Here is a 144,179-nt window from a genome sequence, read left to right as displayed (position 1 = left end):
GTCATTAATGGGGATGCACAGGGGTGCATGGTGACCAATGGAGATGCACAGAGGAGGATGGTGACCAATGGAGATGCACAGGGGAGCATGGTCACCAATGGAGATGCCCAGGGGAGCATGGTGACCAATGGGGATGCACAGGGGAGCATGGTGACCAATGGGGATGCACAGGGGAGTATGGTCACCAATGGGGATGCACAGGGGAGCATGGTCACCAATGGGAATTCTCAGGGGAGCATGGTGATCAATGGAGATACTCAGGGGAGCTTGGTGACCAATGGAGATGCACAGGATTGCATGGTCACCGATGGGATTGCACAGGGGAGCATGGTGACCAATTGGATTGCACAGGAGAGCAAGGTGAGCAATGGGATTGCACAGGGGAGCATGGTGACCAATGGGGATGCACAGGGGAGCATGGTCACCAATGGGGATGCACAGGGGAGCATGGTCACCAATGGAGATGCACAGTGGAGCATGGTGACCAATGGAGATGCTGAGGGGAGCATGGACACCAATGGAGATGCACAGTTGAGCATGGTGACCAATGGAGATGCCCAGGGAAGCATGGTCACCCATGGGATTGCACAGGGGAGCATGGTCACTAATGGGAATTCTCAGGGGAGCATGGTGACCAATGGAGATACTCAGGGGAGCTTAGTGACCACTGGAGATGCACAGGATTGCATGGTCACCTATGGGATTGCACAGGGGAGCATGGTGACCAATGGGATTGCAAAGGAGAGCATGGTCACCAATGGAGATGCACAGGGGAGCATGATGACCAATGGGGATGCACAGGAGAGCATGGTCACCAATGGAGATGCACAGGGGAGCATGGTGACCAATGGGAATTCTCAGGGGAGCATGGTGACCAATGGGGATGCACAGGGGAGCATGGTCACCAATGGGGATGCACAGGGGAGCATGGTGACCAACGGAGATGCACAGGGGAGCATCGTGACCAATGGGGATGCACAGGGGAGCATGGTCACCAAAGGAGATGCACAGGATTGCATGGTCACCTATGGGATTGCACAGGGGAGCATGGTGACCAATTGGGATGCACAGGGGAGCATGGTCACCAATGGGGATGCACAGGGGAGCATGGTCACTAATGGAGATGTACTGGGAGCATGGTCACCAGTGGAGATGTACAGGGGAGCTTGGTGACCAATGGGGATGCCCAGGGGAGCATGGTGACCAATGGGGATGCACGGAGAGCATGGTCACCAATGGGGATGCACAGGAGAGCATGGTCACCAATGGGGATGCACAGGGGAGCATGGTGACCAATGGAGATGCACAGGAGAGCATGGTCACCAATGGAGATGCACAGGGGAGCATGGTGACCAATGGGGATGCACAGGGGAGTATGGTGACCAATGGAGATGCACAGGGGAGCATGATGACCAATGGGGATGCACAGGGGAGCATGGTCACCAATGGAGATGCACAGGAGAGCATGGTCACCAATGGGGATGCACAGGGGAGCATGGTGACTAATGGAGATGCACAGGGGAGCATGGTCACCAATGGGGATGCACAGGGGAGCATGGTGACCAATGGAGATGCACAGGGGAGCATGGTGACCAATGGGGATGCACAGGGGAGCATGGTCACCAATGGAGACGCACAGGGGAGGATGGTGACCAATGGGGATGCACAGGGGAGCATGGTCACCAATGGGAATTCTCAGGGGAGCATGGTGACCAATGGAGATACCCAGGGGAGCTTGGTGACCAATGGAGATGCACATGATTGCATGGTCACCTATGGGATTGCACAGGGGAGCATGGTGACCAATGGGATTGCACAGGAGTGCATGGTGACCAATGGGATTGCACAGGGGAGCATGGTGACCAATTGGGATGCACAGGGGAGCATGGTCACCAATGGAGATGCACAGGGGAGCATGGTGACCAATGGAGATGCTAAGGGGAGCATGATGACCAATGGGGGATGCACAGGGGAGCATCGTCACCAATGGGGATGCACAGGGGAGCATGGTCATTAATGGGGATGCACAGGGGAGCATGGTGACTAATGGAGATGCACAAAGGAGGATGGTGACCAATGGAGATGCACAGGGGAGCATGGTCACCAATGGAGATGCCCAGGGGAGCATGGTGACCAATGGGGATGCACAGGGGAGCATGGTGACCAATGGGGATGCACAGGGGTGTATGGACACCAATGGGGATGCACAGGGGAGCATGGTCACCAATGGGAATTCTCAGGGGAGCATGGTGACCAATGGAGATACTCAGTGGAGCTTGGTGACCAATGGAGATGCACAGGATTGCATGGTCACCTATGGGATTGCACAGGGGAGCATGGTGACCAATTGGATTGCACAGGAGAGCAAGGTGAGCAATGGGATTGCACAGGGGAGCATGGTGACCAATGGGGATGCACAGGGGAGCATGGTCACCAATGGAGATGCACAGGGGAGCATGGTGATCAATGGAGATGCTTAGGGGAGCATGGACACCAATGGAGATGCACAGTTGAGCATGGTGACCAATGGAGATGCTCAGGGAAGCATGGTAACCCATGGGATTGCACAGGGGAGCATGGTCACTAATGGAGATGTACTGGGAGCATGGTCACCAGTGGAGATGTACAGGGGAGCATGGTGACCAATTGGGATGCCCAGGGGAGCATGGTGACCAATGGGGATGCACAGGGGAACATGGTCAACAATGGAGATGCACGAGGAGCATGGTCACCAATGGGGATGCACAGGGGAGCATGGTCACCAATGGGGATGCACAGGGGAGCATGGTGACCAACGGAGATGCACAGGGGAGCATATCACCAACGGAGATGTACAGGGGAGCATGGTCACCAATGGAGATGCACAGGAGAGCATGGTCACCAATGGAGATGCCCAGGGGAGCATGGTGACCAATTGGGATGCCAAGGGGAGCATGGTCAATAATGGGGATGCACAGGGGAGCATGGTGACCAATGGAGATGCACAGGGGAGCATGGTCACCAATGGAGATGCACAGGGGAGCATGGTGACCAATGGGGATGCACAGGGGAGCATGGTCACCAATGGGGATGCATTAGGAGAGCATGGTCACCAATGGAGATGCACAGGGGAGCATGGTCACCAATGGAGATGCACAGGAGAGCATGGTGACCAATGGAGATGCACAGGGGAGCATGGTGACCAATGGGGATGCACAGGGGAGCATGGTCACCAATGGAGACGCACAGGGGAGGATGGTGACCAATGGGGATGCACAGGGGAGCATGGTCACCAATGGGAATTCTCAGGGGAGCATGGTGACCAATGGAGATACCCAGGGGAGCTTGGTGACCAATGGAGATGCACATGATTGCATGGTCACCTATGGGATTGCACAGGGGAGCATGGTGACCAATGGGATTGCACAGGAGTGCATGGTGACCAATGGGATTGCACAGGGGAGCATGGTGACCAATTGGGATGCACAGGGGAGCATGGTCACCAATGGAGATGCACAGGGGAGCATGGTGACCAATGGAGATGCTAAGGGGAGCATGATGACCAATGGGGGATGCACAGGGGAGCATCGTCACCAATGGGGATGCACAGGGGAGCATGGTCATTAATGGGGATGCACAGGGGAGCATGGTGACTAATGGAGATGCACAAAGGAGGATGGTGACCAATGGAGATGCACAGGGGAGCATGGTCACCAATGGAGATGCCCAGGGGAGCATGGTGACCAATGGGGATGCACAGGGGAGCATGGTGACCAATGGGGATGCACAGGGGTGTATGGACACCAATGGGGATGCACAGGGGAGCATGGTCACCAATGGGAATTCTCAGGGGAGCATGGTGACCAATGGAGATACTCAGTGGAGCTTGGTGACCAATGGAGATGCACAGGATTGCATGGTCACCTATGGGATTGCACAGGGGAGCATGGTGACCAATTGGATTGCACAGGAGAGCAAGGTGAGCAATGGGATTGCACAGGGGAGCATGGTGACCAATGGGGATGCACAGGGGAGCATGGTCACCAATGGAGATGCACAGGGGAGCATGGTGATCAATGGAGATGCTTAGGGGAGCATGGACACCAATGGAGATGCACAGTTGAGCATGGTGACCAATGGAGATGCTCAGGGAAGCATGGTAACCCATGGGATTGCACAGGGGAGCATGGTCACTAATGGAGATGTACTGGGAGCATGGTCACCAGTGGAGATGTACAGGGGAGCATGGTGACCAATTGGGATGCCCAGGGGAGCATGGTGACCAATGGGGATGCACAGGGGAACATGGTCAACAATGGAGATGCACGAGGAGCATGGTCACCAATGGGGATGCACAGGGGAGCATGGTCACCAATGGGGATGCACAGGGGAGCATGGTGACCAACGGAGATGCACAGGGGAGCATATCACCAACGGAGATGTACAGGGGAGCATGGTCACCAATGGAGATGCACAGGAGAGCATGGTCACCAATGGAGATGCCCAGGGGAGCATGGTGACCAATTGGGATGCCAAGGGGAGCATGGTCAATAATGGGGATGCACAGGGGAGCATGGTGACCAATGGAGATGCACAGGGGAGCATGGTCACCAATGGAGATGCACAGGGGAGCATGGTGACCAATGGGGATGCACAGGGGAGCATGGTCACCAATGGGGATGCATTAGGAGAGCATGGTCACCAATGGAGATGCACAGGGGAGCATGGTCACCAATGGAGATGCACAGGAGAGCATGGTGACCAATGGAGATGCACAGGGGAGCATAGTGACCAATGGGGATGCACAGGGGAGCATGGTCACCAATGGGGATGCATTAGGAGAGCATGGTCACCAATGGAGATGCACAGGGGAGCATGGTGACCAATGGGGATGCACAGGGGAGCATGGTCACCAATGGGAATTCTTAGGGGAGCATGGTGACCAATGGAGATACTCAGGGGAGCATGATGACCAATGGGGGATGCACAGGGGAGCATGGTCACCAGTGGGGATGCACAGGAGAACGTGGTCAACAATGGAGATGCACATAGAGCATGGTGACCAATGGGGATGCACAGGGGAGCATGATGACCAATGGGGATGCACAGGGGAGCATGGTGACCAATGGGGATGCACAGGGGAGCATGGTCACCAATGGAGATGCCCAGGGGAGCATGGTGACCAATGGAGATGCACAGGGGAGCATAGTGACCAATGGGGATGCACAGGGGAGCATGGTCACCAATGGGGATGCACAGGGGAGCATGGTCATTAATGGGGATGCACAGGGGAGCATGGTGACCAATGGAGATGCACAGAGGAGGATGGTGACCAATGGAGATGCACAGGGGAGCATGGTCACCAATGGAGATGCCCAGGGGAGCATGGTGACCAATGGGGATGCACAGGGGAGCATGGTGACCAATGGGGATGCACAGGGGAGTATGGTCACCAATGGGGATGCACAGGGGAGCATGGTCACCAATGGGAATTCTCAGGGGAGCATGGTGACCAATGGAGATACTCAGGGGAGCTTGGTGACCAATGGAGATGCACAGGATTGCATGGTCACCGATGGGATTGCACAGGGGAGCATGGTGACCAATTGGATCGCACAGGAGAGCAAGGTGAGCAATGGGATTGCACAGGGGAGCATGGTGACCAATGGGGATGCACAGGGGAGCATGGTCACCAATGGGGATGCACAGGGGAGCATGGTCACCAATGGGGATGCACAGGGGAGCATGGTGACCAATGGGGATGCACAGGGCAGCATGGTGACCAATGGGAATGCACAGGGGAGTATGGTCACCAATGGGGATGCACAGGGGAGCATGGTCACCAATGGAGATGCACAGGGGAACATGGTGACCAATGGGGATGCACAGGGGAGCATGGTCACCAATGGGAATTCTCAGGGGAGCATGGTGACCAATGGAGATACTCAGGGGAGCTTGGTGACCAATGGAGATGCATAGGATTGCATGGTCACCTATGGGATTGCACAGGGGAGCATGGTGACCAATGGGATTGCACAGGAGAGCATGGTGACCAATGGGATTGCACAGGGGAGCATGGTGACCAATGGGGATGCACAGGGGAGCATGGTCACCAATGGAGATGCACAGGGGAGCATGGTGACCAATGGAGATGCACAGTTGAGCATGGTGACCAATGGACATGCTCAGGGAAGCATGGTCACCCATGGGATTGCACAGGGGAGCATGGTCACGAATGGAGATGTACTGGGAGCATGGTCACCAGTGGAGATGTACAGGGGAGCATGGTGACCAATTGGGATGCCCAGGGGAGCATGGTGACCAATGAAGATGCACAGGGGAACATGGTCAACAATGGAGGTGCACGGAGAGCATGGTCACCAATGGGGATGCACAGGGGAGCATGGTCACCAATGGGGATGCACAGGGGAGCATGGTGACCAACGGAGATGCACAGGGGAGCATAGTGACCAATGGGGATGCACAGGGGAGCATGGTCACCAATGGAGATGCACAGGAGAGCGTGGTCACCAATGGAGATGCCCAGGGGAGCATGGTGACCAATGGGGATGCACAGGGGAGCATGATCACCAATGGGGATGCACAGGGGAGCATGGTCACTAATGGAGATGTACTGGGAGCATGGTCACCAGTGGAGATGTACAGGGGAGCATGGTGACCGATGGGGATGCCCAGGGAAGCATGGTGACCAATGGGGATGCACAGGGGAGCATGGTCAGCAATGGGGACGCACAGGGGAACATGGTCATCAATGGGGATGCACAGGAGAGCATGGTCACCAATGGGGATGCACAGGGGAGCATGGTGACCAATGGAGATGCACAGGGGAGCATGGTCACCAATGGAGATGCACAGGGGAGCATAGTGACCAATGGGGATGCACAGGGGAGCATGGTGACCAGGGGAGCATGGTCACCAATGGGGATGCACAGGGGAGCATGGTCACCAATGGAGATGCCCAGGGGAGCCTGGTGACCAATGGAGATGCACAGGGTAGCATAGTGACCAATGGGGATGCACAGGGGAGCATGGTCACCAATGGGGATGCCCAGGGGAGCATGGTGACCAATGGAGATGCACAGAGGAGGATGGTGACCAATGGAGATGCACAGGGGAGCATGGTCACCTATGGAGATGCACAGAGGAGGATGGTGACCAATGGAGATGCACAGGGGAGCATGGTCACCTATGGAGATGCCCAGGGGAGCATGGTGACCAATGGGGATGCCCAGGAGAGCATGGTGACCAATGGAGATGCACAGGGGAGCATAGTGACCAATCGGGATGCACAGGGGAGCATGGTCACCAATGGGGATGCACAGGGGAGCATGGTCACCAATGGAGATGCACAGGGGAGCATGGTGACCAATGGGGATGCACAGGAGAGCATGGTCACCAATGGAGATGCACAGGGGAGCATGATGACCAATGGGGATGCACAGGAGAGCATGGTCACCAATGGAGATGCACAGGGGAGCATGGTCACCAATGGGAATTCTCAGGGGAGCATGGTGACCAATGGAGATACTCAGGGGAGCTTGGTGACCAATGGAGATGCACAGGATTGCATGGTCACCTATGGGATTGCACAGGGGAGCATGGTGACCAATGGAGATGCACAGGGGAGCATGATGACCAATGGGGATGCACAGGAGAGCATGGTCACCAATGGAGATGCACAGGGGAGCATGATGACCAATGGGGATGCACAGGAGAGCATGGTCACCAATGGAGATGCACAGGGGAGCATGGTGACCAATGGGAATTCTCAGGGGAGCATGGTGACCAATGGGGATGCACAGGGGAGCATGGTCACCAATGGGGATGCACAGGGGAGCATGGTGACCAACGGAGATGCACAGGGGAGCATCGTGACCAATGGGGATGCACAGGGGAGCATGGTCACCAAAGGAGATGCACAGGAATGCATGGTCACCTATGGGATTGCACAGGGGAGCATGGTGACCAATTGGGATGCACAGGGGAGCATGGTCACCAATGGGGATGCACAGGGGAGCATGGTCACTAATGGAGATGTACTGGGAGCATGGTCACCAGTGGAGATGTACAGGGGAGCATGGTGACCAATGGGGATGCCCAGCGGAGCATGGTGACCAATGGGGATGCACGGAGAGCATGGTCACCAATGGGGATGCACAGGAGAGCATGGTCACCAATGGAGATGCACAGGAGAGCATGTTCACCAATGGGGATGCACAGGGGAGCATGGTGACCAATGGAGATGCACAGGAGAGCATGGTCACCAATGGAGATGCACAGGGGAGCATGGTGACCAATGGAGATGCACAGGGGAGTATGGTGACCAATGGAGATGCACAGGGGAGCATGATGACCAATGGGGATGCACAGGGGAGCATGGTCACCAATGGAGATGCACAGGAGAGCATGGTCACCAATGGGGATGCACAGGGGAGCATGGTGACCAATGGAGATGCACAGGGGAGCATGGTCACCAATGGGGATGCACAGGGGAGCATGGTGACCAATGGAGATGCACAGGGGAGCATAGTGACCAATGGGGTGCAGAGGGGAGCATGGTCACCAATGGGGATGCACAGGAGAGCATGGTCACCAATGGAGACGCGCAGGGGAGGATGGTGACCAATGGGGATGCACAGGGGAGCATGGTCACCAATGGGAATTCTCAGGGGAGCATGGTGACCAATGGAGATACTCAGGGGAGCTTGGTGACCAATGGAGATGCACATGATTGCATGGTCACCTATGGGATTGCACAGGGGAGCATGGTGACCAATGGGATTGCACAGGAGTGCATGGTGACCAATGGGATTGCACAGGGGAGCATGGTGACCAATTGGGATGCACAGGGGAGCATGGTCACCAATGGAGATGCACAGGGGAGCATGGTGACCAATGGAGATGCTAAGGGGAGCATGATGACCAATGGGGGATGCACAGGGGAGCATGGTCACCAATGGGGATGCACAGGAGAACGTGGTCATCAATGGAGATGCACATAGAGCATGGTGACCAATGGGGATGCACAGGGGAGCATGATGACCAATGGGGATGCACAGGGGAGCATGGTCACCAATGGGGATGCACAGGGGAGCATGCTCACCAATGGAGATGCCCAGGGGAGCATGGTGACCAATGGAGATGCACAGGGGAGCATAGTGACCAATGGGGATGCACAGGGGAGCATGGTCACCAATGGGGATGCACAGGGGAGCATGGTCATTAATGGGGATGCACAGGGGAGCCTGGTGACCAATGGAGATGCACAGAGGAGGATGGTGACCAATGGAGATGCACAGGGGAGCATGGTCACCAATGGAGATGCCCAGGGGAGCATGGTGACCAATGGGGATGCACAGGGGAGCATGGTGACCAATGGGGATGCACAGGGGAGTATGGTCACCAATGGGGATGCACAGGGGAGCATGGTCACCAATGGGAATTCTCAGGGGAGCATGGTGACCAATGGAGATACTCAGGGGAGCTTGGTGACCAATGGAGATGCACAGGATTGCATGGTCACCTATGGGATTGCACAGGGGAGCATGGTGACCAATTGGATTGCACAGGAGAGCAAGGTGAGCAATGGGATTGCACAGGGGAGCATGGTGACCAATGGGGATGCACAGGGGAGCATGGTCACCAATGGAGATGCACAGGGGAGCATGGTGACCAATGGAGATGCTTAGGGGAGCATGGACACCAATGGAGATGCACAGTTTAGCATGGTCACTAATGGAGATGTACTGGGAGCATGGTCACCAGTGGAGATGTACAGGGGAGCATGGTGACCAATTGGGATGCCCAGGGGAGCATGGTGACCAATGGGGATGCACAGGGGAACATGGTCAACAATGGAGATGCACGGAGAGCATGGTCACCAGTGGAGATGCACGGAGAGCATGGTCACCAATGGGGCTGCACAGGGGAGCATGGTCACCAATGGGGATGCACAGGGGAGCATGGTGACCAACGGAGATGCACAGGGGAGCATAGTGACCAATGGGGATGTACAGGGGAGCATGGTCACCAATGGAGATGCACAGGAGAGCATGGTCACCAATGGGGATGCACAGGGGAGCATGGTGACCAACGGAGATGCACAGGGGAGCATAGTGACCAATGGGGATGTACAGGGGAGCATGGTCACCAATGGAGATGCACAGGGGAGCATGGTCACCAATGGAGATGTACTGGGAGCATGGTCACCAGTGGAGATGTACAGGGGAGCATGGTGACTGATGGGGATGCCCAGGGGAGCATGGTGACCAACGGGGATGCAAAGGGGAGCATGGTCACCAATGGGGACGCACAGGGGGACATGGTCAACAATGGAGATGCACGGAGAGCATGGTCATCAATGGAGATGCACAGGAGAGCATGGTCACCAATGGGGATGCACAGGGGAGCATGGTGACCAATGGAGATGCATAGGGGAGCATGGTGACCAATCGAGATGCACAGGGGAGCATGGTCACCAATGGAGATGCACAGGAGAGCATGGTCACCAATGGAGATGCACAGGGGAGCATGGTGACCAATGGGGATGCACAGGGGAGTATGGTGACCAATGGAGATGCACAGGGGAACATAGTGACCAATGGGGATGCACAGGGGAGCATGGTCACCAATGGAGATGCACAGGAGAGCATGGTCACCAATGGGGATGCACAGGGGAGCATGGTGACCAATGGAGATGCACAGGGGAGCATGATCACCAATGGGGATGCACAGGGGAGCATGGTGACCAATGGAGATGCACAGGGGAGCATAGTGACCAATGGGGATGCACAGGGGAGCATGGTCACCAATGGGGATGCACAGGGGAGCATGGTGACCAATGGAGATGCACAGGGGAGCATGGTCACCAATGGAGATGCACAGGAGAGCATGGTCACCAATGGGGATGCACAGGGGAGCATGGTGACCAATGGAGATGCACAGGGGAGCATAGTGACCAATGGGGATGCACAGGGGAGCATGGTCACCAATGGGGATGCATTAGGAGAGCATGGTCACCAATGGAGATGCACAGGGGAGCATGGTGACCAATGGGGATGCACAGGGGAGCATGGTCACCAATGGGAATTCTCAGGGGAGCATGGTGACCAATGGAGATACTCAGGGGAGCTTGGTGACCAATGGAGATGCACAGGATTGCATGGTCACCTATGGGATTGCACAGGGGAGCATGGTGACCAATGGGATTGCACAGGAGAGCATGGCGACCAATGGGATTGTACAGGGGAGCATGGTGACAAATGTGGATGCACAGGAGAGCATGGTCACCAATGGGGATGCACAGGAGAGCATGGTCACCAATGGAGATGCACAGGGGAGCATGGTGACCAATGGGGATGCACAGGGAAGCATGGTCACCAATGGGAATTCTCTGGGGAGCATGGTGACCAATGGAGATACTCAGGGGAGCTTGGTGACCAATGGAAATGCACAGGATTGCATGGTCACCTATGGGATTGCACAGGGGAGCATGGTGACCAATGGGATTGCACAGGAGAGCATGGTGACCAATGGGATTGTACAGGGGAGCATGGTGACAAATGGGGATGCACAGTGGAGCATGGTCACCAATGGAGATGCACAGGGGAGCATGGTGACCAATGGAGATGCTTAGGGGAGCATGGTCACCAATGGAGATGCACAGGAGAGCATGGTGACCAATGGAGATGCTTAGGGGAGAATGGTGACCAATGGAGATGCTTAGGGGAGCATGGTGACCAATGGAGATGCCCAGGGGAGCATGGTGACCAATGGAGATGCTAAGGGGAGCATGGTTGCCATTGGAGATGCTTAGGGGAGCATGGTGACCAATGGAGATGCCCAGGGGAGCATGGTGACCAATGGAGATGCACAGGGGAGCATGGTTGCCATTGGAGATGCTCAGGGGAGCATGTTGACCAATGGAGATGCACAGGGGTGCATGGTGACCAATGGAGATGCCCAGGGGAGCATGTTGACCAATGGAGATGCACAGGGGTGCATGGTGACCAATGGAGATGCACAGGGGAGCATGATGACCAATGGAGATGCACAGGGGAGCATGGTCACCAGTGGAGATGCACAGGGGAGCATGGTGACTAATGGGGATGCACAGGGGAGGATGGTCACCAATGGAGATGCTTAGGGTAGCATTGTGGGCAACAGACATGCAAAGGGAGCATGGTGACCAATGGGGATGCACAGGGGAGCATGGTCACCAATGGAGATGCTCAGGGAAGCATGGTCACCCATAGAATTGCACAGGGGAGCATGACCACCAATGGGAATGCACAGGAGAGCATGGTCACCAATGGAGATACACAGGGGAGCATGGTGACCAATGGAGATACACAGGGGAGCATGATCACCAATGGGAATGCACAGGGGAGCATGGTCACCAGTGGAGATGCACAGGGGGGCATGGTGACCAATGGAGATACACAGGGGAGCATGGTGACCAATGGGGATGCACAGGGGAGCATGGCCACCAATAAAGATACACAAGGGAGCATGGTCACCAATGAAGATGTTCAGGAGAACATGGTGACCAATGGGGATGCACAGGGGAACATGGTGTGCAATGGGATTGCTCAGGCGAGCATGGTGACCACAGGGATGAAAAGATGAGATGGTGACCAATGGCGATGCTCAGGAAAGTATGGTGACCAATGGGGCTACTCAGGGGAGAATGGTGGCCAATAGGGATGCACAGGAGAGCCAGAATTGGAAGATATCTCGGATGCCTATCGGGTTGGTGATTAGTTAATGGTGGAAGTCGTGTTCGAGTGTCGTGGTAGTATTCCTAGCTCTGAAGCAGGAGGCCTGGGTTCAAGTCCCACCTTCTCCAGAGTTGTACAATAACATCGCTGAGCAAATTGTTGAAGAAAATATCTAGAAGTTGTATGGGGGTGGGTGCTAGGGAGGGGCTGAGAGGAAGTGGAAGGCAGGTTGAAGGAGGAGGACAGGTTTGTGGAGATTTTTGAAAGCGAGAATGCAAACATTTTTAATGGAGTGGTGCAGATGCAAGGCCATTCAGCCCATCGAGTTTGCACTGTATGCAATGAGATGGTCGCTGATCTCATAATCCCCAACTCGACTTTCCTGCTTTTTGCCCTGTAACCCTTGATTCCCTTGTAGGTTAAACATTTACCTCAGTCTTGAATACACCCCAGCCCTCTGCAGTAGAGAATTCTACAGATACACTCGGCTCTGAGAGATGGGTGACCCTTTATTCTGAGACTGTGGTCTGGGACTCTCCCACAAGAGGAAACAACCTCTCCACAGCCAAATTGTCAAATCCCCTAAGGATCCTACGTTTTAATAAGGTTGCCCCTATTCTACTAAACTCCAATGAGTGCGGGCCCAACCTACTCAACATCACCTTGGAAGACAGTTCCTCTGTAGTTGATATCAGTCGACAGAAACTTCTCTGGACTCCCTCCAAAGCCAGTATATCTTTCCCTCGAAAAGAAGACCAAAACTGTTCACAATATTCTAGGCGTGGTCTGAATAGTGCCCTACTTGGTTTTTGGCAAGAGGTCCCTCTTTTTACACTCCATTCTTAAATTTCAAAGCAGCCAAAATTATTCTTTGTGAACCTTGGCTTCAACAACTGAGAGATGGTGCAGGAACTTCTGGAGTTGTTTCCTTACCTCTATCTCTCAAGCCCCTCTCAATTCCAAGTGGTCCTAACTGATTCTCTCAATTTTAACCAGTAAAACCAAGTGCTTCCAGGTTAATATCTGCTCTATGGCATTCTGTTTGAGCTGTTTTTAGATGTGGGAATATTTCTGGAAGCAGCCAAAGAGATTATGCGCAGGAGATACAACTGCATTTGCCTGAGATGGATCCAGTTTCATCTACCTCTCAAAGAGTATAACTACTGGGCTGACAAGTAGCAAGTAATATTCTATGTCGAGAGTGTGGTGCTGGAAAAGCACAGCAGGTCAGGCAGCATCCGAGAAGCAGGAGAATCGACACTTCGGGCATAAGCCCTTCATCGGGAATGGTTTCATTCCTGATGAAGGGCTTATGCCCGAAACATGACTTTCCTGCTCCTCGGATGCTGCCTGACCTGCTGTGCTTTTCCAGCACCACACTCTCGACTCTGATCTCTAGCATCTGCAGTCCTTACTTTCTCCAAGTAATATTCAAGGCCCCAGGCTATGACCATCACCAATAATCTAACCACTGCCCCATGATATTCAATGGTGTTACCATCACTGAATCCTCTGTTATCAATATCCTGGGGTTATCATTGACCAGAAATTCAACTGGACTCATCATATAAACACAAAGGCTACAAGAGCAGGTCAGAGGCTGGGAATACTGCAGCGAGTAAGTCACCTCCTGACTCCCCAAAGCCTATCCACCATCTACAAGGCACAAGTCAGGAGTGTGAGGGAATACTCCCCACTTGCCCCTGGATGGGGGCAGCTCCAACAGCACTCAAGAAGCTCGACACCATCCAGGACAAAACAGCCCCTCCCTCCACAAACATCCACAAACATCCCCTCCCACCCCCACCGACGCTCAGTAGCAGCAGGGTGGACCATCTACAAGATGCACTGCAGCAATTCACCAAAGATCCTCAGACAGCACCTTCCAAACTTCTATCTAGAAGGACAAGGGCAGCAGATACATGGGAACACCACCCCCTGCAAGTTCTCCTCTGAGCCCCTCACCATCCTGGCTTAGAAATATATCGCTGTTCCTTCAGTGTCACTGGGTCAAAATCCCGGAATTCCGTCCCTCAGGCCATTGTGGGTCTACCCAGACAGCACACAGACTGCAGCGGTTCAAGAAGACAGCTCACACCCACCTTCTTGGGGGGCAACTAGGGACAGGGCAATAAAAAGCTGGATCCTGGCAGTGACACCTCCAGTCTACAAATGAATAATAAAAGCTGGGAGTAGGCCTTTCAGCCCCACAAACCTTCTGTACTATTTGATTACAGAATCATAGAGGTGTTACAGCTTATCATATCTGCCCCACCTCGCTAAACGAGTACATTATCTTGATGTCCTGTCAAGGCCCTCTCCCCATATTCTCGTTGTTCAGTTATTTTTTTTCAATGTTGATTGCATTATTGTTGTTACATGAACCGAGATACAGTGGAGAGTGTTGTTTTGCATACCAAACAGGCAGATTGTATCACACAAAATGCATCAGGGTAACAAAGCAGAGTGCAGAATACAGCGTTACAGTTGCAGAGAAGGTGCAGAGAGAGAGAGAGATAAGAATTAACACTTGAGAGATCCATTTGAAGTCTGATAACAGCAGGGAAGAAGCTGTTGTTGAATCTGTTCATTTGTGCATTTTGATGTAGGCCAGACCAGCATTTGATGCCCATCCCAAGGCCAGAGGGCATTTAGGCATCACCCGGGTTGGACGTGGGTCTGGAGTCACCTGTATGCCAGACTGGGTAAAGGAAGTAGACCTTTATTATTTAAAAGGCATTAGTGAACTGGGTGGGTTTTCATTACAATTGAACACAGTAACCTGGTCATTATTACGTGGGTTCTTCAAAGAAAAATCCCAATTTTTAGTGAATTCCAATTTCATCTTGTGCCACAGTCAGACTTGAATCCAGAATTGGGGTTTTAGATTGGTAGTCTTGTGACATTGACACCACACCACCACCTCCCCAAATAATCAGCCAATGCCCCTCTTGAGTGCTTCAATTGAACCGGGCTCTGTCTCATTTCCAGGCCGTACACTCTGGACCTGAACTACGCTCTGTGTGGAAGTATCCCTTTCTCACCTTGCATTTGCTCCTTTTGCAAAGCTACTTTCCTCTTAGTGAGACTTGAGAAGATTTGTAGCTCAAGTTGAGGTTCTGAGCTAGAAGGTTCATTTTCAGAGTTTCCTTGAGTTGGTAATGTCATTTCAAACGCAAACATATAAATAGAAAGCGGGCTACACCACCAGTGTTTCATTCAGAGGCTCACTGAAGATGTCACCTAGTATGGTGACGAAATGTCTGAAAATGAACCTTCCAGCTCAGCGAGCAAACCTACATCTACTACTTTCCTCTTTTCAACCTCCACGCTTCTCCCCTCTCCCCATACCCAGTGACGACTTGTTTTTTACGTAAAAACAGGAAGAAAGAGGAACTCAGACTTTAATTTCTCCAGCACCAGGAAATCTCGGGGCATTTTACATCTGATAAAGTGTTGTGTAGTGTAGATAGTGTGGGTAAGAAACATGACAACAAACACGGAAATCCGCCAGATAAACTAATGTTATGACATTGATTGAGGGATACATATTGTTCAATTCCTGGTTCAGGTTCCTTCAATGAGTTTGGGACAAAATCCCAAAATTCCCGAACAGCACTGTGGGACTACCTAGCTACATGGACTGCAGTAGTTCAAAAAGACAAGTCACTGCCATTTTCTCAAGGGGCAACTAGGGATGCGCAATAAATGGTGGCACAAGCATCTGTCATGAGGCAATTAAAAATAATTATCTGGGAAATCTATTGGAAAACCATAGTTCCAGGAGACTGGCTGTTGGTTTTCATAACTCAGAGATGGTTCAGAACAGAAGGAGGCCATTTGGCCCATCATATTAGTGCTGGTCATCAAAGATTTGACTAAACGAATCCCATTTTCCAGCTTTTGTCTCATAGTCATAGAGGCTATGGTAATTGGAGTGAATATTTAAGTATTTATGTAGGTGCAGCAAGCAATGAGAAGGAGGGATGGCCTTTAATGCAAGAAGTTCAGGAGACCATGAAATTCAAATCTCACCAGGGTAGCTGCTGGAATTTCAATTCAAGGAATCAAGCGCTCCGGAACTGGAAGCTGATCTCTGTCATGGTGACCATGAAACAATGATTGATTGTTACAAAACCCCCATTGGGTTTACTAATCCTGACTCAGTCTGGCCTACCGGAGCCACACAAATGTAGTGAAATGAACCCTCTGAAATGGCCAAGCAACTGACTCAGTTCAAGGATAATAAGGGAATGGGCAATAAACTCTGCCCCACAAAATAGGGTTTTTAAAACTTCTCCGAAACTATAAAATTATTGCAGGCCAAATCAGCACAGAACATCGAAAGAAACCCAATAGAATTGATTTGAAGACCAAGCGGTCAGGATTACTCACCTGCAACCATTCATAAAGTCTTGTTGCTAGTAGCACCCTTGGTCTGAGTGTTCATGCCAGGAAACGAATTGAAGTTGCTCATCTCTGGGACATAGTTGATTCCTAAAGTGAAGGGATTTTTTTTGATTAACGTGTGCTGGGTTATTTTGGAAAGGTTAATATGAAATATTGGGTTGGCTCAATTGTGTCAACTGAGCATGTGCTCCAAAGACACTTCCAAGTGAAGTTAAAAGCCTGTCAAAGAGTTTACAGAGATACGTACTTATGACGTTAACACCTACTTAATATTGGTTATTTTTGCTCAGTTGGCTGGACTGCTGGTTCATAACGCAGTGATACCAACAGCATGGGTTCAATTCCCACACCAGCTGAGGTCTTTAGATTAGTATAGATTCCCTACAGTGTGGAAACAGGCCCTTCGGCCCAACAAGTCCACAACCGAAGAGTAACCAACCCAGACCCATTTCCCCCTGACTAATGCACCTAACACTCTGCGCAATTTAACATGGTCAATCCACCTGACCTGCACATCTTTGGACTATGGGAGGAAACCGGAGCACCCAACGGAAACCCACACAGACACGGGGAGAATGTGCAAACTCCACACAGACAGTCACTCGAGGCTGGGATCGAACCTGGGACCCTGGTGCTGTGAGGCAGCAGTGCTAACCACTGAGCCACCGTGCCATCCTAAATTATTTTTTAAACGCAGCGTTGGACTCGAACCCATGCCTCTGAGGAGGTTGGCACCTTAATCCAGTGGCTTAGACCGCTCGGCCACGGCTCCAGGTGCAGGTTACTGGGAAAGATTCTCCTTCTCAATCGCTCCCCTCGCCTGAGGCATGGTGACCCACCAGTTCTAACTCTCTCTCTATTGAGAGAGGAGTCCTTTGGTCATATCTCAACAAGACCATAGCACTCTGGGATTGGGGTGACTTTATCTTATCTAATGTCAGCGTGACTCTGAGCTAAAACCTTGTCCATGTGGCAACCTATAGTCCAGGCTATAACCCTTCTTATCTTTCTCCCTCTACCTCTGAAATCACTACACTCCTCCAATTCTAGCTTATTATCCATCCTGCATAGCTTTTCTCTACAATTTGAAAGAGACAGTAACACAATAACAATGTTATTGGCTCAGTATTCCAGAACTCCCGCACAATCTTCTGGGAGCTGGGTTCAAATCCCATCGTAGCAGACGGTGAAATTTTAATTTCAACGAAAACTTCGAGCGAAAAGCAAGCCTGGTTGCCAATTGTTCATAAGAATCTAACTGGTTTCACTAATGTCCTTTAGGAAGGGAAATCTGCCATCCTTACCTGGCCCACGCATGACTGCAAACCAACAGCGTAGGGTCACAGCGTCATACAGCACGGAAACAGACCCTTCGGCCCAACCAGTCCATGCTGACCACAATCCCAAACTAAACTATTCCCACCTGAATGCTCTTGGCCCATATCCCTTCAACCTTTTTCTATTCTTGTACTTATCCAAATCTCTTTTAAACATTGTAACTGTACCTGTATCCACCACTTCCTCTGGCAGTTCATTCCATAGGTGAACCACCTTCCATGTAGAAATGTTGTCCTCATGTCCTTTTTAAATCTTTCTCCTCTCTTTGTAAACGTATGCCCGCTAGTTTTGAACTCCCCCACCCCAGGGAAAAGACACCTCCCATTCACGTATGACTTTATAAACCTCCTGAAGATCACCTCTCAACACTTCACTGAAAAAAGTCCCAGCCTATCCAGCCTCTCCTTATATCTCAAACCCTTCAGTGCTGGCAACCTCCTGGTAAATCTCTTCTGAACCCTCTCCAGCTTAATAATACCCTCCCTGTAACAGGGTGACCAGAACCGAACACAGCTCTTCAGAAGAGGCCTCACCAATGTCCTGTACAACCTCAACATGGCGTCCCGACTCCTATACTCAAAGAACTGAGCAATGAAGGTATAGTGACTGGGACCAGATTAACCTCATCAACGATGAGTTTCTTGACTGGGGTGTTAACTGGGCCAATCAGGAAAGCCTTGGCTGACCGATATAACCGGATTTAGAATCTTGCCTTGCCACCCGTATTTGGTGTCACCCACAAACCTAGTCATAATGGGGTTCATTTCCCCCATCTGATCATTGGTATAGGTATAAGGCATTGCGGCCCTACACTGACCCATGGGCACTCCACCAGTTACAGGTTACCATCCTGAAAATACCTACTTTATCCCAACGTTCTATCTTCCCAGAAGAAGACCATGCCATTCAGCCCAACTAGTCCACAGCGACCCTCTGAAGCGCATCCCACCCCGACCTGTCCCCCTACACCTGTAACTAAGGGAGCTAACCCACATATCCCTGAATAGATTAGCTTCCCTACAGTGTGGAAACAGGCCCTTCAGCCCAACCAGTCCACACCAACCTGCCGAAGAGTAACCCACCCAGACCCATTTCCTTCTGACTAATGCACCTAACACTATGGGCAATTTAGCATGGCCAATTCACCCTAACCCACACATCTTTGGACTGTGGGAGGAAACCAGCGCACTCAGCAGAAATCCACACAGACACGAGGAGAATGTACAAACTCCACACAGACAGTCGCCTGAATCTGGAATTGAGCCCCGGAAACCCTAGCACTGTGAGGAAGCAGTGCTAACCACTGAGCCACTGTGCCTTGTATTAGGTAGCCAGCTCACTAACCATCCCTATATACTAACCCCGACAACAGCATTCCTTCTAATTTTCTTACTAATCACACGGGCTTTCAACGCCTGTGCATGGCAGCAAGGTCTGAAATTGTAAATCAATATTCCGCGGTTGGTATGCAGAGAACATCGGAGCATCTGTGTGTCCGCAGCCGCACATCTTAGAGAGAGTGATACCCAACATCAGGCCTCTTATCTTATGAAGTAGCCTTATGTCTGGTAAGGCTTTTGAAAGTCCAAATATATTACATCTACTGGTTCCCCTTTATCCATCCTGCTGGTTATGTCCTCAAATCCATTTGCAGGGCATGAGATTTCCCCTTTATGAATCATACTGAACTGTCTGATCATTTATCTATTTCCAAATGCTCTGTTATTGCATCCTATATGGTAGATTTTAACCAATGACGGGTGTTAAGGCAAATGGCCTATAATTACCTTTTGGAGGTATTTCATTAGTTATGAAGTTTTTCAGACTATTTGGAGGTTGCGAAAGGTGTAAGCCCTTTTTTTTTTAAGCTGCCTCTTCACATTCTTGCGAGCCCCACACTTAGGTTCTGAACATTGTTGCATCGTTGTTTCTGCCTCTTGTCAGTTTTCCTGTTTAATTATTCAGAGGATGTGGGCACCACTACCCATCTCTAAATGCCATTGAGCTGAATGACTTGCCCAGACATTCCAGAGGGCAGTTAAGAGTCAACTGTTTCCATTAAGTAAGTGGAGCTGCGAGCCAGAACTCTTAAAATTCAGTACAGTAATCATGACAAAAGGATGACTGATTATTTTTTGTAAAAGAAAATTCTTTATACCCAGGATGAGGGCGTCGCTGACTGTGCCAGCATTTATTGTCTACCCCTAAATGCCCAGAGTCAACTTATTGTGGTGGGGTCTGGAGTCACATATCGGCCAGGTAAGGAAGGCAGTTTCCTTCCCTAAAGGACATTAGTGAATCAGATGGGCTTTTCCCCCAACAATTGGCAGCAGTCGCAATTAGATGTGTAAACCCAGATTTTTTTTAGAAATTGGATTCAAATCCCACCAAATCCCATAGCAGGATTTGAACCCTGGTCTCTGGGCTCACAGCCTAGTTATGATAGCAGAAGCCCACCACCTCCTTCCTGCAGTAGTTGTCCAACTTGGCAAGTTAAACCATTCAGTTGGGTCAAACTGGACTGGACGGGAATAAGCAGCTCAGTTGTCATCAGCTTCAAGGTTAATGTTGTTTCCGAATTTTGCATAGAGCTGCTTTGTGTAGGCCAGACTGGATAAAGGCGGCAGAATTCCCTCCCTAATGGGGCATTAGTGAACCAGATGAATTTTTATAACAATTTCACAATTGCCAAGAGTAGTTTTCAATTGCAGTTCTCTGTGAATCAAAGTGAGACACCAGTCCCTGCCAAGGTGCGTTTTGAACACATTTCTCCAAAGCATCCTGAAGCACTACCACTATGATCGTTGGCAGGGACGAGTCGGAGTGTGTCCATGTCCATGCTGCGTGACTCTGTATGCTGTATGGTTTATAAAATCATGAGGGGCACGGATAGGATAAATAGACAAAATCTTTTCCCTGGGGTTGGTGGAGTCCAGAACTAGAGGGCATAGGTTTAGGGTGAGAGGGGAAAGAGACCTAAGGGGCAACTCCTTCACGCAGAGGGTGATGCGGGTATGGAATGGGCTGCCAGAGGAAGTGCTGGAGGCTGGTACAATTGCAACATTTAAGAGGCATTTGGATGGGTATATGAATAGGAAGGGTTTGGAGGGATATGGGCCGGGTGCTGGCAGGTGGGACTAGATTGGGTTGGGATATCTGGTCGGCATGGACGGGTTGGACCGAAGGGTCTGTTTCCATGCTGTACGTCTCTATGACTCTATTTCTTCTGGATTCCTCCCTTGTTTTTGTTTTGCTATGTTTTGAACGAGGACACTTTTTATTTAAAGAAAAGCAAGTTCAGTGAGCAAGTTGAAGGCCATGTGAGTGGGACGAAGACAGGTGTTCACCCCAACAGAAGGAGTGGGTAAGGGGCAAGCAGAGATTTACCTCATCCTTACATCAGGAACCTGGAATCCTGTGCAATCTCTGACCCAGGTGCCAGCACATACCGTCAAAAATTCTAATGTCCCAACCTCAAAAAAAACAAAAATAAAATGCAGGAAATATAAGCCTGTGACAGCTTTAACTGTTTTCTCTGAGGAGGAGTCACCAAACTGCAGGGTAATTGGGTTTGTTCTGCTCTAGTTGCCATCCAATTCAGTCTGGAATTTCCAGCATTTTACAGTCTTTCCCATTTGAGGTTTATGACTTGCTCAGGTTTCTGTTTGGCTCTGTGATCCTGGCCAATATTTCATAAGAGTCACACAACCATATTGCATGAAAACAGACCCTTTGGTCCAACCAATCCAAGCCAACCATGTTCCCAAGCTAAACTAGTCCCACCTGCCTGCCCCTGGCCCATGTCTTAGATTAGATTAGGTTCCCTGCAGTGTGGAAACAGGCCCTTCGGCCCAACACGTCCACACTGACCCTCCGAAGAGCAACCCATCCAGACCCATTTCCCTCTGACTCATCCACCTATTTAACATGGCCAATTCGCCTGACCTGCATATCTTTGGACTGTGGGAGGAAACACCCCCAAATATTTTTTATTCATGTATTTGTCCAAAATGTTCTAACTGTCCCCACATCCACCACTTCCTCTGGAAGTTCATTCTGTACACAAACCATTCTGTGTGTTAAAAAGTTTCCCCTCGTGTCCTTTTTAAATATTTAAACCACATAAAAGCAAAGATATATGCTCCTTGATACTTCAATCAGTACACTTTAATACAGTTATCCATACATTTCAATGCAATTATCCACATTGATACTCAGAACTCATAGCTAGAGAATTCCTATGGGGAAGAAAATCTTCTCATCTCTTTCTGAAGCGGCCCCCAACCCCTATTATTAAAATTTAGCCCATGTTCTCAAACTGGACAGGAGTGAGCAGGTTATTCTGACAGGGTTAGATGGCTGGTGTGGATCACACATGCTAGCACAGACAAGAGGGGCCGAATGGTCCTTTGTGTGTGTGTGAGAGAGAGAAACCTGTACATATTTGCCGGGCATTGTGACTTGCCGTGTAAAATCTCCACCGAATAAGACGTTGCAATCTTTAGATTTCATTGGGAAACTCTGTTCCAACGTGAGTCGAGAGGAGCGTGGGCTGGAGGGGGTGGTGGGAAAGGAAAAAAAAATACAGCAGACGGATCTGAACGGTGTCCTGGCGTTTGCCTTGAGTTAATTTTGGTTTTTGGGGAGGGTGGCGGGGGTGGGGTGTTACGGTGCGAATGGGTGAGCCCTGAGGGCTGGTGAGGGACAGGGAGCCACAGGTGAAAGGAACAGCAGGAACCCAGTACTGTCTAGGAAGTGGGAGGTGAAATCGGACACTGAGAAGGGGAGGGAGAAGGGTTGCTGCCTTTAAGGGTTGTTGATCCACACTCAAGACACTGTCTCTCTCTCTCTCTCTCAGTGCGGGATACGTACACTGCCACCTTGAATTACAGGCACACATCTGTGGGGCTGTGTCCCAGTGAAATAACAGGTGAGCTCTGAAAATAATTGTCTTATTCTAACTGGAAAAGTAAACATTCATCCTCTCCTATCATTAACACGCCTTTTAGTTTTCAGGAACGTAGCAAATGCTGGAGGACAGCTTAAAATAGTAACGTGCATTTATCAAAACATTGACTTTGCTAATCATAACTTCACCGTTTACTGCAAATATCTTATAAAAACAAAACATCTTGCTTTTGGTGAGCAGATGCCAAATTTGTTATCACTGTCACACTTGGATTTTTTTTTCCATTGTAGCAGCATATTTTCCAAATGAGCCGCATTTAAAGTTGGCATTCTCAAATAAGTGACTTTCTGTGTTGTGTATGTCCCCCCGTCCCCCCACCTCTCCGCAGCGAGACAGAGCAGGAGCTCTTGGATCCGTGACCGCTCCTGCTAATGTTCTTGTTTTCCCTCTAGCCGAAGTCCTGTCTCAGCTCCTGTCTTAAGGATGATCAAGTGTACAGCCGCGCCGCCCCCATAGATATCGGTAGTTGCTCTGCACCTCCTGACAGTGTTGGACACGGACAGCTTATCATAGATTGTACTGTTCCTCCTTTCCCAGCAGAATACGTTCCCAGGTAGAGCAAGGAAGAGACAACAGTTTTTTTTGTGCTCAGAACTCCCCGTACCTGGATTGTTCAATCGGTTCTCCTTTTCTATTTCTCTCTCTCTCAACTTACACCTGAATTTCTCACTTCTATCTCTCTCTCTCTCACTCTTCTACTGCTTACTTGTCCCTCTGACTGACCCTCCCTCCCCACTCTCTCTTCCCCTGCTCTCTCCTTTTCGTAATTCTGTTAAACAGCCCCATGGGATCCAGGTGACCAGGTTGTGAAAGAATGGGTTTTCCAGGTACAGGTCCCTTGAGGGTGCAGTCACAGGTAGACATGGTCTATATGGACTTCAGTAAGGCGTTTGACAGGGACTGGTTAGCAAGGTTAGAGCACATGGAACACAGGGAGAACCTTATAGGATAAAAGGTCGGCACAACATTAAGGGCCGAAGGGTCTGTGCTGTGCTGGACTGTTCTATGTTCTAAGCTTGGCTTGAAGTTAGTTATGCTGGGGGGGTCATGTTGATTTTCATTCTGTGACTGGCAGTGTGCTGCAAGGTTCGGTGCTGGGTCCACAGCTTTTTGTTATTTACATAAATGATTTGGATGTGAATACAGAAGGTATGGTTAGTACGTTTGCAGCTGACACCAAAATTGGAGGTGCAGTGGACAGCAAAGGAGGTTAGCTCAGAGTACAACAGGACCTTGATCAGATGGGCCAACGGGCTGGGGAGTGGGCAGATGGAGTTTGATTCAGATAAATGTGAAGTGCTGCATTTTGGAAAGGCAAATCAGGGGCAGGACTTATACGTTTAATGGGTACGACCCTGGGGAGTGTTGGATTAGTGGTGCTGGAAGAGCACAGCAGTTCAGGCAGCATCCAAGGTGCAAACAAAGAGACCTTGGGATGCAGGTGCAAAGTTCCTTGAAGGTGAAACTGCAGGTAGACAGGGTAGTGAAGGAGGTGTTTGGTAGGCTTGCCTTCATTGATCATTGCATTGAGTACAAGAGTTGGGAGGTCATGTTGTACTGGATCTTGGCTGGGCTACTTTTGGAATATTGTGTGCAATTCTAGTCTCCCGCTATAGGAAAGATGTTGTGAAACTTGAAAGGGTTCAGAAAAGATCTACAAGGGTGTTGCCAGGGTTGGAGGGTTTGAGCTACAGGGAGAGGCTGAATAGGCTGGGGCTGTTTTCCCTGGAGCGTCGGAGGCTGAGGGGTGACCTCATAGAGCTTTATAAAATCATGAGGGGCATGGATAGGATAAATAGACAAAGTCTTTTGCCTGGGGTGGGGGAGTCCAGAACTAGAGGGCATAGGTTTAGGGTGAGAGGGGAAAGATTTAAAGAGGACCTGAGAGGCGATTTTTTTCACACAGAGGGTAGTGCGTGTACGGAATGAGGAAGTGGAGGAGGCTGGTACAATTGCAACATTTAAAAGGCATCTAGATGGGTATATGAATAAGCAGGGTTTAGAGGGAATGCTGGCAAATGTGACTGGATTAGGTTGGGCTATCAGGTCGGCATGGACGAGTTGGACCAAAGGGTCTGTTTCCGTGCTGTACATCTCTATGACCCTACGATCCTATGACGAGAGAAGAACAATAAATGGTGACCCAGCCAGTGATACCTACCTTCAACGAGTGAATAAAAAGTGATCAGTTTGCCCCCACCCACATCCCATTCCAGCACTGACCCATCTGGGTCAGGGGTCATTTGAAGGGTTGGGTGGCTGGGTGACATAGGAGAGGGTGTTATGCTCTCCCTCCCACTGCCTCGAGTCCCTCGATGTGTTCCGTGCCCTGTCTGAGGGACATAGACAGGGTAAATGGGAAGAAACATTTCCCCTTGATGTAGGAATCAATGACCAGCGGGGCAAAGGCGCAGAAGGTTTCAAGGAGATGTGAGGAGAGTATTTTTCACCCAGAGGGCGGTGGGAATCTACCAGCAGCGGTGAGAGAGGCAGAAACCCTCATCACATTTAATAAGTATTAAGATGGGTGCACTTGTGATGTCAGAGCTATGGAGCGAGTGCTGGAAAATGGGATGAGAATGGTCAGATACCCCCACTGAATGTCAGGGGGTGGGTGTTAGCTTATTGCAGATAGGCATTGCCTGGCACTTGCTAATTGTCAAGAGTGTGGCGCTGGAAAAGTACAGCAGGTCAGGCAGCATCCGAGGAGCAGGAGAAGTGACATTTTGGGCAAAAGCTCTCCCTCATTCCTGATGAAGGGCTTTTGCCCGAAATGTTAATTCTCCTGCTCCTTGCCAGGGTCCCAGGTTCGATTCCAGCCTCAGGCAATTGCCTGTGTGGAGTTTGCACTTTCTCCCCGTGTCTGCGTGGGTTTCCTCCGGGTGCTCCGGTTTCCTCAGGCAGTATCACACTCTCGCCTCTGAGCGCCAGTATCTGCAGTTCCTCACTTTCATCTATTTGCTAACTGTTTGCCATTTGGCGTAGATCAGATGGGCCAGAGAGTCTTTCTCTGTTCTATGACTTCATCACTTACTCCATTTACATTGAGCCAGGGTCTCCCATGAGAGGTCTGGGATGGGATGGGAGGTTTGGGGTTGGTGTGGGAGTGGGGTGTAGGGAGGGGGGATGTGTGAGGAGCAGGGTTGAGAGTCTCCTGAGACTCAAACCGAAATCCTCATGGTATTTGTTGCTGCGATCGAGATCTGAGTGCAGCAGTAGAGGTCAGAACGGAAAGGGTCTGGCTGTGCCCAACGAGTGCCCTAATCCTGGGTGTTTCGACTCCGGTGAGAATACTCCAGATGGATCACCTTTCCAGCTCCCAGATTTGGAGGATCTAGTGATCCCTAATTGTCGGTGCTTCTCCAGTGTCTGAAGGTTCATGTTATCCACACCATGGGACAGCATGCCGGCTCACTGGTTAGCACTGCTGCCTCACAGCGCCAGGGACCTGGGTTCACTTCCAGCCTCGGGCGACTGTCTGTGTGGAGTTTGCACATTCTCCCCGTGTCCGTGTGGGTTTCCTCCGGGTGCTCCGGTTTCCTTCCACAATCCAAAGATGTGCAGGTCGGGGTGAATTGGCCATGCTAAATAGCCCATAGTGTTAGGTGCATTAGTCAGATGGAAATGGGTCTGGGTGGGTTGCTCTTCGGAGGGTCACTGTTGAGCCGAAGGGCCTGTTTCCACACTGGAGGGATTCTAACCATTCCAAACAAATCTAACCTAATCATGTGCAGGTTCGGGTGAATTGGCCATGCTACATTGCCCATAGTGTCCAGGGATGTGTAGGCTAGGTGCATTAGTCAGAGGTTAATATAGGGTAGGGAAATGGGTCTGGGTGGGCGACTCATCGGAGAGTCGGTGTGGACTTGTTGGGCTGAAGGGCCTGTTTCCACACTGTAGGGATGCTAATCCTAATTTTAATTCAACTCTGATGCTACAGACACATGGAGATCACTGCTAGTGCCCACCCCCCCCGCCTCCCAAAAAAAAAACACACAACGTTCGTCTCAGGTTTGGTTCCCAAATACAATTGTCCTCGTGTTTGGAGGGGCAGATTCTCAAATCTGAGAGTAAGGTCTCTTACACCATAAATGAGGGAGGGACTCTCAGAGAAACCTATAAAATCCTAACAGGACGAGACCTGGTAAGCACAGGAAGGATATTCCCAATGACCAGGGAGTCCAGAACTCGGGGAGGGGGTGGGGGGGGGGGTCACAATGTAAGGATACGGGGGAGGACTGAGATGAGGAGAAATGTCTTCACTCAGAGAGTAGGGAGCCTGTGAGATTCTCTGTCATTGCTGGCTAGGCAATATTTATTGCCCAGAGGGCAGTTTGAGAGCTAACCACATTGCTGTAGGTCCGTAGTCACATGTAGGCCAGACTAGATAAAGATGGTTGTTTACTTGCCTAAAGGATATTAGTGAACTAAATGGGTTTTTGCAACAGGTCAACAATGGATTCAAGTGCATCATTAGACACTTAATTCCAAATTCCTTTTTATTGAATTCAAATTCCACCATCGTCTGTGGTGGGATTCGAACCCTAGTTTCCAGAACATTCCGCAGTCGCTAGACTAACAGTCTTGCAATAGTATAATAGGCCATCACCTCAAAAGTGATCTGACTTAAAATTTGATGGTGTCTTATTGGAGATGGTCATTGCCTGGCAACAAGCCAGGATGTTGTTCGCATCTTATTGTATTTGAACACAGGCTGCAGAACGCCATTGGACAGTCTAATGCCAGGAGTAACTTTGGTGGTGCCTTTGGGAGGGTCCCACCTCAAAGAGGTGTTTGAGATGTCGGCTGAGATGCTGCTTTCCGTGGAATCGAGCAGCTTAAGTAAAGAAAATGACTTGCTCATTCTGACCCACGTTTAAGAAACTGAACTCTTGTAACTACAGGCAGCAATCAATGATATTCAGCAATGACTGGAGGTGAGGGACAGGGAATTATGTAAAGCATATATTACACGGGCGGCATGGTGGCACAGTGGTTAGCACTGCTGCCTCACAGCGCCTGAGACCCGGGTTCAATTCCCGCCTCAGGCGACTGACTGTGTGGAGTTTGCACATTGTCTGCGTGGGTTTCCTCCGGGTGCTCCGGTTTCCTCCCACACTCCAAAGATGTGCAGGTCATGAATTGGCCATGATCAATTGCCCGTAGTGTTAGGTAAGGAGTAGATGTAGGGGTATGGGTGGGTTACGCTTCGACGGGGCGGTGTGGACTTGTTGGGTCGAAGGGCCTGTTTCCACACTGTAAGTAATCTAATCTAATGTAAGTAATCTAATCTAATATACTGTGATGTTTCAGGGTGATGTACAAGATGCTAAAGGGGAGAAGTGGGCAGCGTGTTTGCTTTGCTAGGAGATGCTTGCACTAGGCGTCAGTTGCTGTTTAAGAATCAAGGGATGTCCATTTAAACAGAGGCAAGGCTCACAAAATTCTTTCAGATGGTCATGAGCTCTTAGAATCCACCTCCTGAAAAGGGGTGGGGGGGTTCAGTCTTTGAGTATTTTTAAGGCAGAAGTAGGTAGATTCTTGTTCAGCAAAAGGGGATATGAAAGGTGTGGGGTTGGGGGGAAATGTGGATTTGAGGTTATGATCAGATCGATGTGTTTGAGAAACAGGGTGCCATGGTGGCTCGGTGGTCAGCAGTGCTACCTCACAGTGCAAGGGACCTAGGTTCAATTCCACCCTTGGGCGACTGTCTGTGTGGAGTTTGCACATTCCCCTCATGTCTGCGTGGGTTTCCTCCTGCTGTCCAAAGATGTGGAGGCCAGGGTGGATTGGTCTTGGGAAGGTGTCCAGGGATGTGCAGGCTAGGTGGTGTAGCCATTGGAGTTACAGGGATAGGGCAGGCCTGGGTGGGATGTTCTTCAGCCGGGGGGGGGGGGGGTATGGTCAGCAATGGGGGTTCTATGATCTGTCGTATTGAATGGCCAAGCAGATTGACCTACTCTTGCTCCTTGGTCATATGTTCATAGCGTTGCTACACTGACATTGTCTTAAAGTAGATTCAGAGCAGAATTTTCGCAACCAAAGATTGGAGGGATGCATGTAGACAATTCTTCGAAGTTTACATCACATGTAGACAGGGTGGTTAAGAAGGCATTCAATTGCCTTCATTGCTCAGACCTTTTGAATATCGGAGTTGGGACATCATGTTGAGGTTGTACAGGACGTTGGTGAGGCCTCTTCTGGAGTACCGTGTGCAGTTCTGGTTGCCCTGCTATAGGAAGGTGATTATTAAATTGGAGAGGGTTCAGAAATGATCGACCAGGATGCCAGGTATGGAGGGTTTGCATTATAAGGTAAGGATGGATAGGCTGGCACTTTTTCCAATGGAGCATAGGAGGATGAGAGGTGACCTTGTAGAGGTTTATAGAATAATGAGGTATGGATAGAGTTAACAGTAGTTCTCTTTTCTCTAGGATGGGGGATTTCAAGACCACATTAGCGACATTTAAGCGCCTGCTGGACATGCACATGGACAGCTGTGAATTGAGGGGTGCGTAGGTGAAGTTATTTTATTTTACATTAGGATTAATCCTCGGCACAACATCGTAGGCCGAAGGGCCTGTTCTGTGCTGGACTTTTCCATGTTCTAAGACCATGGGGGAACATTTTTAAGGTGAGGGGAGAGAGAGGTTAAAAAAAAGGGCAAATGTTTTACACGGAAAGTGGTTTGCATGTGGAATGAGCTCCCAGAGGAAGTGGTGGATGTGGATACAGTTACAAGGTTTAATATATGCTTAGATAAAAGCATGAATGGGAAAGGTTTGGAGGGATTCGGGCCAGGAGCAGGCAGCTGGGACTGGTTTAGTTTGGGATTATGGTCGGCACGGACTGGTTGGGCCGAAGGGTCTGTGTCCGTGCTGCATGACTGTATGATTCTATAAGAAACAATGCAAACCTGAATTGATATTTTTTACTGACTGAAAGTGGAAGATTTAATGTTTGCGCCTCATTGTTCCCATAGCATGTGATTGTTTAAGTAATTTCCATTGGTGTTTGTAAATTGTCTTACCGCCAGAACAGCGGAGATGGAGCTGGTTAAGTGGACGAGTCAGAGCTCATTTCTTGTGAGTGGGAAAGGGAACAACATAAAACGCTTGAGAAACCTTTCTGTATGTCGTATCATGTCAGGTAAAAACATGTGCAATTTCTCCAGAGGGGAAAAACAATGAACCAAGGACTAATTAAAAGAGGAATGGCCTACTGCTGCCCTTCTAGGGGGGTAATTCTCCAGAACTCTGCTGGGGTCGGTCAATGGGAGATGTCTCTGGCAGAGAGGGCCAGACTAATGCTTTGTATTTTTAAAAATATACTTTATTCATTAAAAAAATCTTTATACGTACATAGTCAGTAGAGCAGTTCAGTTCTGTGCATTCCCTGCTTGCAGAATAATCAAAATCCCAAGACATTTCTTGCTTGTACCAGACTATATTTATATACAGTTGAGGCACCGGGAGGGTCCAATAGCTGAATGGACCCCCATTGTACTTTGGTAGAAAGATCTCAGTCAGTAGTCTTTTCCCACTGCGTCTTGGCGGCAGCTACCCCACGTTTGAGTGCATCTCTCAGCACCTTGGAGTGTGCCAGTCTGCAACACTGGGTTGAGGTCAACTCCTTGTTCTGGAAGACCAGCAAGTTTCGGGCAGGGCAAAGAGGCCCTTTCACCAAACTGATGATTGTCCAGGGACAGCCAATGTTTGTCTCAGTGTGCATCTCATGCAACAGAGCGTAGAGCACAGAGTCACAGAGCTGTTCGAGATGAACATCACCAATAACCACTGCCTCTCCCTCCAGACTTCCTTTGCAATGGCACATTCCAGACAGGGCCAGGCTAATGCCCTTGTGATCATAGAATCCTTTGTGTGGAAATAGGCCCTTCGATCCAACAAGTCCACATTGACCCTCTGAAGAGTATCCCACTCAAACCCATTTCCCAATACTCTACATTTACCCCGATTAATACACCTAACCTACACATCCCTGAACACTATGGTAATTTAGTGCGGCCAATCCACCCTAACCTACACATCCCTGGACTTTGGGAGGAAACCCACACAGATACAGGGAGAATGTGCAAACAGATGGTTACCTGAGGCTGCAATCGAACCCAGGTCCTTGGTACTGGGAGGCACCAGTGCTAACCACTGAGCCACCGTGCCACCCCACATGGGTTCGAAACCCACTGGGGCAACCAGCATTTAAAATACATTAATCAATAGAATCTGGAATTGGAAGCTAGTTTCAGTGACGGTGACCTTGGAACAATTACTGAGTGTTTTAAAAACCCATCTGTGTCACTAATGTCCTTCAGGGAGGGAAATCTGCTGTCCTTACCCTGGTCGGGCCTACACATAACTCCAGACCCACAGTGATGTGGCTGACTCTTAACTGCTCTCTGAAGTGATCTTGTCAGTCACTTAGTTTAAGGGCTATTGGGAATGGATCATGAATTCTGGCTTTGCCAGTGAGACCCACATCCCATGAAGGAATAAGTTGAAAGGAAAGGATTGCATTCTCGGAGTACTGTGGCTGAGATGTTAGACTGAGAGTTTATCTCACTGTCCAGTGATCGTCTTCAGAAGGCGCTGGGAGGATTTTCTGAAAAGGCAAATCAAATTTGAAATTTGAATGTCGCATTGAATCAGAATGCCTTAAACAGGCAACATCTCCTCGCTCACACTAATGTCCCCAAAAGGGGCTGTTCAAACCCATAACAATAGAGAGTCAGAAGCAATCTCCATTAAGGTGAATCATTCATTGCTCATATGCTAATCAGAGACAAAAAAGCATTCAGTTGTAAAAATTCTGTTCTATATTTTCTATGAATTAGTGCAGCAGTAGGCCATTCAGCCCTTCAAAGTCAAAGAGTGTGGTGCTGGACAAGCACAGCCGGTCAGGCAGCATCCAGGGAGCAGGAGAATTGACATTTTGAGTATGCTCAAATCGTTGACTCCCCTCCTCCTCAAATGCTGCCTGACCTGCTGTGTTTTTCCATCACTGCACTCTCGACTCGGATCTCCAGTGTCTGCAGTCCTCGCTTTCACCCATTCAGCCCCTCAAGCCTGGTCTGCCATTCAAGAAGATTACATGTTACTGTTCCAAATCCCACATTCTCAGCTACCCTTTCATTCCTAGTTAATTGTTGTGTATCTGGAGTCCCATGTTGGCCAGATCGGGTAAGGAGGGCAGATTTCCCTCTCTGAAGGACAATAGTGAATCAGTAGGGTTTTTCTTTTGTTGGAAAAGATGACATTTGAAACACAGTCACTGTTAGACTAATTTTCTGTATGAAAGTCAAATTTCATAGTTTGCAATAGTGGGGTTTGAACCCTTGTCCCCAGAATTAGGGGCTAGATTACCAGCCCACTGCTTATCACCTCTATATTACCAGGTCCCTATTGCACAGGCCAGATGGCTCCTGACTGAAAATTGTGGATGAGCAGACTCTATTCCAAGGTATTTGCCTCTTAAAATAAAACAAAAGAAAAATTGAATCAGAAATTCCCAGGAATTTGACGCAAGTTCAAAAAATGCTAGGAATGCGAAATAGATCCCTTAACATTTGAGTCCAGGGAACAGATTCATTTCATAGAGTCATTGAGTCACACAGCACAGAAACAGACCCTTCGGTCCAACCAGCCCATGCCGACCACAATCCCAAACTAAACTAGTCCCACCTGCCTGCTCCTGGCCCATATCCCTCCAAACCTTTTCCTATTCATGTCCAATGTCTTTTAAATGTTGCAACTGTACCCTCATCCACCACTTCCTTTGGCAGTTCATTCCATATACAAACCCACTCTGTAAAAAACAACAGTTGCCCCTCATATCCTTTTTAAATCTTTCACTACCCACCTTAGGAATGTGCCCCCTAGTCTTGAACTCCACCATCTTAGGGAAAAGACCCTTACCTATGCTCCTCATGATTTTATAAACCTCTATACAGTCCTCAACCTCCAGTGAAAAAAGTCCCAGTCTATATTTTTATAACTCAAACCTTCCATACCTGGCAACATCCTGGTAAATTTCTTCTGAACCCTCTCCAGTTTACTAATATGCTGCCTATAGCAGAGTGACCAGAACTGCACACAGCTCTCCAGAAGAGGCCTCACCAACATCCTGTACAAACTCAACATGGCGTCCCAACTCCTGCACTCAAAGGTCTGAGTAATGAAGGCAAGTGTGGATCGATCAGTACATCTTAAAGAGTTAGCCGAAAGTGAGGTCTGCAGATGCCTGAGATCAGAGTCAAGATTAGAGTGGTGCTGGAAAAGCACAGCAGGTCAGGCAGCATCCGAAGAGCAAGAAAATGCAGTGCGGCAGAAGGTCAGGATTATTTTATTTGCAGTCACTATCAATTTGTTAGACTAATTAGATTGATAATCTGTTGTTTATTGAATTTACAGAAGTGTCCTTTTGATATCAATGCAATTAATACACAGAATGGTTAGCCAGTTATTTCCCCACTGCCTGAGGAAGGTTATGTTATCAAATGGAACATTTGGAAGTCATTCCGAACGTGATGTTTGGATAATGCCGCGAACTTCAGATTACAGCAGATAATTCCTGTTCTCACTTGAAAAGTTGGTGCGGAATTTAGAAATGCAGAACGGTCAAATTTGATTCAGCGAATATCACGTCGGTGAATTGAAAGCATTCTTCCTATATTTGTATCTCATGGTTTCCTCCCTTTTGGAAATGTTAATCATTCAAAATGTGGGAATTTCTTTTTTTTAAAGTACCCATGAAAGAGATAATTTTGTGCGTTCTGAAAGTCGACTCCACTGTAACCTTGTTTAGTGACATTCTCACTCCTATTTCCCTCTTTCATCAGTTTTTGGATCCTATTTGACCTCCCCAATTCACTTCTTGTTTTTTCTGTCCTATGGCTATACTGTGTTTAGCTGTAATGTAACTTTTGTTAAAATTAATTTCTCTATTCTGTAATTAAGGATTGTACCAAAGTACCCTCAACCTCAGATGGTGCCATGTGTAGGTGACATGGTTAATCTATGACTGAAGAAGCTGTACCCAGCTACCTTTGTACCTAAGATGGCGCCATTAGTGGCGACTTAGCAACCTTTAATTTGAATACATGTGACAATGAAGCCAATTCAATTCAATTCACTTGTCTGTTTGATTCTGAGACTGTACATCAGATTGTAGAGCAGGAATAGGACATTCAGTCCCTCGAGGGCTGAGTTTCAATAGGATCATGGCTGCTCTGTGACCCAAGTCCACATGCCTACCTTCCCCTTAACATCTTACTTTCACCAAAATCGATCAATCTCAGGTTTAACTTCAACAATTGACCGGTTACTGTCTGGCGAAGTGAGTTCCAAACACCTAACCCTCTGTGAACAAAAATGATTTTAGTCCGACAATACCCCCCCCGACTTGATTTGCATTTTAACCCTTCATCCTTGACACCTCAAATGATAGTTACTCTCAGTTTACCCACTTGGTTCACTTTAACCTTGAAAGCTACCAACAAATTACTCCTCATCTATCACCTTAAAACCCGTTCACCACTTTACACATTGCCACCACCACTAATGCATAGTGGCAGTGGTGTTAACCATATACAAGAAACCTTACAACTATCTAGAGTGTGGTGGTGGAAAAGCACAGCAGGTCAGGCAGCTTCTGTGGAGCAGGAGAATCGAGATTTCGGGCATAGCCTTTCATTAGGAATCCCGAAATGTCGATTGTCCTACTGCTCGGATGCTGTCTGACCTGCTGTGCTTTTCCAGCACCACACTCTCACCTCTGATCTCCAGCATCTGCAGTGCCCACTTTCTCCTAGCACTACAGTGGGCAGCACAGTGGCTCAGTGGTTAGCACTGCTGCCTCACAGCACCAGGGTCCCTGGTTCGATTCCAGCCTCGGGCAACTGTCTGCGTGGAGTTTGCACATTCTCCCCGTGTCTGCGTGGGTTTGCTCCCACAATCTAAAGATGTGCAGGCCAGGTGAATTGGCCGTCCTAAATTGTCCATAGTGCTAGATGCATTAATCGGGAGGTGGTGGGTTATCCTTTGGAGGGTCGGTGTGGACTTGTTGGGCCGAAGGGCCTGTTCCCACACTTTAGGGAATCTAATCTACAACAATCACCAATGTTCCTCGGACAGGAGCTTCTAAGACCTTCACTCCTGAGAAGGACAAGGGTGGTATGTACACAGGAATACCACCTGCTGGAAGTTCCCTTCCAAACTGCATACCATTCCAACTTGGAAATATGTCGCTGTTCCTTCAGCTTCACTGGGTCAAATTCCTGGAATTCCCTCCTGTGACAGCTTTCCACAATGCAGCTCAATGACAATTAGGAATGGGTGATAACCAGCCAGTGTTGTCCATGTTAAAAGGATGATCCAAACAGATGTAATGCTAACTTGTGTGACTCTTGGTGGAAAACCACGTTGAATTCTGGTCTCCCTGCCCCAGGAAAGATGTTGTGAAACTTGAAAGGGCTCAGAAAGGATTGACAAGGACGATGCCAGGGTTGAAGGGTTTGAGCTACAGGGAGAGGCTGACTAGGCCGGGGCTAGTTTCCCTGGAGCGTCAGAGGCTGAGGGGTGACCTTATCGAGTCACACAGTGTAAAATGAGAGGGGAAAGATTTAAAAGGGACCAAGGGGAAACTTTCTCACACAGAGGGTGGTGCGAGGATGAAGTGAATTGCCAGAGGAAGTGGTGGAGGCTGGTACAATTGCAACATTTAAAAGTAATCTGATTGGGTATATGAATAGGAAGGGTTTAGATTAGATTACTTACAGTGTGGAAACAGGTCCAACACCACCCGCCGAAGCGCAACCCACCCATACCCCTACATTTACCCCTTACCTAACACTACAGGCAATTTAGCATGGCCGATTCGCCTGACCTGCACATCTTTGGACTGTGGGAGGAAACCGGAGCACCCGGAGGAAACCCACGCAGATACATGATTTGAAGATGCCGATATTGGGCTGGGGTGTACAAAGTTAAAAGATACCTGGTGTTGTGTGATAATAGCTGGTGGGATTTAAATTCAATGAATAAGAATCTAAAACTGACAGCTAGCCCCAACCACGTTAGCCATGAAACCATGACCAATTGTCACATCAGGCTCATTGTGTTTCAGAAGTTGTATGAGTAAGTGGCCTATTTATCTCAAACACGCCCTGAAGTTTCACTCCCCACGAGAGCCACCTGACCCTCTGATTCCTTCAATATTGCCAGTGAGCAACCTTCGACTTTTCCACAACTGAATGTTATGGAATTTTACACATTTGGGTTAATTTGTCTTAAGTGACACCTGGGCCATTATGGCCTCAGATCAAATCAGTTGGCATTTTGACTGCTTCTGTGGTCACCAACTGACGGCTGAGTTTGAGGTCAAGCACACAAGTTCAGTTGACACTTCAGTACAGTCCCTAAGAAATGCCTCATTGTCAAAGATACCTCCTTACAGAATTGAGGCACTCTCCACCCTGATTAGAGGGTTGCTACGGATACTTGTAGCACCATTTAAGGAAGAATGTCTGGTGGATGCCTACGGTTCAACTGACCAACCACCGAAATCAAATCAAGATCAGAGTGGTGCTGGAAAAGCACAGCAGGTCAGGCAGCATCCGAGGAGTAGGAAAATCGACGTTTCCTGATCGACCCTGATTCCTGATGAAGGGCTTTTGCCAGAAATGTCGATTTTCCTGCTCCTCGGATGCTGCCTGACCTGCTGTGCTTTTCCAGCACTACTGTAATATCGACTCAGATCTCCAGCATCTGCAGACCTCACTTTTGCCAGGTAGGGAGTATAATCTAAGACACTAATGCCTACCCTTTACATCGAGTGGACTAGAGAACATGGAGTTGGGAGTTGTGGGGTAACTGTACCGAACTCCGGATGGAACTGATAGCATTGTGTTCTGTGCACTGCACCTCAGGAAGGACTGACTGATCTTGGTGGAGTTGCAGTCTTCCAGAATCACACCGAAACAGAATTTTAGAGTAATTAGAGATGTACAACATGGAAACAGATCTTGTCCATGCCGAACGGAGATCCTAAACTAACCTAATCCTAGTGACTTCCAAATGTTCTGTTTCATAACATAACCTTCTTAAGGCAGCAGTGGAGTAACTGGCTGACCATTGTGTGTCTTACTTGTATTGAGTTGCCAGCATTTGGCCCATATCCCTCTATACCAGCCCTTCTCAATGGAGGCCATATGGCCCCCTTAGGGGCCCTGGCACATTTGAAGGGGGCCACAGACTGAAAACTGTGAGAGGGGGAGCCCCAAGAGTTTATGTGAGCCCTGGTAACTGAACCGATGAAATACTCAAGCAACAACCTTCATTGGAGTCAACAGTTTCCCTCCCATTTATAATAACTTTCTATTTATAGTAGGATCCATTTGACGTACAATCCATCCAAGTTGAGGCAGAAAATCAAGGGAGTTTTATGACCTTCAGAGTTATATAACTGTGATATAACTGCCTGTTGTTTTTGGATTTTTGGATCAAGAGTGATCTGCCAAATAAATTTCCAACACTGTGCGGAAAATGCCCAAATATTTTTTATTGCCTTTCCCTCGACATATTTGGTTGAGAGCGAATTCTGCAAGGTAGTTTCCTTGACAAAAAATCCAGGAACAGAAAGGGTATCGCAACAAGAGGCGACCTCCAACTGTCATTGTTGGATTTGGAGCCCGATAGTGTGAAACTTGCAGAAAATCACCAAGCTCAAGGATCGCATTCGGCCTGAGAGATGTTTAATTTTATAAAGTCTCGTTTTGAAGTTTGTCCAGTATGTCAGAATGTACATGTTTCTTGGTGTCCAGTAATAGATGATTTTCTGTCCATCTGGTCATGTTGTATCCCTCTTTGAAAAGGGGAGCCCTGGAACGTGAGAAGAGCTCCTGGGGTGGGGCTGTGGCCAAACAAATGACTGAAAATCACTAATCTAAATGGGTGGCACGGTGGCACAGTGGTTAGCACTGCTACCTCACAGCACCAGGGACCTGGGTTCAATTACCGCCTCAGGCGACTCTCTGTGTGGAGTTTGTACACTCTCCCCGTGTCTGCGTGGGTTTCCTCTGGGTGCTCCGGTTTCCTCCGGTGGGGTTAGAGACCCTAGCCTCAACTTGCTGGCCTAGGCCCCTGGATTATTGGTCAACAAGGCCATCATCTCTCCCTAATGTGGCCTAGTGCTTGAATTATAGAAGGATAGTTTGCAGTTTTAGCAAGTAATCAGGAAAACTAAATAGGACATTGTGCTTTAGAGTGAGGGGAATTGGAAAAAAAATCATTATCCTCCAGTTTTACAGAGCCCGCATCGGGAGTACTGTTTATGGTATTGATCTCGGAAGGATACTAATATGTTGGATGAAGTTCAAAGAAAATTTTCTAGACCAGTCCCTGGAAGGAGCGAGTTATGGGGAAAGGCTAGACAGGCTGGGCCAGTATCCTCTGGAATCTGGAAGAATCAGAGGTGATTTAATTGAAACGGATAAGATCCTGAGGGGAGTTGACTCTGTGGATGTGGAAAGGATGTCCCCTTCTTGTGGGAGAATCTAGAACCAGGATACAACGTTTAAAAATAAAGATCGCCCATTTAAAACAGAGATGAGGATACAATTTTTCTCTTTGGAATTCCCTTCCTCAAAAAGCATTGGATGCAAAATCTTTAAACATTTTGAAGGCCCGAGGGAGATGGATTCCTGAGGAGCGAGGGAATGAAAGGTTATCGGGGAATGTAGAGTTGAAGAACAAATCAGATCAGCCACGATTTTATTGTATTGGGCGATCAGGCTTGAAGGGCAGACTGGCCTCCTCTTATTCCTTGCTCATGAGTTTCCTCTGCCCCCGGTTCGTGGGACCGAAGGGGTAACTTTTTCACACAGAGGGTGGTGCGTGTGTGGAATGAGCTGCCAGAGGAAGTGGTGGAGGCTGGTACAATTAAGCATTTAAAAGGCATCTGGATGGGTATATGAATAGGAAGGGTTTAGAGAGATATGGGCCAAATGCTGGAAAATGGGACCAGATTAGTTTAGGATATCTGGTGGGCATGGACAAGTTGGACCGATGGGTCTGTTTCCGTGCTGTGACTCTCTGACTCTGTGCTCTATCCGACGTGTTTTTTTAAAAGCACTTTTCCTTTGCTTTAGTGGAAGTTTACATATTGTTTGAGATTTTTCTTTTTGTCAGGGTGTGTTTAAAGATAAAGGCGTTACGTCCCTTTGACAACTTCGAAATAGTCGCGAAGTGGAGATGACATAAATATGCGATTTTGCAAATTAAAAACAGGGCGAGGCCATTTGGCCCTTTTAGCCTATTCCAACACTCGGTAAGCGCATGGCTAATCCAGTACTGGCATTGGCTGCTCAGTTGGCATCAACAGCAATTCATCTTCATTCGAGAGGTATTTGTGAGGTCTTTCTGTGCACAGTTTTCCCCCATTGCAACATGGACAACACTTTTGGAAAGGGCGTTGGCATCTTTTATTTGGCTCTGTGCAAATTGTGAATCTTTCTGCTTTAGATCCTGTTCTCACCAAACAATCACCACACGTTTACCAAGAATAGTCACTGGCTATTAATCAGGCAGGGGAGCATAAGCTAATTTGACCCTCTCTGACTGTTGCATCACCCCTGCAATGTCACCCTGTGTGGATCAATTAGCAATGGTGGCGATGGGTCCTCCACCTGAAATTTGGCCACCCTGAAATGTTAAGTCCAATTTATAAACGAGAGAAGACTGAAATGTGTTACTTCGAGGCCACAACACAGTCTCTGAGCGGCTGGAGAAAAGAAAATAATGCAAATGCCCAGCAGATCACCTCTTCTCCCCTTCACTCTTCCTTGTAGCCAAGACAGGAGCAGACATCATAGGCCCAAGTGCTGCTCAAGGCCTCAACTTGAGCACGACAGGCATCCGAGAGCACCAGTCATTGAGCCCTGATGCACTCTCCAGTTTCCCTGTCCCAGACCTTGGCCCAAGGGCCTGTGTCCAAAATGCATCCTGTTTTTCAGGCCTTCGATCTAGTCTGGTGTAACAAATGGACAAGGAACAAGAGGAGGACATTCGGCCCATCAAGCCTGCACCCCTATTCAATAAGATTGGGGCTGGTCTGATTTTAACTTCGACTCGACATTCCCGCAGATCCCCTGATAATCTTTCACCCCTCATCAAGAATCTCTCTCCCTCTGCCGTAATAATATCTAAAGATCTTGCGTCTACTGCCTTTGAGGAAGGGAATTCCAAAAAATTCACATACAGACAGGGAGGGTTAAGAAGGTGTTTAGCACGCTTACCTTCAATGCTCAGACCTTTAAGTATCGGAGTTGGGACGCCATGTTGAAGTTGTACAGGACATAGGTAAGACCTCTTCTGAAATACTGTGTCCAGTTCTGGTCACCCTGTTATAGAAAGGATATTGTTAAACTGGAGAGGGTTCAGAAGAGATTTACCAGGATGTTGCCCCAGATTGAGGGTTTGAGTTATAAGGAAAGGCTGGATAGACTGGGACCTTTTTCACTAGAGCGTAGGAGGTCGAGAGGTGACCTTATAAAAGTTCATAAAATCATGAGGGGCATAGATAAGGTGAATGGCAGATGTTTTTTTCCCTAGAGTGGGGGATTTGAAGACTGGGAGACATTTTTAAGATGAGAGGAGAAAGATTTATAAAGGACACGAGGGCAACTTTTATTTTCAGAGTCGTGTGTGGAACAAACTTTCAGAGGACGTGGTGGAAGTGGGTACAGTTATGAGGTTTAAAAGACATTTGGATAAGTACATGAAGAAGAAAGGTTTGGAGGGATATGGTAAAAACAATGACTGCAGATGCTGAAAACCAAATACTGGATTAGTGGTGCTGGAAGAGCACAGCAGTTCAGGCAGCATCCAACGAGCAGCGAAATCAACGTTTCGGGCAAAAGCCCTTCATCAGGAATATAAGGGCCAAGTGAGGGCAGGCGGGACTAGTTTAGTTTGCAATCATGGTCAGCATGGAGTGGTTGGACTGAACGGTCTTTTTCCCATGCTGTATGACTATGACTCACATCCCTCAAAGCAAAACTGTTCCCTCATCTCTGTTTTAAATTGGTGTCCCTTATTTTTAAACATTGCCTCCTCGTTTTACAGTCTCCCACAAGAGGAAACGTCCTTTTCCCGTCCACCCAGTCTTGTCCTCTCAAGGTCATTTCTGTTTCAATTAAGTCATCTCTGATTCTTCTAAACTCCAGAGGATGAAGGGCTTTTGCCCGAAACGTCGATTCTCCTGCTCCTCGGATGCTGCCTGACCTGCTGTGCTTTTCCAGCAACACACTCTCAACTCTAATCTCCAACATCTGCAGGCCTCACTTTCATCCAGAGGAGACAGGCCTAGTCTGTCCACCCTTTGCCCATTAGGTATTCCAAGCATTTTAGGGATTGGTCTAGTAAATCTTCTCTGAATTACTTCCAATGCATTAACATCCTTCCGCAAGTACTGCACATGCAGTGTCACCAATGCTTTGTACAACTGAAGGATAAAATATCCCGTTCTTGCATTAAATTTTGTAACAAGTTTCTATTAAGCTGAGTTAAGAAATTTCGCAGGGATGTACTGTGCTGAAAAATAAACTATGCCAAAGGTATTTGATTGGACGGAGAGCTCAGAGCAAATGAAGTCATTAACAAAGGGCCAAATGCAAAAACTTTGCAGGGAGTGGTTACAAAATAGTCAGGAGCAGGGTGTGTGACAAAGGAAGGGCAAGATGATTAGAGAATGGCTTGAACAGAAAATGTGGTTTAGATTAAAATGGCTGATTTGAGCTGGAAGCTGAACTAGTGTACACAGGTTGAAGAAGGTCAGTTTTGTGCTTGAAACTGGGAGCAAGCGAAAAATTGGTCAGGGTGAAGAATGTCGTGAACAAATAGAGTGGGGAGCCAAGGTGGGGATCAAGAAAACGGCAACAATTACATTTTAATTGTCAGTGAACATAAATATCTTTGGAAGAAAATGAGTAATTTGAGCTGAAGAAGCAAAGTTCTGGGCTGCTAAGGCAACATGTGGCACAGCGTCCCCTAATGGTCAGAAGCCTGCATTGACAGTGTGACGGACAAAGTGTTTACATACAGTTTCAATCTTGATATAGGATTAAGTGGTGGATGATATTGCCCTGGTTATGGACACTACAGAGAGCACCATCGACCACAACTTTCCTACTTCCCAACGGCTCTATGAGTTTTCTGCCAATGTGTGGTGAATAATTGGAAGATCTGCACGAAACTGTTCTCTCCTCTGTGTTTTATATTATAATTCTTGATGGGGGGGACATTGTTCTCATGCAGTCATGGCACTGTGAATAACAGATATACAGTGTTGCAAGACGTTATAGAGATATAGATATTAATATTACATTGATGCATTGAATTTCCCTAATTCACTACAAGGTTGCCAGTAGAAGTCTAGTAATTATACAGTCATAGAGTCGTAGAGATGTGCAGTATCAAGACAGCCCCTTCAGCCCAACTCACCCATACCGACCAGATATTCTATGTTAATCTAGTCCCAATTACCAGTGTTTAACCCATATCCCTCTAAACCCTTCCTGTTCATATACACAGATATACATCAATTCTCCTGCTCTTCAGATGCTGCCTGACCGGTTGTGCTTTTTCAGCACAACACTCCTCAAACCCCATATCCCTCTGAAACCTTCCTATTCATATGCCCATCCAGACGCCTTTTAAATGTTGTAATTGTACCAGCCTCCACCACTTCCTCTGGCGACTCGTTCTGTACACGCACCACCCTCTGGGTGATAACGTTGCCACTTAGGTCCCTTTTAAATCTTTCCACTCTAACCTTAAACCTATGCCCTCTAGTTCTGGACTCCCCTACCCCGGGGAAAACACCTTAGCTATTCACCCTCTCCGTGCCCCTCATGGTTTCATAAGTTTCTATAATGTCACCCCTCAGCCTCCGACGCTCCAGGGAAAGCAACCCCAGCCTCTTCAGCCGCTCCCTTAAGCTCAAAACCCCCCCAACTCTGGCAACATCCTTGTAAATCCTTTCTGCATCCCATTCCAGTTTAACAACACCTTTCCTGTAGGGTTACCATAGATAAGTTTTGTGATAACAATGTGAGATGAGGGGATTAAGAGCATGTGGCATGTGGATGGATGGAGTTAAGATCCAGATCAGCATGCTCTGATTGAATGGGGGAACAGTATCAAAGGGCCGAAAGGTTGTCTCCTCTCCTTATGTGTCCTTTAATAATGCCTCTATGTTCAGTTTTGCAGTGGAGGTTACTAACTGATTATAGTATCAGTTTCGACTCCTGTTGTTTGCTACTTGCTCTTCCTCCATTTTGGAAAAGATAGCAGGTTCTTGCAGTGAGACATATGCTGAGGTATTTCACCACAGGTACAGGTATGGAAGGACAGATAAACAAAAGCCTAGTCCACGAGATGGATTTTAATGAAGAAGGTAAATGTGTAAAGGAGAAGGCAGCTTAGGAAAAGGATTGGCAAAAGTGGGATCTGAAGGCATCACTGGTACTGGTGAGGCTGCAGTGTTCAACGGTCCAACTGATCTGTGTTTGAGTAAGTTAGTCTCCAAAGTCCAGGTTCAATGCACGGTGGGAGTTGAGTAGCCAGAGACCAAACAGCATCCAAGGAGCAGGAGAATCGACCTTTCGGGCTTGAGCCCTTCTTCAGGCTCATGCCCGAAACGTCGATTCTCTTGCTCCTTGAATGCTGCCTGAGCTGCTGCGCTTTTCCAGCAACACATTTTCAGCTCTGATCTCCAGCATCTGCAGTCCTCACTTTCTCCTAGCCAGAGACCAAACACAGGGACATTACGTTAAAGCCATTGAACAATACAGAGGGAAAAAGGAAAAAAAGTTGTCCAAGTGTTGGCAAATGGAGCAAGATTAATTTCGGATAACTGGTCAGCATGGACGAGTTGGACCGAAGGGCCTGTACATCTCTATGACTCTAAATATTCGATAACCATTCTGTAAACAGTCAGTAGCTTTACCGAGTCCCTATGAGAAACACAACACACCTGGGGGCATTTCCAATGGGAATGACAATAGAGCATCATGCACTTCCATTGAGTTACTAAGACCATTCAGTGGAATAACAATGTTACATTTCATGTTAGGCTCACCATGTATTTAACATGCATGGAAATCTATCATTTTGATGGGTCAGGTGGCAATACAAATCAAAACATTTTGAGATATTCTGTTTCTAAAAACTGTGCTTTTACTTTCAAAGATGTTGTGAGGGGCACAGCAGGCTCTATAATTTGTTATTGATGGCTTATAAAGACTGAACCTCCCATGTTGGGTATCTTTTATCAGTTAGATGTTTGCAATTACGAAATAACTTTCAAACGTTTTATGTGAAAGTGAGGATTGCTGTATTGAATGTGAACTTCAGTGAAAACTGTTTTATAATGTTAAAAATCACGCAACACCAGGTTATAGTCCAACGGGTTTAATTGGAAGCACTAGCTTTTGGAGCGACGCTCCGTCATCAGGTGGTTGTAGAAGACACAACTGTGAGACACAGAATGTATAGCAAAAGTTTACAGTGCGATGTAACTGAAATTATCCATTGAAAAATACCTTGATTGTCTGTTGAGTCTTTCATCTGTTCAAATACCAGGATGGTTTCACTTCTTTCATGTGTAAATCACAAAACTCCAAATCATGACTGTTTTATAACAGTTAGCATATCTTCAGAATATGCCAAGCTATCTTTAAGTGCAGCACAGGATAGTGACGGACTAGTTGGCTGACTTAATCCATGCTGGTGTATGGGCTTCACAAAAACCTCTTCCTTCCCATTTCAACACAGCAGTATCTATTTCATTTTCCTTTGTGTGTTTTTTTTTGAGCTTTAATCTTAAGAGGTTCCAGAAATGTAGAGGGATCTAAACAGGCAGGAGTTTTACTTACCAATACATTCATTGCCAACCTAAGTATAGAATAAAGACAAGAGCAGTACTACTGTATGGCAGTGGTGTAGGGGAAACAAACAAAAAATTGAGATAACTTGCCAATTTTGCAAAGGGAAAAGGGTTAACCAAATGCATGCAGGTGGTGGTTTGGACTTTGACAAACTGGACACTGTACAGTTTACCCTGAGTTCTGATGAGCTTTCTACTGCTTACAAAGCCTCCTAAATCCAGGACTATCTGCACTATCATGATCAATGTTGCAGGCTTGCAGAGATTAGCCATTAGAACATTGGGTTTGCCACAAGAGAATTGATTTGGTATCAAATGCCCATTGCTAACAATTTCTTCCGAGTGCTATTACAACATCAAAGCTAACCTCTACCTTCAGCCCAGGAGTGGCACAGCTGGATAGCACAGCTGCCTCACAGTGCCAGGGACCCGGGTTTGATTCCACACCCTCATGGAGTTTGCACATTGTCCCTGTGTCTGTGTGAGTTTGCTCTGGTTTCCTCCCACAGTCCAAAGAAGTGCAGGTCGGGGTGGATTGGCAGTGCTAAATTGCCCATAGTGTCTGGGGATGTGCAGGCTGGGTGGGTTGGCCAAGGGAAATGTGGGGTTATAAGATGGGATGGGGTGCTGTTTGAGGGTCAGTGTGCACTTGATGGGCTGAATGGCCTGCTTCCACACTGTGGCGATTCTATGATGGTCACTTCTCGATCATCGAGCAACTGTTAAGTGTTTGATGTTATGAGGCAGCCATCTGCTAGCAATTAGCATCTCCTTATGAATACCTTGCTGGGCATGTGTGACTATGATCACAAGGTGCTTTCACAGTGTAGCCCAGGACTTGGCCCAAATCCTTTTCTGCCGTTAGCCCTTTGGATTGAGTTGTACTGTGGAGTACAGCCTGTACACAGAGTCTTTAACCTGGGGAGACTGTGACCCTCCACAATCCAATAATTGGTATCACCAAAGCTAAGCGAAATAAGGAGTGATCTAGCAAACCAGAAAACATTCTTGCTCTTATTAGATGTACCAAAAGGACTAACAGATTGATAATTAACTTGTTTGGCCACTTTATAACACATTTTCCCTGACTGTCAAGTCCTGGAGTGGGACTTGAACTCAGAGATTCTGTTCCAGAGGTAGGGATGTTGCCTACTGTCCCACAGGAACTTTGCCGGTCGAGAGAGATAGTGGGGGCTTCTGGATTCTATGCATGTAGGAATTCCCTTACTGGAGCTCACAAGCAGGATGAATAAAGGGGCGAGTTTATCCTGAAGAGATACTCCCCCCCTCCTTTTCACCTCAGCAATAAAGGGCTGCCTCATAAGGACCTACTGGGAACCCTCTCAGCCCACCATCGATTAAAGGTCACCTCAAGACCTCAACTCCCAACTGGCCTCAACACCTGCCTTTCCAACAGCTGGGAACAGAATGGAAGAGATCTAGAAGGCCCTTCAGCCCATCAAATCAGAAACAACCACCTCACTATTTCCCAGCACTTGGCCCATTGTGTTGGCACGGCAAGTGCACGTCTGAACATTTCTCCAATATGATGAGGCCTTTTGCTTCTCCCAGCCTTACAGACAGCAATTTCCAGATTTCCACCACTCTGAGTGAAAAAATATTTCCTCACATCCAGTCTAAACCTCCTGCCCCTTCCCTTAAAGCGTTGCCCCCTGCTCATTGATCCCTCCATCCAGGGGTAAAGTTTCTTACTCTCTGCCCTGCCTTTGCATCATTTTATCCACCTCGATCGCGTCCCTTCTCAATCCCCTCAGCTCTGAGGAAATCAGTCTCAGTCTGTCCAATCCCTCTTCATAACTGAAACCCTCCAGGCCAGGTAACACTCCTCTCCAGTGTGATCACATCCCTCCAGAACTGCATATGATGCAAAAGAGGTTGGTTCTTTGTCTAGGGAGTTCAGACAATCTGCCGACCATTTTGGGAGTTGGGGGGGGGGGGGGGGGAGCGGTTCTATTTGCCCAACCTAAGGCCGGTTGGAGGCAAGAATGGGGGACAAGGGTGTGGTGAGCAACTCTGGGACCCACAAGATGCTGGCCTCTGATTGGCCAGCAGCATCTGGTGAGGCAAGACTTTAGCATCGAGGTCTGTGAGTCACCGAGAATCTCACTGGTCACCTCCCGAGTACCTGACTGGAGCTCAATCTGGTGAGACCTCCCAGTGGGGACAGGGAGTCAGTTGCAAGTGAGCACACCTGTCCTTCACACACCCAACATCGGCCTCCACAATCCAATCTCACCAAAGCTAAGAGAGATAAGCAATAGTCCTCAAGAACTCAAAATTCCTCCAATTCTGGGATTTACTTCATAAATCGCTCTGTTTCTCTTTCCTCTCCTTGTAAATCCAGTTGTTTGATTGCCAGCTTCTCTGACCCGATATCCAATGTTGTGAAGGAGCGGCGATTAAATCTGTTCCAGGTGTTATATCAGTGTAAGTTGGCTTTGTTTGATTTTGTACATTGCGTCCAGATGATGTTGTCCATCAGTTGTCACCCTGTGTCCTGAGGAGAAGGCGAGACAGCTCCTATCAGGGACAGTAGCTCAGTGCTACACAGATCACTGGGGGGAGTGGTGTTGCAGGCCAGAACTCCCAGTTCAAGTACGTTCTAAAAGTGATGTTATCCACTTTGGTCGCAAAAATAGGAAGGCAGGTTATTATTGGAATGGTTGTAACTGAGAGGGAGGAATGTTTGGTGAGACCTGGGACCCCTCGTGCATCAGTTGCTGAAAGTAATAGTTAAGATCTTAGGAAACAGAGAGTTCACAACCCAATACATGGTAGAATTCTCTGATTAAAAAGTTAGTCATGTGGTCATTGTTACACAGGCCCACCGAGGGCGTGCTGGTGCAGCAGGCAGTAGAGAGGCACACGGGTATGTTGGCCTACTTAGCGAGAGGATCCGAGTCCAGGAGCAGGGATGTCTCACTCCAATTACACAGGGCCTTTGGTGAGGCCACACCTGGAGTATTGTGTGCAGTTCTGGTCTCCTCATCTGAGGAAGGATGTTCCTGCTATGGAGGGAATACAGTGAATGTTTACCAGACTGAATCCTGGGATGGCAGCCCTGACGTGTGAGGAGAGGATGAGTTGGTTGGGATTGTACTCACTGGAGCTTGGAAGGATGAGGGGGAATTCTCGGAGAAACCTATGAAATTCTAACAGGGGCCACACAGGGTAGATACTGGAAGGATGTTCCTGATGGTGGGGGGAGTCTGGAACCAGGGGGTCATAGTTTAAGGACAAAGGGTAAACCTTTTAGGACTGAGATGAGGAGAAATGTCTTCACCCAGAGATTGGGGAGCCTGTGGGATTCACTCCCACAGAAGGTGGTTGAGGCCAAATCATTGTGTTTTCAAGGAGATAGATATAGCTCTAGTGGCTAATGGGATGAAGGGATGTGGGGGGACGGTGGGATTAGGATATTGAGCTTGATGACTGGCCATGATCATATTGAATGGCGGAACAGGCCTGAGGGGCTGAATGGCCTACTCCTGCTCCTATGTTTCGATATTCATATGACCGTGGAGTACCCTTGGCATACAGCGATTGACAAAACACCACTCAGTGAGGATCCATTAATCCCGTAAATCTGCTTAGAATTTTTAACCCTTGGTCTTGTCACTTTTACGATGAGTTGGTTGCTGTCAGTTTCTGTGAAACTTGGAACATTTCCGTGGAGAGTGCGTCAAACTGAAAGGGACCATTAAAGTATGTCCGCACTCTCAGAAGTTCAGAAAAAGCCAATTTGACTCTGTCTCTCGCCCTCTCGAGGCCTGTCACAAGAAACAAGCAGCTCCTTTGACCTTCAATCTGACAAATGCGTCCTCTAGGCTCCTCCTGGTGAATCAGTTGCACAGAGCCTTTGTCGTGAAGGAGATAAAGGTAGACAATTTTATGAACTCAGATCTTTTGTCTGTGCCTCCTCCTTGATCATGTATTTTTGAGCCACACACCTTATGACTGATATAAGGTTGTTTATTAATTTAATAACTTCTGATGCTTTGTTTAGTTGTCCTTTCTTTTTAAGTTCTTAAATGGGATGTGGACATTTGTTGGCCTGTCTTAATCAGGGGGCCATCCTCATTAGTGTGGGACTGGAGTCACCTAGGCCAGACCAGGTAAGAGCAGTAGATTTGCTAAAGGACAATTGCGAATCAAGTGAGCCATTGTAACAATGGCTGCATAGTCACGACACTAATATTTTAATCAGAGAATTTTACCATGACGTGCGATTTGAGCACCCTGTTCCCCAGGATCTTAATTATTACCATAGAGTCAAAGAGCATGGAAACAAACCCTTCTGTCCAACTTATCCATACCGACCAGATATCCTAATCTAATCTAGTCCCATTTATCAGCATTTGGTCCATACCCCTCCAAACCCTTCCTATTCATATACCCATCCAAATGCCTTTTAAATGTTGCAATTGTACCAGTCTCCACCACTTCCTCTGGCAGCTCATTCCATACACGCACCACCCTCTGTGTGAAAAAGATACCCCTCAATTCCTTTTTAAATCTTTCCCCTCTCACCTTAAACCTATGCCCTCTCGAATTGAATTCCGCGGTGAAATAAACCTTGGCTATTCAACATATCCATGCCCCTCATGGCTTTATAAACCTCTATAACTTCCCTCAGCCTCCGACGCTCCAGGGAAAACAATCCCAGCCTATTCAGCTTCTCTCTATAGCTCAAACCCTCCAACCCTGGCCACATCCTTGTAAACCTTTTCTGAACCCTTTCAAGTTTAACATCTTTCTTAGAGCAGGGAGACCAGAATTGAATGCAGTATTCCAAAAGTGGCCTGTACAACTGCAGTATGACCTCCCAACTCCTATCCTTAATGCACTGACCAATTAAAGGCAAGGGTACCAAACACCACCTTCACCAGCCTGTCTACCTGCGACTCCCCCTTCCAACTCAGTTAAAAATCATACATCACCAGGTTATAGTTCAACAGGATTATTTAGAAGCAGGTGGTAGATGAAGGAGCGTCGCTCCGAAAGCTAGTGCGTCCAAATAAACCTGTTGAACTATAACCTGGTGTTGGGTGATTTTTAACTTTGTCCACCCCAGCCCAACACCGGCATCTCCAAATCATGACCTTCAATCTACTACCTCTCCTATTGTTAGCTTGTAGACACCAGGCTGAGATAACAGCAGGTTGTTATCATTTACCATCGATTCTCTTTGGCCAGTGAGCTAGTTAGTCAAGAGTCTTTTATTTTCCTGAGCTCGTCCCTCACAAGTGCAGTGCTCCCTTCATTCAGCAGGCCAGGGGATCTGTAAGCTCACAGAGCATTATGACAATGGATTTCCTCCCCTACATGATGTGAATTAAACTGTTAAGTTTTTGCAACAAACAGCTTTACGCTTATTTTAACTCAACACAAACCCCCACAAACTGCAGACTCATCCACCCACCACCCTGACTTGAATGGAATGATTTATTGTCACTTGTATTTGACAAATAAATACATTGGAAAGTGTAACATGGCAGCGTGTTCCGGTGCCATTTTGAATTAGAGAGGAGATTAAGATATAACTAAAAACAGAGTTCTTCCTCCCTTCCCATGCTCCACTCAATATTGGGGTGTGAAGTCTCCATATCGGGCTCCGTGCCCACCAACTCTCACCCACCCCCACACCATGACATCATAGTCCATTCAAGGCATCCCGCTCTGGGGTCACCATCGCCATGACCACGCTGCCACCAGGAGCACCACATGGGGCCTACCACGCTGTTGCCAATGCAACTGCAACGGCCGTCAGTCTGGCCGAAGGACTGATGTCGCGTCTACTGCATCACCGCAGCTAGACCCCAACGAAATAACCCCCCCAGAAGCTGGTATCCCATCACCAAGTCACCCTTTATTTACACGCGGAGAGTCCTTGGCATTGATCTGGCTCCCTCAGAGCCAACTGTAATGGCATTGTGGGTCAACAGTAGGAGCTGTAGTGATTCAAGATGGCAGCTCACCACCACCTTCTCAAGGGGCAATTAGGGTCAGGCAATAAATGCTGGATCCAGCCAGTGATGCCCACATCCTGAAAATTCAAAATATTGGACTGGGTTGTTAATCTAACATTTAGCAGTGTCTCAGAGACATTTTTTGTTGTGGTAATGTCACTGGATTAGCAATCCAGAGGCTCAAGTGAAATGTTCTGGGGCATGGGTTCAAATCTCACTGTGGCAATTTTTAAAAAAAATGTTGACTTTTTTTTCTCATCAACCTGTTCCAAAATGCTATTACACACCTCTGCTGCAGGTGAGACCTGAACCTCCAAGTCTAGGGGCAGAGGCACTACCGCAGGTCAACTTGTTCAGAAATGTTATTACACAGCTCTGGAGTAGGTGAGACTTGAACCCTTGTCTCCTGGTCTGGGGGTAAGGATACTACCACTGCACCCCAAGAGGGCTCTGCTAGCAATCGTAGGCCATTTGGCCAGTCAAACCCATTCTACCATTCAACACAATCATGGTACTGTGACAGTGTAGAGATTAGAAACTCATTTTATTAATGGTGACAACTGTGAATGGTTGTGAAATTCAACTTGTTCACTAAATCTGCTGTCCTCAACTGGCTTGATCAATGTATGACTCCCGACCCAGAGCAGCTGGTTGACTCTCTTCAAGTTCCTTCTGTAATGGCAGAGCAAGCCATTCAATGCAAAGGCAAGTAGGGATGGCCAATAAAGGTAGGTCAAGCCAAAGATGGCTACCTCCCAGCAGCCACCACTCTGCTGTACCCAGGCATTGAGATGTGCATGAAAGCCTCACACATGTCCAGTTGGTCCAAAGGCCCATTGCAGTGCAGTGCTGCATTTCCAAATGCGCCAGTCCACCTTAGATTGACCCTGGTGTTGGGGAAAGACCATCAGGCCTCAAAAGTATGTAGGCCCTGTTGGATCGCTCAGGAGCTGTACTTGCAGCTCCTCGCTCAGAACTTGGAACTGGCAGAGTGACAAGACTTTTGGCAGGTTACAAGAGAAAAGTTTGCTCCAAGATTTTCTGGGTAACACAGTGCAGACAAAAGAAGATGCCAGGTTTCCTGTAACAAGATAGTTCCTCCATTAAATGCTGGAAGGAGCACTTTGGAGAATTGGGAACAGTCTCTGGGTTTTAAGGACACCGGGGTCAAAATGCCTTGCAGTGTTGTTCTCTGAGATAATGATCCGAATTCCTGCGTTTTACTGGGGAAACCGTGTCTGAGTTTAACACAAAAAGGAAATAAGCACAACGTCCGCGATCGAGTCTTTGGGCTTTTACTGGTTTCACAAAGTCGAGGAGAAGTGGGAAGAAGAAACCTTTCTGTTCAGAGTTTTTGCAGGAAACCTGCTCTCACAAGCAACAGTAGTATCTTAAAGAGGAGGCTAGATAGACTGAAGGAGGAAATAGAGGCCAAGGTGACACAGGGTAACAAGGCGTTTGGGTGGACTATAAACACTGCCACACGGCCATTGAGCTGCTTCTGAACTAGAATCACAGAATCCCTACAGTGCGGACTCAGGCCATTCAGCCCTTTGAGTCCACACTGACCCCCCCATGAGCAGACCACCCCCTGTCCTATCCCTGTAACCCTGCATTTCCCATGGTTAATCCACCTAGCCTGCACATCGCTGGACACCGTGGGCAATTTAGTAGGGCCAATCCACCCTAACTGTTGCCTCATTGTAAGTCAAAGCAAAGGACTTGAAATTGATTTTTATTCATTTGTGGGATGTGGGCGCCGCTGATTGGGCCCAGCGTTTATTGCCCGTCCCTAGTTGCCCCATTGAGAAGGTGGGGGTGAGCTGCCTTCATGAATCGCTGCAGTCCATGTGCTGTGGGTTGACCCACAATGCCCTAAGGGAGGGAATTCCGGGATTTTGACCCAGTGACATTGAAGGAATGGAGATATGTTTCCAAGTCGGGATGGTGAGTGGCTTCGAGGGGATCTTGAAGGGTAAGGGTTGCCGTGTATCTGCTTCTAGATGGAAGTGGTTGTGGGTTTGGAAGGTGCTGCCTGAAGATCTTTGGTGAATTTCTGCAGTGCATCTTGTAGATGGTACACCCTGCTGCTACTGAGCGTCGGTGGGGTAGGGAGGGGATGTTTGTGGATGTGGTGCCAATCAAGCGGGGGGCTGCTTTGTCCTGGATGGTGTCGAGCTTCTTGAGTGTTGTTGGAGCTGCCCCCATCCAGGGGCAAGTGGGGAGTATTCCCTCACACTCCTGACTTGTGCCTTGTAGATGGTGGACAGGCTTGAGGGGAGTCAGGAGGTGAGTTGCTCGCTGCAGGATTCCTGCCCTCTGACCTGCTCTAGTAGCCGAATTTGAAGGGAAGCATGGACTAAGAAATATTGAGATTATTATTGATATAGCATGAGAATATATGCTTTTTAAAAGTTCTGTTGCAATATCATTAACCCACCTCCTTTTGTAAATATTTAAATATTTTGAATAAATGGCGAATCCTGATGATTTCACAATTAATATATTTAGAATGTACAAGGTTGCTATTTTTTTCTCTTCATTCTTTCATGAGATGTGGGCATTGCTGGCAAAACCAGTACCTGTATTTGCTGCCCATCCCTGGTTGCCTAGGGAACTGAGTAACCTGTCAGACCGTTTCAGGGGGCAGTTCAAAGTTAACCCCATTGCTGTAGGTCTGGAGTCACACGTAGGCCAGAACGGGTAAGGATGGCAGATTTCCTTTACTAAAGGACATTAGTGAGCCAGATGAGTTTTTTTTTGTTGGCAGGGATTACACAGTTAGGAAATGTTAAAGTCCAGACTTTAGTGAATTAAAATTGCACCATCTGCCATTGTTAGGATTCGGACTCATGTCCCTCAAATGGTACTCTCAATTACTAGTGTACTGTCCTCCAAATGCTTTAATTTTATTTTTAAAAGGCTTGCAAGGACTGAAAATGTCAACTTCTGAGTAGATTTGGGTGATGGCGAGTTATTTGTCATCCTAGGCAATGAATTAGCCAGGCTGTCCCACTTTCTAGTAACAGGTGGGGGGGGGGGGGGGGGGGGGAGGGGGTGGGTTTGACTCAGAGTGTCATGGCTATGGAGGGAGGGAGGGAGTCACTGTGGTCAAGGGGGGTTTGGTATTCCAAGACTGGACTCCGCTGCAAAGCACTTGAACATCCCCAGCCCTGTCCTCATAGAACATAGAAACATAGAACATAGAAAAATACAGCGCAGTACAGGCCCTTCAGCCCTCGATGTTGTGCCGACCGAAGCCTACCTAACCTACACTAGCCCAATAACCTCCATATGCTTGTCCAATGCCCGCTTAAATGACCCTAAAGAGGGAGGGTCCACCACTGCTACTGGCAGGGCATTCCATGAACTCACAACCCGCTGAGTAAAAAATCTACCCCTAACATCTGTCCTATACCAACCACCCCTTAATTTAAAGCTGTGTCCCCTAGTAACAGCTGAAAACATACGCGGAAAAAGGTTCTCACTGTCAACCCGATCTAAACCCCTCCAGTGGACTATTCTGCTTCTCAAGAGGTGCAATTTTTTTAAGCTTCAAGAGTAAGGTGCTAACCCCACCATGGACCACCGCCATATCCATGACGGACTGCACACAGAGTTAGAGCTCATAAAAACAGCTTCCAAGACTTTAACAAGGCCTTCGTCAAGGTTCCCCATGATAGACTGAAGAGCAAGGTTAGATCACATGGGACACAGGGAGAGCTAGCCAATTGGATATAAAATTGGCGAGATGGTAGGAGATAGAGGGAGGGAGTAGAGTGTTGTTGTTCAGTCTGGAGGCCTGTGACCCCCCGCAGTGTGCCACAAGGATCGGTGATGGGTTCAAGGTTGCTCATCACTTCTTTAAAGGATTTGGATAAGAATATGGTTCGTAAGTTTGTGGATGACACCAGAATTTGTGGTACAGTGGACAGTGGAGAAGATTATCTAAGAGTACAAAGGGATCTCGATCAGCTGGGCCATTGGGTCGAGGAGTGGCAGTTGGAGTTTTAATTTCGACAAATGTGATGTGTTGGTAAGGCAAACGAGGGCAGGATTTACACAGTTAATGGTCGGGCCCTGGGGAGAGTTGACGAATAAGACCCTGGAATGCAGGTTCGTAGCTCTTTGAAAATGGCGTCACAGGTAGACAGGGTGGTGAAGAAGGGGTTTGGCATACTTGCCTTCATCAGTCAGTGCATCGAGGTGGGTTGCCATGTAACAGCTGTACAGGACGTTGGTTCGGCCCCTTTTGGAATACTGTTTACAGTTCCGGTTGCCCTGCTATAAGAAGGATATCATTAAATTGGAAAGGGTGCAGAAACGTTTCCAGGGATGTTACCAAGACTGGAGGGTGTCAGTATTAAGGAGAAGCTGGGTGGGATAGGACTTTTTTTACCGGAGTGTATGATGCTAAGGTGTGACCTTCTAGAGGTTTATAAAATCATGAGAGACGTGGGTAGAGTCCAAAACAAGAGGGCATAGGTGAGAGGAGAAAGATTTAGAAGGGACCTAAGGGGTAATGTTTCCTCACAGAGGGTGGTGCTTGTATGGAATGGTCTGCCAGCGAAAGTGGTGGAGGCTGATACAATTACAGCATTTAATGGATGGGTATATGAATAGAAAGGGTTTGGAGGGATATAGGCCATACGCAGGAAAATTGAACAAGTTCAGTTTGGGATCATGGTCGGCATGGATACGTTAGGCCAAAGGTCTGTTTCCGTGCTGCATGACTCTCTGACTCTAATGGTTTCGATTAGATTACTTACAGTGTGGAAACAGGCCCTTCGGCCCAACAAGTCCACACCAACCCGCCGAAGCGCAACCCACCCAGTCCCATTCCCCTCTATTTACCCCTTCACCTAACACTATGGGCAATTTAGCATGGCCAATTCACCTAACCTGCATATTTTTGGTCTGTGGGAGGAAACCAGAGCACCCGGAGGGAACCCATGCAGACACGGGGAGAATGTGCAAACTCCACACAGAGAGTCGCCTGGGGCGGGAATTGAACCCGGTTCTCTGGCGCTGTGCCCATGGTGGGGCAGATGAACCCATGAGGAGTATTACGTTACCACTACAGCCCCCAGTTCTGCTGCTGGTCTGAGTAAATTAATTATAGAGTGGTTCCAACATCAAAGGAGGCCAATCAGCCCATTTTGAGCAAACTATCTCTCTGCAAGTGCAACTCTTGGACTGTCACTCCCCTGCATTTGACTCAGAGCCCAGTGCACATTTTCCCATCTCATAATTATCCAATTTGCTTTTCAAAACCTCCATTGAATCTACCTCAACTCTAATCAGGCAGTGCATCCCTCCCCTAAACACTCAGGATTGCCTCTGGGTCCAGAGGACTACTGCTGACTTGCTTCTGACAATGCTTGCTGGGAAGTATTATCACCAGGAGAAGATGGCCGCTGTGACAATAGCCCATTGATTCACTGATGGGACTTATAGCCAAATGGGTGGGCTCATCAATCGAATCATATCCTGACGCAGTGGGGCATCCTGTTGGCATGCTATCATCTGGATAAGCTCATCATTTGCTGTCCATTCCTCGTTACCCTTGAGAAGGAGAGGGTGAGCAGTCTTTGGCAGTTCATGTGATTGTAAGGACACCTGCAATTCTGTTAGGGACGGAATTCCAGGATTTTGACCTAGTGAAGGAACGGTAAGATGTTCCCAAATCAGGATGGTGCCTTGGAGGGAACCTGTTGGATGGTGTTCCCATGTACCCGCTGCCCTTGGCCTTCTAGCTGGTAGAGATCACGGCTTCGGGAAGGTGCTGTCTAAGGAGCCTTGATGGTTTGCTACAGTGGATCTTGTAGATGGTACACACTGCTGCGACTGAGCATTGGAGGTGGAGGGAGTAGATGTTGAAGGTGCTGGATGGGGTGCTGATCGAACTAGCCATTTCGTGTGAAAAAGTTGCGTCTAATGTTAGGAGTGAGAGAAAACAGTTTTTAATGGTGGAAGGATCCAGAAACCATGGACAGTGACGTGGCGCAGTTGGCAGCACGAAGTGCAGTATTGTTTGGGAGTAGTTAGGAATGGAATGTGCTGCCAGAGAGTGTGGCAGAGCCAGACATAAACCATGGCTTTAACAGAAGAATTTGGTAATTATTTGAAGAGGGCAAATAGGCAACACCGCAGGTAAGAGGCAAGTCAGGGGCGAGGTATCCTTGGTGGGGGAAGGGTGGGTGAAGGGCGTTATTAGTCGTTGGGGGGGGGGGGGTTAAGAGTTGAGGGGTTTGAGAGGATGAAGGGAAGGTTGAGGGATGACTGAGGTGGTGTGAAGTAGGAGTTGGGGATGAGAGGGTGAGGGGGGTGTTGAGGTGGTGGGGATTGGGGGTGAGTGAGGGGCTTGAGGGGTGAGGATGGATTTGGAATGAAGGAGCCACGGTTCAGGCTGGTGAGGGAGGGGGCTGGTTCAGTGGTTTCAACCTCTAGAACCTCAGGGACTTCCCAGCGAGTGTCATTGCCAATGAGTTACTTTCAAAGCCGAGGTACCGTCGTAACGCCACCAAAGGAGCTTGGCCTCTTTGTGCACAGCAAGATCCCACATGCAGCACTGCATGAAAGCACACAGTGTGTTATAAGGAGGTTATTATTAAGCTGGCGAGTTCAGAAAAGATTGTCCGGGACATTACCGAGAGTGGAGGGTTAGAAGGAGAGGCTGGATAGGCTGGGACTTGCTTTCCTGGAGCGTCGGAGGCTGAGGGGTGACCTGATAGAAGTTTATAAAATCATGAGGGGCATGGCTAAGGGAATGACAAGGGTCTTTTCTCGATAGTGGGGGAGTTGAAAACTAGGGAGCATTTTATTAAGGTGAGAGGAGAGAAATTTAAAATAGCCGCGAGGGGCAACCTTTTTACTCAGAGGGTGGTTCGCAGATGGAGTGTACTTCCAGAGGAAGTGGTGCATTTGGGCAAAGTTACAACGTTTAAGAGGCATTTGGTTAAGTCCATGAATAGGAAAGGTTTGGAGGGATATGGGCCCGGAGCGGGCAGATGGGACGAGTTTAGTTTGGGATTATGGTCAGCATGGACTGGTTGAGCCGAAGGGTCTGGTTCCGTGCTGTGTGACTCAATGACTGCGACCTCCTGACATCGCTGCCCGAGAAACTCATGAGCAAGTGGGAACAGTCGGGTTCATAAGAGCTGGTTACTAATAAAGTCACAGTTGAGGTCAAACCCTGTGCTCTCATATCATCTGCACAGGAGGTGGCTGCTGACAGATACAGGCGCTACTTGGAAAAAAAACTGGAAAAGAAGGTGGTCCTGGAATCTCTTATTTCTGAGAAGCAATCTTATCTCCTCAAACTAAATTTCAAAGGCACCCTGCCCTGGGATACGTACACGTTGAAAGAAATAGTGATGAGGAAATGGTGCTGGAGTTAATGTGGCCTCCGAATAAACTGGGGATTAAAAATAGAATGAGAAAAAAAAATGAAGGTCTGTCAAAATGGGTTTTCCATGGATATTTATTCTGTTGTGGGAAAACTGACTGGGTATTTACTCTGTTGTGGGCAAGCTGACTCGATTTGCAACGAACGTACAAATCCGGGCGAATTAGGGAGAGGAGTAGGCCATTCAGCCCCTCCATTCAGATCATGTCCAGTTTCTCAGCTTCCTGTTGCTAGCCACTAACTCCCTCAAGAACTGTCCTAGCTTAGTTTTGAAAGTATTCAATGTCCCCCACAGCTCTACCACTCTCTGGGGAAGAGTGTTTCAAAGACTCATGACCCCCTTAAGTGAAAAGAAGTCTTCCTCATCTTTGTCTTCCATGAGGGAGCCTTTAGTTTTCAATTTTGCCCTCTATCTCTGGTCTCTCCCGCAAATAGATATCCATGCTGTCAAATTGTTTCCAGATCGTATATTCAGTGAGATCACCTCTCATCCTTCTGAAGACAAGTGGATGTAGGTCCAAGCTGTCCAAGATTCCAGCAGTAGATAACCCCCCAATCCCACTCCAGAGGGGATATATTTGCATGTATTTGGAAATTAAATAGCAATGACCCATTCAATGGTTATCCCAAGCTCAGCAGCAAGAGTCGAAAAGTGTGGTGCTGGAAAAGCACAGCAGGTCAGACAGCATCCGAGGAGCAGGAGAATTGTCGTTTCAGGCATAAGCCCTTCATCAGAAGAAAGAGTGGACAAGATCTGTCACATGACTGAGCTGTGATGGCTAATCTCAGCTTGGGCGTTATTGGTTTTATGATTCCCCCTGAATGAGTGCCGAGAGAATTTGGCCCAGCCATCCCTCCGATGACCACCAGCTCAGATGGAGGTTCCTGCAGGCCGAAGGCTCTTTGGTGTCCACCATTCCACATGATTTACCGATCGAAGGAGGGGAGGTCAGGTGATGAAATATTTCCAGGGTTAATTCCAGTTGGGTTGGCAACTCGTGTCGAGGGAGAGAGGAGAGTCGGCCAAGAGAAATGTAGCATTGACAAGAAAGAGTGCAGGATCTTTCAGGCCCAGAGGAGGTGGACCTGGTGGTGGGAAGGCAGCCACTAGGTGGCATCGTAATGCGATGGCATCATCAAACCCTGACACCAACCGGCCGCCATCCAAATTAATTTCCAGACAGGAAGATCCTGAGCTTCCTTCCCACCCCAGTGCCAATTCCTGCCTGGGCTGTAGGGATCGCAGCCTCCAGGTAGAAAGAAAGTGGGCCGCCCATCTGACTGGCAGATTTGAGCAGCTTGCCCATTGTTGGCATGGGGTAATGGGAGCATTCGGTCCGTGCCAATTTGTGAACGATTGAGGGACGGGGACAGAGGGAAGGGGGTTAACCATGAGACCTGCCCTTCGTTTAATTCAACCCAACTGTAACCTCCCCTCACCCACAAAGCACCTACTTGACGCTTGGTTTCTCAAGGTGTTTTTTTTATTGTCCTCTGGTGACATTTACCAGTCTCCTCTGTGGTGCTACCCAGGGTGTGAGTTGTGAGCCTCTGATTGGCTGCCCGCTGGGTGGAAATTCTGCCCCACCCACCACCTCCTCTCCACGGAGCCGGGTGAGGGTATAGGTGCCAATTCTAGAGAAAGACCCACAAGTGCCCTCCAAACTGCCTGATCGGAGGCAGAGACTTCCTGTGAAGAGTGAGGTCAGGTGATCAAGGGGCAAGCCACCCAATGAAAAGGGACCTAGCGGAAAAATAGAAAGTTCTAGAAAAAAGCTCATTCCAGCAGTAACTGCGGAGAGGGAGAAAAACAGAGTCAATATTTCAGGTGGGAGCCATTTCGTAAGAACTGGGTAGAAAGGTTTCTGTGCCTTGGAGAAAAATATATCTCCTCTTTATTTAAAAAGAAAATGCACCGATTTGCATTTTGAAGTGTGCCCCTAACGTACAGAAAGATGCTATTTATCATCAGGAAATGTTTCTTCCCCCTCGTATTAAGGTTTTATTACTGGAAAGATGTCTTCAGTGATGGGACCCAACTGCTGTAGCCAAACAGAGGGACGCGAAGTCGGTCAAAATCAAATTTGCAAAAGTAGTACAGAGAAGCTGCAAGAAGTGTAACAAATCAAATGGATTCAAATTTGGCAGGTGGCGCATAAAGTGAGAAAAATATAAAGTCAACTTTGACAGGAACAGCAGAGAAAAAAAAGAACAGTATTTAAATGGCGAGGGGTACAGAATGAAATGATACAGAAGGAATTGAGTATCCTCATACAGGAATCGTACAAAAACAATGCAAATTATTCAGATAGAAACTATAATATGGGCTGTTTGTCAAAGCAGGATGGAGTGTAACTGTAGGGAAATCTTGCTACAACTGTCCAGGCCATTCACATCCAGAAACACCTGACTTGTGCTAGTGTGCGAAACAGTTCGGTGAAGTTCCAGGTATCTGATTCCTGGGAAGATTGGGTCTATCTTATGGGTAAAGCAGGATAAGCAGGTTGGAGACAATAGGAATTCGGCACCAGCAGGAATGTGGAGCTAAAGCCACAGTCAGAAGGTCAGTGAACCAAACGCAGAACACGCTGGAGAAACTCTGCAGGTCCAACGTGACCATGATCTTTTTGAATGGTTGTTAGGTTTTTTTTCTTCCATTCATTCATGGGATGTGGGGGTCACTGATTGGGCCCAGCATTTATTGCCTGTCCCGAGTTGTCCCCTTGAGAAGTGGGGGTGAGAGCTGCCTTCTTGAACTGCTGCAGTCCACCTCAGTAAATTGGCACAGCATGTCCTTAGAGAAGAAATTCCAGGGTGTTGACCCAGCAACACTGAAACAACGGCGATACATTTCCGAGTCAGGACGGTGAATGGCTTGGAGAGAATCTTTCAGGGGGTGATGTTCCCATATATCTGCTGCCCTTGCCCTTCTAGATGGAAATGGTCATGGGTTTGGAAGGTGCTGTCTGAGGATTGTTGGTGAATTTCTGCAGAGCATCTTGTAAGATGGTAGACACTACCGCTGCTGAGCGTCGGTGGTGAGCAGAGTGGATGTGGTGCCAGTTGAATGGGCTGCTTTGTCCTGGATAGTGTCGAGCTCCTTGAGTGTTGTTGGAGCTGTCCCCATCCAGGGGCAAGTGGGGTGCATTCCAAAAGGCCTACTCCTGGCTCCTGTTTCTGCGGATCTTATGTTTTAGTCAGGTCCTCATCAGAAATGGAGTGATAGATTGAAGTAATTTTACAAAACAATTTTGAAGAAGGGTGATTTAAATTTTATTGAAAGGGAATTAATTTTGAGGTGGATGCACTTTGGGATTCGAATGCGATGCTGTGTGGAGCTCAGAAGTGGATTTGATTCCAGATTTACAATTCGACCAATTAGGGGGTTTCTTAGTCAGATTGCAATGTTCTGTCCTTGCTGGCACCTCTTCCTCATGTATCATAAGGATTATTGGCACTTCAAGACAGCCCTGAATCTGCACATTCAGTCTGTGCTTTGCTGACCTTGTACATTCTGTTTAAACACAATTATCCTCTGAATTCCCCTCCTGTGCTGTCACAGTCCAGTGCAACACTCCATGTTATCAGAAAAAAGGTAACATTAGTTCCTGCTTTGGGGGGTGGGGGCAACTGCTTACCCTTGTTCTAGTCAGGAGACAACTCGATTATTTAGGACTGAGATGAGGAACAATTGGCTTGTGAATCTTTTGAAATCTCTCACCCCATAAGATCCAGGGAGTTCAGTTATTGAGAATGTTCAAGAGTATGATTGATGGATTGCCAGATAGGAGACTTCAAGGGAGATGGGGAAAGTGCTGGAAAATGGCTTTGAGGTAGAACTTAGAAACTCTACAGTGTGGGAACAGGCCATTTAGTCCAACACATCCACACCGACCCTCCAAATAGTATCCCACCCAGACCCATTCCCCTTCCCTACTAGTCTACATTTACCCCTGACTGATGCACCTAACCTACACTATGGGCAATTTAGCATGGCCAATCCACCCTAACTTGCACATCCTTGGATGTGGGAGAAAACCAGGGCACCCAGAGGAAACCCACACAGACACGGGGAGGATGTACAAACTCCACACAGACAGTCGTCTTAGGCTGGGATTGAACCCAGGTCTTTGGTGCTGTGAGGCAGCAGCGCTAACCACTGAGCCACCGTGCTGCCCTATAGAATCCCTACAGTGTGGAAACAGACCATTTGGCCCAACAAGTCCAAACCAACCCTCCGCAGAGTATCCCACCTAGACCCCTACCCAATTACTCTTCATTTCTCATGACTAATGCACCTAACCTACACATCCCTGAACACTATGGGCAATTTAGCATGGCCAATTCACCTAACCTACACATCTTTGGACTATGGGAGGAAACCGGAGTACCCGGAGAAAATCACGCAGTCACAGGGAGAATGTGCAAACTCCACACAGACAGTCACCTGAGGCTGGAATCGAACCCAGGTCCCTGTGGTGCTGTGAGATAGCAGTGCTAACCACTGAGCCACCATGCTGCCCTGTTGAGGATCAGCCATGAACTAGATAAATGACAGAGCAGGCTAGAGGGGCTAAATGGCCTACTTGTATTCCATCTTCCTTCCCATTTTTGTGTTTAGTGGTAAATAAAGCTTTCCTTCCTTCATGGCCGACTGTACAAGACATGTCTGGCCAGTAGCGTTATGAAACCAAAGGAAAATGAAGAAGGTCTCTTCTAGTATATTTTGTCCAGTTCTGGCTTCCCAGAAGGAGAATATGAAGCCAGAGAAGGCTCACAAGAGTTTTACTAAGATGTTACCAGCCGTGGAAAGTTTGAGTTATAAAGAAAGCCTTGATAGGCCAGGGTTTTTTTTACTGGAACATAGAAAGTTGAGAGGTGACAGTATCGAGGTTTATAAAATCATCAGGAGTAATAGGTAAGGTTAATGGTAGTTGTCCTTTCCCTAGGGTGGGGGATTTCTAAGACCGGGGGCACATTGTTAAGGTAAGAGGAGAGAGATTTAAAAAAGACACGAGGGACAAATTTTTCACACGGGGAGGGGTTCGCGCGTGGAATGAACTTCCTGAGGAGGTGGTGGATGGGGGGGGTCAGTTGCAAAGACATTTGGATAAGTCCATGAATAGGAAAGGTTTGGAGGGATATGGGCCAGGAGCAGGCAGGTGGGATTAGTTTAATTTGGGATTATGTTCGGTGTGGACTGGTTGGACTGAAGGGTTTGTTTCCGTGCTCTATGACTCTGACTCTATAACCAAGAGATGGGTCGTATACAAACAGGAGGGTGACAGTACATCCTTCAATCTCCTAAATGACTGACACTTGCACCAAGTTCAAGGCCGTAGTTCTAACGCTAACCACAAATGGCTTCACTTAACAGCAAGATAAGAGACATCCTTAGCACCTAACCTTCCTGGAAAAACTGAAAATCAGAGTTTATTTAGAATCGCCTATGCTGCTCTTCTGGGAATCTTATCTGCTAAAAGCACAAATAGAGTTCCAGTTATATGAGGACAGCTTACCGAGAAAAATTATACAAATAAACAGTCAGTGAATTAAAGCCAACAGGAGAAACACATTCACAGAAAAAATGACACTGTTCGGGAGCCATTCAGATATGACAAGGATACTGTTGATTCAATTGTAAACAAACAACCCTAGTGTAGATAATAAGTTCGGTTCCCACCCCTTGCTGAAATAAGTCCACAAAGGCTGGTATTCCTGTCACCAAGTCCCCCTTTATTTACACATAGACAGTCCTTGACACTGGTCCGGCTCCGTCAGAGCCAGCTCTCAGAGTGAGCAGAACCTCTGACCCTCCTGCATCTATCTGTCAGCCAGGGCTCCCTGATTGGACCAGATTAACAGCCCCAATCAGGAAACTCACATTCTATGCGGTCGCCCGGCCAAGCCTGTTGCACTCGTCAAGAGTGTGGATGGCCCACTGTTCTGCTCACAATGCTCTTGCAAGGCAGGTTGGCCAAGAAACTAGGAGTATTTACTGCTCTTTATGAAATAGCAGAGGTTCAAAACCCAGCTGTACAAGAAGACAGGCTCTGGGCCTTATTGTGTCCTTCAGGACGTTAGCCCCCCCCCAGGGTGAGGTGAACAATGCACTGCCCCCTCATGTGTGTACAGTAGTCTAGGCTCTAATGTGGGTCTTTATCCTGTAGCCATCTACCTTCAGTGAGTGGACAATAGCTCATATCGATATCATGCTTTAACTGATGCTTTAGGGGCAGGTTATCAAGTAAAATGTGATCGAGTCATACAGCACAGAAACAGATCCTTCGGCCCAACTCACCCATGCTGACCAGATATCCGAAACTAATTTAATCCCATTTGCCAGCACTTGGCCCATTTCCCTCTCGGGAGAAAGTGAGGCCTGCAAGATGCTGGAGATCGGAGTTGAAGAGTCTGGCGCTGGAAAAGCACAGCCGGCCAGGCAGCATCTGAGGACCAGGAGGGTCAATGTTTCAGGCATTTCCTGATAGAGGGCTTATGCCTGAAACGTCGATTCCCCTGCTCTTCAGATAGGCTGCCTGACCGGTTGTGCTTTTCCAGCACCACATTCTTCGAACCCCATATCCCTCCAATCCCTTCCTATTCATGTACCCATCCAGAGGCCTTTTAAATGTTACAATTGTACCAACCTCCACCACTTCCTCTGGCAACTCATTCCCATACACGTACTATCCTCTGTGTGACAAACTTACCCCTTAGGTCCCTTTTAAATCTTTCCCCCTCTCACTTTAAACCTACGCCCTCTAGCTTTGGGCTCCCCTATACTGGGAGTGTTGGCTATTCACCTTAGCTATGTCCCTCGTATTTTTATGAACCCGTGACTCCTCAGAGAGAGCAGCTTGAACCTAAGGGTGGTTTAAAGTTGTATTGCAGAGAAAGCCAAGCTGCATTTACACGGAAAACCCAATGTCAGAGAATGGGTTCAAGCCAATAATTTCATCTCAGTTCCAGCTCTTGTGGTTTATGGTGTTGGCTGTGTTTTCAAGATTAGATCAGAAGAAAATCATCTTTTCCCAATCTCTCAGTCCGTTCTATATTGAACACAACAGTTTGAAGCTTTATTGCTTGTTCCCTGGCTCTCCAAAATCATAGGGTGAACTATCGTGAACTATCCTGAAAGTTATTATATCTTTTTCTTGACTCACACTTTCCAGGGCAATCTGCAGGAAAATTGTTTAGCTCTGTCTTATCAGAAGTCTGCTCCTCAGAGATAGCACGCAAACTCAAGTTACAGAGATGTGAGGACACGTGAGATGGAAAACATCTCGTGAATCATCGTTTACTTCCTCATTTCACTCTGCAACATTTCGACCTCATGTCTATTTTACCATGCACTTCCAACTGCTCCGCAATCTCTTTCTTAATAATGGACTCCAAAATCACACCAACAACTAAGGTCAGGTTAACTGGCCTCTAATTGCCCATCTTCTGCTTCCCTCCCCTCTGAAACATTAGCCAGCCTCTTGGGACCCTCCCTGACTCCAGTGATTCCTAAACGTTCACTAACAATCCTTCCACAATCTCCTCAGTTATCTCCTGCAGAAACCCTGGGGTGTTGTCCATTCAGTCTGTGTGATTAGTCCACCTTCAGACCTTTCTGCTTCCCCAGTACATTCTCCCCATTAATGACCACTACACCCATCTCTGTCCCCTGACTCAGTTGAAGTTCTGGTAGGCTGCTGCTGTCTTCCACCAGGAAGTACCTGTTCAATTTCTCCACCATTTCTCTGTTCCCCATCACTACTTCTCCAGCCTCATCTTTCAGTAGTCTAATGTCCATTCTTGCTTCCCTCTTATCTTTTAGATATCTTAAAAAGTTTTAACAATCTTCTTTTGTTTTGCTAACTAGTTTACCCTCATATTTCATCTCCCATTTATTGTTTTTCTTGTTGGCTTTTTCAAGGCTTGCTAATCCTTTGGTTTCTCACTTACCTTTAGCACGTGGCATAATTTTCCTTTTGCTTTTATGCTGTCCCTGACTTACCTTGTCATCCATAGTTACCTCTTCTTCCCTTTAGAATGTTCCTTCTTCCTTGAGATGAATTTCTGCTGTGCCTCCTAAATTACTCCCTGAATCCCTGCTAGGCTTCCCTTCCAATCCCCTCTGGCTCCTCCCTTATGTCTTTGTACTTGCCTTTATTCAATCGTAATACCATTATATCTGACTCCAGCTTCTCCCTCTCAAGGGGGAGTTCTATCATATTGTGGCCACTGGCCCCTAGGGATTCCTACACCATAAGCTCCCTAATCTAGCCTAATTTATTACACAATCCAGAATTGCCTGTTCCCTAGTGGACTCTACCACAAGCTGCTTCAAACAAAAACTCTTGTAGAAATTCCAGAACTTCCTTTCTTTGGAATCCACCACCAATGCTGATTTTCCCAATCCACCTGCATATTGAAATCCCCAATGATTATTGCAATAGTGCCTTTTTTACAAACTTTTTCTAGCTCCTGATCTATTTCCACCCCACATCCTGACTACTTGTACACATCTCCTATTTGGATGTTTTTCCCCTCCAGTTCCTCAATGCCACAGATTCTCTGTCTTCTGAAGCTATATCAGTTCCTGCTGTTGCTTTAATTGTTTACTAGCAAGGAATCAAATCCCTGCACTGTGGAAACAGGCCATTTGGTCCAACATGTCCACACCGACCCTCCGAAAAGTTACCCACCCAGACCTATTCCTCAACCCTATTACTCTGTATTTACCCCTGACCGATGTACCTAACCTATACACCCCTGAGCACTATGGACAATTGAGCATGGCCAATTCACCTAACCTGCACATCTTGTGGGAGGAAACCCACACAGACATAGGGAGAATGTACAAACTCCACACAGACCGAGGCTGGAATTGAACCGGGGGGGGTCCCTGACGCTGTGAGGCAGCAGTGCTAACCACTAAGCCACTGTGCCACCCCAGGATAGCAAGATAGCCCTGAACTCCCTCTGCCCATAGGCCCGCCCCTTGTTGATCCTTGGATATCTTTCTCCCAGCCCTGATCCCCTTGCGGACAGACCCGTGTGATACCTACAATGTGATACTTGCTAATCTGCACTGCAACCTCATTTACCTTGCCTTGAATCTAATCAGAAGGTTTTTCGCACAGACTCCTATCATAATTCATCCTTTTTCAGGATCTCAGGATGACAGGTCAACGTGCCTCCCCCTTCTGCCATCTGCCACTTTCGGACTCAAGTTGGTGACTGGCACCGTGGGCCTTAGCTGCTTACATGGGTTTCTCAACCGACTAGAGGGGAACATGGCATATGTGACTATACTTGCCGTATAGTGGCATATCCACAATCCAGCATATCACCAATGAAGGTCTATGATTCCAGATCTTATAAGGTTTGGAAGTTGGCCTCTTGGATGTAAATCAAGGAACTGCCCAAGTACAGAGCAAGCTAGATGAGAAACTTAGAGCAAACAGTAATAACATGATACAGAATGGAGCAGTTAACCAGTTGGTTTCCGCCTGTAGTGTCAGTAGGTGATGCTGTTGCTCCTATCAGGGTAATTCAACCACTCTTGTGATTTGTAGAGTCGTAGCATCATACAGCACGGAAATAGACCTTTCGGTCTAACCAGACTATGTCAAACATGTTCCCAAACTAAACTAGTCCCACCTGCCTGCTCCTGGCCCATATCCCTCCAAACCTTTCCTATTCATAGTTAAAAATCACACAACACCAGGTTATAGTCCAACAGGTTTAATTGAAAGCACACTGGCTTTCAGAGCGACGCTCCTTCATCAGGCTCCAAAAGCTAGTGTGCTTCCAATTAAACCTGTTGGACTATAACCTGGTGTTGTGTGATTGTTTTAGCTTTGTACAGCCCAGTCCAACACCAGCATCTCCAAGTCATTTCCTGTTCATGTACTTATCCAGATGTCTTCACAACTGTACCCTCATCCACCACTTCCTCTGGCAGTTCACTCCACACACAGACCACCCGCTGCATCAAACGTTGCCCCTTCACGTCCTTTTTTTAAATCTTTCTCCTCTCACCTTTAAGTTTTGAGCCCCTCCACCCGAGGGAAAAGAGCCTTGCTATTCATCTTATATGTGCCCCTCATGATTTTATAAACCTCTGGGAGTTCATTCCTCAACCTCCAAAGAAAAAAAAATCCCAGCCTATTTTTTTTCGACTTGTTCCTGGCGACATCCTGGTCATTTTTTCTTCTGGGCCCTCTCCACCATTCAAGAGATTGCTGTTGATCTGATCGCCCCCCCCAACTCCAGCTGCCTGCCTTTTCTCTCAATCCCCTTACTGATTAAAAATCCATCTCAGCCTTGAACATACTTCATGACCCAGCCTCTATATTGAGTAATATCGTATGGGAATGGGTCTGGATGGCCTCAGAGTGTCAGTGGGAGCTTGTTGGGCCGAAGGGCCTGTTTCCACACTGTAGGGATTCATTGATAACGAAGGAAGGTCCAATCAGGATGTAGCGTGCCTTGGATGGGAACATAGGGCTGAGTGATGCCAGCCAACGTGCCCACTGCCTTTACCCTTCTAAGCAGTGGGAGTCTTGGATTTGGGAGATGCCAAGCGGTGAACCTCAAATTGTAACCTTTGTAATCACAGAAACTGCTGGCACTCCTGATGTAGTAGCAGAGAGTTCCAACTCCGACGGGATCTCAAATTGAGAAATCAGCCACGTGTTTAGTGCAGAAGGTTCAGTAAGGAACGACAAGGAATGTCAGGAGTGAGTGGGAGTTCCAACTGGACACTTCCGTGAGATCTGTCTGACCCCTGCTCTTCATCGCTGTCCTATCAAACAGTTTTGTCCTGATCCAATTCACCCAATCCAGCGCCTGCTTTAAGAAGGATGTTATTAAATTGGAGAGGATTCAGAAGAGGTTTACCAGGACGTTGCTGGGAATGGACAGTTTGAGTTATAAGGAGAGGCTGGAGAGGCTGGGATGTGTTTCACTGGATGGGTGACCTTATCGAGGTTTATAAAATCATGAGGGGTGTAGATAAGGGAAATAGCAAGGGGCTTTTCTTCAGAGTAGGGGAGCTCCAAATTAGGGGAAATGTTTTTAAGTTGGGAAGAGAGAGTTTTAAAAACGACACTAGGGGCAACTTTTTCTTCGCAGTGTGTAGGATGAACGAGCAGAGGAAGTGGTGGATGTGGCTACAGTTATAATGTTTGAAAGATATTTGGAGAAGTTCATGAATAGGAAAGGTTTAGACGGATATGGGCCAGTAGCAGGGCAGGTGGGACTAGTTTAGTTTGGGAACGTGGTCAGCATGGACTGGTTGGGCCGAAGGGTCTGTTTCCATGCTGTATGATTCTATGACATGTCGAACGAGAAAAGATTCACAATGAGGGTGAATGCTTTATGTGTCCATCTTAAATTCTTTGCCCAAGCCACAGCCTTTGTGACAGCGAGACAGATCCTGAATCCACCTCGTTGGGGGGGGGGATGGGGGCCAATCTGATTCACGCCGCGATACCTATCAGCTAACCCCCTTTGCCATGGCAACGTACACGTTTCCGTGCATGTGTTAAATATGATGAGTAAAAGGCGAGACTGCAATGGGATAATGGTGTATATAGCATAATCTGCCCCGCTGTTGGCACAATATCTGTTATAGTCGTGGTTACCAGAGCAGTTCAGATATTTAGGTAGATACACTGACACCAATCCTAACGTTGGTGTTTGTCTAACTGCCTGGTACTATGTCAGGAAAGATGCCTCTCAGCAGAAGAGAGGCACTGTTTTCTAAAATTACGTTGCTCTTAATAACTGTTTACATTGCATCTGAGATATATGAGAGTCTCTTGTGAAATTATTAGGCTCACGTTAAGAGTAAATACACACGCTAGAACAATAACTGTAGCACTCAAATGTACAGTTTAACTCTTTTCATGATCAATGCTGATCTCTGGAGCTTAGTGAATATTAGTTAACCCTTTCAGGCCCTTCCTGCCAGCGACCACGCTCTCCAACATGGGGTTGATCAGGAATCTTTCCTGCACCCACTGCCTACCCTCGGTGTGTGTATGTATGTGTTGGAACAATATACCCATCGGCACTCACCTTGTGATCAGTGAAACATACTTGGCGAACAAGTTCTGGACTGGGATCTCAACTCTGAGTTTCTGTCTCAGAGGCAGGGACACTACCGACTGCACCATCAAACCTCCTGATGGTGTATTTTAGAGTGAATAAATTGAATATTTTCTTGCTTTCCGTACAGAATTATAGAATCCCTACAGTGTGGAAGTAGGCCATTTGGCCCACCAAGTCCATACCCACCCTCCAAACAGCATATCATACTGACCCACCTTCCCTCCCCCTGGAACCCTGCATTTCCTGTGGGTAATGCCTGGACACTTTAGGCAATTTAGCGTGGCCAGTCTACACTAACCTGCACATCTTTGGAGTGTGGGAGGAAACCGGAGCACCCGGAGGAAACCCACGCAGACACGGGGAGAATGTGCAAACTCCACACAGACAGTTACCTGACGCTGGAATTGAACCAGGGTCCTTGGCGCTGGGAGCCATTGTGCCACCCCAGAGCGTTGCCAGGTATTTGGATGAACAAACACATGAGTGAATGTGGTGGCACGGTGACTCAGCAGTTAGCACTGCTGTCTCATGGCACCATGGACCCGGGTTTAATTCCAGCCTCGGGCGACTGTCTGTGTGGAGTTTGCACATTCTCCCCGCGTCTGGATGAGTTTCCTCCGGGTGCTCCGGTTTCCTCCCACAGTCAGAGGTTGTGCAGGTTTGGGTGAATTGGCCATATTAAATTGTTCATAGTGTTCAGGGATGTGCAAGTTAGGTGCATTAGTCTGGGGGAAATGTCGAGTAGATTCCCTCTGAAGAGGCCACAGGCCCTTTGGCCCAACAAGTCTGCAATGACCCTCTGAAGAGTGACCCATTTCCCTTCAACTGACTAATGCACCTAACCTACACTTCCCTGAACACTACGGGCAATTTACCATGGCCAATCCACCCTAACTTGCACGTCTTTGGATTGTGGGAGAAAACCAGACCACCTGGAGGAAAGCTGAAAATGTGTTGCTGGAAAAGCGCAGCAGGTCAGGCAGCATCCAAGGAGCAGGAGAATCGATGTTTCGGGCGTGAGCCCTTCTTCAGGAATGAGGAAGAAGGAGGAAACCCACGCAGACACAGGGAGAATGTGCAAACTCCACACAGACAGTCACCCAAGGCTGGAATCGAACCTGGTGCCAGGAGGCAGTAGTGCTGACCATTGAGCCACCATGCCACCGTGACGCATTGCCATGTATTTGGATTAACAGCCCATCACCTCCTCCCCAGGAGAACGGTAGGGGAATGGGTCTGGGTGGGTTATTTTTTGGAGGGTCAGTGTGGACTTGTTGGGCCGAAGGGCCAGTTCTCATGCTGTAGGGATTCTATGCTGATAAACGTGAATCTCTGCCTGAGCAACACTCAGTGACAGCTGCTGCTAATGCAGGCAGCTCCAAAGCTGCACCCCTTGCGTTTAATGTCCATCAAGTAACGTGGTGAGATTTGAACCCAGGACTCCCCCGTCAGGCTTTGGCACTGGGCCTGGGCGCTGCTTGTCCAGTAATCTTAGCACCACACCAACATTGCCACTGCAATGTGACAAAGGAGAGTCAACCAGAACAGCAAAGGGCTATCTGAGACATTTTGAGGGGCAGGCTATATCAGGTCCTATGACACTGACCGGTCAAGGCACAGTTGCCTGGTGATCCCAGAGGACAGAAAGGAAGAGTATAAATTTCCAGCACGTAACTCCATGCCTCAGGACCTCCCAAAGTGCTGTGTGGGCCATTGAAATGCTTTTGAAGGGTGGTCACCATTGCACAGCGGTCTCTGTGTACAGCAAGATCCCATAAATAGCAATAAAACAATCATCAGCACCTACACCTATTTGAATAAGCAGGGATGCATTGTGTCATAGATTGCGAAGTTTGCTTGTGGGCTTCATGTTTCCAAACACTGCTATAACATGTGGTTTCTGTGGTGAGATGCTATGCATGGCACTGTCCCACTTCCAGCGTTAAGGACGTTCTTGCCTGCGTTACCATTGCGTCTTCTGAAGAGCACTGGGCACTTAATGCGACAGCATCAGACTCCTTCTGTCTGCCTTCAGCCCCCAGAGCAGATTCCACAGTTCAACATTAGGAAAGGCCTGTTCCCAGGAATCCTCAGAGAAACACCTCTCGGACAATATCCCAACCTTGGGGCACTCAGCGTATCCACTCAACCCGTCTGAAGGCCCTCTTCAGGAACACTCAGTCAGTTCTTATCAGCTGCTACCTTGGAGCTGAATTGTTTCATAACTTTTATCAGGATGTGGGCTGGCTACTTAATGGTATTTGTTGCATTTGAACATGTTGCCCCATCCCTAACTGCTCCTTGAGTAGGCTGGGATGAGGCCTTCTTGAACCACTGCAGTCTGCGTGCTATTGGTAGCCCCCGAGGGAGGGAATTTCAGGATTTTGACCCAGCGACAGTGAAGGAACGGTGATCTATTTCCCAGTGGGTACGGTCTGTGGTTGGAGATAGTGTTCCCATGTATGCCTCATGGTGATAGTCGGGGTTTGGAAGGCACTGTCTCAGGAACATTAGTGATTTGCTTCTGTGCACCTTACAGATTGTGTGATGGTGTCGAAGGGAGTGCATTTTCTCCAGTTTGACACAACTCAAGTTTGGAAGACCTTTTCTGACAGCAGTAAAAAGTCAACCAGACAGTTGTGGGTCTGGAGTCACATGTAGTCCAGACCAGGTAAGAGTTCCTTCGCAACAGGACATCAGTGAACCAGATGAGGGTTTTAACAATAACAAAACCTGGCAGTTAATGTGCTCATCATTACCAAGAGTAGTTTTTTTTTTATTTCTGATTTACAAACTCTTAATCATCTGATCAAGGTGAGTGATTGGGCAAGTTATTTTGGTGTTGGAGGGGGAGGGAGTTGGAGTGTTGGCAGCTCCCAAACTTACAAAAATATGAGAAAATCATGTTGTCATTCATTGACTATATTCAACTCAGATTTCCAGGTCTTAGAGAATCCCAAGATACCTGGATAAAGCAGAGGGTGCACCTGCTTATCAATGACTGCATTGAATGATGGAACAACTACAAAGGGACATATTTTATGCTCTTGTTCCTATTTCTTATGTTCTTATGTTCCCCCCTCACTCCCCTCACTGGCTTAAATTGTTCCCCATTATATTGGAGTTGCTTGTTATGCTGCTAAAGACTATTGAGAGAGTGTGGAATCATTAAGTTAAATCACACAACACCAGGTGATGGTCTTAGAATCCCGACAGTGTGAAAACAGGCCCTTCAGCCCAGCAAGTCCACACTGACCCTCCGAAAAGTAACCCACCCAGACCCGTTTCCTTATTTCTCTACATTTACCCCTGACTAATGCACCTAACGCCATGTGCAATTTAGCATGGCCAACCCACCTAACCTGCACATCTTTGGATTGCGGGAGGAAACCGGAGCACCCAGAGGAAACCCACACAGACACGGGGAGAATGTGCAAACTCCACACAGTCAGTCGCCCGAGGCTGGAATTGAACCGGGGACCCTGGTGTTGTGAGCCACCGTGCCACCATTGATGATGGACACCACAACCACCTGATGAAGGAACAGTGCTCCGAAAGCTAGTGCTTCCAAATAAACCTGTTGGACTATAACCTGGTGTTGTGTGATGTAACTTTGTCCACCCCAGTCCAACACCTAAATCATGGAATGATTAAGAAACTTCTTACTGTGGTTTAAACTTGCCATGAAGTTGCAAGGAAGACAAAGATCACATGACATCGCATCACTTTCTATGATGATGTATCAAGTGTCTCATTAATATACCGCACTCAGATGTAACCACTTATTTCCATAAGGATGAAATATTTTGCATCTGAAATTATGCAGTCATGTTGAAGTGATTTGTTTGGAAGGTGCTGTCGAAGGAGCTTCGGTGAATTTCTGCAGCGCATCTTGTAGATGCCGCTACTGAGCGTCGGTGGTGGAGGGAGTGGATGCTTGTGGATGTGGTGCCAATCAAGTAGGCTGCTTTGTCCTGGATGGTGTCAAGCTTTGTGAGTGTTGTTGGAGCTGCCCCCATCCAGGGGCAAGTGGGGAGTATTCCCTCACAATCCTGACTCGCGCCTTGTAGATGGTGGACAGGTTTTGGGGAGTCAGGTGGTGAGTTACTTGCTGCAGAATTCCTAGCCTCTGAGCAGACCTTATAATCAATGTATTTATATGGCTAGTCCACTTCAATTTCTGGTCAATGGTAACCCCCCCCCCCGCCCCCCGCACGATGTTGACAGTGCGGTATTCAGCCATTGAATGTTAAGGAACAACTAGAGATGCAGAGGACGCAGAATGGAAACAATTTAGCTGGACAGAGCAGCATCTAAGAGTGCAGTATGGACACCCAATGTTTCAGGAAACTCGGATATCTGTAGCAGAGCTGCGACAGGGTCCCAAAGAAGCTAAGAAACGTGATCGCACCACCATCCATGAGGTCAGGTCAAAGCAGGAGTGTTGGAACTTAATCATCACTGGAAACATTATCAGAAGAGGTGGCACAGTGGCACAGTGGTTAGCACTGCTGCCTCACAGCGCCAGAGACCCGGGTTCAATTCCCGCCTCAGGCAACTGCCTGTATGGAGATTGCACACTCTCCCCGTGTCTGCATGGGTTGCCTCCCACAGTCCAAACACGTGCAGCTTTGGTGAATCGGCCATGCTAAATTGCCCGTAGTGTTAGGTGAAAGGGTAAAATGTAAGGGGGTGGGTTGCTCTTCGGAGGGTCGTTGTGGATTTGTTGGGCCTATTTCCACACTGTAAGTAATCTTAAAAAAAACCACTGAAGGAAGATAACATTTAGGACCACCTTGACCAGAATCCATCATTGATACAATGATCAAAAGGTTTGGCTGATCACAGTCAGATACAAGACTTGGCATGGCACTTTGGCAAGGTCATTGATTCTAAATATTGTGCTGAAGTCTCTCAGAGGGATTTAAATCCACAACCTTCGGATTAAGAACTGAGAGTTCCATAGCCCCGAATGGTGCAGCTCTGATCGAAAATGGAAAAGGTCCACTCTCAAAGTCTTCAACTGGGAGTATGAATGGAAGAGTCAAAGTAGAGAAAAAGATTAAGAAGGCCTCTCGTATCATTGTGAAAAATGTATTGAATTGAATTTTACAATCGACAGTAAACACCACTTTGGAGATTAGATATTTCAGTTACTAAGAAAATAAATGTGCCAAGAAAATCGAAAGGGAAGTGACAAAATCAAACATTCGCGGGTTTTAGGGGGATAAGGCCATGCAGCACCACTCGGTGGTCAGACTGTGCAATTACAGAGTCTGTGGAGCTCATTGCAATGTGGACATGCAGGTCGATTCAACAGGATTGGAAATCAAGACAACATGAAATAAGGTGTTGTGTGCGCGCAGACAGAAGAACCCTGAAATTCTCCAAGAACCAGACGCGAATCCGATGTAATTTTTAAGAGACTGTTAATTCAAGTTGACCTTTGGTTTGCCAGGTTTTGCCTGCTCAGGAGGGTTTTAGTTGTGAGGAAATGTTGGATAAACTCGGATTGCTTTCACTGGAAGGACAGAGGCCGTGGGGGCGAACTGATATAGGTCTACAAAATGATGAGAGGCATTGATAGGGTGGATAGTCAGAGGCTTTTTCCCAGAGCTGAAGGGGAGGGAGGGAAAGTTTCGGAGATGCTGGGTGCCTGGAACGCACTGCCACTGGAAGTGGTGGAAGCAGGTACAATAGCAACATTTATCGCTTATCTCGATAGACATATGAACGGGAGCCGAACAGAGGAACGGAAAACACGTATGGGGAACAATTAGTGGGTCTAAATAAGGAATAGGAATCGGTAATGGCTTGGTGGGCCGAAGGGCTTGTACCTTTGCTGTGTTGTATTGTATTGAATTGTATAAATTGAAGGCATGTGTTTGCACTGGTTAGGATATCAGCTGAACAGCAGGGGACATAGAAAATGTTTCAGGCAGGATGTGACTGGTGTTATTCCACAAGAGTCTGTGTTGAGTCTGAACTATTTTGGATGAGTAAAATCTCATGTTCAGCGAAGTCTATAGGTTACCGACTAATGGGAATCACGTAGAGCTAGAGGTTTGCCAGCACTTTACAGAGAGGTTCAAGAATTGTTGGGTAGTTATAACAAAGTGCTTAAATAATGAGCATAGACAGAACTGTTAGTAGTGTTAGGGGCAGGAGGGGCAGGGGGTCCTATGATTTATTCAGGAGAAATGTCCACAGCCCAATGGCACAGGAGATTACTGCTAGACCAGGGTCTCAAGAATGAGATGGACTGAACGAATCAAGGGTAAATGGGAGAAGGTTTAAGGAATAGTGACCATTATATCGTAAGGTTAAAGATGGCTGTGGAAAAGGGTAGGGAACAATCCAGAGTGAGAGTGATTATCTGGGGAACAACCGAGTTCAAAGGGATAAGTTCTGGTCCAGATGGGATGGCACGGTGGCTCAGTGGTTAGCACTGCTGCCTCACAGCGCCAAGGACCTGGGTTCAATTCCAGTCTTGAGTGACTGTCTGTGCAGAGTTTGCACATTCTCCCTGTGTCTGTGTGGGCTTCCTTCGGATGCTCCAGTTTCCTCCCACAGTCCAAAGATGTGTAGCTTAGGCAGATTGGCAATGGTTCAATGACCCATAGTGTGCAGGGATCTGCAGACTAGGTGGATTATCTGTGGGAAATACACAGTAATAGATCGAGAGTCTGGTTGGGATGCACTTCAGAGGGTTGGTGTGGACTCAATGGGCCGAATAGCTTGCTTCCACACAGTAGGGATTTCATGAATTGGAATCAAAATTTATTTGGCAAACCAGTAAGTGAACAATGAAATGAATTGAAAAAACCTTTTGGCTTTGAATTGAGGTTTGTTCCCATGGAGGAAAAAGGGAAGGTAAACAAATCCAGAACTTCTCTGGACTCCAAAAGAGATGCATACGAAAATCAGTTTGAAAGACTGTTCTTATGACAGATCTCAAGTGGATAGTACAGTCATGAACGAGGCTAGTTGCAGTGTGTTTTATTAGTTTTTCTGTTTTGGGGCTTAAATGGGAAAAGAACTGGTTTAAAACCAGTCAGAAGGAGAGGAAAACAAGGCAGAAATTGTGGAGGCCCCTGCCATAACATTACAGCTTTCCTTGAATGTTAGAGACTGGAGAATTGCTAAACATTACATACTTGTTCAAAATAAAATAGTGCAAAGACAAGCCAAGGCAACTGTGGGCCACTCAGATTACGCTTTTAGAAATATTCGTTGGGGGCAAAATTGACAATCAGTTGGGCAAAGACAGGTTAATTAAGAAAAGCTGGCAAGCACTTGTTAAGAACAAATCCTGTCGAACTCTGTTAATTAGGTTCATTGAGAAATGAACAGAGAGGGTTGATGAGGGCAGAGCAGTGGATGTGATGTACACGGACTTTCAGAAAGCATTTGACGACATGTCACAGAACAGACTTGTGAATAAACATAATGCTCTTGGAATTCTGCTGCACTGCCAACATAGGATACAAAATTGGCGGAGTGTCAGCCAACAAAATAAAGGAGAGGTTTATAGTAGAGGGACCTGTGTTAAAAGGCATTCTTTTCCTTATACTAATAGAGAAATAGAGTTTTAGAGGTTTGCAGGCCTTTCAGCCCAACTAATCCATGCTGCCCACTTTTCACAATTAATCTAGTCCCATTTGCCTGCGTTTGGTCCATATCCCTGTAGACCTATCCTAACTATGTATCTGTCCAAATGTTTCTTAAATGACAAAATTGCACTCGCCTCCACCACTACCTCTGACAGCCTGTTCCAGACGCTAACCACCCCCTGTGTGGAAAAAAACTGCCCCCTGGACCTCTTTGTATCTCTCCCCTCTCACCTTAAACCTATGCTGTCTAGTTTTAAACTCCCCTACCCTGGGGAAATGCTATTGGCTATTTACCTTATCTACGCCTCTCTTGATTTTATAGACCTCTATGGGGTCGCCCCTGAGTCTGCTGTGCTCCAGGGGAAGAACATCCCCCCGCTTCTCCAGCCTCTCCTTATAACCCAAACCTTCCAGTCCAGGTAGCATCCTGGTCAATCTTTTCTGCACTCGTTCTAGTTTAATAATATCCTTTCTGTAGTCGGGCGACCAGGACTGCATCAGCACTCCAAATGTGGCCTCACTAACATCTTGTCTAGCTGCTCCCCTAGCTTGTGCTCTGAGGGTTATAGTTTCAATAACTGCTGATGCTAGCAAACTGGGCCAGAAGAAAAGGACATAGACAAATTGCAGTTGATGTTGAATAGGGAGTTGTGAAGCGATTCACCTTGGTAGGAAGGACATGGAGAGACAATCTGAAATAAGGTGTACAGGATATGCAGGAACAGAGGGAGCTGTGTGTATATGTACATGGAAGGTTACAGATGGTGAAACAGGTTAAGAACATAGTTAATATGGTTAAAACGAGTACCAAAAGCATGATGTCATGTTAAACCTATATCAATCATGGGTGGCTCGGTGGCTCAGAGGCTAGCACTGCTCCCTTACAGCACCAGGGGGACTCTCTGTGTGGAGCTGGCCATGCTAAATTGCCCATAGTATTGGTCAGGGGTAACTGTTGGGAGCAGATTACTCTTCAGTGGGTTAGTGTGGACTTGTTGGGCCAAATGGCCTGTTTGCACACTGTAGGGAATCTTATCAGGGAACGTAGGGATTGGATCCAACTCTGAGGTACTTTGGGTAAAATGTGAAGGCGTTGAAAGAGGTGCAGGAGAGATCCAAAAAGCATGATCAAATGGCTGGGGAATTGCAATGATAGAACTGGAGAAGCCAGGGCAGTTTGCCACCAAAAATAGACAAGCTGAGAAAGGACGTGTGTTCAAAATCATAGGGGGCGTGCGCAGAAAAGGGCAGGAACAATGTTTGGCTAAAGAAGTAACAAAAACATGAGGGAAGACATTTTAAAATGGCAAGTGTTCAGGGTCAAGCGACGCACTGTTTGAGAGTATGATGTTCACCTGAGGCGGTCAGATGGAAATGGGATGATTATCTGAAAAATAACATATTTGGACATGCACTTGCAATGCCAAGGGATACAAGGCGATGGGATTAGAATAGTGAGATGGTTGTTTTTGACCAGCATGGATGTGAGGAGCTGAAGGGCCTTTGTCTGTGTTGGAGATCTAAGACTTTATTAGGGCTGAAGGGTATGGGATACAAGTGGGACCAGGGGTCTGAGTTGGATTTACAGCCATGATCCTACTGAATGATGGAACAGGCTCGAAGGGCTGAATGGCCTCCTCCTGTTCCTGTCTCCTACGTTTCCAATGGCAGCCATTACCAGAAATCTGCACAGTCATTAAGAACACCCGGAGCCCTGAAAATGTGAGCACTTGCACAACCAGTTTTTGCAGCCAATGTATTTTAATAGAAAGTGTATTTGCCAACCATAATGCCTTGAAACATAACAAACTGCACATTGTCTACAAATATAATGCACGATATTATTTTCAATACCTAAAAGCTTCCTGCATGTCACATAACATTACATTGTGAAATAAGCACATGGATTCCTTGTTCTTTATGCAAAACTCTGCTTCCCTTGATCCAAAACTTGGCAAAGTCAAGATCCACAGCAACAGGAAAAGGCTGGTCTTCTAACACAGAGGGAGAGGAAACACTTATGACACTAAACTTGATGTTATGTTACACCTATATCAATCACGGGTGGCTCAGTGGTTAGCACTACTGCCTCATGGGACCTGGGTTCGATTCCTGTCTCGGGTGACTCTCTGTGTGGGGTTGGCCATTGCTGGTGGAGTTGCAGATACTGAGGAGGATTGGGGTGGTACGGTGGCTCAGTGGTCAGCACCGCTGCCTCACAGCGCCAGGGACCCAATTTCGATTCCACCCTCGGGCGACTGTCTGTGTGGAGTTTGCACATTCCCCCTGGGTTTCCTCCGGGTGCTCCGGTTTCCTCCCACAGTCCAAAGACGTGTAGGTCAGGGTGGCTTGGCCATGCTGAATTGCCCGTAGTGTTCAGAGGTGTAGGTGCATTATTCAGGGGTAAATGTTAAGGAATGGGTTTGGGTGGAATACTCTCTGGAGGGTCGGGGTGTGGACTTGTTGGGCTGAAGGGCCTGTTTCCACACTGTAGGGATTCTATGATTGTCAAAGGATATGGTGGGATACAGATAGATGGCAGATGGAGTTTAATCCTGACAAACGTGAAGTGATGCATTTTGGAAGATCAAATTCAGGTGCAAATTAGACACTCAATGGCAGCATTGACGTACAGAGAGATCTGGGCGGACAGGTCTACAGATCCCTGAGAGTAGCAGCACAGGTGGATAAGGTGGTCAGGAAGGCTTACAGTACTCTTGCCTGTATTGAGCGGGGCATTGAATATTAAAGTTAGCAGGTTATGTTGCAGCTGCATAAAACTTTGGTTAGACCACCTTTGAAAATTTTGCTCACAGTTCTGGTTGCCACCCGACCCAGAAGGAGGTGGATGTTTTGGAGAGGGGGCAGAGAAGGTTTACCAGGATGCGGCCTGTTCTGGAGGGTTTCAGTTGTGGGGAGAGGTTGGATAAACCCGGATTGTTTTCACTGGAAAGACGGAGGCTTGGGGGGGGCTGGGAGTGGGGGGGGGGGGGGGTGGGGGGGGGGAGTGGGGGGTGGGGGGGAGGGGGAGGATGGTGTCGGGGATTGGATAGAGGTCTACAAAATTTATGAGAGGCACAGATAGGGTGGATAATCAGAGGCTTTTCCCAGGGTGGAAAGGTCAACTACAAGAGGGCACAGGTTCGAGGGGAGAGGGGGAAATGTTCAGGGGAGAAATGCAGGGAAAATGTTTCACCCAGAGAGTGCTGGGCGCCCAGAATGTCCTGCCAGTGGAAGTGATGGAAGCAGGTATATTAGCAACATTTAAGGCATATCTCAATAGACTCTATGGCAAACAGAGTGATAGAAACTGCGTATACGGGTCCTAAAAGAAGCAGACTTGATGGGCCGATGGGCATGCTCCCTGTATTGGATCATATTTCTGTGTTTATTCGGAGAGATCGCATCATCTTTCTCGCTTTCTTTGAACCATGCTTTCCTGTGGCATTGCCATCTACTCAGGGCTGACCTGAAGGAAAATGGCAGAATGGGCAAATATCTGGCATTTGCCAAGTCAGATGCCAGTTTGGTAAGAGGGGTCGTTTTGTCAGTTTTTCTATGTGGTAATGCTAGTAAGAGGGTACCCTGCTCTTGAAGGGCTAAACCACCTTGTCTTGGTTCTACACAAAGTCAAGCTGCCCATTGATTCGTAGAGCCATAGAGCTGTACAGCAAGGAAACAGACCCTTCAGTCCAACCCGTCCATGCCGACCAGATATCCAAAATTAATCTAATCCCATTTGCCAGCATTTGACCTATATCCCTCTAAACCCTTCCTATTCATATACCCATCCAGATGCCTTTTAAATGTTGCAATTGTACCAGCCTCCACCACTTCCTCTGGCAGCTCATTCCATACACGTACCACCCTCTGTGTGAAATAGCTGCCCCTTAGGTCCCTGTTGTGGTTCTGTTCGCCGAGCTGGGAGTTTGTGTTGCAGACATTTCGTCCCCTGTCTAGGTGACATCCTCAGTGCTTGGGAGCCTCCTGTGAAGCGCTTCTGTGATCTTTCCCCCGGCATTTGTAGTGGTTTGTACCTGTCGCTTCCGGTGGTCAGTTCCAGTTGTCCGCTGCAGTGGCCGGTATATTGGGTCCAGGTCGATGTGCTTAATTGATTGAATCAATGAATGAGTGCCATGCCTCTAGGAATTCCCTGGCTGTTCTCTGTTTGGCTTGTCCTATAATACTAGGACATCGACCTGGACCCAATATACCGACCACTGCAGCAGACAGCTGGAACTGACAACCGGAAGCGGCAGATTCAAACCACTATAAATGCCGGAGGAAAGATCACAGAAGCGCTTCACAGGAGGCTCCCAAGCACTGAGGATGTCACCTAGACAGGGGACAAAATGACTGCAACACAAATTCCCAGCTCGGCCAACAGAACCACAACAACGAGCACCCGAGCTACAAATCTTCTCACAAACTTTGAACCTTAGGTCCCTTTTAAATCTTTCCCCTCTCACCTTAAACCTATGCCCTCTAGTTGTGGGCTCCCCCATCCTGGGGAAAAGACCTTGGATATTCACCCTATCCATGCCCCTCATGAATTTGTTAACCTGTATAAGATCACCCTTCATCCTCTGACGCTCCAGAGAAACAGGATTTAAATGGACCAGGGAATCATTTTATTGCGATCACCCATCAGTGATGTCTTATGATTTTCAGGGATACTGGGTATTGGTGAAACCACATCTGGAGAGCAGTACTGGTCACCGTACTTACAGAAGGATGGAACTGCTTTGGAAGAAGGTCAAAGACCAGTCCCTGGGATGGGCAGATTGTCTTTTGAGGAAAGGAAGTCTGGGCCTGTATCCTCTGGGGTTTAGATGAAGCAGAGATGACTTAATCGGGCGGCATGGTGGCACAGTGGTTAGCACTGCTGCCTCACAGCACCAGAGACCCAGGTTCAATTCCCATCTTGGGCAACTGTCTGTATGGAGTTTGCACGTTCTCCCCGTGTCTGCGTGGGTTTCCTCCGGGTGCTCCGGTTTCCTCCCACAGTCCAAAAATGTGCAGGTTAGGTGAATTGGCCATGCTATATTGCCTGTAGGTGAAGGGGTAAATGTAGGGGAAAGGGTCTGGGTGGGTTGCTCTTCAGACTTGTTGGGCCGAAGGGCCTGTTTCCACACTGTAAGTAATCTAATCTAATTGCAACAGATAAAGTCCTGAGGGGAATTGACCATGTGGATGTGGAAAAGATGTTTCTGCCCATGAAAGAATCTAGAACTCTGGATCATTGTTTAAAAATTAGGGGGTGTCCTTATTGAAAACAGAGGTGGAGAAACATTCTAACATGGTGGATTAAGAGTAGCGTGGATCCTGCAGCTGCTCCTGAGATTCCGGATTATTTCTAGATTTACTTCCAGATTTCTCACAGTTAAGTACATGAATAAACGTTTGGAAGGATATGGGCCAAGCTCAGACAGGTGGGAGTGGTTTAATTTGGGATTACGGTCGGAATGGACTGGTTGAACTGAAGGGTCTATTCCTGTAAAACTTTATGCCTCTCTGACTATGTCTCATTTCTTTCTCTCAGAGGATCTTTGGAATTCTCTTCCTCAAAAGGCAGTGGATGCAGAATCTTTAAATACCTCGAAGACTACCTTTTTACATTTTATAATTTACAAATACTTTTGAATATATCGACAGATTCTTGGTGACCAAGGAGATAAAAGATTATCGGGGGATGTGCAGGAATGTGGAGTTGAGGTTAAGGTCAGGTCAGCCACAATCTTGTTGAGCGAGGGAGCGGGTTCTAAGGGCTGATGGGACTCCCCTTGTTCATCGTTCATCTCTGAGCAGCCCCTCTTTGGGGACAGAATGGAATGGCTTTCAGGAAGATTATCACAGAGCACGTGAAATTGTCAGAAACATCCTGATTTACTGAGGTCCACTCAGGTTGTAAGCTTAGGTTCCCTCCCCTAAGTTTGGAAAATGTTATCGACCACAAAAAGAACTGGAACGCTTTGCATTTCCAGTCTGGAGCCATTTCGAAATGAAGAATTTGACATTGTAGGTTGATCTCCTGGAATGGTTTTGATTTGCCTGAGGGGACCCGAGAGGAATTTTCCAGAATGTTTGCTTTTTGTATCCCTTTCCTGTGTTTTTCTGGTTGCCTTTTGGCTTCTGATGAAGGCTATGTGGAAGGTCTGTTGAGAACAAGGTCAGGGCTCGATGAGAACAAGGTCAGGGCTCGATGAGAACAAGGTCCCCACAGGATTGACAAACCAGCTGCCCCTCTCCTGCCTGCTTCAGTTTCACATCTTTGCAATATTACTTGACAAATTGCTACTGACATGAGTGACAATACAATAATTCTAAATAAAAATCGCCTGTTAGTGAAAAACCGCCAAGGTGAAGGAACGAGAGATTTCCCTTTCTGTAGCACCTGTCACATTCTCGGATTGCTTTACCAGCCAATTAAGTGCCTTTGACTAGGCCTGGTAAATGTAGGAATGATGATCCCGAGAACCAGGGGTCAGAGTCTAAGGATATGGAGTAGGACTGATGTGAGGAGAAATGTCTTCACTCAGAGAGTGGAGATCCTTTGGGATTCACTCCCACAGAAAGTGGTTGAGGCCAAAACATGGAATGTTTTCAAGTAGAAGTTAGATATAGTTGGATTCATAAATTCTTAATCTTGCAAGGAATTAAGGGATACGGGGAGAGTGCGGGTAAGTGACGTTGAAATGCCCATCAGCCATGATTGAATGGCAGAGTGGACTTGATGGGCTGAATAGCCTTACTTCCACTCCTATTTCTTATGGTCTTCTTTCTTATATTCCCTTAAACTAAAGGGATCAAAGGGTTTGGGAGAAAGCAGGGACAGGAGTTGGATAATCATTCATGATCATATTGAATAGCAGATCAGGCTTGAAGGGCCGAATGGCCTGCTCTCTATGTTTCTACATTTTGAAGTCACTTCAAATGTTAGCATTAGAATTAGAATTCCTACAGTTTGGAAACAGGCCCTTTGGCCCAACAAATCCACACCAACCCTCCAAAGAGGGTCAAATATTCTATATTTGTCCCTGACTAATGCACCTAATATACACATCCCTAATAGGCAATTTAGCATGACCAATTGACCTGACCTGCACATCTTTGGACTGTGGGAGAAAACCAGAGCACCCGGAGGAAACCCACGCAGACACGGGGAGAATTTGCAAACTCCACTCAGACAGTCGCCTGAGGCTGGAATCGAACCTGGGTCCCTGGCGCTGTGAGTCCTGTCCCAGTAGAGCATTTCTGCCTAGCAATCTCCCACAGCGAATAGATAATCTGTTTCAGTGACGTTGCCATGGAGAAGGTGATGGTGAGGCCTTCATGAACTACTCCAGGAGCTTGGTGTAGTTTTTAAAAATTCATTCACAGGATATAGTTGTCGCTGGCTGGGCCAACATTTATTTCCCATCCCTTGTTGGGCAGAGGGCGGTTGGGTGTCAACCACATTGCCATGGGCTTGGAGTCAAGTGTAGGCTAGCAGTTTCCTTCCCTAAAGGGCATTAGGGAGGTAGGCTTCCGCTGACAATTAAATTATACTGTCTGCCATCTGCCATGGTGGGACTCGAACCCAGGTCCCCAGAACGTCACCTGGGAGGGTCTCTGAAGGAACAGCCCAGTGCTAACACCACTAGGCCATCACCACCCCAACATGCCTTTAGGGGGATAGTTCCTGGTCACTCTTACATCTTGTGACCCCCCCCCAGTGGTGAGGTTTTATTTGGTGAGGAAGATGTAACGGGGTCTTAGGGACACTTAAACAGTTTTAATGACCTGGCAAGAAGGTGGAAAATTGTGGGGTTATCCATTTTGGTAAGAGAGGTAGGTGTGCAGGGAATCTCTTAAACGGCGAGAGGTTGGAAACTGTGAATGTACAAAGGCAGCGAGATTTCCTGGTCAAAAAGTCACTGAAGTCTAACCTGAAGGAACACAAGCTATGTGGACAACTAATGGAATGTTAGTCTTTATTGCAAGAGTGAAGGATGAGTGAGGTTGTGCTTATATTATATAGAAGCTTGGTTAGACCACACCTAGAGTACTGTGCGCAGTGTTGCTCTCCTTATTCTAGGGAGAGGTATTATCACCATAAACGGAGTGCAGTGAAGGTTCACCAGATTGTTCTGGGATGGTGGGACTGTCCTGCGAAGAGAGTTTCAGCAAACTGCTTCTGTACTCTCTAGAGTTTCAAAGAATCAGCTCTGATCTCATTGAAAGCTACAAACTATTTAAATATTATGGATGGGGTGGATAGGAGTAAGATGTTTCCCTGTTTCGGGAGTCTAAAGCCAGGGAACACAGTTTAAAAATGAGGGACTCACCACTTAGGTCTGAGATGAGGAGATTTGTTTTTACTTAGAGGGTTATGAAGATTTGGAATTCTGTATCACGGAACGCTGTGGTAGCTCAGTTTTTGTGTATGTTTAAGGTGATGATCGATAGGTTTCTGTTTACCAGTAATGTACAGGTTCTGGGGATAGGGGTGAGTAAACGGTATTCAATCTGCTATGACTATATTGAATGCTGGGGCATGTTGAATGGGCTGAATGGCCTATTCCTGTTCCTATGTTTCTACGCAATTATCTCCCATAACATAACAGAAGGACATGGCTCTCATGGTATTGAAGATTGTGGCAGTTACTATAACTAACTGTCATGTACAGACATTACATTGCTCAGGCACATAAGCGTCTGGGCTGCATTAAGCTATTAATTTACACAGAGCTGTATGCTTTAAGTAGAGTGTCATGCTTTAAGTGATCCAGGGTAAGATGGAGCATGAGACCTTTATATCCTTGGGTCACATGCTGTATAGCCATGATATGATGTTATGAGCGTATTTCTTAAAGGTATACTGACATGTTTACTCTGAGAGTTAACACAGCAGGCACTTTTTGTGTGCACAAGATAACTGTCACACCTCCTGTACTACAACAGGGACTGTACTGCAAAAACATTTTAATTGGTTCTAATTACATCCTGAGGCCATGGAAATCTGCTTTTATGAATTAATGTCCTCACACCCACCCTCACGTTTTCAGTGACGATGAAGGAACTCGATGCTGTGCAGTTTAGAGAGAAATTGGTCGGATCTAGTGTCCCAGTATCTGCTGCCCTTATTCGTTTTTGGAATGGTTGTTAATTATACAGCAATTGTATTTAATTGCATGGCATCAACTGGGGATCCACTTGAGTACTTATAAACAGATAGCAGGCTAAATTTGTGGCTGTCAATTTAGGAGTTGTGCGCTCCTTGAAAATGGAATCGCAGGTAGATAGGATAGTGAAGAAGGCGTTTGGTATGCTTTCCTTTAATGGTCAGAGTATTGAGTACAGGAGTTGGGAGGTCATGTTGCGGCTGTACAGGACATTGGTTAGGCCACTGTTGGAATATTGCGTGCAATTCTGGTCTCCTTCCTATCAGAAAGATATTGTGAAACTTGAAAGGGTTCAGAAAAGATTCAAAAGATGTTGCCAGGGTTGGAGAATTTGAGCTACAGGAAGAGGTTGAACAGGCTGGGGCTGTTTTCCCTTGAGCATTGGAGGCTGAGAGGTGACGTTATAGAGGTTTTCTCTATAAGTCTTTTCTCTGGGGTGGGGGAGTCGAGAACTGGAGGGCATAGGTTTAGGGTGAGAGGGGAAAGATATAAAAGAGACCTACGGGGCAATTTTTTCACGCAGAGGAAGTGGTGGAGGCTGGTACAATTGCAACATTTAAAAGGCATTTGGATGGGAATATGAATAGGAAGGGTTTGGAGAGATATGGGCCAAGTGCTAGCAGATGGGACTAGATTGGGTTGGGATATCAGGTCGGCATGGACAAGTTGGACTGAACGGTCTGGTTCCATGCAGTACATCGCTATGACTCTATATGTAAAGATTGGCTCCAGTTCTATCCTTCAGCAATTGGAATGGTAGAGGCCACGTGTTGAATAAACCTTGGCAAGATTATCTAATGCATCTTATTTTGTAAACACTCCAGCCACATTGAATCTGTGTTGGATTTTTTGAGTTTTGGAAGGGTTACTGATCAAACAAGCTGTTTTGCCCTCATTCTAATCATCCAGGCAAGTGAGTATTCCATCACACTCCTGACTCACTGCCTGTAAGGATGATAGAGGCAGAAGGTTTAAGAAGCATTCATTTATGCACTTGTGATGCCAAGGCATACAAGTGGGTCAAGTGCTGGAAAATGAGATTAGCGTAGCTGAGTGCTTGGTTTTGACTGGTGCAGATTCGATGGACCGAAGGGCCATATTTTTGCACCGGAGAGCTTCATAACCTGTGCTTTGTAAATGGGGGATAGGCTATGGGTGGTCAGGAGGTGAGTCACTGGCTGGCAAACTCCCACCCTTCGAGCTGGTTGCAGTATCTGTATATCTGGTCCCAGTCATTTCCTGCTTCATAGTGAGGTAGGAGAAAGTGAGGACTGCAGATGCTGGCGATCAGAGGCAAAACATGTGGTGCTGGAAAAGCACAGCCAAACAGGCAGCATCCGAGGAGCAGGAGAGTCGATGTTCCGAGCATAAGCTGTTCAGGTGGGGATGTGGGGATGAAGGGCTGATGCTTGAAAGGTTGATTCTCCTGCACCTCAGATGCTCCCTGACCAGCTGGGCTTTTCCGCACCACACTTTTTGACCCTGTTTCATAGTGAGCTCAAGAATGATGTATGTACATGGACTTTAGGAAGGCATTTGATAAGGTTCCCCATAGTAAACTAATGGAGAAAGTGAAGTCACATGGTGCGCAGGGTGTTCTAGCTCGGTGGTTGACCAACAGGAGACAGAGAGTCGTCGTTGAAGGGAGTTTCTCAAAATGGAGAAAGGTGACCAGTGGTGTTCCACAGGGGTCAGTGCTGGGGCCACTGTTTGTGATATACATAAATAATCTGGAAGAGGGCACTGTTGCTCTGATCAGTAAGTTTGCAGATGACACGAAGATTGGTGGAGTAGCAGAAAGCATAGGGGACTGTCAAAGAATACAGAGAATATAGATAGACTGGATCTTGGGCGGAGAAGTGGCAGATCAAGTTCATTCTGGGCAAATATGAGGTGATACATTTTGGAAAGTCTAATTCTAGAGCGAATTATACTGGAAATGGAAGAGCCTTGGGAAAAGTTGAAGGGCAGAGAGATCTGGGTGTTCAGGTCCATTGTACCCTGAAGGTTGCTGCACAGGTGGATAGAGTGGTCAAGAAGGCATATGGTACACTTGCCTTCATCGGACGGGATATTGAGTATAGGAGCTGGCAAGTTATGTTAAAAATGTTGGTTCGGCTGCATTTAGAATACTGTGTACAGTTCTGGTCGCCACATTACCAAAAGAATGTGGATGCTTTGGAGATGGTGCAGAGAAGGTTTACGTGGATGTTGCCTGGTATGGAAGGTACTAGCTATGAAGAGAGGTTGAGTAGGTTAGGATTGTTTTCATTAGAAAAAAGGAGATTGAGGGGAAACCTGATTGAGGTCTACAAAATCATTAAGGGTATAGACAGGTTAGATAGAGATAAGCTTTTTCCCAGGGTGAGGGATTCAAGAAAGACAGGTCATGCTTTCAAGGTGTGAGGTGGAAAGTTTAAGGGGATACACGCAACAAGTACTTTACACAGAGGGTGGTAGGTGCCTGGAACATGTTCCCAGCAGAGGTTGGAGAGGCAGGTACGGGAGATTCATTTAAGATGCGTCTGGACGGATGCATGAGTAGGTGGGGAGCAGAGGGAGACAGATGTTTAGGAATTGGGCGACAGGTTTAGACAGGGGATTTGGATCGGCTCAGGCCTGGAGGGCCGAAGGGTTGATCCTGGGCTGTGAATTTTCTTTGTTTCTTTGTTTCTTGTTTTTTTTATCCAGAGGTAGTAACTGCATGGAATGTCAGTGGGAGATGATCCTGACTCTCTCTTATTGAAGAAAGTCATTGCTGGGTATTGATGTGGCATGACTGTCTCTGGCCTAAATCTAGATTGATGCATTAGAACGTGGTTTTGCTTCAGTATCTGAGGGGTCAGGAATGGTACTCAACATTGTACAATCATTGACAAATATCCCCAATTCTGGCTTTATGACGAATGGAAAATCATTGATGACGTAGCTGAAGCTGACTTCAGATGGTTACACATAAACAGACTGTGATTTGCAAGAGGTGACCTGTTACACCAAGAGTAAAAACATAGCAATGCACATTCCTGTCCTTGAGAGGAACGGTTTAAAAATACAAGTAACAGATGCTTTGGAGATGCCGGTGTTGGACCGGGTACAAAGTTAAAAATCACACCATACCAGGAGGAGCAACGCTCTGAAAGCTAGTGCTTCCAATTAAATCTGTTGGACTATAACCTGGTGCTGTGTGATTTTTAACCAGGTAAGAGACGGCCTTGCTGTCCACAAAAGTAGCTAGCATAGAAATGTCAGGCTGAATGGCTCCCTTTTTGTTACCAGTCACTTTATAGAAATTCCGTGTGTTTTCAGTGTCACTGGCTCACAGTATCTCTTCAAAAAGATGCCACTTCCAAAAAGAAGTCTGACCATTTAACTCACTGGTGTTTCATTAGGCTCTGTAGTTCCGTCGATTCTGTAATCATCTGATTGCTTATGTGAGAACTGTTGCAAGCCTGCAAGGGTTAACTGATATCACGCGATAAGCTCCACCCATCCAGATATAAAGGTCTGTTCCTGGGAGGAGCTAAGCAGTGAGAGTATCAGGCCTAACCAGTTCTGTGTTTGGTATCAAGTGGTTGTCAGAATGTTCAGTAGCAGTAGCACGTGCTTCCTCCTAAGTTGAGTTTAGAATCAAAGCAATGTACAGCAGGGAAACAGACCCTTTGGTCCAACTTGTCAGTGCTGACCAGATATCCTAAACTCATCTAGTCCCATTTGCCAGCCCTGGGCCCATATCCCTCTCAACCCTTCCTATTCAATTACCCGTCCAGATGCCTTTTAAATGTTGGAAGTCACATGACACCAGGTTATTGTCCAACAGCCTTATTTGAAATCACAAGCTTTCAGAGTGCTGCTCCTTTATTAAATGTTGTAATTGTACCACCTTGTCTGGTATCTCATTCCACACCCTCTGTGTGAAAAAGTTACCTCTTAGGTCCCTTTCCAATCTTTCCCCTCTCACCCTAAACCTGTGCCCTCTAGTTCTGGACTCCCCCACCCCAGGGAAAAGACTTTGTCTATTTATCCTATCCATGCCCCTCATGGTTTTATAAACCTCTATACGGTCACCCCTCATCCTCCGACGCTCCAGGGGAAAACAGCCCCAGCCCGTTCAGTATCTCCCTGTAGCTCAAACCCTCCAACCCTGGCAACATCCTTGGAAATCTTTTCTGAACCCTTTCACGTTTCCTATAGCAGGGAGACCAGAATTGCATGCAGTATTCCAAAAGTGGTCTAACCAATGTCCTGTCCAGCTGCAACATGACCTCCCAACTCCTATACTCCATGCACTGACTGATGAAGGCAAACGTACCAAATGCCTTCTTCATTGCCCTGCCTACCTGCGACTCTACTTTCAAGGAACTTGGTAAACTCATAAAAAGCTGTCATGTATCTGAGATGTAATTTGAGTAGGGATTATGTATAATGTGATATGTCTTCACTGTTGATCAAGATCCACGCTTAACTTTCCTCGTGTTTATTGTTGCTCTATCAGGGGCAGTGACTTGCTCTTTTAATTGGTGATTTGGTGACAGTTTATTTATATATTTTTTAAAAAATCACATTTCAGTCGATCTTCTGTTGAATGCTTAATCCTTCCTGTCATGGTCTCAGTAATTTAACCTGTTAGCAACACGAAGGGTTGATGGCCATTGGATCCATCGAAGCCATCTTGGGCTCTTCTCGCATATGTGACCATATCCATAGTGACAGGTGAATTAACTCATCACTGTTTGGATTGGGCACTGTGGTTGGTGACTCTCCTGTAGGTTTGATCATGTGACCTCCCTCTTTTCAACTGCCCCACACCCCCCCTTCCATTGGTCACCTCACATGCCAGTCCTTGCAGAGCTCCCATTGAATTGGAAGGTGGGGGGGCGGGGGGTGGGGTGGGGGTGGGGGGGGGGGGAGGTGCGGTGTGGTGGGGTCTGATCTCCCAATCTGATTAATTGATTGAATGGCCAGGCATCATCCATTCATCATCCTACCTCCAATGTTTCATAATTGGAGAAAGAAGCTGAAAGACGATGATCAAAAGCAGGATTATTTTCTCCTCAGTTGTGTTGCAGTGATTTAGACATTAATCTTTTGATCTTGATGACTTCAGAGCCATTCTGGGATGGTTACGTCTCAGTATCACCCACATTGTGGTATCAGCAGCTGAGCTAGCAGGAATGATGTATGAAAAGGGACAGGATTGGTTGGGACAATATTCACTGGAGGGTAAAATATTGAGGAGGGAGTCTCATACAAACTTATAAAATTATAACAGGACAAACGCAGCAAGGATGTCCATAGAATCCCTACAGTATGGAAACAGGCCCAAACTGACCCCCCCAAAGAGCAGCCCACCCAGAACCATTCCCCTATCCTACATTTACCCCTGACTAATGCACCCAACCTACACATCCTTGGACACTATGGGCAATTTAGCATGGCCAAAACACCCTAACCTGCACAGCTTTGGATTGTGGGAGGAAACCCACACAGACACGGGGAGAGCATGCAAACTCCACACAGACAGTCACCTGAGGGTGGGATCGAACCCAGGTCCCTGGTGCTGTGAGGCAGCAGTGCTAACCACCATGTCATCCAATGCCACCCTGGTCAGGTTCCCAATGACCAGGAAGCCCAGAACCAGGAGTCACAGTTTAAAGATATGGGGTCAACCATATAGGACTGAGATGAAGGGAAATGTCTTCACCCAGAGAATGAGAAGGCTGTACAATTGTTTGCCACAGAAAGAGCTCAGGCCAAACCATTGAATATTTTCAAGAGCAAGTTAGACAGAGTTCTGAGCTCTAAAGGGATAAAATAGTATGGGGAGAAAATGAGAACAGAGTACAGAGTTGGATGATCAGCCATGACCATATTGAATGGTAAAGCAAACTACTAAAGGCCGAATGGCCTACTCCAGCTCATATTATCTATGATTCTATGATTATTTTTTCTTTGATTAGTGCTAATGAAAGGAAGTGAAGATAATTGATTCCTTTCCACTTGAGCAATGTCATTCTGTAGGGACAGTAACAACGTCAGCCAAGTGAACATTATAGATTAGGAGTTCCCTAATTGGGGCTGTTCAATTAGGGAGCTCCGGCTGACAGATATAACCAGGAGCATCAGAGGTCTGTTCACTCTGAGGGCTGGCTCTGAGGGAGCTGGGTCATGTATTACCTGTAAATAAAAAGTGACTTGGTGAAGGGAGACCGGCCTCAGTGGAGTCAATTTGCCTTCTTTGACTGATTGGGCACGATGTTAGAGTTCTAGTTTATTGGCTTGTGCATCACTTTGGTGTCATCAACGTGAACGGCTTCCATTGCAGTTCTCGAGAAATCTGAGAGAAATATGTCGGTAGTTGCGGATCAGAAATTTGGATAGGTAAACCTCTGGGAGACTTGGGAAAAAATATTGCAGGAAAAATATAAAACCAATTCTGTTAATTTGAACAATTGTTGGAAACGAAACACAAATCTTGCATTAAAATTAGTTTGTCCACAATTTAGGAGACTCTGGTACTAAACCTGGACCAATCAGGACACTACTTTAAACTCCGCCTACATCGAACAAGGACAGCTTGCCAATGCGGCTTATTTTACAAGATTGTCTGCAGTGATCTGGAAAACATGCACAGAAATACAATTAAGATAAAAGAAAATTCACACTGCCAGAATTGTGAAATGAAAGCAACATGAGAGTTAGGCACCAATCTTCTGTCAGAATATGTTGACATCTGAATCAAAGCCTCTGTACTTTTTGTTTACATTTCAGTGAAGTGAGGAAGAATCTGGCTTGGGTAAATGCAGAGTCAAAGACTGAAGGATAAGTTAGCATCACCATCACTGAATCCCGCACTATCAACAGCCTGGGGGTTACCGTTGACCAGAAACTGAACTGGACTCCACACATAAACACATCGAACTACAAGAGCAAGTCAGAGGCTAGGAATACTGCAGTAAATAACTCACCTCCTGCCTCCCTCAAAGCCTGACCTACAAGGCACAAGTCAGGAGTGTGAGGGAATACTCCCCACTTGCCTGGATGGGTGCAGCTGAAAAATGTGTTGCTGGAAAAGCGCAGCAGGTCAGGCAGCATCCAAGGAGCAGGGGGATCGACATTTCGGGCATAAGCCCTTCTTCAGGAATCTTCCTGAAGAAGGGCTCATGCCCGAAATGTCGATTTCCCTGCTCCTTGGATGCTGCCTGACCTGCTGCGCTTTTCCAGCAACACATTTTTCAGCTCTGATCTCCAGCATCTGCAGTCCTCACTTTCTCCTGGATGGGTGCAGCTCCAACAACACTCACGAAGCTTGACTCCAATGCCAGCGTTAAGAGAAGCGACCATGTTGGGGAGGGAGACCTACCTTAGGATAGTTTCAATCCTGATGTACAGTAAATAGGTTTATTACAGATTACCTGCTTGGTTACAGAATGGTCTCTTGTGAGATGTTAGGCTCACATGAAGAATAAGTTCACATTACTGTTACCAAAACATTCCTGGAAACAAACAGAATCGAAGCGAAACTGAACACTGAAGTCTTGTTCTTTCCTCTCAAGAACAGACCTTCCTGCCACAGAACCATTATACTGCGTAAGGAGGCCATTCAGCCCATCATGCCTGCACTGGAATGCTCCTGACAGGTGGAGCTTACTCGTGATGTCAGTTAATGTTTTCCAGTCTTATGCATCTGGATGGGTGCATGACTAGGAAGGGTTTGGAGGGATGTGGTCCAAGTGCTAGCAAATGGGACTGGAGCAGCATGGTGGCCCAGTGGTTAGCACGGCTGCCTTACAGCACCAGGGACCCAGGTTCGATTCCAGCCTCAGGTGACTGTATGTGTGGAGTTTGCACATTCTCCCCATGTCTGCGTGGGTTTCCTCCAATGGTTCAAAGATGTGCATGTTAGATGAATTGGCTAAGGTAAATATGCCTGATGAGTCTGGATGGTGTGGGCGAGTTGGACCCAAAAGTCTGTTTCCATGCTGTATGGCTCTGTGACCATCCAGGACAAAGCAGCCTGCTTGTTTGGCACCGCATCCACAAACATTAACTCCCCCCACCACCAACGCTCAGCAGCAGCGATGTGGACCATCTACAAGATCACCACGGCTTCTTAGACAGCACCTTCCAAACCCACGGCCATTACAATCTGGAATGAGGAGGGCTGCAGATTACTTGCAAGCTCCCCTCCAAGTAACGCACCAGCCTGACTCAGCTACACTGGATGTAGGATTGCTCACTGAGCTAGGAGGTTCATTTCCAGACATTTTGTCACCCTTCTAGGTAATATCTTCAGTGGGCTTTGCCCAGAGGCCCACTGAAGATGTTAGCTAGTATGGTGACAAAACGTCTGGCAATGAACCTTCCAACTCAGTGAGCTAACCTACATCCAGAACCTCAACCTGAGCTCCAAATCTTCTCCAAACTCGCTCTGCTACACTGTTCCTTCGACAGTGTAAATCATACACCCTTGTTCACTAAATCTATACCTGCTAAGATGGCAGTGTTTCTGTGAGATGAAACCTCGAACATATTTACATTGGTGAGCCGTTTAAATAACAGCCTGATCAAAGCTGTTGCAGCCAATCCCGATCCCCAACGTTGTGATTTTGTCTCGAGATCGGCTCCTTCTGAGCTGTTTCATTTTATATTTTGCGAGACCATTCACCTTTTTTCTGACGGACAGTGTGTGTGAACAGTATGGATTCAGAGAGCCAGGACAGATCTTGAAGTGAAACTGTTTGATGAGCTGGATCAGAGAGGTAACGGAGAGGGTGGGTGAGGTCAGTGCAGGCAAGGCTGTGCAAACAGCTTTCCAAACGCACTTGATAAAATGGCATATTTCAGCTTATTTGAGAAGCTGAAATTCTCAGGGTGAAAGGAGCAGCATCGGAATGGATTGAAAAATGGGGAGTTCAGGTGAACCTGTGTCTGCTTTATGAGACTGGAGAGAGAGACGCACTCTGGTTTTGTTCAGTGTTCAGTTATCAGGACTGTTGCTACAATTGAGATTAGTCTTGGGGCTACAAGACACGATTTTGAAACTGACAAATGATATGAAGCTGGAGAGTCAGCAAACAGTGAGAAAAATATTGACAGACCTTAATGTTAGGGTGGGACATGTGGCGACACCGCACAGTACGACGTCTCCTCACGGCCACGAGTTTCTGCTGTGGTGACTGATCCATGGTTCAGGACGTGCCAAAGGATCATGGGATGCAAACAGCAGGATTTACTGCCTCTTACCCTCTCTGTTGCCCTATGGCCTCACCATTAAAGCAGTTCACCTCAGTGTCTTGCAGCCATTCTGAACACTTGGTAGCCCGTCTCTCTCAGTCGTTGATGTCAATGGTGCTGTACCTCAAGGGGAACCTTAATGTATCTGTGGCCGTGGGTTTGGAAGGTGCTGCCCAAGAAGCCTTGGTGATCTTCTAGCTGGTACTCATTGCTGCAGCTGAGCGTTGGTGGTGGAGGGAGTTAATGTTTGTGGATGTGGTGCCCTGGAACGCTGGGTATGTGAGTTGAGGAAGCCAGAGGCAGGCAGGGAAGACATTTGGTGGCCATTGGGATCGCAGCATTTCGTGGTTGAGTTTACCGTTTAGTTTTGGCACAGAAGCCTAAGGAGATTTCCATCCAGGCAGACTTAAATGCTCACACTAAAGGGCAGTTAATCTTTGACAGAGTGAATAACCATTACCACAGAGACTGTAATTTCTATGGGATCTACTGCACAGCCTCGCTTCAAATTAGAACTAGATTTTATTGTCATGTGTCCTCAAGTGCAGGGATACAGGAGTACAGTGAGAACTGTACAAAGTCACCATTCTCCAGCCCATCTTAAAATGCAAAACTCAAAGTCAGAACTTAAAAATAAACAAGAGACGAAGGGGTTTTCAGGGGTGAGGGTTAAGAGGGATACATGAAGAGATTGGAATAGCTGGGAGCTGTTTTCCTTAGCGCAGACAAAGGCCAGGATTTGATAGAGGCATTCAAAATCACCAAGCAAAACAGAAAAGAATAAAGAGAGACTCATGGGTTTGTATCCAGAGGACGCAGATATGAAGCAATTAGCAAAAAAAAAAGCCAGCAAGAGGTGTGGGAATGGGTGGTTAAGATCTGGCAGGCACTGGGTCTTTGATAAATAATTGATGGGGTAAACATTGCGGAGGTACTGGGAAAGTATGGGACACGGGATGGCATCGGTCTTTGCAACAGCCAATGCAGTGGGCCAAATGCATGGAGAGGGTGAATAGCAAAGGTCGTTTTCCCCAGGGTCGGGGAGTCCAAAATGAGAGGGCATATGTTCAAGGTGAGAGGGGAAAGATTTAAAAGGGATCTTCGGGGTAACTTTTTCATGGAGATGGCGGTGCGTGTATGGAATGAGCTGCCAGAGGAAGTGGTGGAGGCTGGTACAATAACAACATTTAAAAGGCATCTGGATGGGTATATGAATAGGAAGAGTGTAGAGGAATATGGGCCAAAAGCTGGCAAATGGGACTAGATTAATTTAGGATATCTGGTCAGCATGGATGAGTTAGACCGAAGGGACAGTTTCCTTGCTGCATAACACTATGACTCTATAACACAACGAATAGCTTCTTCTGTGCTGGGAGACAGTGAGCACTGCAGATGTTGGAGGTCGGAGTCGGCAAGTGTGACGCTGGACAAACGCACCTGATCAAGCAGCGTCCGAGGAGCAGGAGAGTCGACGTTTTGAGCATAATCACTTCATCGGGACTCCTGCTTGAAACCTTGACTCTCCTTCTGCGCCGTACTGCAATTCTATAAATGTCCGTTTTCTTTTACGAAAATTAAACCTCTGCTCCTTTAGGTTTCCTCTAAGAAGAATTCTCGGAGAGAATTATCAGGCGACCGGACGTTAACTCTCGTCCAGCAACTTCCACAGTCTTAGGACACTCCCAAAGTGCTTTCCAGCCCATGTAGTATTTCTGAGGCGTAGGCCTCAGTTGCACAGTCAGGAATTGTGTGGCAACTGTTCTGCCCATAAGCCCTCACAAATAATGCAATGCAATAATAGCCAGGCCAGCTCGTTATAGTGATGCTGGCCTCACAACGAATGTTGCTCAGGACGCTGTGAGGAAAATCGCCCATCAGAATGGTGAGGGCTGAGGAACTAGCAAGTTCTACAAGCGTCCTCATGCTTGTTTTTATTTCCCCTGAGTGCTACATTGTGTATGTGTGCAATCGGGTTGAAGGGAAAACAGAAAGTCGCACCGATCGCCTGTAGGCTGATGTTTTCAAACTGTTTCATCCTCGGGCTTTCAATCAAGGGGTTTCCAGATGAATGAACGTGTTACTTTCATGACCAGACTCCAGCTGCTGAAACATATACAGTTCATGGATTGAAAACAGGGACAGTTTAAACAAGGCATAAAAAATCATTTGAAGATAAACAGTCACAGTAGTATTTAGAAGGGGGAATGACATGGGATTGAAAACAGCAATTTGCTCTGTCCTTGCTGAGAAGGCCGGGCAAATTCATTGACTCTTCTACTGCCTTCTACGTACATCTTGGCACACCTGGGTGTGAAGGCAGCATCACCATTGAACGTACCCTTCTCGAGGGTGACGTGTGCTGAGTATGCTCACACAAAGCAAGGCCTGGCTGTTTTGGGTCTGTACCCCAATGGAAGGTGACTGTATCACCAAGGCTGCACCTTGGCGGGGTTTTTGGTTTCCGACGCTCTTAAGCTGGTAATGTTTAAGGTGGCACAGTGGTTCGCCTCACAGTACCAGGGACGTGAGCTCGATTCCACCCTCACGTGACTGACTGTGTGGCGTTTGTACATTGTCTCCTCTCAAGGATGTGCAGATTAGGAGGGCTGGCCATTGGAAATGTGGGGGTGGGGGGTAGATGCTCTTTTGGAGGCTCTGTGGGCTGAATGGTCTCTGTTTGCACTGTAAAGATTCTACAATTCAAAGTGCCAGGGAATTCCAGGGAATACAAGCTTACAGGCCATGTTGTGGAAAATGGGATCAGTGTGAGCTGTTTTTGACTGGCACAGACTCTGTAGGCCAAAGGGCCTTTTCCTATGCTATAGACCTCGCTGACTCTATGCCAAGGTTATGGGCTAAAGGTAGGGGCATGGGACTAGCTCTCACAGAGAGCTGGCACAAGTACAGTTGCCTGAATAGCCCCCCGTGTGTTGTATCTATCCTATGATGAATCCTAATCCACAATCTATCCCCCGTGGCCTTGCAGGAGAAAGTGAGCACTGCAGATTGACTCTGATCTTCTCGGATGCTGCCTGACCTGCTGTGCTTTTCCAGAACCTCACTCTGGACCCGTGGCCTTGCGACCCATTCCATTCTAGATCACTTGGACGTCACGAATGAATCCGCCTCCAGCCTCCCACCCTCTCCTCAGGCACATCTATTCCCGATCATTCACGATGAGGGCTTTTTGATGATATAAACCGAAAGGAGTAGCAATTTACTTTTTGCCAAAAGGGAGTTGAGTGCATTGACAGCTGGGGTGGTGCAGTGGCTACAATGGTCAGCGCTGGTATCTCCTAGCATCAGGTTCGATCCCAGCCTCAGGCAACTGTCTGTGTGGTGTCCGCACGTTCTCCCCTGTGTTTGTGTGGGTTTCCTCCCATAGTCCAAAGATGTGCAGGGTAGGGCGGATTGACTGTGTGTGGTGCAGCCTTGCACACTTTCCCCACATCTTTGCAACATTTATTTCTTCAATTATTTATCCAAATCTCTCTTGAAAGCTGCTGCGTCCCACTCCTGGCTTAGTTCTGACAGGGAAACGTGTGCACAGGGAATTTCCCGGACAGGAGAGGCTTGTGATGTCGCCACATCGAGACAGAACAAGGACGTTTCAAACTGGTAGTCCCTGGACCACAGAGGTCAGGCTGCCAATTACATGCAGCTAGTAATTGGTGTATCGTACTGAAACAAGTTGTTGGAATTTTTCTGAACCCTGTTCTAGAATCTTGCTTTAAAATTGATCCACTTTTTCTCAGTGTTATATTGGATGCTAGTAAAATGGTTTGGGACACAAGACTTGACCACAGGATTTTTTTCTCAGTAGTTTCTGCTCGAGCAATGCATTGAAGTTTCTGTTAAACAAAACGCTTGTCACTCCTCTGGTTTTTATCCGTGTCCTTTGGTTCCTGACTGTGCTGTCACTGGAAGCAGTTTCTCCCCACCACTGAAGTCAAAAGCCCTCAGAATCTTTGAACTCATCTATCGAATCTCCCCTGAGTCTTCTCTGCTCCCAGGAACAAAATTCCCACTTCTCCGGTCTCTCCATGTTGCTCGTCATCAGTGCCATTCCAGGAGAAAATGAGGACTGCAGATGCCGGGGAGTCAGCGTCAAAAAGTGCTGCGCTGGAAAAGCACAACTTGTCAGGAAGCATCTGAGGAGCAGGAGAATTGACATTTCAGGCATAAATCAGGAATCAGTACAATTCCAGTCAAATTTCACTGAGCCTTTTGCCAAGGCTTCCTCAAGTACCACTTCAAAAGCATCTGTACCTGCCAAAGCCCACAATCTCTAACCCCATAGAAGGACAAGGGCAGCAGCTCCACGGGAACCTGGCACAGTGTCCCACTGCTGCCTCATAGTGCCAGTGACCCAAGTTCAATCCCACCCTTGGGCGACTGTTTGTGTGGAGTTTGCACATTCTCCCCCCATCTGTGTGGGTTTCCTCCCACAATCCAAAGATGTGCAGGTTAGCTGAATTGGCTGTGCTAAATTGCCCATAGTGTTCAGTGATGTGTAGGTTGGGTGCATTGGTAGAGTAATAGGTTCAGGGAGTGGGTCTAGGTGGGTTACTCTGCAGAGGGTCTGTGTAGACTTGTTGGGCCGAAGGACCTGTTTCCACACTGTGGGGATTCTACTAAAATAAAAACACCATGCCCTGCAAGTTCTGCTAACCATTCCGACTTGGAAATACATTGCCATTCCTTCACTATTGCTGGGTCAAAATCCCAAAATGCATTGTGGGTCTACCTACAGGCACCTAGTTTAGATAAATATAGATATTGCATTTTGGAAAGGCAAATCAAGCCAGGGTTTATACCCTTAATGATAGGGTCCTGGGGAGTGTTGCTGAACAAAGAGACCTTAAGCGAAGATTTATAGTTTCTTGAAAGTAGAGTTTTAGGTAGACAGAATAGTGAAGAAGGCATTTGGTATGCTTGCCTTTATTAGTTAGTGCATAGAGTATTGGAATTGGGAGGTCATGTTGCAACTGTACAGGACATTGGTTAGGCCACTTTTGGAATACTGCATGCAATTCTGGTCTCCTTGCTATGGGAAAGATATTGTTAAACTTGAAAGGGTTCAGAAAAGATTTACAAGGATGTTGCCAGGGTTGGAAGGTTTGAGCTACAGGGAATGGCTGAACAGGCTGGGGCTATTTTCCCTGGAGCATCGGAAGCTGAGGGGTGACCTTACAGAAGTTTATAAAATCACAAGGGGCATGGATAGGGTAAATAGACAAGGTCTTTTTCCTGGGGTAGGGGAGTCCAGAACTAGAGAGCATAGGTTTGAGATGAGAGGGGAAAAGATTTAAAAGGGACATAAGGGGCAACTTTTTCACACAGAGGGTGGTGCGTGTATGGAATGAGCTGCCAGAGGAAGTGGTGGAGGCTGGTACAATTGCAACATTTAAAAGGCATCTGGATGGGTATATGAATAGGAAGGGTTTGGAGGGATATGGGCCAAGTGCTGGCAAATGGGACTAGATTGGGTTGGGATATCTGGTCGGCATGGACAGGTTGAACGAAAGGGTTTGTTTCCCTTTGCTGAAGAATTCTATGACTCAATAGACTGTAGCAGTTTGGGAAGACTCAATAGACTATAGCATCATGATCCTCAAATGGTGAAAAGGTCACACACAGTCTGCAGAGGGATACGGACAGATTAAGCGACTGGGCAAAACCTTGGCAGATGGAATATGATGTGGGGAAATCCACACTTGGGCAGGAAGAAGAGGAGCTGAGAAATGGTGAAAGACTGCAGAATGCTCCAGCACACAGAGGGATTTGGGAATCCTTGCGGATGAATCACGAAAGGCTCCCATCCACGTCCAGCAGTCAGGGAAGAGAACTGGAATGCTGCCTTTCATTTCAAAGGGAATGGGATGTGGCATAGAGAAGCCTTACTAAACTTTAAAAGACACTAATCCAACCATATCCAGAACAGTTTCAGTCCACTTCTCGAAGGAGGGGGAGACTGGCACTTTGGCGAGATGGTGCTGAAGATGGGTGATTTTTGTTCCCGCAAATGGCAGTGCAGTGAAGTGGTCTTTCACCGGGCCTCAAGACCCGTGACAGAGGACTAAAACATTGGACACTTGCTTTATTTCCTCATTTTTCTGACTCTATGTTCTAGGTTTTGGTTTATTTTTCGGTGTTTTAAGATGGCGCTGGGAGTGGTGACACTTTTCACTGTATTTCGTAACAAGGTAATGCATGACAATAAATTAGATTACTTACAGTGTGGAAACAGGCCCTTCGGCCCAACAAGTCCACACCGCCCCGCCGAAGCGCAACACACCCATACCCCTACATCTACCCCTTACCTAACACTACGGGCAATTTAGCATGGCCAATTCACCTGACCTGCACATCTTTGGACTGTGGGAGGAAACCGGAGCACCCGGAGGAAACCCACGCAGACACGGGGAGAATGTGCAAACTCCACACAGTCAGTTGCCTGAGGCGGGAATTGAACCTGGGTCTCTGGCGCTGTGAGGCAGCAGTGCTAACCACTGTGCCACCGTGCCACCCCAAATGAATCAAATCAAATCAGAATGTTCACTGGGTTGATCCTATGTTTGGAGGGAGAGTTTGAGAAGGTTGGGCCTGGACTCATCGGAGTTTAGAAGAATAAGAGGTGGCGTTATTGTAACAGACAAGATTCTGAAGAAGGGCTTATGCCCGAAACGTCGATTCTCCTGCTCCTGGGATGCTGCCTGACCTGCTGCACTTTTCCAGCAACACATTTTCAGCTCTGATCTCCAGCATCTGCCGTCCTCACTTTCTCCTCGAAGATTCTTCAAGGACTTGACGGGGGAGATGTGGAGAGGGTGTTTCTCCTTGTGGGAGAGTCTGGGACCAGAGGGGCAACATCTTAGAGTAAGGAAGCACCCACTGAAGATAGAGATGAGGATTTTGTTTCTGTCAAGATGGAAGATTGAAATTGTTCGCTGCAGAGGGCTGTCAAACTGGATTAGATTAGATTAGATTACTTACAGTGTGGAAACAGGCCCTTCGGCCCAACAAGTCCACACCGCCCCGCTGAAGCGCAACCTACCCATACCCCTACCTCTACCCCTTACCTAACACTACGGGCAATTTAGCATGGCCAATTCACCTGATCTGCACATCTTTGGACTGTGGGAGGAAACCAGAGCAAACCCACACAGTCACGGGGAGAACGTGCAAACTCCACACAGTCAGTCGCCTGAGGCAGGAATTGAACCCGGGTCTCTGCGCTGTGAGGCAGCAGTGCTAACCACTGTGCCACCGTGCCGCCACAAATTATTAAATGTACTGTGATGGATTTTTAACCAGCAAGGGTATGGGCTTAAGGCAGAGTTGAAGCTAGTCATATTGAATGCCAGAGCAGATTTGATGGGTCTACGACTGCTCTTACATCTTGAGACAAATAGTTCATCCAAGATTATACACCACAGTACTCAGATTTTGCAGGTCCTGGTAAGAGTGTGAACTTACAGTATGAGAATCTTCAGGGTGTAAATAGTACAGTATAAACCCTGGATTCTAACAAGCCATCTTCAAGCAGAAGCTGGATTTTTAAACGAGTAAACATCCCTCGTTTTGTTTGTATCTGGAGTCAGAAGCAGGGAAGCACATGATCATCCAAAAAAAATAGTTTGATTAAAGGTAGCGTGGATAAACAAGCCTGACTGCCATGTTCCCCAGCACTAAACTGGCTACCGCCTGGCTACATCGTCAGTGGGACTTGCAGTCACCAGGCACCCGCTGGCCAATTCTCTGTCATCACCCAGAGACCCATTCCCTCCCAGCTTCCTGCTGGTCTTGGGATTAATTTATAGCGAGGGGTAAAACACTCCGATAAATTAAGCCTGGTAACGCCAGAAAAAAAAAATCAATACCAAAAAGACCGTATTCCAGTGGGAAAGAGGAAAGTTGAATAGAACGGAGTGGGACTGTGAGAATTCTGAAGAGTGTTAGTGCAGCTATGCTGGATTGCTTGTTGATTTTTTTTGCCAAATGGGTAATGGCCTTGACAATTGACTGAGTCTCATCAATTAAGGCTTGTCTACTGTTTGGCACCAGGAGTTCTGTATCGGTGTCTTTTCTTTCCCCTTTTATTTACTGGACGGTAAATAACACAGTGCAGAGCTGGATGAGGATCTGTGCTGAGTTTTATCTGCTTCACGTGTCCTTCATTTCTATAATGGCACACATATGTGTAAAGCTCAGAAAGGAGAGATCTTGGTGCCAGTGTAAATACAGACTCCAGTTCATCCCCAAGGCATTCAGTTCAAAGTTAGACGTGGGCCCATGCGCTCGGCAAGTTCACCCTTGGACGACTGGGAGATGAATTCTTTTATTTTCTCTTGCGCTTTGAAACTTGGTTGGGGAGAAAGGAGTCGGAATGTTTCGCATTAGAGGCGAGCACGCAACCTGCTTCGACGGCCTCCGTTCGATTCCGTCTGGAAGTAAACAAGTTGACTGACCTCAATCCGGATCCAACAGTTGCGATCACTTCTTCCCTTTGCTTGATGGCAAGACTTGGCTTGAACGGCCAGCTCCTTCTCCTTGCCAGGGTTCCCGATGCAAGATGAGCCACAGGAAAAAAGAAAACAAAGCCATTAAATCAGGCCCTCTCAAGTTCCAATCGAGGAGCGCTTGGTCTCCATAGAGTCATTCAGCATGGAGACAGACCCTTCGGCCCAACCAGTCCATGCCAACCATAATCCCAAACTGAACTAGTCCCCCCTGCCTGCTCCTGGCACATAGCCCTCCAAACACTTCTTATTCATGGACTTAACCAAATGTCTTTTAAATGTTGTAACTATACCTACATCCGCCACTTCCTCTGAAAGTTCATTCCACACATGAACCACTCTTTGTGGAAAAACGTTAGAAGGATATATAATCCCTACAGGTCCTTCAGCAACAAGTCCACGTTGACCCTCCACGAGACCCATTACCCTACGTTTACCCCAGACTAATACATCTAACCTCCAAACCCCTGAAAGCGATGGGCAATTTTAACATGGCCAATCCACCCTAACCTGCACACTTTTGGATTGTGGGAGGAAACCGGAGCACCCAGGTGAAACCCACACAGAGAGTTACCCAAGGCAAGAATCAAACCCGGGCCCCTGGTGCTGTGAGGCAGCAGTGCTAACCACTGAGCCACCGTGCCGCCCCCCCCCCCCCCTCATCTCCTTTGTAAACCTTTCTCCTCTCGTATTAAAAATGTGCCTGACATTTACCTCACAATTCTACAGTCACCTCTCAACCTCCAATGCTGCAGGGAAAAGTAGTCCCAGCCAATCTAGCCTCTTCCATCAAACCTTCCATTTTCAGCAACATCCTGGTAAATTTATTCTGAACCCTCTCCAGTTTAATCATATCCTTCCGATATGAGGCCGACCACAACTGGACACAGCTCTCCAGAAGCTGGAGACGTCCTGTACAACCTCAACATGACGTCCCAACTCCTATACTCAAAGTTCTAAGCAATGAAGGCAAGCGTGCTGAAACGCCTTTGTAATCCCCCTGTCTACACGTGATGCAAACTTCAAAGACTTATGTACCTGAACCCCTAGGTTTCTCTGTTCTACAACACTACCCAAGGCCTTATTTTTAATTGTATAAGCCCTGCCTTGGTTTGTTTTACCAAAATGCAATACCTCGCGTTTATCCAAGTTAAACTTCATCTGCCACTCCTCAGCCCGTTGACCCAATCGATCAAGATCTCTTTGTAATCTTAGAGAACCTTCTTTACTGTCAGCAAGTTGCCCCCGTTGAGTTCGGGATGGAGGGATAGGAGGGATATGGACTGTGGGTCTTTCATCCAGGAGATGCTGTTATTTCTGTTTCACGTTGAGAACCATAAGGATTGCCTGAGTGTTATTAAATGAGATGGGAATCTCTCCAGGCTTCATTTTGAGTTGGAATCTAACAATGTGAATAGCAGGTGAGGTCATTGAGATTCTTAGATAACGGTACAGATGCTGGAATAGCTGACTGGATCTGAACATTAATGTAAACCAAACAGATTGATTCCAGGGCCCCCTTTTGAATGTAATGATTTCAATAGTTGATAACATCATGATTAACTTCAATAAAAACAGGTCAAGATGGAATCTTGCTATTTCCAGTAATGAGTGGAGACAGTGTCCACATTGGTTGGTGATTACTGTTCCAAGCACAAATAATCGTTACTCGAGGGGTGCAGAAGGGGGTTGCTAAAGAAAACAAGGGGAACCAAAATAGACAAGGTGTCTTATTAACAGGTTGGTTTTGTTTTTGGGCCAGACTTTTCAATCGAAATAACTGCAGGGCTAATAGCATAACCACGTAATAAGGGTGAGAAGCAGCAAGTCTTGTTTTCTGGTGAGGAAGCCTCTCTGAGGTACAAGTGAGGAAGGCTTGTTAGTCCATATTTCCCAAAGATGGGCATCACCACCTAGGCCCCTGTTGGCTTGTCCATCCCAACTATCCTGGAATTGATGGCTCGCTTCAGAGGGCAGTTAAGAGTCAACTGCTGGCTCTGGAGATCCACATAGGCTTTAAAGATGGCAGATTTCCTTCTCTAAAGGATACTAATAAACGGGGTGGGTTTTTGCAACAATTGGCAGTGGTTACCATGCGCACCTTTTAATTCCAGACTCCAGCCCCCACCCCACCATTGGCCAGGATGGGATTTGAACCCATGTCCGGAGAACATTAGCTCTTGGTTCTAGCCTGCTCACCCAGTGACATTGTCATGCCATCAGCCCCCCACAGCAGGCTCATTCTTTCATCCAAACAAGCCCCGTCCCTCTCATCACAACATGGAACTAATCGTACTGTCATTACAGAGAGAAAGTGAGGACTGCAGATGCTGGAGACCAGAGTCGAGAGTGGGGTGCTAGAAAAGCACAGCAGGTCAGGCAGCATCAGGGATGGAGGAGAATCAACATGTCAGGCAAGAGCCCTTCATCAGGAAACCTGATGAAGGGCTCTTACCCGAAATGTCGATTCACCTTAACCTCAGATGCTACCTGACCTGCTGTGCTTTTCCAGCACCCCATTCTCGTACCATCATTACAGCCCAAGAGAAGGCCATTCAGTCCATGTAGACCCTGCCAGCTCTCTGCAAGAAGAATTTAGCCATTTGCATTTGACCAAGCTCCTAGCCCTGCAGATTTCTTCCAATGACTGTCGATCCAATTCCTGTTTGGAAGCCCTGATTGAATCTCCTTCTGATATCTTAAGTCGTGTATCTTAGATCATTGATAGGTTTTGAATGGACAAGGGAATCAAGAGAATGGGGGACAGGATAGAAACGAAGATAAAATCAATTCGGAGAATGCGAGGACTGCAGATCCTGGAGATCAGAGTTGAGAGTGTGGTGCTTGGAAAGCACAGACAGTCAGGCAGCATCCGAGGAGCAGGAGAATCAACGTTTCGGGCAATAACCCTTCATCAGAAATGAGGCTGTGAGCTGAGGGCACGGTGAGATAAATGGGAGGGGGAGAAGGTAGCTGAGAGTGCAATAGGTGGATGGAGGCGGTGGGGGAGGGGGGATCATGGTGATAGGTCAGAGAGGGGGTTAGAGCGGATAGGGGGAAAGAAGATGGACAGCTCATGAAGGCGGTGCCGAGCTGGAAGGCTGGAGCTGGGAGAAGGTGGGGGAGAGGGGGGAATGTGGAAACTGGTGAAGTCCACGTTGATGTCAGGGGGTTGGAGGGTCCCGAGACAGAAGATGAGGCCTTCTTCCTCCAGGCATTGGGTGGTTAAGGAGTGGTGATGAAGGAGGCCCAGGACCTGCACGTCGTTGGTGGAGTGGGAGGGGCAACTGAAGTGTTCAGCCACGAAATGAAGTCAAGGCTAGTATCAGATCAGTCATGACCTTATGAGATGGAACAGAAGGTTTGAAGGGCCAAATGGCCAGTTCCTGCTCTGACGATTTGTTGCTGACCAAAAACGTTATTCCTCATATTTTCCTTTTGCTAATTACTTTAAATTGGAGCTTTTTTTTAACAACTTATCTTCCAGTGGCAACAGACTGTCTATCTACTTTGTCCAGCCCCCTCATGACTTTGTACACCTCAACCATGTCTCATCCTAACCTTCTTTGTTCTTGCTGGAAGGTGAAAAACTTTGCTTCCTCCCATCTGTACGCTTACCTGAAGTCCTCATGCCTGGAATCATTCTCATGAATCTTTCTGTGTTGTCTCACATCCCTCGTAAAGTGCAGTGCCCACCACTGGATGCAATACTCCAGCTGAGACTGAGCCAGTCTGTGAAAAAAACGTTCACCACAGTGCCATTTCTTGTGATACTTTTTACCTCTTGAATAATTCCAGGAAAATAGGAACACGAGGAAACCATTCTACCCTCAGGTCTGTCTGCCATTCCGATGGATCATGGCTGGTTAACTGGAGGCCTTCCACCCACCTTGCTTCCAATAGCCATTTGCCTCATCAATCCATTTAACAACCTACTGATTAATGTTGTCTCATCAAGAAGACTTGATTTAATCTATGCTTCTAAATGAATGGGTTCTCGCCACCATTGTTTCTCATTGTCCTCTTCAATGCTTCCTTTCCATATGGGATAAGGAATTTGTATTCATATCACTCTCAGGATGGTCAAAAACGCTTCATTGTGTTAATCCCAACCACCTCTCTCCAGAGGGAAGTGTCAGCCTTTGTGAACACTGCTATTGTCCACAAACTAATTGATCTGTTGTTCGTGGTGATAGTCAAAGATGAATGGGACAGCACAGAAACTATTCCCTCTTCCACGAGTGCAATCTCCTACATCTAGAGTGAAAAAGATCAGAGCAGGAGTAGACCATTTGGCCCATCCAGCCTGCTCTGTCATTTTATACAACCATGGCTGAATTTGGGCTTTCCCACTTTGATTACTTGATTACATGGGATCTTTCTCTCTCTGTCTCACTCTCTCTCTCTCTTTTTCTTGCTCTCTCTCTCTCGATCTCTCTCTTGCACCCTCTCGCTCTCTCGCGCTCTCTTGCGCTCTCTTTCTCATTCTCTCTCTTTCTTGCTCTCTCTCACTCTCTCTCTCTCTCTCTCTCGCTCTGTCCCCCTCCCAGCCTGGAATATATTCAACAATGGAGCATTCCACAGTGGTCTGGAATATTTATTCATTTCTCCTCAGCTCCACATTAAGTGATCAACCCCTTATCCTCAGACCAACCAGAGGGGAAAAACCAGTGAAACATTTAGCAATGAATGTATTGGGCCTCCATTTTGAAATGCAGGTGATGTGTCAGATTAGGACGTGTCTCTTGACAATTTTGCTGCTTTTTCCTTCTGTGTGGAGCCCCATTTTGCAGAAACATCTTCTCAGTACCCAGTCTGTCAAACCCCTTCAAAGTCTTGTGTCTCTCAATGAGATTGACTCTCACCTTCTAGACACCAGACAACAGAGGCCCCAGTATCCTTAATGCCCCCTCATAGGGCAACCCCCCCCCCCCCTCATCCCAACAAAAGCTCATTTTCATATCTCAAGTCTGATGTTGCAGCTCCACCCTCAGTCATACCTGGTCAACCTACATTTCTGGCCTGGTGACTAAACTCTGACCTTTCAGCCCACAGGTGAGAGTGCGACTGACTGAACTTTGACCTTTCAGGCCACAGGGGCAAGTGCAACTGACTGAGCTAAGTCATAGAGTCAAACAGCAGGGAAATAGAGCACTTAGTCCAACTCAGGGTGATTGAGTAATAACTCTTCAAGCATACCATGTTCTCCTGTTGGTGTGAGGGAGATCCAGTTATTTATAGAATCTCTACAAGTGGAAACAGGCCATTCTGCCTCTCGAGTCCGCATTGACCCTTCAAAGGACACACCACCCAGACCCTATCCCTGTAACCCTGCATTTCCCATGGCTAACCCACCTAGCCTGCACATTCCTGGATACTATAGCTAATTTAGCATGGCCATTCTGCCTAACCTGCACATCTTTGGACTGTGGGAGGAAGCCGGAGCACCCGGAGGAAACCCACAGCGACACGGGGAGAACGTGCAAACTCCACACAGACAGCCACCCGAGGCTGGGATCGAACCTGTGAGACAGCAGTGCTAACCACTGAGCCACTGTCCCGCCCTGTGGAGCACGGAATTAATTCCTCTCGATGGAAAGCAGCATGATTAAAAGTTTCAAAGGTTTCCTGGAAAAGGATAGACTTATGTTTACCATCTTGTGCCAAACGAGGGATGCCCGGTTCACAAAGCTACAGGGCAGTCTGCTGCACATTGCATGTCTCACACTGAATTTCACAAGGATACTCGAGATCTTGTGATCTTGCAATTAAAGACAGCCTTTATCAGACTCCAAGAGCAATTTACTGTACAATGTGATTGACCCACTCACACACAAGTTATGACTTCAGATTGCGCCAGACAAGGGAGTCACCTCTGGCCTCAAACGAAGGGCTCTTCTGATGGTCTATTTGCTATTCAAAATGAGAAAAAAAAATCAGAGGAATGCAAGTTATTACTTGGCAAAGCGCAGCTCCAGGAAGAATTACTCACCAAGAATTAAAACCAGCAACATGAATGGTAAATAGTCGTGGGTCTTTACTGGGCCAAGATTTTAATAGCTGGACATTGAAATGATTATGTGAGTGTGACCACCTTCCAGAATAGGATGGATAATGAGGTCTTATTGGAAAATTGTCAGGCAGTGCTTCAGTTTAAGGAATCAGATTGTATCGCGGCTGTAACAGGAAAGTTTAATTAGTGCGCCCACAGAGTGAGATTAAGACATTATCGGAGATTTATTCTTTATCATCCCTATCTTTGAACATGAATTAGATTCACTTATTTTCTTGGAATCATAGAATAATGGAGCAGAGGAAGAGGCCATGTGGGCCTTCGGCCTTCTCTGAATTGCTTCCATTGTAATTATAACCGTCCTTTATCAAAACTGTACACAGTACTCCCAAGGGTGGGCTCCATACAGCTGTAGTAAGACTTGTCTACTTTGATAAGGGAAGGTGAGGACTCCAGATGCTGGAGATCAGAGTCAAGAGCCTGGTGCTGGAAAAGCACAGCAGGTCAGGCAGCATCTGAGGAGCAGGAGAGTCAACTCTTCGGGCAAAAGCCCTTGCTCAAGAATTCCTGATGAAGGGCTTTTGCCCGAAACATCAATTCTCCTGCTCCTCGGATGCTGCCTGACCTGCTGTGCTTTTCCAGTGCCACTCTCTCGAATCTTGGTCTAATTTTGTACTCCATTCCCATGGCAGTAAAGGGAAACATTCCATTTGACTTCCCAATTATCTGTTATCTATTTGAGGGTGGAGTCTTATGCTTTTGCCAATATGCATCAATCCAACCCCCACCCTCTCCAGCCGTCTTGAGCCAGTCTATCTGCATGTTAGTTGGAGGAACTATGTAAGAGGCTCCTTTGGGAGTCTTGTCTTCTGTGTTACTGAGCCAGAGTGGTTTCGATACTCGTCAAAGATTGCAGACTGCATGCACGCAAACTTTCTTGCCACACATTAACAGAGAAGAGAACACTCCCTTACACTCGCTTTGAGTCATAGTGTCATACAGCAGAGAAACAGGTCCTTGGGCCCAACTCATCCATGCCAATCACATTTCCTAAACTGAACCAGTCCCATTTGTTGGCTTCTATCCCCCTTTTAGAGGCCACTGAGCTGGTTATCCATTTATGGGGCATTGTCTAACGTACTCCATGCCCTTTTAAGGGTGGTGACAGGTTCCTGCGGTGGACCCACCCGGTCATTTGGAGATCTGTCAGCTCATACCGTGAGGAGAGTGAGAGGTCACCTTCAAGTGAAACTACCCTTTGAAAGAGTTATACATGTGAATAAGAGCCAAAGATAATAGGGACCTAAACCAAAGGATTTCATTCACGTTAAATGATAAAACTATTAAGCTAGAAACACAGCCAAGTGATCCCAAAATCATAGAATCCCTACAGTTCAGAAACAGGCCATTTGGCCCGTCACATCTCTGAAAGGCACCTCCCCAATTGCTGCATTTCCCATGGCTAACCCATCTAGCCTGCACCTCCCTGGCTACTGCATGACTAATCTGTCTAACCGACACATCTTTGGATTGTGGGAGGAAGCCTGAGTTACTCCACACAGACACAGGGCGAATGTGCAAATTCCACACAGCTGATCGTCTGAGGCTGGCATTGAACCTAGGTCCCAGGCGCTGTGAGGCAGCATTGCTGACCACTGAGCAACCGTGCTGAATCATTGGATCAGATCAAAGCTTGACCACATTCAGAGAGGAGCAATGTTCCCTCTAAAGGTTACTTAGATAAACATGTGGATGAGAATGGAACAGTATAGGATAGATAGGTTTCAGATTGGTTTCACAGCTTGGCACAACATCGAGGGCTGAAGGGCCTCTACCGCGCTGTAATGTTCTATGTTCTATTTGCTGGGCATTTTTTTTTGTGTGTGTTTTTTTATTGTCTGAACCAGACCTGTGCGATACCTTGCAGGCTGCTGCACAATTATACATCCCATCAACTCAGCAGGAACATTACTCATAAATGACAGTGAACAATCAGACAGGAGTAGGCCCCACAAACATCCTCATCTTCAAAGGTGGTGAAGCCCTGGCAGTGAGTACAAAAGAAAGATCATAAAAACATAAGAAATTGGGAACAGGACTGGGCTATTCAACCTTTCCAGCCTGTTCCGTCAGTCAGTCCAGTCATGGCTGGTCTGATCAGGGCCTGCATTTCACTGTCCTGCCAATTTCCATAATCGATTAGCTGCTCATTCAAAAACCTGTCCATCTAAGACTGGATGACTCCATGAGTCATTTACTCAACCTGCTCTTGATTGAAGAGAATTCCACAGGCTAAAAATCCTCAGGGAGAAGAATCTCTGTCTTAACTGGTAGACACTTTATTTAAACAGCTCCTAATTCTCAATTCTTCCAAGAGGGGAGACATCTAATAGCTTTGGATGAGAATATAAGAGGCATAGCAGTAAGTTTGCAAATGACATTAAAATTGGTGCTGGAATGGACAGTGAGGATGGTTCTCTAAGATTACAAAGGGATCTTGATCAGTTGGGTCAATGGGCTGAGGAGTGGCAGATGGAGTTTAATTTAGTTAAATGTGAGGTGTGCTACTAAGTGGGACTAGATTAATTTAGGATATCTGATTGGCATGGACGATTTGGACCGAAAGGTCTGTTTCCGTGCTGTGTATCTCTATGACTGTTTGACTCTGTTGAATTTTGGTAAACCAAAAAAGGCCATACTTGTACAATTAATGGTTGGGCCCTGGGTAGTGTTGAGTGAGTGGGAAGTGGTTCATAGATCAGCAGGATGAGATGCATTGAGGGAAGCTGACAGCGATTAGAGCATGAGTCTTAGTGGGAGGTGTGTGCACTGGCTGACTTTGAGAGAATGTCGGCCGGCTCCTTAAGGAGTGCCAAAGGGAATTGATCTTCTTATGGTGCTACTGCACAATTCAGCTGACCATGGACCTGCCTGTAATCTGGAGTTAGAATTGTAGCTGGGTACAAGAGGAGGCCATTTGACTTGGGCATGTATCTCTGTCCACACTGGGCGTGTCTGGTCTCGGCTGATAGACTAGAGACAAGAGAATTGTTCTCCTCTCCACCCCAAGCTGCAGGTCTCTGTCTGCGAGCTGGAGGGCCAACTTTCTCCTATCTCAGCCATTTCCTTTGGTCTCAAGATACACTTGGAATTGATGGTTCTAGCTCACAACCTTTGATATGAGAGCAACTGAGGTTTAAGATGCTGCCCACAGTGTCAGATGGACCTAGCCAACATGGAACACTTCACAAAACTGGAATCCCTATAGTGGGCAGAAAGAGGCCATTCAGCCCATCCAAGTTTGCACCAACCCTCCAAAGAGCATCCCACACAGACCCACCTCATCCTGTCCCAGCAACCCCACATTTAGCATGGCCGATCTACCTAACCTGCACTACTTTGGACTGTGAGAGGAAACCAGAGCACCCAGCAGAATCATGGGAAAAATGTGCAAACTCCACCCAGATGGGTCCCCACCGGGTGGAGTCAAACCTGGGTCCTTGGCAGTGTGAGGTAGCAGTGCTAATCACTGAGCCATCAACAAATTTGTCAACATACAGATTGTGTCATCATTCAAATCATTCATATAACATTGTAAATACTTGAAGCCCCAGCAGTGATATCAGTGCTGTTCTACATTTTAAAGTTTGCCAACCTGAAAATAAATCATTTATTCTAACTCTCTGTTGCCTTTTAGTCAGTTAATCCTTTATTGATGCTGATGGATGTCCCCTAAAAGCATGAGTTCTTGTCTTGTGGAGTAACCTTTTATAGAGCAACTTATTAAATGCCTTTTGGACATCCAAGCAAACTATATCTTTAGGCTTTACCTTATCCACGTTGTTTGTTACTTCTTTGAAGAACTCAAATAAATTTGTCAAACATGGCTTCCCTTTCACAAAACCATGTAGACGCTGCCTGATTGCTTTGCCATTTTCTATAAGCCCTGCTACCTAAACCATAGCAGGCATGAATGGTCTCCTGGAGCAATTCTGTGGTAAATAATCTATTCGGGGACCTTCTCAATGGTGGATGTGACCTCTAGTTTCCAGCTTTCCATCATTCTCCTTTCTTGAAGGGAGGTACTATCTTCTGTGGCCTCCCGATCCATTAGGACCTTTCTACAATTGATGGAATTTTGAAAGAGTACAGCCAATGCTTCTACCATCTCTACAGCCACTTCTTTTACATCACACACCATTAAGTTATCGGGTTTAAAGGGATCTGTCAGCCTTTAACATCATGAATTACCTGGGTGCATTAGCCCTCTTGATCTACTGATTGTGTTAAGTTCCTCCCTCTCTTTTGTTATGGAACAGACCAAATGCCCCTCAAACTATATTAAGAAGATAGCTTAGACCCTAATAATTTCTTATTTTAAGGGCAAGTGCTGGGCATTAGGTTCCAGATGCAATTTGACGGATCAAACGACCAGGCTTGAAGTAAAACATACTTTATTCAAACACTATAGTTAAAATGCAACAAAAGGAAGAAGAAATTGGAATAACTTAACACTATTGGAACACTTATCAGAATAATGCATTATTTAACTACTAAAAAGTAACTGTTCCAATACAGTGACATCCCATAAACACACCCTTGGCAAAGGCAAATTCAGTAACATCGATTGTCTCACAGGTAATTCTCCAGTCCAGGTGGAAAAACATCAAGGGAAAACTGCGAGAGAAAATTCTGAGGCGGAGAGAGAGAGAGAGAGAGAGAATAGCAGGGAAAGATGTACAGCAGCTTCCAAACTCAGCTTCAAGACCCCAGCAACTGCTACTGAAAAACTAAAACTAAAACTAGAGGGCAACATGGTGGCTCAGTGGTTAGCACTGCAGCCTCACAGCACCAGGAACCTGGGTTTGGCCCTAGCCTTGGCCGACTGTCTGTGTGAAGTTTGCACATTCTCCCTGCGTCTGCAGGGAATTCCTCCAGGTGCTCCGCTTTCCTCCCACAATCCAAAAGACGTTCAGGTCAGGTGGATTGGCCATGCTAAATTGCCCCTTAGTGTTTGGTACGTTAGTCAGAGGGAGATGGGTTTGGGTGGGTTGCTGTTTGGAAGGTCAGTGTGGACTTGTTGGGCCGAAGGGCCTGTTTCCACACTGTAGGGAATCTAATCGAAAAATCCTGGTTCTGTGGGAGCTGGACCTCACCCATCCAGGCTGCTTCTATTGTTCCAACTTTTAAAAAATCCAATGGCCTCATAAGCTGTTTACTTTATCGGATGCAAGTAAGCAGCTCTGTACCTCATTATAAAACCTCTGTTCAAATAAAAATAAAGGACAATATACCCTTCTTAAAGCCATGGTAATGTCACACATTTTCATCTTGATTTTTGACCATTCTTGAATTTTTTTTGTCTCCTATAAAGTTTAATGCAAAATACTTCTTTAAAGTCTTGGGTTGGCTTGTTTGTTTCTTATTATTCATTCCTCAGTCTCACCACCTCACTTTAGCCATTCTTTTCCATGTTAGATACAGAAATGAAATAATTACACAGAGATCAGGTCCCATCACCAAGTTATTAGATTAGATTACTTACAGTGTGGAAACAGGCTCTTCGGCCCAACAAGTCCACACCGCCCCACCAAAGCGCAACACACCCATACCCCTACATTTACCCCTTACCTAACACTACGGGCAATTTAGCACGGCCAATTCACCTGACCCGCACATCTTTGGACTATGGGAGGAAACCGGAGCACCCGGAGGAATCCCACGCAGACACGGGGAGAATGTGCAAAATCCACACAGTCAGTCGCCTGAGGCTGGAATTGAACCAGGGTCTCTGGTGCTGTGAGGCAGCAGTGCTAACCACTGTGCCACCATGCCACCCACCGTATCTTTTGTTCACTAGTGCACAGTACACTGGCAATGGCCAGCTAGCTCAGAGTCAATTCTCAACTGAGGAGATGCACAAAGGAAAGTGCAGACACTGAAAACCATAGCACAAGAACTGAGCCCTGCCACAAAATCACCAGTGGCCTTGCTGGAAAGAAACCAAAAAGAATAGCACACAGGCTACAACCAGCCGGTGAAACCACAATTCCCTGGTGAGAACTGCAGTACAACAGTAACACGCTAACAGTGAAGATCAGCCATCAGGTCTCAAAACAGAACCCATAATAACAAACTGGCAGTGGCCAGCCAGCTCAGAGTCAGTCCTCAGCTAAGGAGATACTAATCTCCTAGTTATATTTTTTTCTGAGGAGATTTTAATCTTCTGTTTTTTTTTCTGAAGAGATTTTAATCTTCTGCTAATATTTTTTTTCTGAGGAGATTCTAATGTCCTGGTTATTTTTTTCCTGAGGAGATGCTAATATCCCAGTTATATATTTTTCTGGGGAGTTTCTAATCTGGTTAAATTTTTTTCTGAGGAGATGCTAATTTTCTGGTTATATTTTTTTCTGAGGAGATTTTAATCTTCTGATTTTTTTTTCTGAAGAGATTTTAATCTTCTGGTTATATTATTTTCTGAGGAGATTTTAATCTTCTGATTAAATTTTTTTCTGAGGAGATTCTAATGTCCTGGTTATATTTTTTTCTGAAGAGATTTTAATCTTCTGGTTAAATTTTTTTCTGAGGAGATTCTAATGTCCTGGTTATTTTTTTTCTGAGGAGATTTTAATCTTCTGGTTATATTTTTTTCTGAGGAGATTTTAATGCCCTGGTTATGTTTTTTTTTCTGAGGAGATTCTAATCTTCTGATTATTTTCTTAAATTTTTTTTGTTTCTTCTGGTTATACCTTTCTGAGCAGTGGTGGTGGTGGTGGCTGCTTGTGCAGCTGAATACAGCTTAGTGAAAAGAAAGAAATCCAGAAGCACAAAAACAAAGAAAGAGCAAGGCAAATGTCTCCTTGTTCAAGAGAAGTCTGCTCCAGCAGGACACTGGCTATGGCCAGCCAGCTCAGAGTCAGTCGCCTGAACTGAAAAGATTCTAATCTCCTCGTTATATATTTTTAAATTTTTTTTCTCCTGGTTTTATTGGTCAGCCAAGGCTGTCCTGATTGGCCCAGGTTAACAACCCTAATCAAGTGCTTCATAGCTAACAAGGTCAATCTGATCCCAATCGTTACAGAAATTTTAATTGACTGCTGTAATATTTCTTTATTGTTCTCTCTCAAGTTTTATTTTCTCCCTCTTTATTAGTTGTGATCATCTTTTGCCAGTTTTTAAAATGTTCCCAATCTTCTGGACTTCCACTAAATTTCACAGCATTGTATTTCTTTCAATTAAGTCCCATCCTTAACTTTCTTAGTAAATGGCATATCATTCTCATATGGTCCTTCTTTCTCAAGGTAATTTCTTAAATTATAATTTATTAAATATTCCCACAGAATCTGCCACTGTTATTCCATTATTGTTCCAATTAATCTATTTTGCCATTTCATTTCCCTCAACTTTGTTTACATACTCCAATAATTACCTTTATTTATATTAAAAACCCCAGTTTCAGACCCACGTTTCTCACCCTCCAATTGAATGTGAAATTCTATCATGTTGTGATCAATTTCACCAACAATTTTCTTTGCCTTGAGGTTTATAGTCATACTAAGCGTAAGATAAAGTCTAGATTAGAGTGGTGCTGGAAAAGCACAGCAGGTCAGTCAGCATCCAAGGAGCAGGAAAAATGATGCTTCGGGCAAAAGCCCTTAATCAGGAATCACTTCTGCCTAAGTATAAGATAACCTATTCTCTGGTTAGTTTCAGAATGCTCTGTTTGAAGAAATCCTCCAAAAGATAGTCTCTGAACTAACCCTCCAGGCTATTTTTACTAATTTGATTTGTCCAATTTATGTGAAGATGAAAATGATGATTATAATCATTTCAAAAACGTTCTTGATGTATACTTGGCCCTAAAGTGCTTCTTCTCTCAGGGGTCTCTGAATCATTTCCAAGAGTGATTTTATGTCCAATGCTATTTCTGATTTGAGTTTGATCCTCTGACCCAAGACCATTTCTCACTCTTGTATTGCTATCATCCTTTATTAACAGAGCGACATTGCCGCCTGTTCCTTTCTCCAAACTGTCAAAAATCCTTGAATATTGAAGTCATACTCAATCTGGAACCAAGTCTCTATAATGGTTTTTCATACTACACTCAGTTTTGTTTTTAAGAAACATAGAATCCCTACAATGTGGAAACAGGCCCTTCAGCCCAACAAGTCCACACTGACCCTCCATAGAGTAATTCATCCAGACCCATTCCCCTACCCTACACATTCCTGAACACTATAGCACGAAAATTCACTTAACATGCACATCGCTGGACTGTGGGAGGAAACCTACTCAGACACAGGGAGAATGTGCAAACTCCACACAGACCGAGGCTGGAATCAAACCTGGGACCCTAGGGCTGTGAGGCAACAGTGCTAGCCACTGAGCCACTGTGCTATTCCTGTCTGTCATGATTTGGAGATGCTGGTGTTGGACTGGAGTGTACAAAGTTAAAAATCACACAACACCAGGTTATAGTCCAACAGGTTTAATTGGAAGCACTAGCTTTCGGAGTGTCGCTCCCTTCATCACCTGATGAAGGAGTGTTGTCCAAAAGCTAGTGCTTCCAATTAAACCTGTTGGACTATAACCTGGTGATGTGTGATTTTTAACCCCTGTCTGTGATATCAAGCCATCTAGTTTATGATGAACCATGAGTACAATCAGATACAGAGCCTGTAAATTCTGTCAATTTAATGACTTTTGCCTACTCTGACTTTGTTTCATGCTACATTTTTATATTCATATGTTCGATCCCTTCCTATCGCTGTCTTGTTGTTGTTGTTATCCAGGTCACATTCCTGCACTATTTCTTTGCCCTGTCTTGATGAATTCCCGAATCACCCACAAACTGTCTCCCCCCCACTATTCAATTTGAAGCCCATTGTCCAGTTACTCTGATTCACCCAGTCAATGGTCCAAGCAGAGTTCAGGTAAAGGCTGTCTCAGTCGTTCAGATCCCTCTTTCTCCAGTATGTGTACAAGTGCACTGTGAATTCAACCCCATTTTACCCGCACCAATCTTTGAGACATGCACTCTCTCACACAGTGCTAATTTTCTTGTGGTTTGGATAGTATTGAGTGATTCTGCTTTTGAATTTAGCCACTAGCTGCCCATATTGTTGAAGCAGAATCTCTTTAAGTTTTTCACCTGCGTCATTGGTACCTAATAGGCTGTAACAACGGAGAGCGCGGTGACTCAACGGTTAGCACTGCTACCTCACAGCGCCAGGGACCCAGGTTCAATTCCCTCCTTGGTCAACTGACTGTGTGGTCTTTTTGCACACTCTCTCTGTGTGGGTTTCCTCCCACAATCCAAAGATGTGCAGGTTAGGTGAATTGACATCGCTGAATTGCCCATAGTGTTAGGTGGAGTGGAATGGGTCTGGGTGGGTTGCTCTTCAGAGGGTCGGTGTGGGCTTATTGGGCTGAAGGGCCCGTTTCTACACTGTAAGGGATCTAATCTAATCTTTTCCTTCCTATTCCAAGTTTCATTACAGCCCCAAACAGATGTTCTGGAATCAGACAGGCAATAGTGTCATAGAGTCATACAGCACGGAAACAGACCCTTCGGCCCAACCAGTCCATGCCGACCATAATCCCAAACTAAACTAGTCCCACCTGCCTGCTCCTGGCACATAGCCCTCCAAACATTTCTTATTCATAGACTTATCCAAATGTTTTTTAAATGTTGTAACTGTACCCACATCCACCACTTTTTCTGGCAGTTCATTCTGCACAGGAACCACTTCAATTCAATTCTCTCTGGGTAAAAAATTGCCCCTTGTGTCTTTTTTAAGTCTTTCTCCTTGGCCCTTAAAAATATTCCCCCTAGTTTTGAAATCTTCTAGCAGAGAAAAGACACCCGCCACTCACCTTATCTATGCCCCTCATGATTTTATAAGCCTCTATAAGGGGGAACGAGCTGAGATTAGTTCACAGGTCGGCACAACATCGAGGGCCGAAGGGCCTGTTCTGTGCTGTATTGTTCTATGTTCTATAAGGTTACCTCTCAACCTCCTATGCTCCTGGAAAAACTACCCAACTTTTTTTTTTGCTCAAACCCTCCTTTCCTGGCAATATCCTGGTAAATCTTTTCTGAACCCTGCCCAGTTTAATATACTGTCTTGTACAACCTCAGCATAACGTCACAACTCCTATACTCAGAGGTCTGAGCAAGGAAGGCAATTGTGCTCAACACCTTCTTGACCACCATGTCTACATGTGTAACAAATTTTAAAGATTTATGTATCTGAACCCCCTAGCTCTCTCTGTTCTACAACACTACCCAAGGCCTTAGTTTTAATTATATAAGTCTTGCCTTGGTTTGTTTGACTAAAATGCAATACCTCCCATTTAACCAAATTAAATCCATCTGCCACTCCTCAGCCCATTAATCCAATTGAGCAAGATCGCTTTGTATCTTAGAGAACCTTTTTCACTGTCCACTATACCATCAACCTTGGTGACATCTACAACCATTCTTTCTATAATTCTCATCTAAATCATTTGTATAGATATATAATTTATATCGATATAGATTTCACAGCCACTCCCACATACTACAGCTGCTAAGCATCAACTGTACTGCCACTTTTGTTCTGTTTCATTTCACAGTTAGGTTTCAAATAATTCATCTTGCAAATACCAGATTAAACAGCTGGGCCAATCTGAAGAGAGAGAGAAAATAAAAAATAAATTCATCAGCTACCCATCCAATTAAGGTCTCCCCCAGACTTCTGTTCTTGGCTCTTATGAACTCTATCTCCCTCTTTTGGACAACTTGTGTATGTTAAAGGCCATTCAGTACCTCTGCCTTCAAATGCTCTCACTTCATAGAATCATTGAATCCCTACAGTGGGGAAGCAGGCCATTCAGCCCACTGAGTCCATGCCGACCCTCTGAAGAACATTCCACCCACCCCCTGCCCTATCCCTGTAACCCTGTATTTCCCATGTCTAATCCACCTAGCCTGCACATCCCTGGACACTGTGGACAATTTAGCCAATCCACCCGAACCTGAGTATCTTTGCATTATGAAATATCGAGAGTTAAGCATTTGACCTCTGCACTCAGACAAGCTGCTTCCCGCTTTGTGAGTCTACTTTCATAGAATCACAATGTTATACAGTACAGAAGGGGGCCTTTGGCCTACTGAGTCTGTACTGCCTAAAATACACTATTCCCAACATTATTCCCACTTTTCCAATCTTTATGTTCACTGAAATCCAAATGGCCTGAGTCAGCCATTGACAACCACTTCTAACAATACATTTAGTCATCTAAAAGGGCCCTCTTGTGGTACAGTGATAGTGTCCTTACCCCTCAGACTGGGAGAACGAGTTTCAAAGTCCTACTTCCTCCAGGAGGTATGTAATAACATCTGTACAGTCCCAAAGAGATCAACGGTTGGTTAGAAAAAGAAGTTTTATTAACTAATTGTAGTGTTCTTCTTATTGCAGAACTTGATTGTTCCTGATTAACACTGCCGTTTATTGCAACAGTTAATTAAAATTTAACTAGATTTTAGAAAGAGCTCTACACCTTAAAATTGTTCTCACTTACCAAAGGCCTCAAGTTAAGCACCAGGCCTTGCTGCAGTTAGAAACATCACCTTCATTCTACTAAGCTGCAGTCTGACGTGTTGAGTAGATGACCCATCTTGGATTCCCACTGAGATCTCCACCACCACAGGAACCAATCTTCAGCTAAATCGATTCATCACACACAGTACCTAGAAGTGGAGTGCCCTGGACACTGCCAAGGTTCTATAGCTGACCACATCCAGAATGAGCTGCACTCCCAACAAACTGTTCAGTTGCACTGAAGCAGTGTCATCCCCACCTGCTACCGTGTAAAATGGCCCAGTTATTGGAATGCCCACAAACCTAACCCAGCCAATTAATGTGGCACCGCTCTATTCTTCACCATAATCAAAGTGGCAGAAAGTCCCATCAGTGGTGCCATCATGTGGCACTTCCTCAGTAATAATTTCCTGGATGATTGTGTGCAGTTCTGGGTGCCACGTTTTAGCAAAGATGTGAATGCATTGGAGAGAATGCAGAAACAATTTACTAGAATGGTTTCTGGAATGAGAAGCTTCAGTTCTGAGGATAAACTACAGACATTGGGGCTGCTCTTATACAGCCATCGAGTCATAGAGTCACATAGAATGGAAACAGACCCTTTGGTCCAACCAGTCATAGAGTCGTACAACACGGAAACAGACCCTTCAGTCAACTAGTCTAAGCCAAGCTTGTTCCTAAACTAAACTAGTCTCACTTGCCTGCATGTGGCCTATATCCCTCCAAACCTTTCCTATTCATGTAGTTGTCCAAATGTCTTTTAAATGTTGTAATTGGACCCACATCCATCAATTCCTCGGGACGTTCATTCCACACGCAAACCACCCTCTGTGTAAAATATTTGCCCCTCATGTCTTTTTTAAATCTGCTCCTTCTAACCTTAAGAATGTGCCCCCTGGTCTTAAAATCCCACATCCTTGGGAAAAGACAATTACCATTAACCCTATCTATACCCGTCATTATTTATAAATCTTTATAATGTCGTCTCTCAAGCTTCTAGGTTTCAGCGAAAAATGTCCCAGAGGGCAGTTCAGAGTCAACCATGTTGCTGTGGATCTGAAGTTACATATAGGCCAGAACAGATGGGACGGCTGTTTGCCTCCCTAAAGGGCATTAGTGAACCAAATGAGCTTTTCCTGACAATCAACAACAGACTAGTAGTCATCATTAGATTCTTAATCCCAGATCTAACGTCTACCATCTGCCTTAGCAGGACACAAACCCAGACATTACCTGGGTCTGAATTAACAGGACCAAGCAATAAGATCACGAGACCATCACCTCCCCTTTGTTTATTGTTGGTGTTTTTTTAGCAGAGTGGCCTAGTCCCAGCCATCTTCAGTTGCTTTATCAATGACGATCCCTCCACTGCAATGATAGAATTGGGGAAATGTTTGCATACAGCAAGACCTGGACAGCAGTTAGCTTGAGCAACAGCATTGATGTGCAAAGGGATCTTGGGGTTCAAGACCATAGCTCCCTGAAAGTCGCCATGCAAGTAGATAAGTGGTAAAAGAAGGTGTATGGCATGCTTGCCTTTATTGGTCGGGGAATTGAGTACAAGAGTCAGGATGACATGTTGCAGCGTTTTAAGACTTTGGTTAAGCCACACTTAAGTATTGCATTCAGTTCTGGTCGCCACATTACAGGAAGGATGGCGAGGTTCTGGAGAGGGTGCAGAAGAGGTTTACCAGGGTGCTGCCTGGATTAGAGGGTATAAGCTATAAGGAGAGGCTAGAAAAATGTGGGTTGTTTTCTCGGGAGTGATGGAGGCTGAGGGGAGACTTGATGGAAGTCTGTACAATTATGTGAAGTACAGATAAGGTGGATGGTCAGAATCTCGTTCCCAGAGTTGAAATGTCTCAAACTTGAGGGCATGTATTTAAGGTGAGGGGGGGGGGGGGGGAGTTCTAAGGAGATGTGAGGGGCAAGTCTTTTACACAGAGAGTGGTAGGAGTCTGGAGCATACTGCTGGGGGGTGGGGGTCGAGGCTGATACAATAGGGGCGTTTAAGAGATTTTGAGATAAGCACGTGACTATGCAAGGGTTGGAGGGATATGGACCAAGGATAGGCAGAAGGGATTAATTTAATTTGGTGTCATGTTCGGCACAACATTGTGGGCCAAAGTGCTGCACTGCTCTATATTCCTCGTTCTAAACTGAATCTGCCACTATCAACACCTTCAGGGTTACCTATGGTCAAGGGTTAACTGGACCAGCATATTAATAGTGTAACTGCAAGAACACATTAGAAAGTGAATAATTTGCAGCAAGTGACTATCCTCTTATTCCATCTACAAGTCAGCAGGGTGAGGGAATACATTCCCCACTTGCCCCTGGATGGGGGCAGCTCCAACAACACTCAAGAAGCTCGACACCACCCAGGGGCACACAGCAGTCCGCATGCTTGGCACCACACCCACCACCTTCAACAGCCACACCCTCCACCACCAAGAGCTGCAGTGTGCACCATCCACAAGATGTGGCGGTGCCAGTACTGGACTGGGGTGAACAAAGTTAAAAATCACAGGTTATAGTCCAACAGATTGATTTGGAAATACAAGCTTTCGGAGCGCTGCTCCCTTTTAAAGACTTGAGGTTATTCTGTTTGTCTTTACAGTGTGTGGCTGCATCAATTCATTTCTGTAGGCCCATGGCTTAAGAAAGAGCAAGAATTATTTCTTTATTCCTTTATTAACATTATTTCTTTATTTTTCCACTTTTATGTAAAAAAGACTGCAGAAAGGAACTTTTTAACTTATTTCTTTATTTCTGCAACTAAGATTTTGTACCTCAGATAGTGCCGTGTGTGGCAACGTTGTGCACTGTTCTCATACTCCCACATCCCATACTTGAATGTATGTGAACTTAAAACCTAAATCCAGATCTAAAGCTAAATCATCAATCTGATTTAGAAATCCTGAACTTACCGTTCAATATATCTGAAACGTTGCGCCTGGCATCAGAATAGAAACGTGATTGACTTCAGCGTTTACCAAATTGGGATTTTAAACGTTAACGTGTCAGCTGGAGTTAACTCTCAAGGGATGATGAGGTCTCTGCATACTCATGTGCTTCCATCGAGAGAAGTGGGTTCAAATAAATACTTGAGTCGTGTGACCCTGGAGCGTGTCCAAGTTGAACAAACAATGGGACTTCTCATTTTCATTCTGACATAAATTACAATCAAAGAGGATGTTTTATTTGACTTAGATCTATCCTGATTAATGGCAAAGACCAAAGATGACTGGAGGTAGGACAAATTACAAATAAGCAAATCATCTATTTCACTGAAAGCCTTTCAAATTAAATTCCAGGGACCCTCGTTTTGAGGGAACAGCAGAGAGTTTGGATCTTGTGAACTCACAGTCTGAGACATGTGTGGTCAGAGTATCAGTGCAGAAATCCCAGATTAAACTTCGGTGGGGAACATGTTACCTTGTAATTACGCGACACATCCAGTTTCCTCGCTCTCTTAGGCCTGTCTGTCAATTTGCATCCTCAACGCTATTGTAAGCCCACCTGTGAGCACGAAAACAGACCCTTCGGTCCAACTTGTCCATGCCGTCCAGATATCCAAAATTAATCGAGTCCCGTTTGCCAGCACTTGGCCCATATCTCTGTAAATCTTTCCTATTCATATACCCATCCAGATGGCTTTTAAATGTTGCAATTGTACCAGCCTCCACCACTTCCTCTGGCAGCTCATTCCATACACCCACCACTCTCTGTGTGAAAAGAATTACCCTTTCGGATGTTTACCCATTTAGATGTTTCCCCTCTCACCTGATCCCCACACCCCTACCTGGGGAGAAAGACCTTTGCCTGTTCACCCTAGCCATGTCCCTCATGATTTTATAAACCTCTATAAGGTCACCCCTCAGTCTCCAGTGCTCCGGGTATAACAGGCCCCGTCTCTGGACACAATGGGAAAAAAGACCTTTTCCCGTGCAGTAATAATTCTATAAATCATAGAATCCCGAGAGTGTGGAGACAGGCCCTTTGGCCCAACAAGTCCACATCAACACTCTGAAGAGTAACCCACCCAAACCCCTACCCTATGTTTACCCCTTACTGGTGCACTTAACTACTCATCCCTGAACACTACAGGCAATTTAGCACATCCAATTCACCTAACCTGCACATCTTTGAACTGTAGGAGGAAACCCAAACAGACAATGTTCAAACTCCACACAGGCAGTCGCCTGAGGCTGGAATTAAACCCAGGTCCCTGTGAGGCATCTGTGCTAACCACTGAGCCACCGTGCCACCCCTAACTTTGCAACTTTTCCCTGCTCTTTTAAGATTCTCTTTAAAATCTACCTCTTTGTCACAGTATTTGATCACCATGTCTTCCTAGTCTCTTATATTCCTTTGATAAGTCCTCTTGGCCTTGTGCTACCTTGAAAGTTAAATGCTACAGCTCATTTTGGAACAGAAGGCATGGGGAATATTTTGTCTGTATGTGTATTAATCTTTCAAGGGATATGGGCATCGCTGCCAAAGCCAGGCCCATCCCTCAAATGCCCAAGGCAGGATTGACTGGTACGAGAAGTCATAGTTTGAAGATATTAAGAGGAAGGTATAAAGGAGACATCAGAGGTAGGTTCTTTACACAGAGAGTTGTGAATGCATGGAATGTGTTGTCAGTTGAGGTGGTGGAAGCAGAATCATTGGGGACATTTAACCGACTGCTGGACATGCACATAGATAGGGCAGTGAGTTGAGGGGTGCGTAGGCTAAATTACTCTATCTTACATTAGGATTAAATCTCGGCATGACGTCATGGGCCAAAGGGCCTGTTCTGTGCTGTACTTTTCAATGTTCTTTGTTCTAAATGCCCCTGGACTGAGGGGCTTGCTCGGACATTTCAGAGGGCACTTCAGAATCACCCACATTGCTGTGGGTTTGGAGTCACATGTAGGCCAAACCGAATAGGTACAGCAGATCTCCTTCCCTGATGGTGCTTTAACGACAATTGATAGCAGTTTCATGGCCAGCATTAACGTGACCAGTTTCCAATTCCATAATCTTGTTAACTACATGGATATTTCACTCATGCCTACTGAGGGATTTGTACCTATGTCCTTAGATAATTAGCTGGAGCCTCTGGATTATGAATCCAGTGAGGATGCAACTCACCCCACTGCCCCCTCCATTCCCCCCACCGCCCCCTCCATTCCCCCCACTGCCCCCTCCATTCCCCCCACTGCCCCCTCCATTCCCCCCACTGCCTCTTCCATTCCCCCCACCGCCCCCTCCATTCACCCCACCGCCCCTGATACAAGTCAATATGATGCTGAATATCCCTTTCATTGAGACTTGCAGCAGGGACGGCTCAGTGGTTAGCACTGCTTTGGCTGATGGTCAGTGCGGAGTTTGCACTTTTTCCCCATGTCTGTGTGGGCTTCCTCTGGGTCCTCCAGTTTCCTTCCACAGTCCAAGGATGGTGTCTCCTTGGAAGCATGAGGGTGGATCTAATCGAAACTTACTGAACAGCCTGGACAGAGTGCATGTTGGGATGGCGTTTTCTTGGGTAGGAGAGACTAGGGCCTGAGGGCACAGCCTTAGCTTAAAGAGAAATTTAGAATGGACATTAAGAGAAGCTTCTTCAGCCAAAGAGTGGTGAATCGATGGAATTCATTACCATAGATGGCTGTGGAGGCCAGGTCATTGAATATATTTAAGACTGAGATAGATAGGTTCTTGAGTATCAAGGGGATCAAGGGTTACAGGGAGAATGGGGTTGAGCAACTTATCAGCCATGATTGAATGCCAGAGCAGATTCGATGGGCTGAATGGCCTAATTTCTGCTCCAATGTCGTAAGGTCTTATAGGTTAAGTGGATTGGCCAAGCTAAATTGCCCATAGTGTCCAGGGATGTTCAGGCTAGATGGGTGAGCCATGGGAAAGGCAGGGTTTTACGATAGGGATATACGTCTGGGTGAGATGCTCAGTGTAGACTCATGGCCGCATGGCCTGCTTCCGCACTGTAGGGATTGGATAGGCACATTGCATCGTAGCTGTGAGGCGTAACACGTCAATTTTAATATTCTCCCTGGTTTATGTTTCTCTCCCTACAGCATGTTTTACAGTATCCTGACGTTATTAATAATTTCCAGCCTATCCTGCGCTGAAGAGACCACTGAACGTGGAGGGGCTCCCGGCGCAGTTCCGTCTCCGGGGAAAGGTCACCATGGCGACGCGGGCCGGCCACGCAAGGCGAAGGACAAGGAAGCCATCTTGGATTCGAACCAAGCACTGATCGTCACAGAGCGCCGGAATGTGCGGCGGGATTGGTGCAAGTCCCACCCGCTCACCCAGACGCTGAAGGAGGAGGGCTGCATCAGCCGCACCGTGATCAATCGCTTCTGCTACGGCCAGTGCAACTCATTCTACATCCCGAGCCACGAGCACGGCGGGGAGCCCTTCCGCTCCTGCTCCTTCTGCAAGCCCAAGAAGTTCAACAGCGTCACCGTCACCTTCAACTGCCCCAGCCTCCGGCCTCCATCGAAGCGCAGAAGGATCCAGCTGGTGAAGGATTGCCGCTGCATCTCCATAGACTTGGATTAAAGGGGGGGCGGGGATCGGAGCGAGGTTGGGGGAGTCTGGGGGGGGGGGGAGGGGGCGGTGGGCGGTGTCGTTTCCTAAAGGGGTTGGGGGTGGTGCACGGGGTGGGGTGGAGAGCTGGGAGGGGAGCGGAGGGCAGGAGCCATCGGAAAGCTTGCTGTCTGTTTTCAGAAGAGCACTTTAGAAACCCAGGGCTGTTGGCGCAGCGGCGGGCGGGGAGTAAGCCGAGGTGGGTCGGAGCGCCACCCTCCACACATTGGCAACTGTGTAAAGACATCCCGTTAACTTATGTCAATGTTAAATCTGTGTCGAAAAGAGTCTAGTAAGCGTTTCTTGCCAGCGTGTTGATGTGCCATGGAGAGGTCAAAGAGAGAGAGAGAGAGACAAGTCATTCTAAGATATGTATTTATGATTGAAAAGCAAACTTTTTTTTTAACAGTCGAGTTGGTCCTATCAAGTTACTTCTGAGCGTTCACTTCATCTTCCCTGTGAATGACTCCAGCGCACTTGCTCAAGACCTGCTGAACATACGCTGAGTTCAATTTCACAACATGCTTGTAACCTTTTGCAAACGTGCGGCTCTATATTGTCCTTCTGACGCTGTGAGGGGAGTGCTGTGCTGTCATTTGAGATCATAAATAGTTAATAAATGCAAACTACTTATTTTCGAAGTGAGGATGTCCTGTCCATGCCTTCAATGGGATTCGCTATGGTCTCAGCGCGCAACTCTTGAACTGGAGGCTTGTCTTATTCTTAGGCCCGGGAAGATAAAGGTCTGCTTGAATGACTCCGATCCATTGCAGGGTTTTTACTGGACATAACGAGTGGCCAGTCTGACTAATGGGCCCCCCTTATTTTTAAACAGTGACCCCCCCCCCCCCCCCCCAGTTGTACATTCTCCCACAAGCAGGGACATAATTTCCACAACCACCCCATCAGTATGGAAGCAGGCCATTTGAAACAGAGATGGGGAAAATAATTTTCTCTCAGAGTCTTCGGATTTGCCTTTCTCAAAAGGCAGTGGATGCCGGATCTTTAAATATCATTAAGGCAGAGGGAGCGGAGATTCTTGATGACCGAGGGGTGAAAGATCATCAGGGGAAGTGCAGGAATGTAGAGTCGAGGTTAAAATCAGATCAGCCACGATCTTATTGAATAGAGCAACAGGTTTGAAAGGCCAAGTGGTCTCCTCTTATTCCTTGTTTGTACATTCGTGTAAGTCAGATTGGCCGTTTAGCCCATCAAGTCCACACTGATCCTTCAAAGCACATCCTGTCTCATCCCCATGCAGTTCTCATGGCTAATCCCCCCAGGGTGCAAATCTCTGGATGCTACACTGCAATTTAGCATGGCCAGTCCACCTAACTGCACACCTTTTGACTGTGGGAGGAGACCAGAACACCTGAAGGAAACCCACAGGGAGAACCTGCAAACTCCACACGGATAGGCCGAGGTCGGGTTGTGAAGTATATTCAAAGCTGAGTTAGATTTTTAATTGGAAAAGGGAATCGATAGTCAGGGGGAAATTGCGGGAAAAGTGGAGGTGAGGATTATCAGATCGGCCACAATCTCATCGAACGGCAGAGCAGGCCAAGCGGGCTGAATGGCCTACCATTGCTCCTACATCTCATCATCTTATGACCGAAGAGGTACAAACAGAAAGGATATCATCTGGCGAATTGTTCCTCAATTGTCTGTTGTCTGAAAAACAAGTACCGAAACAGAAAAACAAGGTAGTATCGCTGGGCATTTGAAGGTACAAGGTTATGGCTCCAGTCTCTACGGAGGTGTGGGTTTGTGTCACATTCCTTCTGGGAAAAAGTTATGCTGCATTGTGGGTGATTCAGTGGTTAGCACTGCTACCTTACAGCACCAGGGACCTGGTTTGATTCCAGCCTCGGGCGACAGACTGTGTGAAGTTTGCACATTCTCCCTGTGTCTGTGAGGGTTCCCTCTGGATGCTCCGGTTTCCTCCCACAATCCAAAGATGTGCAGGTTAGGGTGGATTGGCCATGCTACATTGCCCACAGTGTCCAGGGATGCATAAGCTAGGTGGATTAGCCATGGGGCTTGCAGAGGGATAGGGTGGGTTTCTCTTTGGAGGGTCAGTATGAACACATGGGGCCAAATAGCCTGTTTCTACATTATAGAGATTGTATGGAAAGGACAAAAAAACTGCAGATGTTGGAATCCAAAGTAGACAGGCAGGAGGCTGGAAGAACACAGCAAGGCAGGCAGCATCAGGAGGTGCAAAGGTCGATGCAACATTGAGTTTCCTAATTTCAAATAACCTCCCTTCCCAGCCCCTCTCCCTCCCTTCCCCTCCTCCCAGCCACCAACAGGATTCATTCCTCCCATCGACCGACCAGGTTGTACCCTCTATCTGTCTTCACCTATCCCCACTTCACCACCCGGCTCCCGCCAGCCTCTTTATCTGCAGCTCACCCCTACACCAACCCCCCTCCACCCCCAGTCCTGAAGATAGATTAACCTGAAACGTCGACTTCTCCACCTCCTGATGCTGCCTGCCTTGCTGTGTTCCCCCAGCCTCCTGCCTGTCCCTCCTGATGCTGCCTGCCTTGCTGTGTTCCCCCAGCCTCCTGCCTGTCCCCCCTGATGCTGCCTGCCTTGCTGTCTTCTTCCAGCCACCTGCCTGTCCCTCCTGATGCTGCCTGCCTTGCTGTGTTCCCCCAGCCTCCTGCCTGTCCCTCCTGATGCTGCCTGCCTTGCTGTGTTCCCCCAGCCTCCTGCCTGTCCCTCCTGATGTTGCCTGGCTTCCTGTGTTCCCCCAGCCTCCTGCCTGTCCCTCCTGGTGCTGCCTGCCTTGCTGTGTTCCCCCAGCCTCCTGCCTGTCCCTCCTGATGCTGCCTGCCTTGCTGTGTTCCCCCAGCCTCCTGCCTGTCCCTCCTGATGCTGCCTGCCTTGCTGTGTTCCCCCAGCCTCCTGCCTGTCCCTCCTGATGCTGCCTGCCTTGCTGTGTTCTTCCACCCTCCTGCCTGTCCCTCCTGATGCTGCCTGGCTTCCTGTGTTCTTCCAGCCTCCTGCTTGTCCCTCCTGTTGCTGCCTGCCTTGCTGTGTTTCTCCAGCCTCCTGCCTGTCCCTCCTGATGCTGACTGCCTTGCTGTGCTCCCCCAGCCTCCTGCCTGTCCCTCCTGATGCTGCCTGCCTTGCTGTGTTCCCCCAGCCTCCTGCCTGTCTACTGAGGTTTTATGGAAAGCTGATCATTTTGAAGTAAGATATTGCCCTTTGCTTTTGGAAGTGAAGCTACTAACTGTGATTAAATCTATTCCTGGAGGTTTTTTATTCCTCAATCCCCTCCCCTGCCTCATCCACCATCCAACCATTGGTCAGCCAACACATCAATCTTTCTGATACGCTGCCTTCCTACACCAGTTAGAAAACAGAAGGACTCCATATCCAATAGGACCATCAGCGAAACAGTTTTTATCCCATTTTCACTAGGTCATGATCCAGAGATGAGAGATGATCAAAGACAAGGAAAAACAGAAAAATATTTATTGTTCAGATGACAGGGTTGCACATCTTGGAAATGGACCTTCAGACTTGGACACTCTTAATGCAATGATCCAGGGGTTTGGTGATACCACCCTGGGAACAGTACCCGCAGTTTCTGTTCCTATGTCAAAGAGACACCGTGGAGGTGTTGCAATGACAGGCTTCAGTCTTGTTTCCAGAATGGATTGTTCTGTTAGTGAGGTTGCACTGCATTAACCGATACTGTGTGGAGTTTACAACAATAGGTGTTGACCTTGTTTAAGTTCTGAGGGGCTGTGTTGGTCGCCTTCCTTCCCACTTATTAATGGGAGATAAGCGTCACTGGGAAGATCAGGATTTGTTATTCAACCCTTATTTGCCCAGTGACTGAATGGCTCGCTCAGCCATTTCAGAGAGTATTCAGAAGCAACATGCTTTGCTGGAGTCAGAGAGTAATAGAATCATAGAGTCCTACAGCACGGAGACAGGCCGTTTGGCCCAAACTGGCCCATGTGTAGGCCAGACTGGGTATGGACAACAGGTTCCCTTCCTGAACAGATATGAGTGAACCAGATGGGTCCTTACAATAATCAATGATTGCTTCAATGTTGCCATGACCGAAAATAGATGGACGTTCAAATAAAAAGTCTGGACCCAGAGGGAGAAAAGAAGGAAAAAAGGCACCAGTAATGCTTTGAAATTGTTTGGAGGTAATGGTCCAGTGGTATCATTACTAGACTGTCAAATCAGAGGCCCACATAATGGGCTGGGGACCTGGGTTCATAATCCTGCCATGGCAGATTGTGGAATTTAAATCGAAAAAAAAATCGGAATGAAAAGTCTCAACATGACCATGAATTGACGTTTCGGGAAAGAACCTTTCATCAGGAATGAGGTCTCAATCCTGATGAAGGGCTCTCGCCAACGTTGACTCTCCTGCTCCTCAGATGCTGCCTGACCTGCTGTGCTTTTCCAGCACCATGCTCTCAGCTCTGATACTTCAACATCTGCAGTCCCCACTTTCTCCCTGTCAGGAGAAATCCATCCAGCTCACCAATGTTCTTCACGGAGGGAAACTACTGTCCTGACCGAGTCTAGCCTACATGTGACTCCAGACCCACAGCAATGTGGTTGACTCTTAGCTGCCCTCTGGGCAATTCGGGATGGGTAATAAATGCTGGGCCCGGCCAAAGATGTCAATGTCCCATGAATGAATAAAAATGTCATGGAGCATTGTTCTGAGGTGTGCAAAGCAAGTTGAATTATTTGTGTATTCCATATGTATTTTTCTCCCCTTCTGGCACAATGGGATATTAACCCATATCCCCAGAGCTCTGAATCGCTTGTTAGTCAACATTAACGATGGCAGAGCAGACAATGAGATTAATTTCCCTACAGTTACTGAGTGTGGAACCAGTAGATAGTGTCTCAGGATAAAGGAATGGCCATTTAAGACTGAGGTGAGGAGGAAGCTCCTCTTTAAGACAGTTGTGAATCTTTGGAATTGTCACCTGCCAAAGCAACTTCGTCATTGAGCGTATGAAACCAACACGAATAGAAAGTGACATTCCCATCAACTTTTAATGATGAGTGACCCATCCTCCCAGTTCTGATATTTTAAATTCAGAATATCATCTGTTTCTCGATCTGGTTTTAGACTGGGTTTGACAGTGGAATGCATACATTTAAACAAAATCTTTCTGTCCAGCTTTCAAGATGTTTTATGCACTCATTATTCTGACAAGTTATATGGAACTGCACAACATGTATTCATCCTGATTATTGGTGGGCTGGATTTGGGATGTTGGTTTGGAATCCCAGAGGAATTTTAAAGTCCAAACAATTAGAAGTCACACGTTCCAAAAAGTAATTTCTCCTAGTTACAATAAATTCCAGATTTGTGATAGCAAGAGTGAGGTCCCTGGCTTTACAAATGGACTCTCTAGTTATGAAACTGTATTGGTAGTCCATTGCTAATTGCCCTTAAGAAAATCGTGGTGAGTCACTTTCTTGTACTACCGCAGCCCATCTGGTGTCAAACAGGATTTTAACTTTAATCCTAACCCTAACCCTAACCCTGACCCTAACTTTAACCCTAACTCTAACCTTAATCCTAACTTTAACCCTAATCCTAACCCCAACACTAACCCTAATACTAATCTTAACCCCAACCGTAACCCAAGCCGTAACCCTAACCTTAATTCTAACTCTAACTCTAATCCTAACCCTAACCCAAACTCCAACCCTAACCCAGCAATGATAGAGGGTGAGCAGAGAAAAATTTAATGAGATCTAAAGGGCAACTTTTTCACTCAGAGGGTGGTGCGTGTATGGAATGAGCTGCCAGAGGAAGTGATGGAGGCTGCTGCAATTACGACATTTAAAAGGTATCTGGATGGGTATATGAATAGGAAGGGTTTGGAGGGATATGGGCCAAGTGCTGGCAAATGGGACTAGATTAGGCTAGGATATCTGGTGGGCATGGACGAGTTGGACCGAAGGGTCTGTTTCCGTGCTGTACATCTCTATGATTCTAAATAGTTTGAGTCAGAATGGTGTGTGGCCTGGAGGTGGAGACAGTTACGACACCCTTACGTCCTACTGACTGGTAAAGGTAACGGGAGTCCTTTAGAAGAAGCCTTGGTGAGTCACAGTCCCTCTCGTAGACAAGGTCAGAAGTCACAAGACTTCATCCTGATACAGGAACAGCGCTCTGAAAACTTGTGATTTCAAATAAGTCTGTTGGACTATAGCCCGGTGTCATGTGATTTCTGACCTTGTCCATCCCTTGTCCATCAAAACTGGCGCCTCCACATCATGGCTACCTCTTGTAGACGGGTGGTGAGGGATAGGATGTTGAAGATGGCGGACGGGCTGCCAATCATATTGGCCTGTCTACCTGGGTCAATAGATTGTCCTCCATAACATTCCTCTTGATTTACATAGGACCATGGTGGCTCAGTGGGTAGCACTGCTGTCTCAGGGACCCAGGTTTGATTCCTCATACATGTGCATACATTTGCACATTCTCCCTATTGTCTGCATTGGTTTACGCTGAGTGCTCCGGTTTCCTCACATAGTCCAAAGATGGGCTTTTTTGGGGCGGCACGATGGCTCAGTGGTTAGCACTGCTGCTTCACAGCACCAGGGACCCAGGTTCAATTCCAGCCTCAGGTGACTGTCTGTGGAGTTTGCACATTTTCCCCGTGGGTTTCCTCCGGGTGCTCCGGTTTCCTCACACAGTCCAAAAAAAAAGTGCAGGTCAGGTGGATTGCCCAAAGTGTTAGGTGCATTAGTCAGAGGGAGATGGGTCTGGTTAGGTTGCGCTTCAGAGGGTCAGTGTGGACTTGTTAGGCCAAAGAGCTTGTTTCCACACTTTTGGGAATCTAATCTAATCTAAACATAGGTACAGGAGGAGGCCATTCAGCCCCTCAAACTTGCTCCACCATTCAATGAGATAATGACTAATCCATGACCTAGCTCTATTCACCAATCTTAGGGTCATATCCTTTGATGCCTTTGCTTAGAAAAAGACACATCTATCTCAGACTTAAAATGAACTGATCCAGTATCCACTGTCACTTGTGAAAGAGAGTTTCAAACCTATCTCACCCTTTGTGCGTAGAAGTGTTTCCCAACATCGTCTATGCCTTGTTGGTGATTCAGAAGCAGATGGGAGTCAAAAAACGTTGCACCCAAAGCAAAGTTCACTGCCTCTGACCTGTCCTTGTAGCCACAATTTTCAATTTGGGCCAGTTGAGTTTCCGATCAGTCTTAACTCCTGGAATATTTCGGGCAGGGGAATGTCACTGAACATAATGTTATTGGAGATGTCGCTGTCTGGTATTTGTGAGGTAAGAATGTTACTTGCTCCTTATCAGCCAAAGCTTGGATATCGTCCAGGACTTATGCACAGGGACACGGACCACCTCAGTATCTGGGAAGTTGTGAATGGTACTGAATGTTGTTCAATCATTGGCAAACATCCTCACTTCTGACCTTATGATGGAGGGAAAATCATTGATGTAGCAGCAGTGATGGTCAACTAGAGTCAGAATGCCCTGGGGTTGAGATGTTTAGAATGACAACTGTCTCTATTTTTATGCTATATATCATTTTCAATTCATTGGGAAGACTTTTTTTTAAACTTTCATTCACAGGATATAACTGTTGCTGGCTAGACCAGCTTCTAATGGCTAGAGGACAGTTAAAAGCCAACAATGTTGTTGTGGGTTTGGAGTCACATGGAGGCCAGAATGTGTAAGAATGGCACATTTCCTTTCCTGAAGGACATTAGGGAACCCAATGGACCTTTACAACAGTTGGCAGGGGTGACATGACACCAGGAGGGTGGATCTGTTGCATTTACTCCAGTTTTATTTGTATTCGCACTTCCACCTTTAGCCACGTTGGGGTTTGTACCCACATTCTGAGAACATCCATCTAGGGTTCTGAATTACTAACCCAATGTCAGTACCATTGCACCACTGTTTTCCATTAATATAGATTCCAGATGTGATTGTCAGGATAATATGTGTTAGATATTCAATTTGATTTGACTTATTTACTGTCGCATGTGCCTAAGTACAGTGAAAAGCTTTGTTCGAAAGCAGTACAGGCAGATCACAGTGAGCAAGGAATATAGAGATCATCGGAAAACACAGAGGCACACAGGTTACATCGCACAAGGCATGTGCTAGGCAAGATCAACATTCGCAAGATCAGCATTATTTGAAGTTAGAGAATCCATTCATTAGTCTAATAACGGCTGGGAAGGAGTTGTTCCTGAACCTGCTGGTGCGTGTGTTCAAGCTCCTGCATCTTCTGCCTGATGGACGACATTAAAGGAGATCATTGCCCAGTGTGATGGGTCTTTGATGAGGTTGGCAGTCTTTCCATGACCAATGAGCTGTGTAAATGGAGTCCATGGATGAAAGGTTGGATTCTGTGATGGCCTGGGTTGTGCACACCACCTTCTATAGTTTCTTACAGTCCTGGGCAGAGCAGTTGCCGTACTAGACTGTCATACACCTGGACAGTGTGCTTTCAATGCTGCTCTGTAAAAGTTGGTGATGGAGATGCCAAATTTCCCAAGCCACCCGAGGAGGAAGAGACGTTGACCTCTTTATGATAAATGGTATTTATGTGAGCACGTATTTGCTATTGCATATAATTAACACTGCCCATTTTATCTTCTCTATGATATCCATCAATTTTTCTTCAATTGAGCAACAGCATTATCTGAGCAACAATAAAGACATGCTATCCAATCAGAATGGTGTGTGACCTGGAGGGGGATGTGAATGTGATGTTGAAGCAAGTATATGCTTGTTTTTGTCACTCCCCTTATTGTAGAGATCATAGTGGAAGCTCTTACTGTTGAAGTAAGTGTTGCATAAGGACTTTAGGACCCTGGAGCAACCTAGTGAGGACATCACAGAGTTGCTCCTCAATGGGCATAAATAGCACAGTGTGGGTAAAATTAAATGAAGAACAGAGACGCACATGGAGTGTTCGGCAGCAGCTGTAGTTGGCAGCACGGTAGATCCGTGGTTAGCACTGCTGCCTCACAGCACCAGGGTCCCAGGTCCGATTCCAGCCTTGGGCGACTGTGTGGAGTTTACACATTCTCCCATGTCTGTGCAGGTTTCCTCCGGGTGCTCCAGTTTCCTCCCACTGTCCAAAGATGTGCAGATCAGGTGAATTGGCCATGCTAAATTGCCCATAGTGCTAGGTGCATTAATCATAGGGAACTGGGTCTGGGTGGGTTACTCTTCGGAGGGTTGGTGTGGACTGGTTGGGCTGAAGGGCCTGTTTCCACACTGTAGGGGAATCTAATCTAACCATGATTTGGAGATGCCGGTGTTGGACTGGGGTGTACAAAGTTAAAAATCACACAACACCAGGTTATAGTCCAACAGGTTTAATTGGAAGCACTAGTTTTCGGAGTGACGCTCCTTCATCAGGTGGTGAGTGTCGCTCTGAAAGCTAGTGTGCTTCCAATTAAACCTGTTGGACTATAACCTGGTGTTGTGTAATCTAACCATGTGAACATTAGAAATACATTTTGATTTGATTTATTATTGTCACTTATACCAAGACACGGGCAAACCATACCTTACATAAGTATGTCAGAATGCAGAATATAGTGCTATAGAAGATGCAGAGAAAGATCAACTCTTATATATGAGATGTCCGTTCATAAATCTGATAACAGCGGGGAAGAAGCTGTTCTTGAATCTGTTGGTACATGTTTCCAAGTTGGTACGGGGAAACACACAGAGTAGGTTGACTAGGTTTAGATGATAGACTTTATGGAGTAGTCTTTCAATAATGTAACATGAAGATTAGAGCCTGGTTTATCTCTGAATACTGTGTGTTGTAATATTTAAAAAATAAACATGGTGATATAGAAGCCCAAGGTTGAAGACAGTTCTTATCTTGCTTTCTCCCCAACCAGTCAGTCCTTGGGTGTGGGCATAAGATCACAGAACTAAAGAATAACCTTCTGTGTGTTACTGCGGGTGGACACGACATCACTGCAATCATAGTGCAGTGTGGGTGGAGAGTGGGGAATGCATCAAGCCCAGTGACAGGAGTGCTATTCAAACAAATTGCTCTGCGCTGGATGACGGTTAGCTTCCTTAATTTTTTACACGTGGTATGTAATCCATCACAATCCTGGTTTGACCCTTGTGGACAGTGGAGAGGCCTTGAGGATGTTTATTTTAGACAAAATGTACCACCTCTTCTCTGTTTTATGCAGTTGATGTGGTAATCCATCTAGTCAAAGAACAAAGAACAAAGAAAATTTACAGCCCAGGAATCGCCCTTCGGCCCTCCAAGCCTGAGCCGATCCAAATCCACTGTCTAAACCTGTCACCCAATTCCTAAGGATCTGTATCCCTCTGCTCCCCATCTACTCATGTGTCTGTCCAGATGCACCTTAAATGAACCTACCATGCCTGCCTCTACTACCTCTGCTGGCAACGTGTTCCAGGCACCGACCACCCTCTGTATAAAGTAGTTTACGTGTGTATCCCCCTTAAACTTTTCACCTCTCACCTTGAATGCATGACCTCTCGGTATTGATTCCCTCACCCTGGGAGAAAGCTTATCTCTATCCACCCTGTCTATACCCTTCATGATTTTGTAGACCTCAATCAGGTCCCCTCCTCAATCTCCTTCTGATGAAAACAATCCTCACCTACTCAACCTCTCTTCATAGCTAGCACCTTCCATACCAGGCAACATCCTCGTAAATCTTCTCTGCACCCTCTCCAAAGTGTCCACATCCTTTTGGTAATGTGGTGACCAGAACTGTACACAGTATTCGAAATGCGGACGAACCAATTTTAACATGATCGGCCAGCTCTCATACTCAATACCCCGTCCATTGAAGGCCAGCATACCATATGCCTTCTTGACCACTCTATCCACCTGTGCAGCCACCTTCAGGGTTCAATGGACCTGAACTTCCAGATCTCTCTGCTCATCAACTTTCCCCAAGGCTCTTCCTTTTACAGAATAGTTCACTCTAGAATCTGTAGTCAATAAATAACCCCTCCCAAGAATTTGATTCAGGCCTAACAGAAAGGCAAAACAAAGAAGGAAGTCTTTTCACTCACGTTCCTTAGAATTATTACAACTCATGGAAGGCCATTTGACCCATCATGGTCTGTGCTGCCCCTCCTCAGGAGCAATTCATGGATGTCCTCTCCTTACATCCCTTCAATTCAGATGTTTAAAATATTCAGAAAAATGTGCAAGCTGAAAAATGAGGCAATCTTCCTCCCCCACCCCAGCCTTAGCCAGCACTTTGTCCATATCCTAGGATGGCCTTTTTAAATATTGAAAACAAAAAATGCTGGAGGTCACAGCAGATCATCCAGCATCCATGGAGAGGGAGCAAGCAACGTTTCGAGTCTAGATGACTCTTTATCAGAGTTGTCTCTGGGTGAAAAGATATCTCCCCATCTCCTGTGTAATCCTTCCAGAAATCACTAAGCCAATGATACCTTCTGCTGATTTGGACATAGGCCGATCCCATCCACTCTACCCAGGCTCCGAGCAATCTTGCATACCTCTTTCAAATCTCCCCTCAGCCTCCTCTGTTCCAGTGACAACACCGGCCCAATCCAATCTTTCCTGGAAATTTTCCCCTCAGGGCAACATCCTCTTCTGCACCAACACCTCTCATTGACACCTCGTTAGCTCATGGCTGTATTCACACGAATCAATTGAATGCATGGGTCATTTTAAACATAGGCTAGAATTTTCAGGCCCTGCCAAGAGGCAGGAACACAGTGGAACCTGAAAAGAGCACCCAGGCATGTCAATTCTCTGACGGTGATATCACCGGCAGACATTTTAATAGAGTACCCTCAGGCCTCCTGAATGTCAGCCCCTGGGGAGTGTGTAGCGAATTAGCCTCATTATTCTTTTTAAGGAGGCCAATCAGGATTTTCCATTTGGCCTCCTGTAGTGATGGTAACAAGGTCAGCCTGTTGGACCTCATACTATAGGAGTTCCTAATTGGGGCTGTTAATCTAGTCCAATCAGGGAGCCCTGGCTGACAGATAAACAGGAATGGTTAGAGCCCGGGTGTCCTTGGAGAAGGAGCACGCGGTGTCCACCAACACCCTGGAGTTGTTCAGGGAGAGGTGGGCGCCGCAGGGAGTGGAGTGCATCATTTCTCCCTCCAACTCTATTTTGATTTAGTCCCTACCCTCCCCTTCACTGTTTGATCACACAGCATTGCCCTTTGATGTGAAGGGCAGTGCTTGTCACTGGCCACTTGGGTGTTTTTCCTATCTTCCTGGAGGTGAAAATTGAATAAAGATTCGTGCACTTTGTGTCTTTCACTGTGTCTCACACCTACACACACACACCATGGGTGCTGGGGAAAAAATAAGCACTACCGCAGTTAGGCGGTAGTGTGGGGGTTAAATTTTAAAAAAAGAGAAAAAAAAAGAAGAAAAAAAAGAATAAACAGAAGATAAATAAGCACTACCACAGTTAGGCGGTAGTGTGGGGGTTTTAAAGAAAAATAAACAATCAGGAGTTATTCACACAGCATTTCCCAAAAAAAATGGAAAAAAAATAAACAGAGATTTTTGATCACATAGCATTGAAAAAAAGAAAAAAAAAGAAAGAAAAAAAACAGGAGTGTTTGATTTAATCCCTGCCCTCTCCTTCACTGTTTAAAAAGATAAAGAAAAAAAAATAAACAGAAGATTTCAAAAAAAAGACAAAAAACCAGAAGATTTCACTGTGTTTCACACCTGCACACACACACACCATGGGTGCTGGGGAAAAAATAAGCACTACCGCAGTTAGGCGGTAGTGTGGGGGTTCAAAAAAAGAAGAGAAAATAAATAAATAAATAAATAAACAGGAATGGTTAGAGCCCGGGTGTCCTTGGAGAAGGAGCACGCGGTGTCCACCAACACCCTGGAGTTGTTCAGGGAGAGGTGGGCGTCGCAGGGAGTGGAGTGCATCATTTCCCCGTCCAACTCTATTTTGATTTAATCCCTGCCCTCCCCTTCACTGTTTTGATCACACAGCATTGCCCTTTGATGTGAAGGGCACTGCTTGTCACTGGCCACTCGGGTGTTTCCTATCTTCCTGGTGGTGGAATTCGAAGATTTGTGCACCTTGTGTCTCTCACTGTCTCTCACACCTGCACACACACAACAGGGGTGCTGGGGGGAAAAAATAAGCACTACCGCAGTTAGGCGGGAGTGTGGGGGAAAAAAGAAAGAAAAAAATAAACAGGAATGTCTCCCCATCCCCACTGTGCTCACTGACTAACACAGTTTTCTGGTCCAATGAAACTGCACAGTCAATATTTCCGATGTTGTGTTCAAATCCCACCACTGCCTCACCTTTCTGATTCATCCCACTCAACTGCTAACCATGTTGCCTGAAACATAATGCACATCAAGGATTTGATCACGTAGCACTGCTTGTCGCTGTTTGATCACACAGCATTGCCCTTTGAGAAGGGCACTGCTTGTCACTGGCCACTCGGGTGTTTCCTATCTTCCTGGTGGTGGAATATAAATAAAGATTTACGCACCCTTGTTGTTTTTCACTGTGTCTGACGCCAGCACACATGAGAAAAAGAAGAAAATTTTAAAAAAAAAACAATTTTAAAATAGCTAGGAGATTTAGAACGTCCTCAGATTAGGGAACTGACTCTGTGCTGGCTAGGCCACAGTCATTGTGTTACTTAAAAAACAAGAGGGTCAGGAGTTCTGTTCACTCTAAGAGCTGGCTCTGAGGGAGCTGGATCAGTGTCAAGAACGCTGTGAATAAAGGGCGATTTGGTGACAGGATACCAGCCTTCATGGTGTCATTTTATCTAGTTTCTCAAACTAACAAGGAACGATTTCTCAAACTCACCCTCGCCTGAGGCGTGCTGACCCCTCAGGTTAAACTAACCCCCAGTCGTCTCTGTCTGCGAGAGCAGCCCCTATGCTCCTCTGGGACTATGGTGGCTTTAAGGGTTGAGGGCTCTTGTAACAGAGTGGCAGTATCCCTACCTCTGAGCCAGGAAGTCTGGGTTCAACTCTCACCTGCTCCAGACTTCTGTCATGAGCGTGTTGATTCAGAAGTACCTATAAGGGGCAGTTTTGCTGTCTGGAGATTTCATGGCGACATGAACAGGTCATGGGCTGGAAGTTCTATGCAGTTACCTCCTGACTCCCCAAAGCCTGGCCACCATCTACAAGGCAGAAGTCGGGAGTGTGAGGGAATACTCCCCACTGGCCCTTGGATGGGGGCAGCTCCAACATCACTCAAGGAGCTCGACACCATCCAGGACAAAGCAGCCCACTTCATTGACACTCTCCAACGCCTTAAATTTTCACTCCCTCCACCACTGGCAATCAGAAGCAGCCCAAATGTCTACCATCACCAAAATGCACTGCCGCAGCTCACCAATGCTGTCTCAAACCATGACCTCTACCATTGCAGACGTCAACAGCAGCAGACCCATGGGAATTCCACTATCTCGAATTTCCTTCTGAACTACTCATTATCCTGACTTGGAAATAGATCTCTGTTCCTTCAGTGTA

The 144,179-nt window shown here is 46.8% G+C and overlaps 1 protein-coding gene across 1 annotated transcript; it reads left to right on the top strand.

The window, feature by feature from the left end:
* Positions 1-23,285: 23,285 nt before the first annotated feature.
* LOC140454355 (gremlin-1-like) lies at positions 23,286-129,631 on the top strand. Its single transcript, XM_072549061.1, has 2 exons — positions 23,286-23,397; positions 129,117-129,631. The coding sequence occupies exon 2, from the start codon at positions 129,118-129,120 to the stop codon at positions 129,604-129,606; it is 489 nt and encodes a 162-aa protein (XP_072405162.1). The 5' UTR covers positions 23,286-23,397; position 129,117; the 3' UTR covers positions 129,607-129,631.
* The last annotated feature ends 14,548 nt before the right edge of the window (positions 129,632-144,179 follow it).

This window comes from Chiloscyllium punctatum, chromosome 29 (genome assembly GCF_047496795.1).
Source record: "Chiloscyllium punctatum isolate Juve2018m chromosome 29, sChiPun1.3, whole genome shotgun sequence".
In the NCBI taxonomy this organism is placed as follows: domain Eukaryota; kingdom Metazoa; phylum Chordata; class Chondrichthyes; order Orectolobiformes; family Hemiscylliidae; genus Chiloscyllium; species Chiloscyllium punctatum.
This window is presented reverse-complemented; position numbering and strand designations above follow the sequence as displayed.

What these genes read in the sequence shown, in the direction of transcription:
- LOC140454355 (XM_072549061.1), top strand. Translation starts at nt 129,118, where the DNA reads ATGTTTTACAGTATCCTGACGTTATTAATAATTTCCAGCCTATCCTGC.